This window comes from Simochromis diagramma, unplaced genomic scaffold (genome assembly GCF_900408965.1).
Source record: "Simochromis diagramma unplaced genomic scaffold, fSimDia1.1 OVJJ01000602.1, whole genome shotgun sequence".
Taxonomy (NCBI): Eukaryota; Metazoa; Chordata; class Actinopteri; order Cichliformes; family Cichlidae; genus Simochromis; species Simochromis diagramma.
In genome coordinates, this window is record NW_024387040.1 from 2787221 (window position 1) to 2891776 (window position 104556).

The window sequence follows — 104556 nt, forward strand, 5'->3', positions numbered from 1 at the left end:
AAAGTAGAAGCGTTTTTTCTTCTTTCTCAGGCACTGTTCCTGGAGCTCTTTTATCTGAAGGATGAGATTTTTTATGTCATCGATTGTTTCTGCATTTTGCTTCTCAAGTTTCTTGAGTCTTTTCTCCAGTTCTTAAATGTTGCTTCTTTTTTTTTCTTCAAGCTTTTCTTTCAGTTTTTTAGATTTCACCTCCTGTATTAGCTTTGTACTTCGTTGTACAACGCTTTGTTGTACATGTCTTCTAACTCCTGCATTCTCTTCTGCATTTCATTGAAGCTCCACTGCATCTTTTGTCCTTCATTTTGTTATAACATTCTTGCAGTTCTAGATTTTTTTCTCTTAGTCTTGGAGAACAGGTTGCCTTTCTTTCTATATTTCTTCCTGTTGCACTTTTTTTTGAAGTATTTTTGCATTTTTATGCAGTGCTTCATCAAGCATTATTTGAAGCACTTGGTGGTTTTTGTCCATGTATTGGAGTTTGCACTCCAGTTGCTTCTTCTCTTGAAGAAACTCTTAATTTTTTTCCTGTTTTAGTTAAAGTTTTAGTTAAAGCTTGTAATTCTTTATCTCAGTTTCTCTGAGACTATGCTGTATGTCCATACCAGTAGCTTTAAACTCGTCCCCTCTCATCGGACACTTGTTTTAATTGAGCACACTTTTTCTTGTTTTCTCTCGTCAGGTCTCTAATCTGCTGGCGTGCTTGACCAAAATTTAATCCCCAGCCCTCATTTATAAACTGAATGTTGGGCTTGTATTGTGTGTTTTTAATTTGTTGGTCATGTCAGCACCTTCAGACAACAATGATTTTTTTTTATATATAAAAAAGAACAAAAATTTTTTTTAAAAAAACTGTTTGAATGAACATGAAAAGAACAATGGAAAGGATTTCCACGCTATTAAATGTTATTTTAACATTATGAGATTCTGTTATTCCTACTTAATGTACGCATTTAGTGCAACTGAGTCCAACTTAATTTAAATAACTTAAATTAGGGGCCAGTCAGTGGCAGGGTCATCCCTGGATAGGTGGTCACCAGTCCATCACAGGGCTAACACAGAGAGACAGACAAGCATTCATACATATGGGTAGAATCACCAATTAATCTAACCCCACTAGCTGCGTGTCTTTGGATTTAAACTCAGGACCTTCTTGTTGTGAGGTAACAGTGCATATAGCATAGTGTGTGTATACTTTTCTGCCTCTTATAACTCCAGTGATTTTCCTGTGGTTTGGAATCTCGTGTGATCTTGTGCATTTCACGAGTCCAGGCAACTAGCCACTCTTACTAGATTGTATCATTGTGTCATCTCACCAAGAATAAATTAATTTGTTGAATTCCATGCAGATCATACATTATTTAATTACGTTCACCATAGAAACATTAAATTATTTTGTTCAAATTAATATTTAGACTCTTGTAAATGTAACAACAACCCAATTTATTTTTTTGAGTGCGCAGGGGCCGGAGGTCTCGGCTGTGTCACTGAAGGGTATTTCTCTACGCCCGCCTCTCCTCCCCGTTCCTCCCCTCCACAGAGGGTGTCGTGTTGAACTGACGAAGAGTTCACCTCCCTGAAGGCTTTGTCCCTCTCCAAAGCCGCCAGCATGACCTGCTTTAAAACGACCTCATATTTCTCGTTCATCCGCTTCACCGCAGGTTCGTAGCTGTTGCACTGCATCTTGACTTTCCTCATCTCCTCGATGAGTAGGTTTTTCTCCTGGACAACACGCTTATGTTGCATCCGGTGAAAGTCTCTGTTTTTTTGCACCCTCACCAGAGTCCCGGCTGCTGCAGAGACTGCACGCCTGTACTCCTCCATCTCCTTCAGAGCGGTTTTCAGCTCGTTTTCCAGACGCTGGTTTTCAATGTGAACGAATGGGGTCACCATGAGACCCTCTTCCTCCAGCAGTCCTTTCTGCACCACCTCGTTCCACTCGGTTTGAAAACAATCGAGGGTTTCTGTCATGCCCATTTGGAAGAGAAAGTTCCGTAAAAAGTCAACTACGGCTGGTGGTTTGGATGTTCTGTTGGTTGAACTGGGCCTTGCACTGGCTTCTGCCCGGTCTTGGATGGCTTTCACCGTCGCTTCCAAGTCTTCTTCACCTTCTTTTAAACTCAATTCGTCTTCTGCAGAAATGTCTTCACATTTAAAGTCATCATTACTGTCAGGCGATGTGCCGTCAGCCACTTTCTCTTCACTTTCCTGCGCTGCATCCATTGCTTCGTTCAGCCGGAGTTTGACGTTGCTATGGTAATACGGCGCTCACTCAACGCGAGATTTCACAAGCTCGCGTTTCCACCGTTCCAGCAGTCATTAAACAATCATGGCGGACTACCGAGAGGCGCCCTTGGCCACTCGGCCAAAAACATTGGATCCAAACGAATATTTCAACCTTTCGCCGGAGCAGAGGCGTGCCGAAGAAGCCAGGGGTGCACTGCGAGCAAATCTGAAGCGCCAATATCAGCTGCAACTCAATAACCCGCACAGAAAAGAGCTCATTGTGAGTGGCTACTTGCTAGTTAGCAATGTCACCCTTGAAAAGGGCTCAAGTTATTGGCCAGAATGCTAACAGGTAGCATTAGCGCTGCACAGCGGTGACTATATGTATTTATTTAGTCTAAATTTTAGATAAGATTATAAAGAGACCTTCCACTCCATGCTAGTCACTACTACATTACGAAGATCGTTTACGTCTTGGGACTTTAGAGACAGAGAACCGTGCGCTGCAGTACAGATTGCTTTCTTCCTGGTGTGCTCTGAAAACTGACTGGTGACAGAAAAAAAACCCGACTCCTGCAGTGTTTTAAATTAGGGGGTCTCGTGGTTCTGTTATGCTCCTAGGGAGCATTTCGCTGACATGGTTTGGGTCCACTTCAGTCTTTAGTGTGAGGGGTCACTGTATCCTGTCATGAAATATGTCTTTACAGCTTGGAGTAGCCCCCATCCTTTAGGCACCAGGGTTCACTGAATGATTTCATCGTTATATAAAATAGTTTGAATCATATGCCATGGGCTTTGCTGTCACCGGACCCCAACCCAGCTCGACACTTATGAGAGATGGTGGCTGTTATACAGGTCAACCACAATCATCAAAACACAGTATAACCCAATATCATGTATAATATCTAATGACTTGAATCGCTACAGTGCCGGTTCTGCACTGAAACTTAAAGTCATAGCAGATGTCCAACCAAAGTAGCTGTAGCAGCTCTTCATGCTGACTTAGTTTGTCATCTGTCTGGATATACTTCAGTTCTTCCATAACGTCTTTATGGTACTCAGTGGTGTAGTTGGATTACCTCATTTTTCCATCTATACTGTGTGCGCTATGATTGTTTTAAAGGCAGACATTTTGCTATGTTACTTTTACTGTTACATTTTATAATGGCTTTGTTCTCTTAAGTTCATGAAATTGACCAGGAAACACAATACCAGTAAATTAAATGTACCAGTAAAGTAAATGTAAACTGTTTAAAATATGTACACCAGGATTTTTCTAGAAAAATGTCCTGTCCTTGAAAAATGCCCTCCCCCTCTCTTTTCTGCTGTTTCCTGAGTTTTCCCCACCTAAAATAAAAGGTTTAAGTATAACAGATATTAATAATTTTAACGTCACTATGAGACTTTTAAATTTTGTTTGATTTGTTGTAAATATTGGAGTCTATTTTTCTGCTGTGAATTCTACATTTACATATGGTGATAAATGTCATTGCTTACTTCTATCTGTACAGGAAGACCCTGCCTTGACACGCTGGGTGTACGCACGAGGCAATCCCTACGCACACTTCAGGCCTACAAACAAGACCTCTCTGCTGGGTGCAATGTTTGGAGTTGTACCTCTCTTTGCCCTCTACTACATCTTCAAGACAGACAGGGTATGAGACATGAAACACTGTAGCCTTCTCACTCGCTGTCTGCTTGATCTTAATGGCTAGTTTAATCGGCTCAGCTGTGTTTTCTCATCACAAAAGTTTGTAGAGAGCTCTTGAACCACAATTTAAGCCCCACTGGCCCTCTTTAGGCTGTCTAAAGGCACGTGTGAGACTAGAACCAAAACAAGAACAATAGAAACTAGGAGTAAATTGCCAAGTATTGTTGGAGGTTAAAAAAATATCAGTACATTTATTGCAGGAAACAAAATAATTCAGTATTGATTACATGGTTACTTTACACTGTTACAATAGTGGTCATTTTTCAGCCACTGTAATAATTTGACCATTTAGAGTATTTGATCTGGGTATTCATAAAATGTGATTTGGTGACAAATGCTGTCATAGAAACCTGAAAAGCTATTTAGTTGAAGATTGGGACTCATTATTCCCATGTAGGTGCACCGTTGATCTGGTTTTCTTTCTTTTGACACAGACCCGTTCACGTTAGAAATGAATGCTTCATCCAAAATGCTGCCTGCTTTCATTTTCTACCCCATTGTCATGGAGATTCACCGTCAAAGTCCTCGCCAATTGAGATTCCAGGGAGAATTTGGTCCAATTGTCACACTGCTGGGCTATCATATTTGTCCCAACCCCCCTTTTTTGGTGCTGGGAAGGGGAAAAAAAGCTGCTTGAAAATCATAAAAAGCTCACTCATAAAACATGGAGTTTGAGAAAACGTCTGGAAGGTGATGAGGGTGAGGGCGATATGACTTTGTTTCTATGGAAACCGCACTAACCTATCATCTGTTTGTCATCTATTTTACAGGATAGGAAGGAGGAGCAAATTAAGGCCGGTACCCTCGAGCGCAAGTTCAGTTTGTCATCTTGAGCCCGGGTGTAGAAAGACCCTCGTCCTGTGTGTTCTAGAGATGATGTCCATGTGTGTAATTATTATTAACCGAATAAAATTATATTGTCAAACCAGAGTTACGTGGCTTTCATGTGTGAAAGTACCATTTGCATGTCTGCAGTTATACACAGAGGCAAGGAGGATCTACTTGCAGACTGAAGGACTCGATTCCCCCCTCTCACATAAGTTCAGATTGGCACAGGAAAAGAAAATGCAAGACATGCTGATATCAATGATCCCCGTTTCACATAAAGCAAGACTATATATAGTCCAATAAAGAAGCACTGCAGTGTCATTTAGATATTAAAGGATAATGGCAATATTGGTACAACAGTAGCATGAGGGGTAAAGACAGGGTCATTAGTGGTCCTACCAAACACCTCTCAGTAAAACAGAATGCTGGTCTAAGGTTGCCTCTTATTGTTCCTTAATTTTGCAGTTATGTTTCTTAAAAATAAAAATACACATGTGACGACAATTTGGTTTTATACTTCTGTGAGAAGGAAATTACTTTATTCTTCCTGTTTATTCTGTCAACAGATCTACTCGGGGAACACAAATCATTGGATTGCGAGAAGTGAAATTTTTATTTTGTTATATTTATTTTGATTTGTTTGCTCTTAATGCATTCTGAATCACTGGGTTTCTACTGTTTGCCAGGCTTCCAGTTGGGGTTAAAGTGGCTGCGTAGAGGTTCCCAACATTGGTAGTAGTTCTTGTCAAGCTTCTGGCATGTATGAAGACCCCACTTTGTCACCGCCATGCTGAAGGACGACTCAAACATAAAAGCCTGGTAATAGGAAAAAGCACGCTGTGATAAACCATACCGACTTGGTCATGTGTTAACCATATATATATTTTGTTTGTTTACCATGGTTCCCTCAGCCACCCTCTCAGGTTTGAGTTCAGCAGTGCTGTTCTTCTCAAAGCAGTCCACGTCCGGGCCATGCGGGGTCATTATGCTGTGGAGACTGGCCCCTCCTGGCTGGAAACCCTCCTCTTTGGCCTCATAATGGCCTTTGATCAGACCCATGAATTCACTCATGCAGTTACCTACAGTGACAAGCAGGAGGAGCTGTAACACAGCAGCGTCATGTGTCTAGTTTGCTGTTGAATATGCCAGGTGTAACACTGATTTCCGCTAGATGGCCTTATAGGTCTGCAATGAAATCGGACAAAAGGAGACTATTGTGGGGTCTCCATTGAAGTGAGTCATACAGCAGGTGGTTTGTTCTCACCTACTGCCTTGACACAGGCTGGGTAAATGGATGTGTGTGCGTGTGTCTTACGGTGATAGTATGGTGGGCGGAAGGTGTGGTCAGCCACACCCCACCGTGGGGGGAAGATGACAAAGTCAGCAATGGCAACCCCTGGTCTTGTGGATTTGGCAGTAAGCACAGTAAAGATAGATGGATCCTATATAGAGAGATCATAAACATGCGACAGGTGAGGAGCACGGCTTTTTGCATTCAAAAGTGCTATTGGCGTGTCCCTAAACACAACTCTCACCGCATGGTCGAAGGCCACACAGTTGATAACCATGAAGTTGTTCAGGTTGTATTTGTAAGGCATGTAGTTACCGTGCCAGGCGACCACATTGAATGGCGAGAAATCCTACGTGCAGAGCACAGAACAAAACAAATAAGAGGAGTCTACCCAAGCAACAAACACAAAAGGCTTTAAATTGAGCTTTTCACAGGGAAAACGGAACAATGAATAATGTCTTTGTAATCTTAAATTCCCAGAGAGAGTACTTCTTCACATAAAGAGAAAAAAACTGGTCATAATGAAAAGGGTTGATTGTGAAAGAGGGTGTGCTTCTTTCATCCTTTCTTCTCTTTCATTCCCCCCTTTTCTTTGTGATACGAGGCTCCAGGTATTATGGGGTAATTGGCTTCACAATCAAACTTTCCCAAACTTTGAGCATTTTGACGCTCGCAGCAGCGCAGTTATGGGGAGAGGGGAGCAGCGGCAGCAGTGGGTGCAGAGATATTTCTTTATCTTGATTGTTAAAACCACAGCAATTTTATATAGTTTCTCTGTTCTGATAATGTCACTGCGAAAAAAGACATTCAACAGCAACTCTAAAATCAATATAGTTCATTACAACTCAAGCTGCCTCCATACTGACCTCCCTGCTCCTTTACACACAAGCTTTTCCACACACGAACAACTAATACACACCAACGACGAATACTGGCAAATACATATACATACACAGATGCATTCACACGCGCAAACATTCGTGACTAATGAACGCCGAAAACAACTTAACACACACTCAATTGACAGTAGTCGACGTACAAAGAGGCCTTCGGGAAATCCAGTGCAGGTAATTTCTTGGACATTCATCTGTGATAACTCCACTACATTCGATTAAAATGAAGGGAGGAAAATGGAGGCGAGCGAGCACTTGCGCACACACGCACACAAAACACAAACATATTGGTCCAGTCAAGCAAATAATAAGTTAATTTGAGCAATTTCGGCACTCTGCGGGGGAACAAAACAGCAGGACCAGGCAGGAGCGGCAGCATCTTCCCTTATACGAGGCCTCCGCCGCCCCATCTTATTTTCTTACCCCTGCAACCTCTCTGGTCCACTCTCTGGGAAGAGCATATAACTGGTGGCAGATACTCAAGCAGAAGCAGAGAGGAAGATGGGAAGAGGTCTGTTTTGCTTCAAAAAAAAGAAAAGACAGTATCTTGCCCTAGTGTACTTCCTATGATGAATAATAACAGTGTGGTTTGACATGGTTTCCACGGTTACAACCCCCCCAACCCCCACCCCTGACAAACCTCTCCTCCCACCTCCTCCCTGCCTCAGTAAAAAACCTCCTGTCAGACATTATGTGTCGATCCAATTATGCGCCCAACAGGACATTTCGGGAGGGGGAGGATCATTCCCCGGCTGAAATATGTTGAAATTAATGCTTAACTTGAAAAAGGTTTTTTCCTACAAAGCAAAAGCTTCACAGGTACACTGTCTGCAGCTCCAGAATGCCTTAACTAATTATGAGTGATTAAGACTCATAAGGGAGTCGAGGCGGAAACCTGCTGAATGGATAACAGCTAATGCTTCGATATTAAATCATCAGGGATGGCAATTCAGTCGGCAGGAGCAGCTAATGGATCATATGCTTCACTTGGACAGTTTCCTGTTAGTCACTGCGGCAGTTCGATGGCGTTCACTGAAGCAGACACAAAACTAAATAGGGTAATAGGGCAAGTAAGCCATGTGTGTATGTGTGTGTGTGTGTCCCTGTCAGACCACAGGTACACGTGGAAGTACAGTGATACAGATAAAGTTGTGTGCAACAATAGCCACCTGTTGGCATGCAAACAGCTTCCCCTGGTATTTATTGATGACGGTGTAACCAGTGGGCACTTTGCGATCTTCATACCATGCAACCGGACACAGGAAGTCTCTCGGGTTAGCCAGACCATTGGCTCCTGCAAAACACACGCAAAGTGTCAAAGTAAAGGCAGTGTAGGCATAACCATGATGACAATGATAACAATAAAAAAAAAATAGGAAACAATTGGGGGTGACAGATCGTAATCACAGGTGGTTTCACGCCTCCAAACACGCTGTCGTCTATATAGGTTCACCCAGTTCTGCAAGCTGTTCATTCTCGTTTACCTCCCCCACCCTCCCTCCCTCCTTGTTTTCAATTCTTTAACTTGTTCATTTCTATTTGGTGCATGGGGGTCTGCCAGGGCAGGGAGCCATCACCAGTCCCCTTCGAGGCCTTCCCTCAAGCCATGTCATTCAGCTTTACCTACTAAAACGCTGTCCAACCTAAAATGAGGACGTGGGCCCAGCTAGTGAATAAAGGTAAAATAAAGATTAAAACAATTGTAGGTGCGAATACATTTAATGATAAAACATTATTTTTAGAGCCATAATGCTTTGTCGGAAAGCCAAAACATCTTTGGTGGGCGCAAGAAATATTTTTGTTATATGTAGGAAGACACAGAAATCACAAGCTAGTCACTAGTTTCCTAAATATCTAACAGCAATATGCTACTCAAAGAAGGATTTTGTGTTGTTGTTGCTTTTTATATGTACTCTATAAACAAAACAGCAGATGTTAATCTCCTTAATAAAATTTCTAAGCAAGATTTATCCTCGGAGCACAGAGTGAGTTACGCAGAGAAAAGTGTGAACAGTTTTAGACATGGACATTCTGTTCCAAGACATAGATGTAAAGGAGCTTGGTGAGCACGTTTCAAGGAAAAGTGAACACAAAGACGTATGCTGCACTTATATAGACTCACAAATATCATACAAACCTATTGGGCCAAGGTCAGGCAGTTCAAAATGGGCACCATACACCTCGAGTATGTAGCCTCTGGTTTCCCCAAACACATCCACACTGAAGCGCATCCCTTGCTAAAAAAAAAAAATGTGAAAAGTGGCAGTGAGAGGAAATTTTGTCCTATTAAGTATCAACTGTGTGCTGTTTCAGTTCTGAACGGACTTTGAAAAGCACACGTGCTGCTGTCCAGGTGGTCAGGCTTTTGGTAGCTTAAAACCTCTTTTCCACCGTCACTTATTTTTGAGGTCACTTTCAAAAAGCACCAAACAATGCCTTTCTAAATATGGTAAGTGGGATGTTGGGGCAGACACAACGGCAGATTTCTTTGAAAACCGGGGAGATGGAAAACATACAGCCCACCTGGATGACACAGATCTCGTTCGGCTCGACCATCATCTTCCCAAACTCCGTGGTGATCAAGATCTCTCCCTGCTGAGGGACTGCGCACACAAACAGACAAAGAGAGACACAGAGAAAAGAGAATTTGAACAAGAAGGCAGGCTGATGTTTGAGCTATCATTGTTCTTATGATAGATGACAGCGAAAACAACAACAGCGCTCCTTTCCTCACCAATCAGAAAGTCTCCGTCTGAGTTGTTGAAGCACCTGGAACAAGAATAAAATAAGATCAAAGGAAGGCTGGAAATGTTTTTCATCAATAAAAATATATCCTTTCGTCACATAATTTATACATTCTCACCTGTCGACCATGGAGGTGTTACAGGTGTACACGTGGACGCCAATGCCATTACGAGATTTGGCATCTCCAGCACCGCAGACAGTATGCAAACCCTGAAACGTGGAGAAGGACGCAAATAAAATCAGATGGAAATTTTCATAAAAATTCAAAATAAGAGAAAAAATTAGCTTGACTTACAGCCACAAAGTCCACTTTCTTCTCTGTAGTTTTGGGGATGGTGAATGGCAGCCATCGAAGCTGTGAAAGAAACCTCAGAGTCAGAATCTGCACTGTAACAAATTTTTACTGTAAAATTATAAGAACCACCATTATTTCACAGTGGGCCTGCTTTACAGCTTCTTTAAATATGTTTGTTTTTATTACTTACTAGCTTGCTGTTTATATTTAGTTTCCCAGCTATTAGTATTTACAGTATTTACCTCTATTTATGAGTAGCAGTAGATTGCTTTGCTCTTATGTCGCCAGCATTTTTTAATGGATTGAAACAACACTGTTACTTTTAACAGTGTGAAGAGCTTGAAATTGTTTCCTTGTCGAAAACATTGGTATAGCTTTGGAGGCTGTGTGGTAAATGTGAAGCTAAAGGCACAATACTGAAAATGAAGGGAATCTGCTGGCCCCCAAACAGTGTCATTTACCATAATTAAACCGCATTAATGTGAGGTTTAGAGAAGACAGTGCATAGATTTGGTTGCACTGGGACGGCTAAATGCTATGCTAAACTTTGTTATGGCTTCGGCTGAACATTTACCACACAGATGTAAAAGCGATGAAAGATTTGTAACTAAGCCCAAAATGAGCAGGGACTCCTTGTGTTGATATACCTGGTTAGGATCAGGCTCCACTTCGTTCCAGTTCTCTGTTAGATCTCCACAGGGAAGCGAGGTGAATGGCTTGTGTTTAACAGATGGAAGGATGCGGTACAACCAGCTAGAGAAAGAAGAGGAAGGGAAATGTTTAGTTATCCATATTGTCTGGGATCCATTTGGAGTCACTATAAAGCCTGATGTAGGTTTCAAACAGAAAAGGACACCTCCTCTTATTGGCTGGACGCGGGCAGGTGAAGGCAGAGCCGGAGAGCTGCTCGGCATAAAGGCCATATGGGCAGACCTGGGGATTATTCTGCAAGCACATGGAACATAAAAAAATGCTGTAATGTGTGTATATGTACACTATATATGGTGTTCAATTACCCTCATTTTCAATAATTAGAAAATAATGATGAATAAATAACAAAAGGAGCCCAGTGTGGGTTTTTACCTGTCCCTCGGGTAAGGATCCAGGACAGCGAGGGTCTTCAGATGAGAACTCGTTCCCGAAACCGCTCATGTACTGAAAGAGACAAACACACATCCAACACACAAATGGAGACAAGTTGAAGTGAAAAATAAAAAAAATACATCATGCAGCTTCATTGTAATGCAGGATAAATGTGTTCATGCTGGTTATAATTAAACTTGAAGGCTTGTCATTAAGGCTTGTCTTTTTGTTAATTGTTGTCATATTGATTCACATTAGATCTATGATAAAACAAACTGCAGTTATGCCAAATTTCCCCCCTTGCAGTCATCCATTATTTTGTGTTATTGTGCCACAGAAACAGCCTAATTACACTTACATCCTCTGCAGCATGTTTTGATCAATGTTCCATCTAGGATAAGAGTGTTGTTCTGCATCTCGCCTGCACCTCTACTGATCGCGTCTCTTCTGCCACAGGAAGATCAAACTTGCCACAGTGTACACGCATCTTGCTGAGTCATTGTGAGTTTGCAAGAAAGCACACTCACAGACACAGATGGTTTCTATGTGTGCGTGATCATGTGCCAAAGTGCTTGTTGGAAGCTCCAGAGTGTCCCAAGTTGAAGGAATGCTTTACAAAGTCAGTTTTCTGTCCTCTTAAAAGTTTATTAGAGCTAGAGCAGCAAAGCTAGACTTGGCAATGATCCCAGCAGTCCTTGGATAGTTTGTTAACTATTCCACTATAGACAAAGCTTTGCATTTGAGTAGGTGTCATGACTTTGAAACCTTCAGTCAAATATTAAAGGTTCTATATATAAAAAAAAGTAATCTAAGCAAATACCTACTTAATGCAGCCCATCACCATAATTCTGCAGTAATGGCAATAAATTGGAAAACTGGGGTTTAAAATCATGTTTTTGCAATTAAATTGAAGCGTTCCCACTGAAATTAAAAAGATTTAGGCACTTCAAAACCACATCTGGGCAGCTGCAAAATGCAGCGCTATGATTGGTTGGAGGAAACGCCTCCCTTCAGTCTGCGGCCACAGGAGCTGTGGTGGCTTTAAGGCGCATGAATTTCACACATTCTGGTGCAAAACAAATAAATGAAAAATACAAACTTTTCTTCCGTATTTCAATGATGACATAGTTCTGCACCCTAACTCCACATGCATGCACAGTCTGATAGTCGACACAGACGCAGCTCATAAGCGGTAATAATTGAATATTTACACATTTAGCAACAGTTTTGCTTCGAGGAATTGTCTTACCTTGAGTCCAGCCATTTTGTTGTGTGTCAGAACTTTTTCTGTGGCAGCTGTTGAGCGTTTCACAGTGGTTACGGATCGACTTGCAGTTTTCTTCTTAATGTATTCCCTTCGACTAAAATCCACTTCGGGGTGTCTGCATGTTGCTGTTTGGACAGACTGGGGAAAAGGGGCTGGGATTTATACGCTTTCCCAATCTGGGTTTAATTAGGCCTTGACTCTGTGACGTAACACGTAAAAGGGAAAGGACGGGTCGGATGGTCAAAGTGTGCACAAACAAGGGCCGGTGTCCCTGCCAGGACAAACAAGGACCAATTAAAAAGAAATTTGTGATGCAGGTAAGGAACACTGAGGGATTAAAGTCCAAGTCATGGTTTTAAATGGCACAGCGATCCTATCACTGACAGCGCATACAGAGAAAAATGTATTGACAACACTTCGTTTTTAAGTGGGGCGTAACAACGGGTGCTAGGCGGTCAGAAGCTTGCATCATACGCAGAACATATTATGCCAGAGTTCTCATTCTGCTGAAGTGGTGACCTCATGCGCACTACTTGTGCAAACACGGGCGCCATGCACATCCCCACCACGTCCTGCAAAGCGAACATCTGGGCAACAAGAGTTTGTTCAATGGCTTAAGGCCCCATATTTGCAGTGTAGCCCAATATTTAGCGGCATTGTTCAATCTGCGTGAATTGTTTAATATGCCATTGACCCCCGGGGCCCGCCAGTCCTGCAGATTTCAGTGTTTTCATCACATTCGCCATGCTCAACACAATCTCACTTCTTGTTTCATGTAAAGTGGGTTATCATTCTTGTACAGCTACAATTAATTTCGTTTTCCTAAAACCAGGATTCGCGTCTGTTCAGATGACCTCTGCGCGCTGCAGCGAGCCCGTCGTTCCTCATAAAGCGAAAACAACAGCGCGAGGCCTCTAAAAGGCCTATACATTACTTCACGCAAAATTTATTCAGTTCATTTCTTGAAATAGGTGGTCAAACGAGGTGTGCCTAATGTCCCCCAGGCAGCATGTATCAAAAAGAATCAATTTCGCCTTTCTCATTCTTGCCTCGCTTCCCCCTGCTTGTCTATTTCTTTTCTCTTTCTGGAGGGGGGCGCTGGGGAAGGGTAAATGATGGCAATTCTCATAGCGAGGCGCAAATAAACTCGCCGCGGCAGAAGTAACTGTTCTCCGGCGAGGCGTGCAGTCAGGCCCGGGCCTCCCGCTGGCAGCCAGTCAGGGTGCTGTGCCAAAGACGAGAAAGCCCAATGGCAGGAAAATATCACGTCCCAGTCTCCGGAAATTGATCTGCTCCTTGTATGGAGAAAGAAAATGAGCGATTTTAATTTCATCCCCGAGTCTGATGATAGAATTCTAGAGTATCTGGGTCCAATCCGGATGGTGCCTGTGTGTTTTAAGAGAAGAAGAAATAGCTGGAGACGGAGAAAAGGGACTGTTGTTTCCTACTGACAGTTATATCTATGCATGCGTAAGTGGGCCATAAATGCTTTGTTATTAGATGCCTGCTGAATTCAATGGTTTGATGGTAAACGGTACACTCACCTGGCACAGTCTATCCCAGTGTGCATAAACAAGCAATCTCTCTCTTTCTCTATCGCACACACACACACACATAGAGTAAGTATTCTGTTTTGTGATGGCATCTTTAGCCTTTCATATCACACGCAAGTAGCCTACACTCATTTTTGCCCCCTTAGCCTTAGTCTTACCATTAAAGGTTCAGTTCACTCAAAATACACACAGAAAGAAAACATAGTGTCAAATCCTCCGTGATATACCACCCGATCCAGGACACAGCGTATCTTTCAATCTGTGCCCAGACCTTTCTGTGTACAGTTTTTATTGTGACAGGCATTAAGGACAAAACCTTTTTTCTGCTTTGAGAAACAAAAACATTATTCAGGTAAAGTATTGTTAAAAATATCAAAGAGAGATTAACCTTTTAAAAAACGATTTTCTGGTATGTTATTAGGTTGAATTAGTCCTTTAAGTGTCCTGTATGGCTCACAGTTGTTATTTATTTTTTGTTTGTTTGTTTTTCACAAACTGATCAGATGTATGCTAGGGACAATGCGTGGTAATACACATAAAAATTATATGTTGCCCCGTTCCACTGGGTATTTTCAAGCAAGCAGAGTCAGGAAGCTGTCGATCAGTGATCGTCTACCCACACATACATAAAACCATAGCTGAACAGCACAATGGTATTTTCTCTTATCGAGTCAGTGTCAGGGCCTGAAGCATTCACCTGAAGCTTTGTCATAATACTTTTAAAATATACTATTTATACCCTTAAACTACATTTAAACTTCTACCAGAGTCTGAGCAGGGAATTGTAATCCAGTATGGTTATAGCCACAACATTAAAACCTTGTTACAAATATTGTGCAAGTCCTCTTCATGTCATCAAAACAGCTCAAATCTATCTTGGTTTGGACACAGGAACTAGGGGGCTGCAGTGGTGAAGGTTTGGTTCCGATACAGCTTCCAGATGCTCGACCGGTTTGGGATCTGTGGAGGTTTGAGAACAGTTCAGCACTTTGGGCTCTTTCTGAGCAGTTCCTAAGTAGCTCTTATGGAGTATTAAGTAAAGTATCAACATAGTAAAGCTTAAGATGAATTGCCTAAAATCTTAATTCCTAATGAAGAACAGGGATCTGGCTACAAAAAAAATTATAGATGTATAGAAATTAATAGGAAAACAGCCCTCTGCTTCTTGAAGTATGACTGCAGAAAGTACTTTCCTGGTCAGTTCACGCTCTCAGTCTCTAGTTTAATTTCTTATCTTCCCTATTTGTGTCCAAAAGGACGATAAAGCAGGGTGGGCTTAGCCTTACCTTCTGTAAACTGAAGTATCCGTCACTTATCACATACAGTTTCAAAATGCCAAGATAGCGACAAAGAAATGCTCAGCTTCAGGCTCAATACAGGATTTTAATAACCAGAGCCACTGGTGGGGGCGAGGCACATTGTCCAGCTGGAGGCTGGTGCCATCGGGGAGTGTTACTAATCCACATGATTACGAAGAACAGAGACTTGTAATGAGATGGTCGATGCTATTCACTCCACCTGTGAGTGGCTTAGACGTGGCAGAGTGGCATACACTATATCCATACTAATAGCGATATACTGTACAGCTCAACAGGACTCTTGACTGCGCTAATCGGGTAGTGGCAAGTAGCAACAACTAATTAGCGTGTGCTTGCACATTTTCCTGCTCTTTCTGTTGGAATAAGTCTTTTCTTCTTTGAGCAGGGAAGAGCAGCTGCAGATCCGACAGTCCTCAGAACAGAGCAAACCACTTTAAACAGCATAGCTCGGTGTGCCTATAAAAAACACGAATTTCAGCCTTTTGTTAGTCTGCTGATGCTGCGCAAAATGCTGCCGTCAATGCAAATAATGTCTGCAATTTTGAAAATGCTAGTAATGTAATTTGTTCTAATTAGCTACTTCTTTGTATTCTGTAGCGCTGCTGCCACAAATACAATTTGTGCGACACGTTAAGAAAAAGAAAACATTAAAACTCAACTTTGTGAAGGACATATAAGTGCACACGCCATTTGGTGTTATTTTGTGTATCACCGATAAATGACTGCTGTATTTAGATGTCACATCTGGATTCTTGCATTTTGTAATTACAGCCCTGTTATATACTGTTGCGCTTTAATGTTAAATGACTCCTGACATGAGCCTTCCAGTAGCAAATGCACACTCACACAACACACACACACATTTGACAGCTCCATTTAACGCTGATTAGATTTGCAAGGACATGTAGTATACCCTCTCTGTGTCTCCTGTGTCTACTCTCTCTCTGTCGCTCCCTGAGTAGGTTGAGTATCTCCTGAATCTTATCTATCGTGGTAATGTTATGCAAATGGTTTAATATGAAGATAAAAGACTGTTGCAGCGTGTGGCGCTCTCGTGGTTCACAGCCCCGCGTTTCCAGGACGATAGCTCTAACGAGGAGGGCACTATTTGGGAGTCATTAAATGATGGCCTTCCTGACATGCACCCGCTCACCACCACCGCCACCCGCCCCGCGTTGGCCATTAAAGTGGCTCACACCCACACCAAGACACACACTACAGACACCTTTTAGCGCCAGCTCCCAGTTTCTTACACATCACAGTGTCACAGAATAGAAAATTACACTCTCCTCCCACAGAGAAAATTGCTTTGGAATTGCTTGGTTATAAAGATGTGCTTTACAGAGAGGGGGTGCATGCAATAAAAAAGGACACACACAAACACAATTACTTAAGCACTCTAAGGACAATTCTTACAAGTTAATCAGAGGATTTACCAATTATTGATGTCAAAAGGATTTTGTCGTGTATGTGTTTCTGGCCTATGTTTGTGTACTGCACGTACTTATCTTTGCATTCAGGATATTTAGTATGCATCCTCTTTGTCTGCGCCGCACACAAACACACACACATAAACTCAAAATGTGCTTTCCCCAAGGGCATAGATGAGTTATTAAATTTTAAAAATAAATAAATAAATAAATAAAAGGCGATACGTGAAAATTGCAAGCAAAAAAACAGCCGGGTGTAGTCAGGGACAACTGAACGAATTGCTCCATAGCAAAGACACAAGTGGACTATTGAAGACAACAGGGTAAAAGATGTGTCAGTATCAAGAGACAAGAGAGGCGTGAGCGAGCTGAAAGGGAGAAAATACAAAGTGGAAAATAGTAGAGAAGACAAAACGAAGGAGAGAAAAGATACAAGATGGTAGTGCAAACACAAAAAAGCAGGATATCAGTGGCTCTATAGCAGTGTTATTACAGGATGGGAAAGCTCTGTCCTGCCCTACAAAGCAAACGGTATAGCATATCTATAAACTCTTACACTTTGCAGTAACCACGAAACAGTTTAAAAACACCGAATCCTCTTTTTAACCACACTCATTTTGTAATAAGTGAGTGTTTATAGATATATAGAGTGTTTGCTGTCTTCTCTCCCTGCAACAGAGAAGACAGCCAGGAAGACTGTGACGTGTCAGCGAGCTGGTGAGATTGCGCTACGATCTGCATTATAGAATAATCTGTTTAGAAAGATGACGTAAATCTTCCCATGAAAAGAAAAGTGATTTAAAATGGTTTATATAATGCAGAAATGTAACTGTATCTGCAAAAGGCACACGGTCTTTCATGACATCTTCCAGCTCTACACTCTAGAGATGAGCTATGTAGTTCATTTAATGCCCTGCGAGCGGGTACCGAGACTCACTGAGCCACAAATGTCCATCTATAGGATATTTTGTCACACTGTTTCTGGACCCTTCCCAGCGGAACATCATCACAAATAGAATTAGCTCCCTGGACAGAACCAAAATGACAGTGCCGGGACGTTTGGCAGGAAGCGTAATGGCATTGGGGAGCTGGTGGTGTTTTCCTTGCAGGGGAACCAAATGGTAGCAGTGCATATCAGTCCAGACACTTGGTGTGGTGCCAGTTATGCTATTCACTCCTCCCTCTCTGGAGTGTGCGGACAGGTAGTGAGGATGCCTCCTCTAAATCTGTAGTTTAGCTGAGGTAGGTTTGAGGGGTGGCCTAAGATGTGAAGAGGAAGGCTTGAGGTGAATGGTCTTTGGACAAGGAATGAGTGTGTTCAACATCAGAGAACGAGGAGGGTGTGTTTATATCTGTGTGGTTTTCTTCTCAAAGTGTGTGTTTGACTGGTGCAAGAGTGTGACTGATGTTATATCAATCTGGGCATGATTGCGTGTGAGTTTCGGGTGTGTACGTATAAAACGCGTGCATCTCCGTCTGTGTGTACGCATGAGTATATCTGCGTCTGTCCCCAGCACCATCATTAGGTCGTAGGCAGTCCCAGTGCTGGGGGTGTAGCTCGGCTGCTCCTGCGGCCTCTCGGGCCAATTTAGGTGGAGAAAAGCACTTCGATCCTGGCCTGCAAGTCTGAGGGTCCCCAGCGGGAGGCAGCGCAGCCCTGCAATCTATATTGGATTTATTCCTTTCCCATCTACAGGCCCCGCACACCCCACAGAGAGGAAGTCTGAACTGCACTCTCTCTGTCTCCTTAGACAATATGTTATGGTACACACATGAGTACACATAATTGTGTAAACACACACAGGCACACACAAGGAGACCCACACCCAGAGGCGCCCACACCTAGTCCATCTTCCAGGCACACTCCCCCACAGCAAGGAAGTTATCACGGTACACTTTCTGTCACTGTGGGTGTTGCACCAGGGTCAAGGTATACTGAGATTTGTGACAGACAGCAAGACAGACACAAAAGAGCCAGTCAGGGGATCGTCCAAGCTACTGACACACTGAGTTATGTTTTGAGGTTGGCCATTGTTTTTCTCGTGGAAAATATTGTTCAGATCTACAAAGGCCGAGGTTTTAAAAATGCACTTTTATCACATTAAAGCAAAAAAAAAAAAAAGGGAAAAAAAGAATTTACATAAAACTCAGACAAGGTCAGGGAGAAACGAGGTTCTTAATTTAGTCTAATCAACTGTCATTTGCATCGCGCCATTTGCGCAAGGTATTGCCACTAACTGAATAAATGGACTTCTTCAGACTCAAGGGGGGGCACTCCGGTTTTGATAAGCTGGCAACATAACTGATTTGCATATATTACTTTGATTATCTCATTACTAGGATGATTCTTGCGGAATTTTTGACACTCGCGCAATCGAATTAAAATTAAGGCACGCAATCAATAAAAGGGCAACGCGCCTGTGAAAACACACAGCGCCCCAGGTTTGTATGGTCAACTAGCGGTGATGATGAGGATGGTGGTGATGAGGATGATGATGTCGATGGTTATGGTGATGATGAAGCATGATGACCTCTTCAGTTCGCGAGCTCCCTGGACCACGCTGGAGGTTTACGAGAGTCTCGGGCTCTTGATTCCTGTGATCAAAGCAGTAATCAGTGGAGACAATGAGGGCCGTGAAATTGCCGCTCTCGTGTGGGTGACCTATCCACCTGCCATGAATCCAAGAGTGGCCCGCAGGCGTCTCATGTTCCCTCAATCGATAATGGCGCTCACATCTTTCCTCCGACTCAACCCATCTGTGGAATGATGAAATCATGCGTAAAGACGCGCATGCAGGCGCTTGGATGATTTGCGAGGCGGTAGCCACAATGACCTGCACATGGGGGGGGGGGGATACAGCCGTGAATGAGGCTGGACTCCAGAGTATAACCAGGAATCATCTGCCACCAAACCCTTCAGATCTGCACTGATGAACTGCATTAAATATTACATTTATTATTACATTTAACGGTTTGCCAAACTACATCCGGTCCATATCCTTCACGGTTTGCTGTTTGTTCTAATATCTAAATCTATTATCCTACATTATAACAAGTGGCCCATTTGTTGCCACACACAATTTGCTTGAGAGAAGGAGACTGCGAAACTCCTTCTCTCCTCTCCTAATAGACTCTCCCTCGTCTGCGCACTAACTGGGAGCAGAGGCACACGTCCACGTTTTAAATTCATGATGTAAATAATTATGGGTCTGGAAATTGATTTCCTTACCACCTTCTCCAGCAAACTAGGCCTCCAAAAAAACCCTCTCCCAAGGAAAGCTACTTCTGTTGAAGCATTAAGTCATTAATTATTTTCCTTACATAAGGACAAATTATCGAGTCAGTTGAACGAAATTAGAACCCTTTGTTTCTGATCAGACCGCATTACCGCTGGAAATTACGCATGATGGCTGCGTGCGCGCTCGCCTTTGTTGTTTCGATCATCGCCTGTCGCTCTGAACTCGCGCTAACAAAGTCATTAAATTGACTCCCTCTCGCTCTCATTATGCGGGCTGTTAATAACCGCTAATTAACTTTGCTTACGCGCGCCTTAAAAGCCTCCCTCCCCTCCCAACACACACTCGCTCCCTCTCTCCTTCTTTTTCCTGCTTGGCCTCTCAAGCAGAGCAAGTGTCCAATTATGTCAGAGCGCGGGGATGGATGGAGGATGTGCCGTCGTCACCAAGGACAGTTGGTGCAACATGGCGATGCAAAGCGGAGGCAAACTTGAGGGGGCAGCGGAAAACGCAACGGCAAATTAGTAGTTTAAAAAAATTATTACAATAATAATATGAAATGCCTCACGTGCTGACCTGTCTCCTAAAGGTGGGTGGAGGTTTCCGCATTGATTATATTTAATCCACCCATATGAACTGGCAATACAGGCAGTGGTGAGGATGGAGCAGGAAAGCGCGGTTACAGATGAATGGTGCAATATGCTCACCTGTGCGAGCAATTTGCTATTCCGTCCAGAAGATGGCGCCAGCTGAATGACCTGCTATAGGCCCACCGCAACCTGCTGGCCCTAGATGGACTTCATGAGTATCACTTCCCTGGCCTTCAGAGAGGACGAGGCATGCGTTACAGATGAAAAAAAAAAGGCCGAGGCACGCCATTAAAATGCACGCATGCACTACTAAATGCGTCATTAGTTTCCTACTGGCGTGAATGTGTTGAGAGGCCTCTGGACTTCTAGGGTCTAGTTCACAGCTGCACAGCCACAGTATGCGAGCGTTAAGCGAACAGAAAAGCGCACAAGCCGGTGTTTCCCCTTGGATATTATCAAGTTAGGATGTTATGAAAATACAGGGTGGGGAGGGGGTGGGGAGGTGGCGCTGCAACTGAAGGCGGCCTCTTTCCGCCATCTCTTCACCTGCACGTCAAACAGACGGGAAACTGAAAAATGTGAAAATTACGCTCAGGCTATTCCGTCCCCCTCTAATGTATGCGCGTAATTAGTGCATTTAAACAAAGCGCGGATGTCCTGCTGGCTGAAATGGCGGCTGACATCTCTTTTTCCACAGGGTTAATAACAGTGTGCGGATAAATGAATCAAATTGTGGCCCCCAAATTACAGAGCGACTCTAAATACCCGTCTGTATTACGCACGTCTGTTTGTGACCGCGCAGGGAAAAGGCATAACATTTTATATTGTTATTACACTCATTACATTGATTTGCGTGCAAAATAAACAAGCTCGGAAGTTTGTGACACCACAAAATAAAAAAAATAATAATAATGCTAATAAAAAGTTGCAGATAGATTAAATGTGACACCATCAGTGAGCTGACAGCATGCAGGACTGCGTGTTTTATCGTGAACGCGGATGACGAGACGACATTGGCTGTTGTCTTTGTGCCGTCTCGTGTCGCAGATTTCACAGGCCTTTGAGGAAATGTGCGCCACGAAAGGTTAATGCTATCAAAAAAGCATTACTTTTCCTCTCATATTACACTCCCGCCGATACTTCTATAAAAGCAGCTATGTTAACTTTTTGTAAGGCTCTTAAATGAAAAGAAAAAAAGGAGATGAAACCGAGTTAGGTGGGTTTACCTTCTTCTAATACTAAGCGACCTGCACCTTAACTTAACTTTGCTGAGATCAATTGCGCTCTTATTCCAATTCCAATCACAAAAGGGGCCGTAAAGCTCTGACTTAAAAATAGATAAAAGAGAAGAGAAGGGGGGGGCAGCTTGTGCAATCTTGGACATATATTTTATTGTTATTTTTCGTCTGCTGCGAAGCTCTAGCTGGGCAGATATATACTGAGGGGAAGAGGAGAGAGAGTGGGAGAGAGTAAATTGCAGCTTGCTGAAGTTTTTGGATTGAATTCTGAAAATGATCCTTTTAACAGTGATGGGCTCTGAGGCGAGGATAGGGGTCATGCCATTCACAGCGGGTTAAATAGACTTTCATTTAAAATTACATTCTCGATCCATCTCTCCATCTCTCCCCCTCTCCACAGCGGAGTCCCTGCGACTCCCCGTGCGGCGTCTCATCACCGCGCGCCACCCTCACTTTTTAAGTCAATCCCCAACTCCAGCAGAGAGCAGGCAATTGAAGAGAGACAGAAAGTAAGACATAGATAGATAGATAGATAGATAGATAGATAGATAGATAGATAGATAGACTAATTAGATGCATGCATTAATGCTTATGCTCCTGTCAAAATAAACTTTTGTTTTTAAAAGCTAAAAATTCTGATCTCTGTGTTGATCTTTTATATTTCTATGTGACTCAGTCTGTGACATGGCTCACGCAGGTGCAGTGGTTAAACACAAACTCCGCGCCAGATTTTTGTTTTCTTTTTTTTGCATGTTGGCACAAGGATTAGCCATGAGCTTAAAACTAATGCAGAAATAGCCTAAAATGTTATAGTTATCATTATAGTAGAAAAGTAATAATAAAGACCATGGAAATGATCAAAGAAGACAAAAGCCTATTCCTGATTATTATTATTATTATTATTATTATTATTATCATTATTATTTTATTAGTATAGTATTTTTTTAATGTTATCGTTATGTTATAAAATTACTAATAAAAAAATCGAAATATCCTCGTCATTATGGACATTACTAGTCCCGAGTAGTATTATAAATTATACTGCTAATACCATATTTTATATATACAATGTACATGGCAAGTAGGCTAGCTGTTAGTGGGCCTTTTCCCGTAAAAAAAGCTGATAGGCCCCAACTCTGTTTTATGCAGATACCCGGTTAGCTAGCACCAGTAAGCCAGCAACATCAACTTAAAAGTCAGCTATTATTATTTTTATCGTTTACGCGTGTGCTTTTATTTTGAAATGTACTGGCGTGTAACCTGGGGAAGGAAAAAAAGCTGTGAAATTGTGCTTTGTAGCCTTATGTGTGGTACTTTCCTCCAAAGTCATTGTGCTAATGGCATTGTTACACTTGTTAGCCTGTCAGCACCTCATTGCTTTATTAAATGAGGCTATATCGCTAATAAATTAGAGTAAGTAAAGGTGTTAGAGACATTTTGTACCAACGAGCTGGAGAAGTCGTTATTTTTTTGTTGTTTTTTTTAGTTTCTTTGGATTTTGCTGCTCCATCCGCTTGAGTCCGTTCCGCGGAGGAATGGGAAGTCCATGTCGGGTTTTGTCGCCTCTCCCTCAAATTAACTTTAATGTAAAATATATAAAGCAGCTGCGCGCTGTCTCTCTCCCCACATACACACACCAGCCAATCAAGAGCGCAGCAACAGCCCACACGTAGCCTATGCTGAGCGAGCGCGCGGAGCGGAGAAGCGCCTGGCAGACCCGGAGCACAACGCGAGGCAGCCAAACCGCTGTCTGTCATTAGCTGAGAGTGTGACACAGGAGTGACAGAGGGGAGAGAGGAGAAGGAGAAGGAGGGAGGAGTGAGCGGTCCCGGTAAACAGACCAGCCGGCCTGAGAGGAGCCGAAGAAAAAAAGAAGAAGAAGACCCCGAGAGAGAGGAAGGGCAGAGAGGTAGAGAGAGGGAGACTGACAGGCGTTACCGAAAGACAAACCGAAGCGTCGACATGAGCGGTCAGTTTGAGGAAGATATCCACGACCGGGGCGAGAGGAAGAGCAGTAAATCCCCGACACTGCTCTCCTCTTACTGCATAGACAGCATTCTGGGCCGCAGGAGTCCCTGTAAGGTCAGACTGATAGGGGCTCAAAGTTTGACGGGTCTGCCCGGCAGAGTGGAGCTCGACAGGACCGCCGACGGTGAGTTTATTTTAAAGGGAAAATTGGAATGATAGTTTACATCGGTTGGCAGTTTTGTAAGGAGGGGTGAATTGGTAACAAAGCAAACTAATTTAGCCCTAAAGTATGTGAGTAACGCTTCTGCAGGAGTTGCTCTAATGAAGCTTGTAGGTGAGCCCATTATAGCCCCAAGAATCTCTCTTTGGTTAATTAAAGTGTTTCCACGACTAAGCAGGTCATTTTAAACGCCGGTGAAAATATTACATTTTACTTTAGCTTTGAAGAAAATTGAAGTGCCTGTTCATTATTTTTGACATCCTTCTCACGCTTCTCTCTCAGGGCCAACTAAAGAGCCAATCTCTCTCAGCGCTGACATGCACCTGCCTCCAAAGCTCCGCCGGCTGTACGGACCTGGGGGGAAGTATCTCCATGAGCACGCAGAGAAGCTGGAGAGGGAAAGGCTCCTGCTGGAGCAAGCTAGCGAAAGCCTCAAAATCAGCCAGGCGCCACAGGTGAGCATCAGCCGTAGCAAGTCCTACCGAGAGAACGCGTCGCTGAGCCGGGGAGAGGGTGACCAGAGCCCCGGAGAGGCCTCGGAGGACGGCAGCATGGGACTGGTGGAGCTCGGTCCGCTGAAGTTCGAGGAGGACGCAGGGAAGGAAGAAGAGGGCTGCGGGGACGCGGTGGCGCTATCCCCGAAGGACGAAGAGAGGGAGAGCTTGAACGCCGGGGATGGGGACGTGAGGGACGGGGAAGACAGCGTGTGTCTGTCGGCGGGCAGTGACTCGGAGGAAGGGATGCTGAAACGGAAGCAGAGAAGATACAGGACTACCTTCACCAGTTACCAGCTGGAGGAGCTGGAGAGAGCTTTCCAGAAGACTCACTACCCCGATGTCTTCACCAGGTGAGAGAAAAGAAAAAAGAAAAGAAAAAGAAAAAACAAAACAAAACAGGAAGTGTTTGGAAAAAATGTTGTTTTTTATTGTAAATTTTTAATTTAATTAAATACAGTTTATTTTCAGTTTTTCTGCATCACTCCTTAACGAATTTAAAAGGGACGATTGTAGGCCTATTAAATTGAATTTTAATTTCCATGTAAAATATATATAACTGCGTTGCCCTACATTATTATTATTATTATTATTATTATTATTATTATTATTATTATTATAGCTAAGAGTTAAATGAACACGCTTAAACCTTAAACGAGCCATATGTTCCTTCATACTTCCATAACTGAAGGCGATAATTAATTGCATTTATTTTTAAATAAACACTTCCCCTAGCCCATAAAAATTTTTCAGAAACAGTCCGAGTAATTCCACGCGTGTGTAACAGGACACTGCGCCGATCACAGCTCATAAAATGCCCCACACTAAATCCGTGCTTTAAATAACTGAGCACAATGGGCCTGTAAGTGCTAACGGGGAGACCCCCCTTATTATAAAAAAGAAAGAAACCCAGTGCCTGCTTCTACATATGGCAGCGGTGTTCCTGCGTGGAGGAATAATTAAGTGGAGCAGCTCAGGTTACCTGCTGGACATGATACTGCGAGCTCAAAGTCAGGGCCTAACCTCAAGCCCAAGGGCAGATGTACACACGCGTTGTTCCTACACACACGCACTGAAAGAAATCCAGAGCTTTACAAGCTGATATTTTATACATTTTGTTAAAATTATGTTATCCAGGATTTTTTTTTTAGTAGTTTGAACCAAAACCAAATAAAAATAACCAAATAATAATAATAAATCTCATTCATTTTCTGTTAAATTGACACTTCTGACTTTTCTTCTGAAACATCACGCAAAATTATTTTTTCCAATTTTCCTATTTGGGATTATTCATATATATTTTTATTTTATTTTTCAGTCGATCTACTTTAAGGCGACTCGTGGGTCTAATTTGAACCGCTAGCTCATCTTGTGTATAGCTGAAGGGAGCGTCAATTGCTTTGTGGCAGGCTAGTTTAGATGTCATTATTTCAACCATTATGTTGTTACGGTGACAGGCCTTGGCTAAGGAAAATCTAACAATCACTAGGCCTATTTCTTTCCATCCGTGACAAGGAAAATAGAATATGGCTATGGCGTCTTTCTGCAGTTCATGTCGGGGAAGAGAGGGGGAAAAATCCAGCCTATTTTTGGTCGTCTATTGTTGACAGTGAACAACAGGAGGGGACAAAACAGCAATTCTGCGTTGCTTCCAAATGGTGGCCTGTAACCTTGAATCTTTTCTTACTGTCTCTCTGCTTTTTCTCCCTTCCTCTTTCTGTCTTTGTTATTCTTTTTATTTCATTTTTTTTTTTTAGAGAAGAGCTCGCAATGCGCCTGGATCTCACCGAAGCCCGCGTTCAAGTAAGTGGCTCCGTGTTTATCTTTTATCTGAAAAAAAGAGAAGCTTGACTTGTAAATCAAATATAAGGGGAGGGGGTGGAGGGGAGAAAAGGAAAAGCAGCATCCTCTAATGTTTTATCTGTCCTCTATAAAATGTCTCCGATATGCAGCGCTGGATAATAACCGGTGATATGCGTCACTGATTGAGGATCAACGATTACGGGCCAATTTGAGGCAATAATTTATTACAGTAAAATGTGTTAAATGGCCCCAGTCGCTGCGCGGGGAAGGTCCTTCCTGTTATTGAATGTTATTACACGCGAACGGGGGACGTTTTAGTGGCTATTAAGCCGAGGCCGGCGATTCATAAAAAGCATACTTAGTGCAGGAGCAAACACTGTCTGTATTCCCGGGATGAGATGGTGTTTGAATTCCCATCAGAGGGGATGGATAGGGGGCGAGGCCGAGGTGTGTGTGTGCGTGTGTGCGTGTGCAAAAAAAAAAAAGAATGAAAAAGAGAGAGGAGGAGGGAGGGGAGGGAGAGGAGGGAGAGAAAGAGGGGAGGGATAATGCTATTTGATTTCCCATTATGTGATTGCAATAGACCTGCATTGATCCGATGCTTTGCACTTGGGAGCGAATGAGAGACCATTAAAGGTGTTTGCTCCCCCTCACCCCTCCACCACCAACAACCCCCCCAATCCCACTCTCTCTCCATCCATCCATCCGTCCATGCCCCCCCTCTCCCTCCCTCTCTCCTTCGCTTTGCACTGAAAGCGTGGCTTGCATGTCGAAAGCCCGGGCTCATAACCAGAGAGACAGTTCAAACACGGTGGAAGCTCCGAGATGTTATGGCCGAAGGTAAAACAACAGATGTCTCTTTAGGGGCCGTAGGTGAACAAATCACTTAACGGGCGCCATCAGGAGGTGATAAAAACTCATAAATTCCCGAGGGGCTGTGTAATGCTAAACAGCCCTCTGGGAATAATGTGTGTGTGTGTGTGTGTGTGCGCGCGCAGTGCCTGTCGCTCAAGCCCCTGCTCTGTTCAGTCACTTTCCACATGTTGACATTTTGCTCATTGTGAGAGTCCCGTGCTTCTGCAGTGCAAACTGGGCAACAGTGGATGCGTGGGAAAGTTAAATAGTCTCTTGGATGGAAGTCACTCGTTCGACGTCTCTTAAGAATTTAATTTAAAGCGCATTAATTGTTATTGGAGCCAGTTCAGCGGTAATTTTCTGGATCTTTTGTTAACACCGCTCTTAATTATCTCTCCCCACCCGAAGCCCGTCTACAGGGAGGAGGGTTTAATTAGACAGAAAGTAGATTTAAGGGACCGTGAGCGGCGGGGTTTACCTTGCATGTAATTACCGGTGACTTTCCGCCTGTTGGCCACCACCTGAACTAGACAACTATTAGACTACACTGACACAACATTCAATAGAGATTATGTTAATTAGAGTGCGACATTGCTGTGAAGTAAGCAGGATAGAGAGTTATAGATCTAATTTTAACCTGGGTTACAACTAAGTCTAGCTTTCGAGCAGACCCCTCTTTTGCCTCTATGTAGGAAATTTGCTCTTTCTTTTCTCCTTTATCACTTATTAGTGTAAAAGTAATATCATTTTGTGTTGTATCTGCCATCTTGCTCCTAATACTAATGTTTCTCATCTTTTTCTGCCCTCAGGTGTGGTTTCAGAACCGAAGGGCCAAGTGGAGGAAACGCGAGAAGGCCGGGGTGCAGGCCCACCCGTCAGGCCTGCCATTTCCAGGCCCTCTTGCAGCGGGCCATCCTCTCAGCCACTACCTAGAGGGAGGACCCTTCCCTCCTCACCCACATCCAGCTCTGGAGTCTGCATGGACGGCTGCAGCAGCTGCAGCTGCAGCCTTCCCAGGCTTGGCTCCACCGCCTCACAACGGCTCTGGCCCACCCTTGGCTGCCCCACTCGGCCTGGGCACCTTCCTGGGCACGGCTGCCATGTTTCGCCACCCTGCCTTTATTGGACCCACTTTTGGCAGGTAAGCTGCACTGATCGACAGACTTCCCTTGGATCTAATGAATGATAATTCTTTGGACAACGCATCTCCCGTTGGACTTTGAACCTCCAATAAAAAATTGACCTTTATGTTTATTCCTGTGTTTTATAGTAAATGACAACAATTTTAGAGGCAGACACAGACAGAAAATGCAGAGCAGCATTAGAGCTTAAAATAAACTGCCAACAACTCTAATGAGTGATGTTTACACTAATCCTCAGTCACACTCCCTCACTGTTTATCTCAGTGTCTGATTACAAATATGTTATACTGTTAACCATTCACAGTGGCATGTAATCACTCTGTCAAACACCTTAATAAATTAACAGAACGTGTGATTGTGCAAGACAAGCTGTGAGGAGGGGTGACACGATACTCTCCATATGCCACAGTTGCCTTCTCCATTATACACCATTATGCTTTCCATTTAGCTTTAATATAAAAGAAGTCAGCATGGAATACATGACATAAATCTTTCCAAGGAGGAGGTTTGAGAATTCTAATGAGCAGGCACTCTGTCACTCTGACAGGATTTTGGGTCATCCTGCACTCTGATGTAGGAAGCAAAGAGAGTGAAATGCATAAATTAAACTTGAATATGGTTTTAATTTCAAATAATATATATAGATTTCTGCATTTTGTTCTTCTTTCAGGCTCTTCTCCAGTATGGGTCCTCTGACCAGTGCTTCCACCGCTGCAGCTCTCCTCCGTCAGCCCGCACCTCCTGTAGAGAACCCCTCCCACACGGGGCCCGTCCTCCCTGACCCTTCCTCATCTTCCTCCACTACTACTTCTTCAGCCGCAGCGGACCGCAGAGCCTCGAGTATCGCCGCGCTGCGCCTCAAGGCCAAGGAACACTCAGCTCAGCTCACCCAGCTAAACATCCTGCCCACCGGAGCCACAGGGAAGGAGGTGTGCTGAACACTCAACACCAGCTCTAGACCTCCCCGTCCTGGGCTTATGTCCCATCCCACGACACCCCACCCACCCAAAACTCCTCCAAATACCCCATTTGTACCTCTGGAAGCTGAAGTCCTGTTGCCCCCCCCCCCCCCATGTTTAGCCATCCCTGTTACCTCATGTTTCCCCACCCCCAAAAATAGCACGACCAAATTTAAAGGAGCACTGGTTTTACAAAGGTGTGTGTGTGTGTGTGTGTGTGTGTGTGTGTGTGTGTTAATTGCAGTTATTATTACATTGCTTTACACTCCATACACACACTTCCCTGACAGACAGTCCACTAAATTACATATTTAACTTTTTAAAATGTTTCTACATTTGGTTATTTTAAGACACAGTCTAACAGAAGTCTTTTAAATATTTCTTGATTCTTTTATAGTATACATGAACGTGACTTACAAAGTCTAACTACCAAATACATAAAAAATACAATTAAATTAATAAAAACAAAATCACCATTGGAGGAAGGTGGAAGTATATTTACTAAAATAATGTATTTGAAGTACAAATATTTTGAGTATTTCTACTTCACTTTTGCGACATTCCAAAGGCCTTTACGTTATTTAAATATTAAATACAATTTAACTAGATTAAAACTGTTTCCACTTATTGTAATCCATTTTAATCTAATTGTTTTTAATAAATGTGGGTGACACCAGGCCGTTTTTAATCCACAGTTTCTGTGCATTTTTCTAATTCTTTCTCTGCATTCAATTATTTTAAAAACACCTTTTTCTTTTTTTTAACCGACCTTCTTCAGGCTGTTTTTTACTTAAGAGTCTGTCATCTTACACACACGCACACGCACACACACACGCACACGCACACACATGCACGCGCGCGCTGTGAGAGCTGAAGAACCGCAGGGGAACCCAGACTTCTAGAAAGAAATCTTGTGCTACTTCAAATGTGGACAACGGCGAGTGCTCGACATTAACACTGCTTAATCTGTATGCATTGATGTGGGCTGAGCAGGTCTGCATCTATGACAAAGGCGTGTTGGAGGAGGTCCACCCTGAACCAAAGGAAAACTGTCCATAGACCTTCCATAGCCTTCTCTTCTACAAGCCTGACTCCTCTCCACTGCTCGCCTACCCGACCGTCACACTCAGCCGTCATATATACGTATATATATATAAATATATATAGGCCTATATTTTTAAATCCCTGTATCAGTTCAGTGTGATTTAAGGTGGTTTGAGTCCACGTCAGCGCGAGATTTCTGTAAATTTACTGCAATTTTTCTCCTCCCTGTCTGATTATCGCAGCGGTGGCATTTCCGCTGAGTGTGACTGCAGGGCACGCGAGCAGCGTTGAGATCTGGTGTTTCTTTAATGACCTGACTGTGTGAGAGAAAACTGTACATATTGTGTTTAAAAAAAAAAAAAAAAAAAAAAAAAAAGGGGAAAAAGTTAAAAAAAAAAATTCAAAACAAGGTCGTGTATATTTCAAGAGACCGTGTTTTGATCCTTTGCACTCGGTGTAGTGTGTAATGAATGTCGCCCTGTGTAGAATTCCACCCGTGTTTATCAATTATTAGGTTTTTAGATAATTATTTATGTCACCCTCCCTACCCCCCTTAAGGAAATGAGTGAAGGACGCTTTTTGTTTTTGTTTTTCTTATAATTATTAAGTGATTGTACGCTTCCTGGTTTAATATAACTAATTTGAATAAATTACATTGCTAAAATTTGTTATCGTTTATTATTTCAGATTCCTTTAGGACTCACATAGGCCTAAAACCAGGAAAATTAAATAATACGAAATAGAATATTATAGAACTATTAATAAAAAGTGTTATGGAAAAAAAATACGCTTTCTGTCTTAAATTGAATATTTATTTATTTTAAATGTATGCCACCGGTGCCATTAGAGAGCAATGCTGGAATGTAAAATAAATATCCAGCCAGCTTCACTCACAGGTTGCCTGGTGTTCACTCATGCCTGCAGGCCAGCTGAAACAAAGAAGAGGAATCTATCGAGATGCAGCTCCACCTGCAGAAAGCCAAAATCCACGAGGTGTTTAATCCGGTGCGCTGCGTGCGTCTATCCTCTTCAGTGGAGTTGACAAAATACTGACCATATATTCATGAGCTTAATCCCCAACATGTGAAACGCGCGACAAAGGAGAGGGGTTTTCAATTAGATCGCCCACTTTATCTTGGGGGGCCCGTCACAAAACTTCCTTTAAGACCCTTTAAAGGCGCTAAATTGGTCTTAACATCTGTAATGCCGTCTCGATGGAAGCGAGTCCCCTTTGTCATTAATGAAGTAACAAACCACTTCATCAAACTGCTTTCACACACACACACAACCTCGTAGAGTTAATTCCCCTCAATCCCCCCCTCTTCCCCTCCTCTCTCTCTCCATTGGATCTCGCTATACTGATGCAGGACTATTACAGCAATCAATGGTTACTCTCCTCGGTGCCCGACCAAATCGCGTGAAATTACCCTGCGGATTAATGTAGCCCATGTTTTTATTGTGTGCATGTATGGAAGAAGAAGAAAACCTGTTCTTGTCCCTTCAGTGCTCTTTGCTTTATGATCTTATACCTGTTAATCAGCCATTTTACTCCAAACATGCAGGAATTAGATCCGGCAGTAGACTGATGGAAAGATGTATCTGAATTTATCCCATTGCAGCTTCTGACAAAGTCACCCAGCCGCCCCTTGGAGCATAATGCAGAAAAAAAGAGATAAAAACCAATTTTCTCCTATGTGCCCAAACCACCATCCACGATGTGTGAGAGCTCCATGTTTTTTAAAATTTCCCCCATTCTTTTGCTCAAGCTCGGTGGAGCGTGTGTGTTTTTTTCCTGTATAGGGTTTTGATGAGATTGTCCGGGAAGTTTTAATCTTATTGTGAATATAACTAATGAATGGCAAACCAATTTGTCCCTAATATCTGGGGAATGCCAGGAGGCGGGTGACCCGCTGGGAGCGAGGCTTAAACTTTCTTTGCAGCGCAAAAAGGCGAGAAAATTGAAATGCTGTCGAAGGCCAATAGCTCTGGATTTATAAAGTCACACTTGTTGGATGTGTGCCCTTCCATTCAAGACAGCGCCTGCACTTGGGATTAGGCCAGGAGGCTCCTTATTGCATGAATGACCATGATAATGAATGTTGATATAAAAATGGGGCCGGCTGTCCAATCGCGAGCTGTTTACTTGCAAATTGGCTGCAAGAAAAAAAAAGAAAGGAAAAAAAAAAGACGCCAAATCTGCATTATTTGCTGGATTGCGTCAGTGCAGCGGGTCTTAATGCTACTGCCCGCCTCTCGCAGGTAAATCCAAACGTCCAGAAAATCTCCCCCCACTGACTTGTCTGCCCATTTTCATCATTCTCCTTCTCCTTCCCCGAGCTGCTGGACTTGATTTGGTCCGTGATTTTGGATTCTCCCGGGCCTCGTCTCCCCCACCACGTCCCTGCCAGAGAGAATAGGTCCAATCACTCCACAGCCTCAGCCGGATCAGTCCTCACTCAGTCCCCGGGAGAGGAGCTCTAAAAGGCGCTTTGATGAACGGCTCCCCCTCCTTTCCCCCCAGGCGGAGAACCAGGCCCGATGAAAGACCTGAATAGCAGGGCCATGGCTCTCCGCTCCCCTCTCGGATCGCCCCTTAATTCCCCCGTCTCTCTTGCTCTCATCCAATTAGCTCAGTGTATTAAGCGGTTTATCGTCTCATAACCGCCCTTTCAGCTCCAACAAGGGAGACACTTTGCAATAGGACCAGCTCTCCTTTTGACACCCTCTCTGGTGCTTGTATGTTCCACCGCGCTATGAATAACAGCGACAGAATAGGGGACTAATTCCCTCATCAAAGCCTACCTTGTCCATCGCTGGTCAAAACGACAAGCAATAAAGCTTAACACGACAATACAAAGAGACTTGTTCGACCTTATTAGCTTAGCAGGGTCAAATTAATGCAGGGGACTTCATTTGACTGGTTTACTGCAAAGCGGGAGGACAAAACGAGGGCCCTTACTCAAAAAACCCCGCAGTCTGATAGAGGGAACAGGAGGCCTGAGCACAGCTACTGTGAGCTGAGGGTGATTAAATGGAGGGGAAAGTAAAGAAGGAAAAAAATAAGTTAGTGAGGGAGAAGTAGTGGAGCTAATATGCTTTAATAAATATGTAAAGTTATGTCTGTAAATGCATGCAGACGCTTTCTCTCACACACACTCAGCATGTTCTATCCATTGCATAGTGAATCACGGTTTAAGTGTTCGGCCCACTTAAGGTTGCCTTCACAAGTCACAGTGGTTTGAAGTGATTTGTGAGGCGTACAGTGTTTATGGAAATGCACACGGCAGGATGGAGTAAAAAAATCCCTCGACTGTATTAACACAAAGGAGAATTCTTGGTTGGAAAAACGCGAGAAACACTCGAAGCAGCGGGTTACATGTTGAACTTTAAGTAGAGCTGAGTAAATACAGCCAGCATTTAGTACGCACAGGCTGGCATTACTATAGATTAACATGCATTTGGGCAAACGTTATAGTTTAATCCCTTTAACGGTGTGCTTGCACTAGGAGCAATCAGTGAGCAGGAATGCTTCGTGCACTGGGATTTAACTGGGTAAAATACTCTACCCTCAAATGATTACCTAGAACAAACTAACATGTCAATATACAGGCTTATAAAATGTCCTAATAGAAGGCTTTAAGTCTTCTCTCAGCTCCTGATTAGACTTATTTCTGGGACATGACTTTTCTGTGTTGGTCTTTATGTGAAAATAAGGTTAAAAAATTAATGTATATAATATTAGGACATTTATTTCATTTAGTACTCATTATAGACTTTATTAGCAGCAGTTTGATGCAGGAGCTATATTATTAACACTACATATAACCTGGTGCAGCAGATTCTATATGATCCTGAAGATGTGGAGGAAAATGACGAGCTACATCAGGCTCTGGACACAGATTACTGGGTAGTATGATTGATTCATTGTTGCTTTCAGTGGTCCTGTGAGCAAATGATGCTGAATGACGCTCTATTTAGCTACCCAGATGTCCCAATGTTGTGAACATTTTTTCCCCCCATTTAATAAATCTGACTTTTATCACAGTGCCATTACAGTGCGTAGTGGCAAACCAGGATCTCCACCCACCCAGTTTGTCGTCTCCCCCACCCACTCCCCAAACAACACAGGACTAACTTCTTATCCATTTAGCCTTTTATTGAGGTTTCAGTATGAAAAACATTAAATTGTTCAATATCAAAATATTCTGATCATTACAAAGAAACAGGACAAAAATCCTACCGAGAGATACAACTCTGTTACACAGAACATTAAATGCTTTAAAAACAATTTGCACAGAGGAGGAAGGAGGAGAGAGAGAGGGAGGGGGGGGGGGGGGTGAAAGAGATGAAATGACATCAGTTAAAACAGACGCAGTGGAGGAGAAGATCAGCTGTTCGATACTGGGACAAAAGAGCGAGGGAGCAGCGCGTGTGGCCTCCCTCACCCCGTCACTCCCTGCATCCTCCTTTACTCTTTTCTTTCATCCACTGATCTGACTCACACACGCACACAGACACACACACAGGATGAATGGTAGTAATCAGAACAAGTGTCCGATCGCTGCAGGCATCCAGTGGTCTTAGAGGCTGGGGTCACTATCATTGGGTAATTAGCTGCTTTTGGACTATACTGGCTGCTCTGAGGATAAGTCATTTTTACACTCTCACACTTACACACACACACACATCTGGGCACAGCTAGCCTCTGCACGCACAATAGGCTGTCATTTAGGTATGATTGCTGCTCCCCTTTACCATACAGAGCCAGGGTGACGGGGTCAAATAATGAGAGAGTGTGTGTGCGGATGGGGAAGCTGTGATTGGGTTTTAAGCTATATTACAAGCCCATTAGCTACAGGATAGATGACATAAGGGTTAGGAGGCTGAGGTCTATATGTGGAAACTGCAAACAAAGAAAACAGATGTGGTTGTGTGAGCATATGTCCAGCTTTTTGAGTCAGAAACTGGAGCCTCTTGGTGGTGACGTCTTCATGGAGGTTTATGTTGTTTTACTTGAGGGAGGAGAAAGCCTGGAAGAGTTTGGCCAGGTTAATCTCCGAGTACCCGCTGGACGCCAAGGCTTTGTCTGGTACATCCTTTAGCTTCTGATAGACCTTTTTTTCTTCATTCATCTTGTTAAAAGATTCTGAAGGAGGACAGAAAGAAGATTTGATATTGTTAGAGCTCTGTAGAAGGATCATGCATGCATTTCAACCTAACTATTCACTCTTGGATGACTTCAGCTGCCCTCCACCCGTGGGATTAAGCTGTGCAGAGTCCTACTGTAGAGTAACAGAGAGCACAATGACTTTGTTTCTACTCATAAAAACTTAAAGAGTGTTTTAACCTTAAGTGGAGAGAGCTAACAGATCCAATGCTATCTGCAAGTAATGCTATCAAGTTTGAGGGCTAGGAGGGAGACCACACAGAATTGGACTGATGGGTCGATGGCGCACACACACACACACACACGATCATAAGATCGATACAAAAACCCCAACGAGAGCATCAAGTCAATATTTTGCCCCCGTTATCTCTCCAGGTGGGCCGTAATAAGGCCAGAGAGAAGACTGAGCGGGCAGGGCGGCCACTACAACCAAATCTTTACAGTATTATACCAAGCGTCAAGTGTAGATGAAGTATCATCTACCAAGTAATAACACAGCGTCAAACCAATGAGTGCAGCAAGCGACATCAGGTATAACAGCGAGCTGATGCAGGTGAAGAAGCAGGAAAATGGGCACTGTGTTTTTAATCTTTTCATTTTCAATTATAGGGGAGAAAGAAAAAAAAAACCCTCACAATCCGCAGTCATCACTTTTATTCACTTTACTTGCAACTTGGTCCTCGGAGCTTCGAATAAAAATCATTTAGGCACCAGCACCACTTATTTGTAAACAACAACAATCAGAGGGTGTCAGCAGCAAATTAAAGTCAATGAGCAGTGAGGCTGTGGAAAATTGCATGGGGCATTTTTTTTAACTATTATTTCCTGACACTTTATAAAACAAATGATAAATTGAGTAAATAATTTGCACATTAACTGATTAAAAAGAAAAAAAAAAAAACAAGCTGGCAGCAGCTGGGACTGTGGCCGTCTTCAGATGTTTAACTTTGGACGATTTCAGAAGATCGGGCACGGATATTTTCCCCCAATTGTAGCACCCAGCAGGGGTCCAGGTGCTACATGTGCAGCCAAACTCATTCTCAGGACTGGAAATACAAACATGAGATTCACTTGCTAGCAGTGAATGCACCAGACAACAACAAAGACTTGGTGCCAAAGCAGGGTGGGAGCCGGCTAACGTCCAAGTGGACTACATCGGACATTTACGCTCTTGCAAGCACGTCTGGTGGGCGATGTCTTTAAGAATGAAGGGCTGCAGTGCATGTGTGAAAACTGCTTTTGTCACCGCTACCCTCAGCCCAAAGTGATGAGTTCACATTGCTGGTTTAGGTGGTATAATTCCATTAAATACTAAAGGCTTCATCTTTTTAAATGACTAAATGATTAAACGGACATCGATGTGATTAATTAAACAAAGTGTGTCTGTGTTTATCTAAATCACACACAAAGTCCTCCATATGGCCGACTGTCATGTCCTCGCCATCTCCACAGCCCTATCTCCTGTCTCGTCCTTCCTGCCTGCTGCATTAGTGGCTGCTGGATAAATACCAGCCCACCGACTGCCCAAGGGAACAAAGGTTAGATACACAGAGATCAACAGTGAGGCGCGCGCACACACAAAATACATGACAACGAAGGTAGTTAAACACTTAAAAAGCACAATAACTCAGTCACTAAAGACATCTATGTGACAGAAACAGCAATCACACATGCATGTGCACACACACCACGCACACATATAGAAGATGGTGTGGTTGACTTTAACACCAGCAGCCACTATTACCAGATAATCCTCACGTTAGCTAAGGATGGACAGGGATGGAGGGAGAAGAGAGGCAGGCAGAGGCAGACTAGTCTATTTATCTGGGGAATAGAAGGGGGGGTGATGATGCATGATCAAGCGAAAGCAATCATGTCATCATTTCTGAAAGGTAGGAGAAAATAATTCTCCCCCCCCTCCTCACTCCTTTCTCTTTTCCACCTCAATCACTGCGTGGCGAACGGATAAAAGAATGATTTAAAAGTCACGGAGAGGAAAAGAAAGAAGGAGACACCTTGCTGCAAGTCAGGGCACAGTGGGGAGTGCGGTTCAAATAAATAGATTCCCCCTAAAGAGTGAGCGTGAGGTGGAGGTGTGAGGAGAAGCGAGGGGAGGGGAGATTGTGATATTGGAAGGCCTAGATGTGAAGGGAAAAAAGGGGCAAAAATAGCAAAAAAAAAAGAATGAAAAGAGGAACAAAGATATGAGAACAGAACGCACACGCATCCTGAAAAGTTTGTCAAATTGATGAACCTGAATGGAAATTTGTCAACCAGGACACCATCTTTGTCTCCATGACACACCCACACACACACGCGTGCACATGGTCTCTCATGCGCGCACGAGCACAGTGAGTGTATCAGGGGTTATCTCTGCTCTAACTAGGTGTTGTCACACACTCGCGCACACGCTGGCGGTGCTGGGCACGAGTAGATCGGGGCTCTGCACGCTCTAACTAGGTGTAAATACAATAACAAGCCTGTAATTAAGTGAGCATGATGAAGTTAATGGAGATCGGCCATTCCGTCGGCCGCCTCCATGAATATTCTATTAGGCTGGTGGCGACGGGCAGCTGGAATAGCAGTTAATTTAATCACCACTCGGAGCACAGGGAAACTTCTTTGTGTGAGTGTAATTGCACAGAATGAATAATTGATTTGACAATCGCACCCGCGGATTTTGCCACCCCGCTTTGTATCGCCGGAGAAAGGGAGGGGAGGCGGGGAAGATGAGGAGAGAGTGAGGGAAGAAAATGGAGAGGAAAGAGAGGGAAAGGAGGAGAAAGAAGACAAGAGTGAGGGAAAAGAGAGAAAAAGACGACGAGTGGGAGGGTAGAAGAGGACCAAATGCAGAGCACTGAGAGGTGGCAGGGAAGCTGCCGGTAAATGGATCATTAGAAAAGCGCAGCTCAAGGACAATTTATATTTTATCAATGCGGCAAAATTACATTATTGCTCACACACGCAATCATACTGCCCACACTCAAGATTGAGACCTACGGAGGGTGGGGTGGGGGGGGGATGGAAGGAAGAGAAAAGCAACAGACAGAGGAAACAAGGGGGGAGGGAGACAAAAAGGGAGAGCGGGGGGGAGACAGAGAAGAAAAGTGACATGAAATGATTTGAAAGTCATTGATACGGGATGTTCCCAGCTAAGGAATGGACAGCATGGTTTTTTTTAATCATAGCGGTGTGTGACTCGGCGCGTGAGTGTGTGTGAGTGTGAGCGGGCGCGTGTGTGTGCCCAATCTATTAGAGATCTCCTGCAGCGGATGAAATTACCTCCATGTTTTACTCAGTCGCAGCAATCAGGCACAAAAATGCAATGTACATGTAGATAAGACAGGAGCACGCTTGCAAATGTGCGCACACTCACAAACATACTGAAGCACCGCAGAGGACAAACACATAACACACACAAAAGCACACGCACACACGCGAGCTGATCAAATTACATTCTGCTTTGAATCAGAGCTCTTATGTAAAGCTATTTTCTTTTAATGGGCTTTATTATATATGTTCAGCATAATGGTAAACATTCAGCGTTTACAATGGTTGGACAATGCATAAATACCCAGATACAATCAAAAGTATGTGACACAACGGGCAGCATATCACGATGCATGCGTACTTTTAGTAAACAACGGGAAATGCAAACACAAAAGGATGAAGCCGCTGGCGTTTTATCGCGCTTTTTCAATAAGTTCCCTTCAAAAGACCAAAACCAACATCTTGTTAGTCAATCTCTCTAACATATAAACACAGCTATCAGGAGTGCTGACAGTACGGAGCATGAAAGATTGAGAGCAGCCTGCTGAGAGTAGCAGTAGTAGAAATACTACCCCTAGTACTGCAGCTACTGGTTTCCAGTGTTGATCAGTGTCACGCGCTTCTTGTTGTATTTTCCTGTATCCTCTGTTCAGTCACTATTCGCCCGTATTTTACACGATGGTAGAGAGATGATGTACGTTATATCGGTTGGAGACGGGAGGCGGAGCTGGAGGCAGGTGAGTTAAAGATGCTGAGTTTTGTGTTGGCTGTGACGGAGATGGACACGATTAGAAATGTGTGTATCAGATGGACAGCTCAGGGACAAAGTGAGACATGCCAGACTGAATTGGTTTGGATGTGCAGAGCGTGTGTACTGGGAGAAGAACATGCGAGATGGAGCTGCCAGTGCCAGGCAAGAGGAAAAGAGAGAGGCCAAAGAGATGTAGCGAGAGAGGAGATGCAGGTGGCTGGCAAGACAGAGGTAGAAGCAGAGGACGGGAGGAGAAGCTGAAAGAAGAAGTCAGGCAGTGCTACAGTAAGGCTGGTAAAGTTACAGTGCTGGATGATAGACATTGATAAGGTGATGATACCTAAATAGTATAAAAATAGATGGTTTTGTTTTCTCAGACATAACAAGAGGAATCCTGAACTTAAACCTGTGACTTCTGCAACTTCAAAAACACTGGAAGAAAAAAACAGCATAAAATACAAAAACAAAAACAGATTCGACTGGTGATTCTATACATTTAATTAGCTGACGCTTCACAACAAGCTCCCACAGGTGTTTTAAGGTGACTGCCTAGCAGATCGGCAGCACTTTGATCCTTAATGGGCCCAGCTGCCAAAAGATGACTCAGTTTGAGTAACATTTCATTCTAAAATCTTGATTTCCTTCAAGAGTCGAAAACAAAAACTTGAGCCCAAACAGAGCCAGACCAGCTCTTTTTAGTAGCAGCACTCTGTCTCCGCTCACCACCCAGAAAAAATTATATTAATAAAGCCTAGATGGTGTTTGTGGAAAAACAATTCTCATAAATCAGTGCTAGTATACAGTGACACAGTATAGAGTATAGGATCATATGTCTGCTCCCTGTAATCTGAGCAGTGCTGGCCCCTGGGTGTGTAATGCAGTAATATGGGTTATTACTGCCCCAGGACTGAGGGATAACACCGTAAACCTATATTTTATAGCAGCGTGAGCGTGCGCATGTCTATATTTTGCTGACTTTGAGGAAATGAGTTGCGTGTGTTGTATATTAGTAATTTGCAGTGCTGTGCAAAAGTCTTGAGTAGGTACTAAAAAAAAAAAAAAGTACCTAGTACCAGGTACTACCACCTAAATGAAAACCCTAAAAACAGAGTCAGCCGATTAATTCCAAGCAGATTTTAGTGGAAAAGGGCTAGTGGTGTTTTATTTTTCTATCCAGGTATCCTTTACTGCATTGGCAGTGTGTTTGGGATCACAGTCATGCTGAAAAATGAAGATTTTGCTAATCTGACAATACTTTTTTTTGTATTAATATTTCCATCATTTTTGACAAGGTCGCCAAAACCATTAGCTGAAATGAAAGCCCAAACCTTCGCACAGATGGCTGTGGACACCTTATGTTGCATCCCTCTCCTGATTGCCTCCATACACCCTGATTTTAACTAAAAAAAGAGAAGTTGAGTTGTTGTGTAATTAGAGATACCTCAGCCTTTAAAAATGGCATCTCGACAGCCACCCTTCCACTGAGACCATTTCTGATAAGGCTTCAGGAAACTGCAGAAGGATCAACTGGGTCAACCTGATCTCTCAGGTCTTTACTGGATCTCTCCACCCCCCATTTTTCTTAAGGAAGCTTATTGACTATATAGTTGTATACTTGTCCACTTATATATTTATATTTGTATGTTTGTGACAGGCTGATAATAAAGTGCCTTAAAATACAAACTGGTTGTTTGCTAAGTCATCTGTCATGTGTACACAACACTTAATATAGGTAGGGCTGGGCCATATCGTACCGTTCACGGTAATACCAGTATAATGTTGGGCAACGATAAGAAAATGAAATATGGCGATAGAATATGGGTAAAACGCGCATGTGCAGTGCCTTTGTTTTCATACGCACATGGCGGCAACTGAGAATGAGAAGAGCGAAAGTGGATCGTTGAATGAAGCGGATGAACCAGAACTGGTTTGTAAAAATGCTGCAACTTCAGTGGTGTGGAACTGGTTTAGCTTTGGTCCGTCAGATACACAACAAAGCACTATTTTTGGTAGAGCATGCTAGCGGGCCGTCGTTATTACCGTGTTTTTTGGAAAATACAGCACACTTAAAATCAATCCTTTGATTTTTCTGAAAATCGACAGTGCCCCTTATAATCCCGTGTGCCTTATGTATGAATTCTGGTTCTGTTTACTGACCTCGAAACGATTTTATGTCATACACGGTGCTCGAAAATCTGTCAAATGTTTTAGCACGACTTTGCTAAGCTACGAACCTGCACCGCTTGATGGATTGTCGGAGAATTACGGCTATTGTAGGCAGGCGCCTCGCGGAGTGATACGTACTGTGCTTCAACATAATATTACTGTATTGTGTGTGTATAACCTCTTTTTAAGTTTTGTGGATATTATAAATGGTTATGCTGAGGATATGTCGGCCAATTTCCACTGGAAATGCCTTTTGGTTAAACTGTCAGCAAGGAATTTGTATTTGCACTGTTAAATTTTTATATAACTTTAATGCACTTAAAAACACAGCTGCTTGTTTAAGTGAAAATACATTGATGTTTGTTTTTTTTGCACTAATAAAGTTGTGCAGTTGTAAAGTATTTTGTCTAGTGTCAATTATATCGTCAGTTATATCGTTATCGCAAATTTTCAAATGTATATCATGATAAATATTTTTGGTCATATGGCCCCGCTCTAAATATAGGTGCCTTTTTTATGCTTGAATGACTCATAGGTCAGCGTCCAGTGTCACTGAAAATGGTCAGATGCATGGACTGGACTGAAAATAAGTGAAAAAGCAACCAGTGTACAAAGAAAAACTTTGAAAGATCTTCAGAAAACCTGGAGAACTTTTTCTCAAAACTACTTTAAAAGGTTAAAAGAAAGTCTGGATCCTTGAATGTAAATGAAAAGAAATGAAGGGTGGCTCAAGACTTTTGCACAGAACTGCAGTGGACACATTTGGTTTGTTAGTATTTCCAGACAGGATTAATGGATACAGCCACACAAAGCAAAACACTGTTAACACAGTGATGTATGTGTGATGACTGAAACATGACATGTTGAATTATTGACAGAGCTTTGATAAATGTGGCCTCAATGTCATCGTGATTTTCACTTTCTAATTTAGATCAGTATTCCTAACATAGCTGTTTGAGAGCTGTCACCTTGATGGTTTCTAGCATCAGGGCATTAGAGCAGCAAGAGAAGTTTGACCATGCAGGAGCTGCCCAACAATTAATAGGTGAATCCCCAGAATCGCAGCTATCACTGCATCTGTCATGTCAGTGTTAACTTTGCAGAGTGCTGGGCAGTCCAGAACAACACTGGGTGTGACAGACAGCGTACAGTCACACATTCTGTCTCTCAAACAGGTTTTAGGGGAAGAAGCATGAAAAGAGAAAATGGAGCAGTGGAGATGTGATTTATGAAAGTAAACCATCCAAGTGTGGTGAAGAACAGCGGATTGTGCTGCGGTCTGGTGAGTGAGTGGAGTAACAAGTTAACATGACTTCCACTTGCAGTTAAGACCACCGTCTGGTGGCTCATCACATCCCTCCAGGACCCTTCTGATCTGTGTATCCCCTGATCTGTGACCCTTCACTGAGGCACGTTTTCTACCATGTCAAGAGGAAACTGGACCACTTCTCTCCACACTTGTAGCTACTCTTTGTACTCTACATCTGCAACATGCTCATGTTTAACCTGAAGAAACACGGCAATTATTAGTGTGATGTGTAATGTCTGCTACATTTCTTTTTTTATACTGACAATGAGCTCTTGTCATATTGGCAGGAATAAAATTTCTGGCCATGAGATGAGAACAGTGTCTGCACTACACCTTACTCAGTGTTGCTCTAAAGGGAGCTAACAGTAGTTTCCCAGCTGAGAATTGACAACAAGCTGATATCGACACAAATAATCAGGATGAATTAATAAGCAGAGTTTTAGTTTTTGCTCTAAGTGGATCTCTGCACTTAATTGGAACATCGCATCACTGAGCCTGAGATACAACCTGCTGGTGTTGGATGGGCTGAAACATAATGTCCCAGTTTTTGTTTTTTTTAAATTGGATTTTAGTCAGGTGAGATTGGGGACCAGTCAGTGGTATCAATCCCTTTGTCATCCGGAAAATGCCTGCATAGATCACCACATGAGGCCAGACATTGTGCACCAGGAGGAACCCAGGATCCAGTGCACCTGGGTCTTGACAGCAGGTCCAACGATTTGATCCTGTTAGCTAATGGTAGTCAGGGTGCCTGTAGAAGTCTGTGTCCCTAAAGGATATACATCCACAGACCATCACTGATCCACCATCCAAACTGGTCATGCTTACCGATGTTATAGGCTTCACGACTTCTCCAGACCCTTTCACATCTGTCATATGTGCTCAGTGTGAACCTGCTCTCATTTGTGAAAAGCACAGGGTGCCAGAGGTTGACCTGCCAGTGCTGGTATTCAAAGGCACATGCCAATCAGGTTGTACAGTGCAGTGAGCCCAGGGCCCACTAAGCCACCCTAATGAAGTCTGTTTCTGATTATTTGGTCAGAGACATTCACACCTGTGGCCTGCTGGAGTTAATTTTGTAGCTCTGGCAGTGCTCTTCCTGTTCCTCCTTGGGAAAAGGAGCAGATACCAGGTTTGCTGTTGGATTAAGGATCTTCTACTGCCCTGTCTAACTCTGCTAGACTAAGTGTCTGGAATCTAAATGCTGCTGAGACTGTGCTGTGAGACACAGGAAACCTTTTGGCAATGCCACATATTGATGTGCCATCCTGGAGGAGGTGGACTACCTTTGGAACCTGTGCCAGGTCCATGTATCTCCTCATATTATCATTAGTAATATTCACCCAGAAAATATGGAGGAAAATGTGTCAGTGGTCTGTAAATACATTGCCGTGTTAGGAGTTGTCTCATAGTCATAAACTCCAAAGCAGCTGAAGCAGATTAACAGCCCCTCTGATACTTAACTGAACAGATAAATATCTCAAATCAAAAAGCTTTCAAGAATCACAAGTTCAGATGTTAAACAAACCCACAACCATCCAACCATTTGCTGTTTACTGAACACTCTATAGTAAACTGTGTACCCTTATAGTGGATATACTCTACAGTATTGCGCCGTGAAACACAAAAATGAGAAACTGTGGACGAGAAAGTTCAAAGAGATCAAAAGCACTGCAAAGCACAGGAGCATAAAGAAAGAGTCGAGGATTGATTGGCGACGATTTCTTGCATCTGGGCGAAGACGGAAATAAAAGCAAAAAAATGTAGGCTATAATCATGTTAGTCTCCCCCCACTCCTCCACAATGGTCCAATCCCTCCATTTTAGCTCCCTCCATCTTCTGAGTGGTCATCTGTTGATTACACGTTATATTTAACTCTGCTGTCTCACTCTTTCCCTGCCTTACTCAGGTCCCAGTGTGCACACCCGCAGCATTCAAGCATACATACATAACATACATACATACAAAATTTAATCAAATAAATAAATCACTCGGCCCAGCGGCCCTTTCTAATCAAGTGACATCAATCAGGGAGAACTATGGGTAAAGAGGCCTTGCGGCTGACGCCTACTGAGTGCGCCCAGATCACTGGAGTAGCGTCTATTTGAGTCCAAGGGGGGAAATATACGCTCCATGTCCCATTATATGAGAAGGGCTATCCTTTCGTCAGCGCGCCCATTACTCCCCCTATCATTTCCCCAAATCTAAAACCTGTTTTCAATCAACACAGCCAAACGAGTGCCTGTCCAAGAGAGGGGGAGAGAGAGAGAGCAAAAAGACAGAGAGAGCAAGGGAGAGAAAGCAGTAGAGATGGACAGTGAGGGTAGGGGTAGAGGCAGAGCGATGGAGGGCTCTCTCCTTCTTTCTTCTAGTGATTGGAGCGTTTTGCATTCTGTATGTGTGTGTGATTGAATCCGACTCCTAAATTAGGGCTGTCGAGTCGAGGAGCTGAATGTCCTTAACCCCCCTTCCCATATCCAATGCCCAGGCTCCGCTACTTTTGTGTGTGTGTGTGAGCGCACATGTGTGTGTTAGCGCACATGTGTGTGTGTCACATCACTGGTGAATATTTTAAGTGCAGCCTGGGTAAAAGGTTTATGTTAAGACATTGATTGCTAATGCTATGTTGTACATGTATTTGTGAGGAAGCTTTGTTAGGACATTAAAATTCAAAGTTCAGCAGTGGCTCTACTAACTTGATTTCACTTTCAGTGGCTGTATAGCAGAGAAGGAAGAAAAATGAATAAAATATGACTAAATTTACAAAAGCAGAGCCAGTTTCAAAACAAACACAAAGCAAAACTTTGGAGGACAACTCGCCCCGAAACTTACTTATTCTTTATCACAAAGAAATCAATCATCAATCAATAGTGGTTGATGTATTAATTTGGCCTTAATTTTTCATTTGGCCCGTAGTGGGGTTCAATCATCAACTGTAGATTGTTTTGGTGTAAAAGCTGGCCCGTTTGGGACAGATCAGCCTTCTTTTGAATTTAACCCTGGAGAGCCCACGGGGTCAAATTTGACCCATGGTTTCCCTAGTAAACCAATGGGGTCGGATCTGACCTCATGGGTTCTCCAGGGATAATGGAAGTGGATGGAACTTACCTTACTCACAAAAAACAAAAGTCCAAGCATCATATCGTGAGCATTTTCTTTCTACTGTCTACATTCAACATCTGTACACCCATTATAAAAGGTTTAGCACTTTTAACACTGACAGGATGTAAACATTAATGCCACTCCCCCTCAGCTGGTGGATGTAAACAGTATAAAAACAATAGTTCCTGCATGAATGTGTTCACAACAAGGTTTCTGCATCATGTAACTAGTTATATTCTAGTAAAGGCAGACATTTCTACACAAGAGCTCTCTAAAACTGTGCAGCTCAAACCAAAACCACCTACAGGCCACATGAAAAACAATGAATTCGATTTATTGCAACAAGTATGCTGGGTGTGTGTTATCTTACTTTTTTTTTCATTATTTGATACTTTTGTGATTGCGTATTCCCAGTCAAAGATGAACCTGTAGAAGCACAGCTGGTTGTATAGGGCCTTCTCCGAGTACTGCAGAGAGAACACAGACACACACAAAAAGAATTACTTCATCAAGAAAACCCCACCCGATATGGATTAAGGCAAAAGTGTTGTTTGGAGGCGGATGAGGAGCCTCGTGTATATTTTTCTTGCATGTGTGGAATATCCCTGTCACTACTAGTCTTATCCAGCCACCTCACCAACAACACTACTGCTCCATTTCTGCATTAATAAGTGATTAATCATCATTATTCACTCCGCCGAGAACGGAGTCAAGATCATGACAGGAGGGGAAAAAACCCATCAACAACAGAATAATAAAAGTGGTTTACCAGTTTGAAAAACAGGCACATTAAACATAATTCTAAGAGGGTGCACCTAGCTCAAATGACTATACTTCCCTGAAAACATCTCCCTTCCTCTGTGTGACACAGTAAAGCGAGAAAACAAATTTGCTTGCTTTGTTAATCTCCACTGCAATTAAATGGAGCCACACGACAGCCTGCCAGAGGGAGAGAGGGGAAAGAGACGGAGAGGATGAGCAAGACAGCGGTGGGAGGGAGGGAGGGGAGAGAAAAAAAAGAAGAAAAACAGAGCAAAAGAAAGCAAGACTCGGAAAGAAGTGAGAGATGGTGAGAGAGAACGAAAAGAGGGGATCAGGCCTGAAATACCCTCCCTCATAATAGTTTGTTGTGATAAGCCATTGTGAGAGAGGCATGTGAACAGCCGAGGCTGTCAATTTGATTAGCCATTATACTGCATGTTTAATTGCAGTTATTGGCTCGTCATTTCCCTGCTACGCTGCAGAGGGCACGCTAAGCCCCGACCCCACACTGCCATCAGGTGTGCGCCGAGTGCTTTATTATTACCACCAGGAAGAATCCCCCGACAATCCCTGTGTGTCAGTATCCGTGTGTCTCTGTGTGTGTGTGTGTGAGTGAAGCGAGTATGTGTGCGCCCATTATACCTGCCAATCGGGAATGTGCGTAATTGTAATTTCAGTTTTTACTGCTGTGGCATAATCAAGTGGCAAGAGTATCTAATGCAGCTATACGCAAACTGTGTGATGTGTGAAAGCGAGTGTGTGTTTAATGGCTTTCTATGGCTTGCCCACATGGCACGCACAGCTGTTGACCGCTGATGCACTTGCCTAGTCAACAACCAAACCATGCGCATCCCATAATGGAGCCTCGGTTACGGTTGCCAAGGTTGAACAAGCTCGGTCGGCACAAACACAGCGCGTCGCTTCTTCCTCTTAGGGAAAGAAAAAAAAATGCACACACACACACACAGACATTTGAACAATATAACGCTGATTGTGGGCGGGCCAGTCGTGCCGTACTGACTGACTGACAGGTGTCAGAAAGGCGTGGCTAAAATGTTACAGGATTGTTATTGAATTTAGAGCCCCTCAACCCCACCTCACTCTCTCCCACACTCACACACACACACACCTACCTCGTCATTCAGCTCAGCGCTTTGTTCCTGCACTGACACCATTTCAATTTGCTCCACAAATCTGCAGCATTTTCAGCCTGACTGCCTAAGGAGCAAACCAGCTGTGAAATTGCCTCTCTCCCGGGAGTGTTGGACCCCCCAGCCCCCACCTCGTACCCCTTGCTCCTTTGCCTCCCTCATCCCTGACTGACTACCCCCCCACCCCCTTCCCTTGCCTCCCCACAGATGCACACAACCCCGACCCAGCTACAAAACACAGTTACGCCATAAGGAAGATGTGTCAGGAGGACGATAAAGTGCGGGAGAGGATGTATACAATAAAAGGTAAAAGTAAGAAATAAGAAAAGAGGCTAAATCATACAAATTGATCCAAATCACAGAGCAACAGTCTAAAATGGCTTCACGCAATAAAACAAGCACTCAAGACTTCCTCAGTCTTAAAAAACACCTGCCTCTATCTTTTACGTGACACAGGCGCGCGCACATATCCGACCTCCAGAGAACTTTTGCGCACTACACTGTCGCTCAGGTACACCAGTGAAGCAGTTAATGAAAGGTAGTCAGACAGACAATATTCTGCGAGCATGCGAGGGAGAGACGTTGCAGCAGGCCAAACAAAAACAAAAACACAGCCAGTTTCCCCCCCGCTTTTTTTGGGTTACAGAGGCTGGAACATGTGTGAACTGCTGTGAAACTACAAGCATCCAGTGGCTTTGACATGGCAGAAAATATCCCAGCACCGGTGACACGGACAAGGGCCTCGGCTTTGCATGCTTCTTTCTGGCTTTGCTGCAAACATGCATTGTAAATACCGAGTCTACAAGCACTCGTGCTACTGCAGCTGCAGAAAGAGAGAGGGAGTGAGAAAGGGAGGGAGATGGAGAGAAACAAACATACATTTTTCCCTCAGCTGTGAGGCCACAAGGCTTTAAAACTCTTGAGCTTTTTAGATGCGATGAGCGTTATTGCCGGTTGTGGTAGTCACGCCGATCAGCTTCACAAGACACCATAATGAGTCAATATATGTAAATCTTTACTAGGCAAACACGGCGGGAAACAAAGGCATTTAACTGGTGCTCTCGCCCGCAAGCCTCCAACGATTCAGCACCGGTAATTTCTCCCCATTGAAAGGCATAATTGCCTGCTATTTGAAGATATTCATGCTCAATTTTTGAAATTAATTTCAATTGGGGGGAAATGTAGAAATGTCAGCTCCAGTGAAAGGGATTTGATTTCAATTATCCTCGCTCAAAGGACTGTGATTTCCAAATACACTTAAGCAAAATTATGACAAGAATTTTTGTTCGGCAAAATTCAGTGTTTAAAGAGCGATTAGGCGATAATGGGGCAGCTTTGAGCCGGCAGTGAATGCAGCCGTCTCCCTCTGAAAGGCACTCAATTATCTCTGATTGCTCCCGCTATAATGTATCAAATAGAGATACCTGCTATTGCCGTAATTTGTGTGAAAATTAACATGCTGCAATTTCCACTAGAGGGAAAAAGGGAGCTCTAATGGGCGCCTGAGCGTACATCAATAAAACGAGGGGAGAAAAAGAGAGAGAGAGACAGAAAGGGAGGGCGAGAGGAGGAGAGAAAGAGAGCGAGCCAAGAGAAGAGAGAATAAGTGTAGGAGCTAAGGAGGGAGGGAGGGGAGGGAAAGAAAATGAAAAGAAAGGAACGGGGAAAGAAAGCAGTGAATAAAGAGGTGGGGGGAGGAGGGGGAAGGAAAAGTCAGGACAGATTTGAGACAGGGTGAGAAAAAAAATAGCCTATTTGAGTTAAGCACTGCAGAGGGAGCGAGAGGAGAGAGGGAGAGATGAAGAGAGGAAGAGAAAGAAATTTAATTTACTGAAAATATTACAAATTGCACCTGTGCATAACTCCCCCAAATTACCAACCAATCAAGGCAGAGTGCCTATTACTCTCCCATTACATGGAGATCAGATCACGCTCTGAATCTGTGTCCAGAGAGAGGGGGAGAGGGAGTGAGAGAAGGAGGGAGAAGAAGGAAGAGGCAGAGTGAGAGAGAGATGGAGGAAGGAGAAGAGGCAGCCCCACAGTGACAGTAAACGTACCATGATGCAGAGAGAGAGACGCGGGAACAAGGAGTCACAAACAAGATACTCCGTTTACAGAAGCTCTGACACACACAAAAACTGCCTTTGGTGCAGCGTACACAAAAGTAGAACCACTAATCGTCTTTGTGGCTGTTGCATATTTGAGACCGATAAACTATGATGATGCTGGCAGACGAAAAGCAAGAAGGGAATGTGTCCAGAGTGATAAAGCAGGCAGGACGCACATGAATCTGATGGACATTTCAAAAAGAATCAGAACTTTAATGCATTTAAAAAAGAAAAAAGGAGACCACCTCTCAGTGGAAATTGGCTAATTTCTCGTCTTCTTCGTTGCTAGCGTGAGCGGTCCACACCAGCTCAAACTGCCATGAATGGTCTCTTGAATACTTTGCATAATTAGCAGCAATTAAAAACGTAAGCTGCTGGACTGTTAATCTCTGTGCACTGGCTCGATTCAGACAACAGTGCTGAAAAGTCAAAGTTAGCCTACTACGAATCATGACTTATTCTATTGCAGGAAAAAACAAAGGAAATCAGCAGCAATAATTCAAAATTAAATGTATTGCTCAAAGGGTACTTCAGCCTTTGCTATATTGCTAAGTGGCAGCCCTTTGTGCTCACAAGGTATTTAAAGAGCTGTAATGTTGAAGCTAGCACACTAAAGGCCAATAAAGACTCAGTGATGGACTTGCGAAGGGACTCCGAGATGAATTCATAACATAATAAAAACTATTTTTAATATTAGTCTAATGAATCTGTTTACTTACACACACGGAGAAAAACAGACTTTAAACTTTGCAGCAAAGCCATCTTTAAAAAGTGCTTCAACATCATGAAAACAGTCAAGTTTATTCCCATGTGTTATATTTCGACCAGACGTGGCATATTGCTGTCACACCTCCACTTGTCTAAAATGTTTGTGAGTGGGAAAACCAGGACACCACAGAAAAGGTGCCAAAATCTGAACATCACAGAAACAACTACACTGTAAAACAATTACTGCTCTAATACTTGCTACATCATGTCTACCCCCTGTGTCACGTCTGTTTATTCCAGCCTCACACTGTAGCGGCAGTCGGTAGTGATACAGACGTGAGCCACAGAAAGAGTAAGAGCCAGCATTTTGCACACAGCGCCTCCATCTAGGTTCAAATCCCTCAACAGACAACTAAAACAATAGATCAGTTTCATGTCAGTGTCCAAAATTATTTGTTTGTTATTCACCTGCGATGTGTGGAAACGTCTACTGTCTTTTATTTCATTAACACAACAATGTAATCTGCCCACGTTACAGTCAGAGGAAAGAAATGCAGTACTGTTGGAAAGTCTTGAGTGATTTTTCTATCCAGCTATGCTTTTTATGGCATTGGTAGAGCGTTTGGGGTCACTTAGATGCTGGAAAACGAAGCTGTTGCCAATCAGATGTTTTCCACATGGTGGATCCAAATCTGATGGTACTTTTCTATATTCATAATTCCCCCAAACCACAAAGCCTCCACCTTATACAGATGGTTGTAGACACTGTTGTATTCCTCTCCTGACCTTCTTCATATGGATTGATTACAAATTTCAAATGTGGGTTCATCACTCCATAAGACCTGTTGCCATTGATTTTCAGTTCAGCAATTGTGCAAAATAGAATATCTCAGCCTTTCCCTTCCTTAAGAATACAACAGATGGATCAACTAAAGGGCCAGATACATCTGTTGGGTCTTTCCATGATTAATTCCTATTTCCAGCACAAAACTTTAAAATACTGTTTATCTTCTACATCATGGCTAGATTTGCCACATTTTCAGCTAATGGCACTTTGAGAATCACATTATTGGTGTAAATATCTTTGTTCATGGGTTTAAGTAAAGAAATGGGAACAAGTTAGGTGTTTGTGCAACACCTTGCTTGTAATTAAGGGCTTAAAAACAACTACTAATGATTCATAATGTTTCCTTAGGCTTTATGAAGAAGAAAAAAAAAAGTCTCTTGGGCAGCACAGACATGTCGTGATTAGCACTGTTGCCTTGCAGCAAGAAGCTCCTGGGTTCAAATCCACCATCTACCATTGTTGGGACTTTTCATGATCTCTCTGGGATACCCCAGCTTCCTCCCACAGTCCAAACTAACTGGTTAACTGGTGATTCTAAATTGCCCATAGGTGTGACTGCAACAGTCCACCCACCCATGACCCTGAATAAGGGGAAATAAGGGGAAGAGAAAGGATGGATGGATCATTCACATAGATCCACATTCACTCTGATGGATGCAATGACGATGAGGAAGTGGGTGGGCTTATTCAAAAATAAAAGACTGAATGTAATCTTAACACTATGATTTCTCACTTTGCCGTGTATTATCTCTTGTCTGAATATAACAGGAGTATTCGTATTGTACTTAAGAAGCTAAAAAACATTACTAAATGATGCTGCAAATTTTTACTCCTTGTTCTTAAAAGAAAATGCCAAGCCTGATCTCCACAGATGTTGTCTTACCCAATGTTTGAATTTGAAACAAAAATAAAATTTCGTTCAACGCTTTTAAATGTATGCAAAGCACCTTGCAAGCAGGGATGGGGAATTAAGAACAAGCTCCAGATGAAAACCTGTTCCAAATTGTCCGGTTCATTGGAAGCGTATGGCTCCAGGCTTAGAAGTTCCTTTTAGCAATGCTGGCATCTTTTTCTGACAGTTGCACATTGCCAAACAAAGATTTTTGAACATCTGAGTCACATGCAAATATTACTGAGCGATGAAACACTTGCACTGATGCTGAAAACCTGATGTTCTTCCTCACACAGAAAATCTTCACAGACCCGGTGGTCTTGCACTGGTATCAATAATATCCTCTGAGTATTCATCCTGACTTTTACACAAAACTGCTTACATCTGTCTTCATCATCAGCAACCCATGGATTTAGATAAAAAGGCCAAGTCTGTGGAGTCAAACCGTAAAGTAAAATGAAGACAGGCTGCAGTTTTTAAAGTAGAGAAAGGGTGCATGAACGAGCACAGAGAGTTAAATGTTTTATTCAGCCCACAGTTTAAAGTGCCACGGCCCTCAGGCACAGCAATGGCTGCCTAAGTGGCTACAGTGACAGCAGAAATTGGCCTTCTGGTTTACAACCTGTCGCCACAGAGCCAGACACAGCAAAGCAGCCGGTGGGGGTGTGGAGTGGGGGGGGGGGGGACAGAAGGGGCAGAACACGCATGGTTAAAAAAAAGAAAGAAAGAAAAAGAATTGACAGGAGAGAGTTAAAGCAAAGGCTTGAGACAGGAATGGTAAGAATGGGACAGAGGCAGAAAAGACAAAAAGCAGATTGAACTGTCACGCTCAAATTGAAAGGGAGAGTGTTTCTTTTAAATCCAGTGGTCAAACTAACAAAGTGTTCATAAGGCGGCTACCAGAGCTGGACAGACAGATGCTTTTAATGGCTAAACTACCATCCAAGCTCTTAGTGCCTTCCAAACACAGACAGAGTGGCACACATGTGCGCTGACACACAGTCGCTCACACACACACGACAAAGATTGGTTTTTATCAGTGTTTATTTGAGGAAATGTGACGCTAATGAGCAGAAATGCACAGCACATATGAGAGCGGATATTGCAGCTCCATAGCACCATCAACTGGAAAAGACCCACAGAATGCAACAACCCATGCTGCTGTGGAGATCTAACTCAGCCTGGGGTATATTTCTTTTAAGCCAATGGGAATACAAAGCCACGTGTGTGCCAGTGTGAACTCTGATGTTTGCGGGTGCGTTACCTCGGGTCTAAGTGTCGCCCTGCTGCAGGCGGGGCAGATGGGTCCATGTCGGGAGAAGGCGATGGGCAAACGTCTGGTCCTGTTCTGACAGGCCTGGTCCTCGCACACCAACCAGCCCTATGACACATGAAACTGGCTTAGTTCGGCCAGCTGTGAAACAGCTGCAAACACACAAAGTTTTCCAAATGTTGCGATTTGTTGCTTGTTAGTTAAATTTTTTGTGAGGTTTTTGGATGAAAATCTCAACTTGCTGCTTTGACAGAGAAAAACACAAAGGAAAAACAAAACAAAACCAACATTTTTTTAAAAGTTTTAAATAAGTTTTAAAATACTTCATTCAATTTTTAAGGCATTTATTATACTCTGAAGTTCTGCTACTGCAACAGTGATTAGAAATCATGTTTAAAGGATTCTTGATGAAAACACATGAATTAATGTACATTTCCATCAAACAGATGAACACAGAAAACACATTCAAAGCATCCAATGTCATTACTCGTTTATAAAATGTGTTGATTTACCACTTTGTTGCTAAAGGTGTTGTTAAAAAATTGGGGAGAAGAAAAAAAACTTGTTGTCTTGTGGTGCTTTTAAAAACTGTTTCTGGTAATGAGGAAATTTTGCTGAAAATTGTTGTTTCCATTTAGCTGCTCTAATTTTGCACAACAATCTGACAAGAAACGCACTGCAAATAGGATTTGTAAAATGCAACAAAAAAACTGCATGAAATAAAAAGAAGTTTACCGACTTCGCATACTGCCTTTTCATGTTTCCTTTTCTTTACATTTTGATGTATCTTCAGCTGCTGTGTGTCAGGGTCCTGCTCTGTCATACAGGCAGAGCAGCAGACAGCCAAAACGGCAGTAGTTAGGACCTCCTGGAGTGAGGTAGTGACCCTGGGCAGGTGCTGTGGGCTAACCCTCTCAATCTCCCCATATTCTTCCAGATCACTCCTCCCCTTTCTGCTTCTTATGCCCTGTCATTACTAAAAGACGGTTTAAAGGGGAGGGGGTTAATGCCCAACTAATGACAGAGCATAAGACCCACCGCCATCAACGCCTTTGCTCCTTTCCTACATCCAGCTAGCCTTCGTTCTCCCCATTCACTCAAAATAAACCCCTTCAAAACTGCTGCACCTGTCTGCCTATCAATACCACCCCCCCTTCACCCACCACACACACACACACGGTAGCTCTGATTGATTTTTAGGTCCGCCTTTGTCTTCTAATCAGTTTTGAAAAGCAGCAACCAAAGGAAATGGTGAGGATTATTTTCTTTACAGCTGATTTATGAATATGAACAACTTTTCCCCCTGTATTGGTCCTTTTAATAATCTGTCAGGTTTTTTTAAGGTTATTGTAAAAAGCATGTTTGATTTTAAGGATGCATTTCTCCTGCAAAATCTTTAGGATGTTTCTATAGTAAACCATCAGTGAACAATACTGTAATGGTAAATGGACTGGTACTTACATAAAGCTTTTCTACTCTAACTGAGCAGTTAATCCAGTTATTACTTCACGTTTACCCATTTACACCCACACATACACTTCCTATTAGGGCTGCCACAAACGATTATTTTGATAGTGGACTAGTCACCGATTAATTTTGCGATTAGTCGACTAATCAGATCATGCATCCATTGGACGTAAAACGTACAACTTATTGAACCAGCAGCATCTGCTCTTATATAACTATCATTAGCTTACAGCTTTAAGTGTTTAAGGTATGTGCTAACTAAAAATAAAGACAAGATGATCGTTTATTAAATTGTAATGAAATTTGCAGATTGTTTCGGTGAAGTTTAATAAACTCCTTGCTATCTAAAATATAACGGGACACCGGAGTATTTTCTCCAGCATCTCACACTTCTGATAATCAGTTGTCTGCTTGGCGTTTATTCAGCTGTGTAAAAACTATAACTTTAATCTCAGCCAAACCGATTCACTCAGGAACAAATAAAATACTAAAAAAAGCCAAACAATAACATTTTTAAGTTGTCTAAGTGACTTGTATATCATGTTTAACCTGAGTAGCGAAAGACAGCGGTGGGTTTGAAAACGATTTGCCAGGAGTCCGGTGTTCTCACCGGGTCTAGTGAGCCTTGCCCCCGGCTAGCTATCGAGCTAGTGGGTAACAGACGTCTCCGAAAATGTCGGAGCGCTTTTGAAAATATGTGGTGTCTTGATAAACTGAGCAGATATTTGAAGTTTACACAGCTACATTCTCGCCTGAACATATGTTAAATGTTTATTTTGTGACCCAGAAAGAATAATAAGAGTCACATTAAAACTAACTAGCTGCTGCCACTGTTGGAAACTGAGCTGGGCTGCGCTATAAATTCTGGGACGGAGCTACTTCTTCTTCTTCGGGGTTTAACGGCAGCTGGCATCCTTGTACATGCAGTGCTGCCATCTTCTGTTTCAGTCCGTTATTACACTCTTAAATCCTACTACTTATTCCTGCGTCTTTTGGGATCTTACAAAGCTTCAAACGATGCGTCGACTATCAAATCGTGACTAGTCGACTAATCGTGGCAGCCCTACTTCCAATCACACACTCTTCCACCAGTGGAGCACTTTGGGGTTTAGTATGTTACCCAGGCATGCAGGCTGGAGGAGCTGTGGATCAAACTGCCAACCATGTGCCTGGCAGACCACCCACTCCACCCCACTGAGCCACCCAGTACAAATGAACAGCACTTCAGTTCAGCCACTGTTTCTTTTTTGCAATTTGGGCTTCACCGGGTTCCAATGACGTTGTGATGCTATGAGATTTATATGAGACTAGTATATCATGTCAGCAATTTCTGACCAAAAAGCATCACATTGTGGATCACTAATTGCAAAATTTGTCCCATTTTAACTTTCATAATGTACTAAATAATTTTTAGTGGCAGGTCGGTTTAGCAGTTGGACTGCTATAGAGCCATCCTCAGTGGCCACTTTATTAGTTACACCTTGTTAGTACCTAAAACCAGGTTTCTGCCTTCAGAACAATCCGAATTCTTCATGGCATTGATTCAACAAGATGCTGGAAACATCTCTCAGAGATTTTGTTCCATATTGACATGATAGCATCCGAGAGTTGCTGCAGCTTTAGTGGTTGCACATCCATGATTTCTCTCTTGTACCACCACATCCCAAAGGTGCTCTGCAGAACTGAGATCTGCTGACTGTGGAACCATGGAGATGAGTACACTGATCATAAAGAGATGGTCAGCAAGAATACTCAGGTAGCTTGTGGCATTTGAAAGATAGTCAGCTGTTAATAAGATAACTATGGCGTGCCAAGAAAATATCCCCCATAGGCTGAACCATTGATACAAAGAAGGATTGATCCAACTTTTATGTTCACGGCAAATTCTGTCCCGACCGTCTGAATGTCACAGGAAAACTTGAGACCCACCAGATTAGTCAACTTTTTCCAATATTCACCAATTACACTGAGCTGTAGCCTCGGTTTCCTGTTCTTAGCTGACAAGAGATGCTCTTCTGCATATCTTAGCTGTAACAAGTGGTTACTGGAGTTGCTGTTGCCTTTCTGCCAATTTAAAGCTCCATTCTCCTCTGACCTTTTCAATTCATTTTCACTCACAGAACTGCAGTCACTGGATAATTTCTCTTTTTGAGGCCATCCTCTTTAAACTCTAGAGATGATTATGTGGGAAAATCCCAGTAGATTAGCAGTTTCTGAAATACTCAGACCATATCATGTTCAAAGTCACTTAAAAATCACCTTTATTCTCTATTCTGATGCCTGCTTTGAACTTCAGCGGGTCACTTTGACCATGTCTTCAAACCTAAATGCACTGTCCTGACTAGATATCTGTACCGATGGGCTGTTGAACAAGTGCACCTAACAAAGTGGCTGATGAGCGTAGGTTCATCCATTCTCATACATTTAATTTAACAAACCAATTAGATCAAACCAGAGACAAATACATCTAACCCAAGTATTCCTTCTGCAACTGCACACATTTCCAATAACCTCGTGTACACCTCACCACATCAACAAAAATCTGCAAATTTATTTATTGCATTCAACATGAATACCAGAAAAATATGCATTTTATTAACGAAAAAAATAGCAGTTTTTTTTCTCCCCCAAACAGGAGATGAAGGCGTAGACATGTCGCCTACACAAACAGGCTACACACACACAAACACACACAAACAGAGAGAAATTCGGCCAATCTCTTTTAAATGAAAACCAAACACACACATATGTCCCAAATCAATTAGAAAGTCCCAGAGTTCACAGTTTTACCCACAATACCCAGCGCCAGGACTAATTATCCAAACACCTCTGCTGTTCTTGTGCAAAGAGCTAGGCATCATGGGAAATGAGACTGCTTCACCGTGTCTGATAAAGACACATGCAGGACAATAGTTCATGGAGGTGGGAGATAAGGAGTATGAGAGTGGGAGGCTGTAGCGCAGTCTTTTTTGTGTACTTCTTATGACACAAGCCTTGGCACACACTGCTGTTCCCATGGGCCTGATTCACTGGCACACAAACATTCAGTGTGCGTACAAACATATTCATTGGCGCCCATTCACATGAATTAAAATGAATTAACAAGGCACACATCAAAGACTGAGGAGGTTCAAAGGAGGAACCCACAATGCCCTTCTGCTCTGCCGCTGTGACCCCAAAAACCCGTCCACACACAAGCCACATACCGAAAGAAATAAAAAATTAAGTTAAGATCAAGTGCGGCAGACCTGCGAGCCACATAGAAAGGACTGAAAACAAGAAGCACACCAGGACCAAAGAAGGATAAAAAAAAAAAAAAAAAGTCTAATTGAGGCATATTGCAAGAGCGGGGGGGGGGGTGGGTGGGGGTGTACAGTCGGACGCGAGAATAAAGACTCATAATTGCATAATTACAGCAGTGGATACCTGACACACTGAATGCAGATGTCAAATGAGTTCCACATAATTTAACCAAATAGAGGCAAGACCAGGCCACGACAGGGCCCACCACGAAATGTACCCTTCCTCTGCAGCTTCTTCTTTGTTTGTTTTTTTATTTTTAAAAACACATTTATCTAATCCGAAACCCTCCGCTTTGTTACATTCTCATAATTTAGGCTCTGAGAATTCAACATCACTCTCGACGCTGTAGTTCATAAACCTTCCCTCGTCATCTCCATGTTTATTTATTTCAGTAAGCAATCCTATAAACAATGTTCAGTCTGAATAATCCACTGATAATCTTCCATAAATGACTGATCGAGTGCAAGTCTCAGATAACCCTTAAAAGTGCTGCTACTGAGCCATTTTAAATGGTAATTAAAGTAGAGCTTTGACGATTTTGATTCAATTAATTCAGTCGTGGCTAAAACTGACAATAAAATTAGATTTGTTTCTTACATTACTTCTATACTATAGACTCCTGCTGAGAAGCCACGCCCCTTTTTTTAGCCTCGATCCTCTGCTCTGATGGCTCACCATGGCAATGTGTTAGTGAGGAATCCACCACTACACACTGCAGACCACATGTAAGGCTGTGTGCTGCTCAGGGCTTACACAGCACCATCATTATGGATAAACCTGCACTGGTTATATGTTCAGAGAAGTTGATAGATTATCAGTCAATCTGATGTTACGGCACTCTTCCAGGAACAACAAGGTCCAATAAACTCAATTAGGTGCCATTTCTATACTTCTCTCTAAACCATTACACTTTCGAATCCTGTATACATTTCCCGTTTGATCATTTCTCTTAAAACTGCAGTTTACCTTACAGTGAAGTAAAGAGTAAAAAAAAGACAGTTTAAAGTAGTTTTTCCAGCGCTGTTCTTATTTTACTCTCAGAGAGCAAACATTCACATCTAAAAAACAAAAAACAAAACAAAACTATTGATAATTGATGTTTTGTAAATCAAATAATTGATTAATGAGACAATTTGAGCTCCACTGTTGTACTGTATAAGTGGAGAAGCCTCTCTGATGTGACTTCTGCAGCAGAGGAATCCACCTGCCACACACACATACGCACACACGCACGCAGAAAGACCTCTAACTGTTTTTTGTGCTTTGGCAGTCAACACTTCCAGCTCTAAAGTGAATAGACCTAAAAATCGGTCTACTTCACAGACACGCACTCTCTCACACAGACACAGACACACACACACACACAGTGAAAAGAGCTCAAACGGTTCCACTTTGTACCTCCTCCGCTTAATCAAAGCTTCTCTATTCAACAATTTGACCTTTTGTTCAAAACAGGATTATCACCTTCTCTGGTCTTCATTCACCCTTTCTCTCTCTCCCTCCCCCTTTCTTCTCTTGCCCCTCAGCCTGTTTCCAGGGGCGACCCGCATGACGAGGGTAATTGCAATAATTTGTTAAATGCCATGGTAACGGTTGTTAGATGGGAGGGGTTTAAAAAAAAAGAAAAAAAGAAGAAGAATTGGGTGGTTCAGGAAACAAGCGAATCTCTCATTTTGCCAAAGACAGCGGGGATGAGAAGAGGGAATGATGGCTGCGTGTGTGTGTGAGAGAGAGAGAGGTAGTGAGCAAGTGTTTGCCCATTCTCAGGGTGCTGGTTTATTGATAATGGTGGGGGTGAGGTGGGGAGCAGAAGGTAATTTCACTAATGATTAATGTCTCTGTGGTTGGAGCTAAAGACGCCAACACATATATACGTATATCCGCACGCGCACACACACACACACACACACACACACACGTACGTACAGAGCTTTCACTCTATCTGCCCAGACAAACAGCTCTATTTGAACTCTCCCTCGGCCTGAAAGGAATCCTTAATTACACAATATTACCCCTCTTCATTGCCCTGCTGTGTGTGCTGTGTCCACTGCTGTTCAGCCCTCGGTGTGTGTGTGTATGTGTGTGTGTGTGCACATGTGTATAAATGTGTGTTACTGTGTGACGTGTAAGTATTCAGTGGTAGCAGCTGTTTCACACATCGTGACAAAGGGGCTGAGGGGGACTCACTACCCACACATTCACCACGCTAATTGATTTCTGTTCAGCACTGTGGGAGAGTTACCCTGCCACACACACACACACACACACACACACACACACACACACACACACACACACACACACACACACACACACACACACACACAGCATTCCACTCACTCAAGAACAAGGTGTTGGAAGCCATGAGGAGATAGAGTCCCCTACGAAGACAACGCAGGCATCCTGTTTAATTCACTCCCAGGCTGCAAACTGACTACACCGTCCTTTACACCAACATGTGTCACAGCCTCTCGATCTACTCTGTCCAAGAGGAATCTGCATATCAGTGTTCACATACTTTACTGCCATAAATCAGAATGCCACGCCATGACAGACTTTTGAAAACGACAGAAATAAATCAAAGTCTTTTGCAAAGGCACTACAAATCATCTTCTCAGGGTCTATATTGATGTAGCAAACGTCTTCAATGTCCCACACTGCCACAACGGTCATGTTTCTGTTCAATAACTTCACTGACACTTTAGCTAACATAGCAGTGAATTATTGCAGTTTTATCATACATTGCATATTTCATAGGAAGACTACTTCTTAGGGCCTTTATGAAACATTCACACCCATCTCACTCCAAGTATAGTTAGCTGTGCGAGGTGAGGTATTCTCAACTTTCTCAATTTTTATTTGTTAGAAACTAATTGTGGACTTTTTAACTTGCACTACTGGGTGCAACTCAATATTATCTGACAATGAACATAATTCAGTTTTTAGACAATACAATGTTTCCCTTTGCCATGACTCTGCATTCCAGTGTGACTAGATCACATTTTAACATATGGCCTTCTTTGGTTTGATTTGTTACCAGAGAGAAAATCTGAAATTTTTCAGTTACGTCCATCTAAAAAGGTCCTGAGACATTTTACTCTACACCAATGTGGTGTACTGACTGTTTACAAATAAATAAAAATACAAAACTAGTAACATTTTTGAAAATATGAAATGTCATCAGTGTCTAAATTAAGTGAAAAATAATCAACAATATTACTGAATTATTATCCTAGCATGTAAAACATAACATGCATGAAACTAAGTTTCATAGGACTGTTGTGGGTAAAACGTTTAACACTTAGGCAGTGCTGACAGCATCACCATCTTCAGGACTATGGCATTAATCCAGGATCTACCCGACCACTCTGAGCCACTTTAACTTGTGATTGGTCATTAGGAGCATGCTGATCCTCAGCTTAAGGCATCTGTCGATACCGAGAACTGTAATTAATAAACTGCACTTCTCACCGTAAGGAATAGAGAAACATTTCTATGTAAAAGGAAACATTGCTTTCCCAACTTGACAAAATAGTTAGTTAGTCAAGGCCATCTGTTCATTTCCAAACCATAGAGACACGGTGGATAAACATTTTGTAGGAAGACCAATCTTCTTCTTGTTGTCATAATAGTGTCCAACCAACACACTGCCCGTCTTCTTCTGCGCCTTGTTCCTTCTTTTCTTCGTTAATTTTCTAATGGCTGTCGTTTTCTGATGACATGGCACTGATAAAACTGTCAACTGGTGTTTTTTTCTTATGGTCCAACTTTTGCAACGAAAGGCGAGCGCGGAGAAAATCAAACTGTATGTAAGTCTTCTTCTATTTGTCAGAAAAGTATCCTTAGATTTGAACAAAGGCTGCTGTTGTTTACATTTGCACTTCTTTATAATGCAAATATACTGGCGTAATTTCTATAGGTATGTATATTTGACAACCATGTCATCATCTTTCAATGCACAGCTGAAAATATGAATAGGTACCAGCGAGAGATGATGATTCACACTTTCACGCCTTCCATAAATGCTTAAATACAACCTGCAAAAATGATTTACGCTAGAAAAACATACAGCAAATAAAAATTGTAAATAGTCTTTCAAGTAGGTGGGTGTCTTGTATTGAGACAAATCTGCTTGATCTTTAAAGTCCATTATGTTTGATTTAAAGTAATTTAAGTTTTTGCTCATACCTTAATGACCCTGTTTCCCACATCTATCATTTAAATTTCACCTTATCATCTAAAACTGCGTGTGCATTTTAAACTTGGTATTCAGAGTACAAATGGCCATTTAACTATTTCCATGATCATGCGCCGACATATCCTTCTGGAGCTCTTTTCCATTTTACATGCTCAGTGTGCTCTTTGGTTGAAAATGTCAGCACAGTGCCCTGCTGAGGTTTTCTTCATCTTTTGCCCAACATCCTTTTGATAGCTTCTCTTAACATGACTGCATCTGTTGCATCCCCCATTGTGTTAAATACAGTCCAACCCTTTCACAGACACTTTGTGGAAGGTCAATTTTAGAGAGTTTTGACGATTTCATTACACACAGCTCATGTTCTGTGACCGCTTGAGCTTGTATTTTGTCAGCCAAATCCTTTATTTAATACTTTAGTAACGTGCTGCTGTCGTAGGTAACAAGCATAAATGCAGCGTTGTGGACTCAAGACACACTTGTTTATTTTTTTGTTTTGTTATTTAACATTCAGAAAGGAACATTTTGGATTGAATGAACAAATTTCTATTACTACAGAGAAAAATTTTAAATAAATAAATAAGGAAAGCAGTCAAACTAATTAACCCTAGAACCTTGATGTGCAGTTTTGTAATACTATATTTAATATTGGGCATATTTTAGCCAATGAAATATATTAATGCACAAAAACACATGTCAAATTGAAGTACTAAATAAGAGATCAACCTATTAAGGCTTCAAAGCAAAACAATGAATAACCACCTGGCATTAGTGTAGAAGGGTTAAAGAAAACTAAAATAAAAAACAGCAGAAATACAGTTATCTGGAATCAGCTGCACATCAAAATGTGACTATCAGAGGCAGACGGGAATACAAACAGAAATACTCACCGCGTAGTATCTTTTGATGTGGCGACGGATGTCAAGCTCAAGTTTGTTGCGGATGTTGACAACGTAGTCAGCTGGAGAACCTCCACAAGGGATGTGACAGCAGCGCATCAAACTAGGCTCAACCTTTGAATCCTGACAAAGAGAGTGTGTATTACATTGCTGAAAAGAAACCGCATGTAACCACGTACACTAAGCTCGCATGATCCTGTAATGAAGCAAAGTAGCTTTATTTTATTGATGGTAACAAAAAGAAAAGGGAACCACAAATCAGGAGACATTTAAAATTCCTCCTACAGTTTGCATGCACATGTACTAAAATGCTTCAGCAGGTACAATGGCCTCTAAGGGCAAACATCAACTATAGTCTAACTGCCTTATATGCATACTATATGAATTCATCACAGCTCCATATTTAACCCTGTAATTAGTTTTGCAACACACAAACACAACCATTACCTTTAAACCTTAACAAAGACCATGTCAAACACAGAGGAGCTTAAAGAAACCCTGGGTCCAGTAGATTTTAACGTTATTGTAGCCAGAAGAAAACAGGTCAACATGACCCCGGTTCCCCTGAATTGTCCACTTGACAGCGAGCTTTATAGTTAATGCAATGAAAAAAGTAGACGCACTACATACCAATTACACTAAATATAACGCCTTTAAACACTTGCTCCTTTAAACCTCAACTCCATTTACCTGTCGCACTGACAGCCGCAAAAAAAGGTTTCTGCAGGGAAGTCTGTGACATAAAAGAATGCATGTGACACCCCCCCACCCAGCCACACACTGGCTTTTTGTTTGCCTACATCACTTCTTTAGGAGTGAAAAAAAAGAAACACACAGTTTTCTACCAGTTGGAGTCAATCAACTCATTTGATTTCTCTAATAGCCAGCCACACCAAGAACACACACACGTACACACATCTTAGCCTTACTCTCATTTTAGTCTGTCTAATCTCCTCCCCTCGTCTTCTTTATCTCTCACGTGTTTCTTTCAAAAGTTCACTTTCAAGAGCACACTCTCCTTTCAAAACAAGTTGTATCTACTACAACACTTTCTTGTTAGTCATTTTATCGCCGGGCAATTAAATGAAAATATGAAACACTCAAAGTACCGTCTTGTGACTGTGCGAGATTTATGAGAAAGGGATGATATCTTCTAACACTCCCAGTTCTCCTCAATGTCTGGCTACAAACCTCGGCCGTTATCTGGACCGCCTCATGTCCGCACATTAAATAGGCTTTTGAAAAACAATTTTAAAAGGTTTGCCATGCCAACTGCCTAAGCAGGCCATTTTGTCAACGTCTTGGTTTGTGCAGCTTTCACAGCGTGCTGATTTAACTGCCTGCGTGGGATACCTAACGCTCTATTAAAACTGAACTGAGGGTATTCCCCTGCAGCCTTATCCACATTTTTTTCCCTTCTCTGCACTTAATCTTTTCATCCTCCTCTCCCGCTACCTCCATCAAACAACTTTCCTCCTCTGTCTGTCCTCCATCATACATCACCGCCTCCTCCTACCATCTCTGGCTCTGTGTCAGCGGAGGAGTCAAGGCCCATCTGTCCTCCCCTCTCTCTCTGAGCTGTTAGACCATGCTCACCACCTTAATTAACTTACCGTCTTATCTGTATCACTGTGTGTGCGTGCATACCGGCCTCCGGCAACAGAGAGGAGAATTAACATCAGTAATCAGATGATTCCTGGTTCGTTTAGACTAATGCTATATTTTATTCTGACATTTCAAGTTCATGCATTGTACTCTTAATAGCAGGACGCAGGCCGTTTAGTACAAGCACGATCACTCGGGCGAGATTATTCTGCTTTTTCTTGTGCAACTGTTTCAGCGTACAACACACCAGCATATCTGTTCAAGTGTGTAATGATATTATCCTTTTATGGAGAGTGTGTTTAATACTCCTGTTTTAATTATTACAAGTTCTCTCCACCACTCGAGGCCAAAGGCTTGTCAGTTTTATTAGTGTCTTCTAGACAAGAAAAAGCTGTGTGTCCTGCTCCTCATTAGAAGCTGATAACACACACGCACACACAAAACCTTGGCCTGACAAATTGTAGGAGATCAGTGTGTGTGTGTGTGTGTGAGTGTGTGTGTCTCCATAGAGCCACAGGGGTTAAGGAAAGGCTTTTCAAGTTGTGGAGTCCAAACTATGCCAATGAAAACAGAGTCCGTACTGGAGCCAGGCAGCTGTCTTAAAATACAGACAGAGACACAATATGGAGGATGACTAACGCATGAATCCTTCACAGGAAGTTTTACTGAAATGCCTTCTGAAACATTATTCTCCCGCTCTTTATTTGTGTCTCTACTGATTAATCCATTAGACCAGTGAAACACACCATTACTGATAAAAGCCATCTCCTTTTTTCCCTTTCAATCTTGGGCCATATCTGTGCGGTGCTTTGTGTGTGTGCGCTGAGAACAGACAGCACATTTCTTCAGCTGAAGTCTAAACTGCCAAGGGTTTAATACAACTTCAAATACAACTCTAAGAAAGATTATCTGGTCCTGCACAAACAGAGAAAGCAATACAGAGGAGTTTTATGATGGACAGCGGTGTGTTCATCTACTCACAGCTCCTTCAAAGACGCTGTCGTAGATGTTGTCAGTGCCACACTGAGGACAGGTGAAAGTAAACCTCTCACAGTCTTTATAGCGCTCCTCATCAGTCAGCTGGACGGGAACACCCAGCAAGCCGTCGGCTTCCTCCTCCCTCTGGAACTGCTGCTGAGCTCTGAACTGACTCGGGTCCAGACCTGACATGGAAATAAAAGACTTGTTTTTTAAGGTTTACAGCAGAGCAAATGTTTATTCAGAAACACGGCTGAAGGCAAAATATTTCATGCCTGATAAACACCAATGAAAGGTGGTCATGCTGCAATTAAGCATTCTGTATTTAGCTGTTCGGCTGTCTACAGATGTTATTATTATTCTAAAAAAATTTAACTGTGACCCACAGACACTTCATTTGAGTGTTTACGGGAAATGTATTGTAGTGAAACTGGAAATAATTTGCAGCACTTGACAAGATTATTAAGTAGGTATTATGTCTTCTGCGACAAGAGAGGAAACGTGCATAAAATGTGAATCCAAGAAATTATTTAATCCATAAAACATTTTTTCAAAAGCAGTATTTGCATCTGTAGAAACTTCCTCGAGCAATTTGGTCATTTTATTTCTAAGTAACACGGCTCCTTTAAACTTTTTTGTAATTATTTTCCATAAGGCATAACATTACTCACTTCTGGGGTCTGCAATAACTTGTAATTCACTTACCCAACCACGAGGCTATGAGTACACCGTCAATACCCTCAATAGGGTCGCAGATGCGAGACACCACAGGGTGGACCTGCTGGGCCAGGTAGTACTGGTTGTCCAGAGTGAGATTCTCCTGTTTCTGGAGCTGCTCTAGAGCATAGGCTCTCTGACTGGCTGGCAGGTTGGAGCCATCCTAGTGGACAAAGAAGATGCATTTCCAATGTATTTGTACTGAAATATCACTGAAACACACAAAGAAATGAGATATTCCCGTTTCTCTAATAGATACACACTTTACAGATGAGGTAGGAGATGGTATCTCCAGCTTTGACCCGACGACCACCCTGAGAGTTAATCCACAGAGCAACGTGGACATGAGGGAGACTTTTCTTATCAGGGTAGTCCTGAGGATCCTTTGTCAGAGCCTGGTGAAGTCAAGACAAGACAGCAGTAATAGATGAGAATGGGAATGGCAAAACACAAAAGAAAAACCCAGCATGTCCAGAGTCTTAAGCCTCATTTTAATCAAATGAAAAGTAAACACAAACAGTGATTCCCTCACCTTGTGGATCTCATACTGGTTCAGTGGTATGTCTCCACTAGCCACCTTCTCCCCCAACTCCACCAGGTGTTTCTGGATGTTCTCCACAATGACATCACGACTCTGATCAGACAGGATCTGCCCAATCACGTAGCTAGAAAAATAAATAAACACAATTAATTTTTCCTTACAAATGAAAATCTTTTGTAAGGTGCTTCCAGCGCTCCATATACTGACGCGCTAACTGTTTCCCATGCTAACGTACTTGCCGCATTCCTTAGCCAGGTCACACCAATCCCTACGGACGATGTCCAACCCTTTGAGCTCTTGCTTGACGCTAAAACGCCCTTCTCCGTGTTGTTCCACCACAAGGGCGGCATACTTCTTCTTCTTCAGCAGCAAAAGAGACTTGAACACACCATCAATGTCGATCTCCAATAGTTTGTACAGCTTGTTTACTTCTGCCTTCACCTGGGATCCAAGTGCAAACACACGGATTCAGTGTCAACATCTGGTTATAATCTCCACTGCATGGTGCGCATGTAAAAAGTGATAAAACACCCAAAGCACACACCTTATTGCCAAGTTTAAAAACTTCATCCAGACACTTGCTGTTTGTGTTGATCATGATAGAGTCAGTATCTCCATAGATGACTTCCAGATTCATCTGAGTCACACAAAAGGGTGGGAGAGAGAGAGAAAGAAAGAAAGAATCCATACAGTTAAAACTGGGATAATAAAGTGAATATTACACACATCAAACTGCACAATTTCTAAAACAATCTCATGTTAGATTTGGCTCATTAAATGATATTTAACCCAAAGTTTATCATTTAGCTGCTTAATACAGATGCAAGAATCCAGGCGTCCTGATCCAGTGAAGAAGTCATTATTAAAAGGATTATTTGTCGTGTACATTTTACGTTATTCTGCACATAATTACATATCATATTAGAGATATTAAACAGGAACAACTTGGTAATGACTGACCTTCTGAACCATGTCTTTCGTGTGCATCAAAATCTGGAGAAAAGAGGAGACAACACTATGAACGATGCCAACAACAAAAACAACACAACACAAGCACAGTAAACAAACACGTCACTCAGGAAGATGAAATGATTAAATATTAAGTTTCCGTGTTATTTATTTTGTGTGTGTGTGTGTGTGTGTGTGTGTGTGTGTGTGTGTGTGTGTGTGTGTGTGTGTGTGTGTGTGTGTACACACACATTTGTGTGGACATGGGAGCAGAGCAGGTGATTTGCTTTAAATGGGGGATAATTGGCTAAGAGGGCAATTATGAGAGCATGCTGTGACAGGCGTCTTTTCAACCCACACAAATTCACAGTCAGGCAACACACACACACACACACCATAATGACTTGTAATGGCCTTTATAACCTTCTGGTTGACTGACGGAGAAATAAGAGAATTCTATAAATGCAGATTGACCACTGTGCGTGTGCGTGAGGAAAGCTCTGAGCAGCAGAGGGATCCTAACAGGTGGGGGCCCAGAGGAAGGGAGGGCAGCGTGGGGACCTCAGGTCGCTAATCTGGGGGGTCGGAGGGACGGAACGCAGTGTGACCTGTCACCAGCAATCTGCTCCTCAATCAACCACAGCCGCATATATACACCCCGACTCGCACTGTGCTCCGTGTGGGGACAAGGACGCGGCTATTTCAGAGTGTGAGGAAGGGGCGGGGTCGGGCTTCCACTCCCTGAAACCAGAGTGGGCCATAAGCATGCTTTATGGGCTGCTACATACCGCTGTACGGCGGGGGGAGTTTGAGTCATTCAGGGGGAACAGCCTCTCCATTAGGGACTGCAGTCAAGGTCAAGGTCTTACCACAAACACACACACAGTTTTTCACCTCTGCACTTATGCAGTGGATTTCGCTGTAGACAAAATGACCCCTGCCTGTTTAGCAGAAGAAGAAAGGTTGGAAAAGAGGAAGATGAAAGAACTCTTTATAAATCTTCAGACTGAGTGCACAGGTGCTCCACTCCAATAATTCATGAATACAAATCTAATTTGAGACATTTTTAACACTGCAAAAGCAAAAGTAAAGGCCTCGATTCGTGGTTTAAAATGTGAATGACAGCTGCCTGCAGCGAGTGTAGAGTAGTTTATTTACGACAGAAAACGAGCCCGAGGAAATGATCATTCAGAGGTATAAAATAAAATGTAAAGATGACACCAAATGTGCTCAGTCTGTCAGACTAAAGGTCACATTTACTTATTCCTTTTTAAAAATTCCATGCATTTGAAAATAATTTTGACATTTAACTATACGAAACACTATAACTGAAGGTTGATGTTTCAAATACAGCCAGCTACTAAACACAAACACCACAACAAGCAGCTGTGATGGTTCAGGCTCATCTGCTAAGGAGTCCTTGGTTAGACACTAGGCCAGCACCTTGCACTGGTGTGTGCACATGTGCATGTGACTAAGCCGTTTTGTACACTTGCAATGTTACAATGTTATCAAAGTGCAACCAAAGTTCGCACAAATAACAAAGTATCTGTCTTGGAGGGGGGAAAAAAATCAGGCCTTGTATACCAAGACACATTTTCCTCTGTTAACAGCTGCCACTGAGCAGCAGCTCTTGAGTAAGAAAAACTCAGCTGTGCCTGAGCTGAACAGTCCATTTGTTTAATTAAAAAAAAAAAAAAAAAAAAAAAAAAGCACCAAAACAGGCGTGTGAAATTGCAGCAAAGATTCCTCCCATATTTGAATCATTAAAAGTAAAACTTCAAGCAGCACATTTTTTTTCTTGGGTAATGTGATTTTACGAAGCTGAGGATTATCAGAAATAAAGATAACAATGCGAGTGTCACATAATCAGACAAAGGAGCAGTTTCAAGCCAAATTATTTGAATCAGACGCTAAAATTCAAGTTGGAAAATGACAAAAAAGTAAAAAAATACACTATAAAATCAGCAGGATATAAATCATGACATAGTAAAACTCATGGAAATTCAAATGCAACTAAAGATAAACTACCCCAATGGGAATGCTAATTTGATCATTAGATCCCTCGTTTGTTGACTTGAACATTTCTAAACAAAACCCAACGTATCCTGATGGTGTTCAGACACCACTGCAGGACAAAATGCAGGCACAGGCGTCACAATAAAGAGCATTTATAAGAATGAAATGTCCACATCACATTAGCCAAAAATCACAATTAGTTGTGTAACTGTTCTTTTTGTATGTTTTTGATTCTCTACACACTTACAGTCTGAGTTGACCTCATTTGCCAAAAATGAACTTACAGATGAATGTGACAGAAAGCATTAATATTATTTATTTATTTGTATTTTCTACAGACATAACAAAAATATAACCTTTGTTGATTAATCTAACCCTCAACCACAATCATTCACCTTAGCTGTCTATAAAGCCAGCATATAAAGCCTTAAACGTCACCTTCCCACTCCTTAAATGGAAAAATTAAGTCATCATAATGTCCCATTCGAAAGAAAGCAAGTGCAAACATCACAAGATGAAGTTCAAGTTCTCCAGCTAACAGCCAAAACATGTAGGAGAATAAAGAAAAGGGGAAAATAATTTGAAAAAACCCACAGAGTCCAGGTATGATAGATCTTAAAATTCACAAATGCAGTCATCAAATAGACACCATGGATTGTATTTCATTGCTTATTGCTACTTGGCACAACACACGCCCACCAACAGAGCCCAGGACAATGTTTTAATGCAGGCCTGCTGATGCAGACAGTAAACGAGAACCATCTTAGAGAAACTTAGCCATGCTCATTATCCTCACAGTGTCAATCATCACATCAACAAAACTCGGCTAAAACTCTGCTTTTGTACTCCATCTTGAAATCTCCAGTAATACTTTTTTTTTTTTATAATAACAAAACAGCAAAATAAAAGCATTGAAAGGAGAAAGAGCCAGGAGACGAAGCTGAAATGATGGAACGGACTGAATAAAAAGTGCAGAGACGTGATGAATGGGGAGATGTGGGAAAGACAGACGAGCGAGGAGGTGAGAATGCGTTGATGTAATTGATGTGTGGACTCATTTAGACAGGTTTTCCATATGCTGTCAGTTCCAGCAGGACAGACTGCTTTTAAGGAATGAACTGTGTGAAAGACAAGTCGTTTGACCATGACGCTGGAATGTGTGCAACTGACAGTGTGTGTGCACGCGCGCTCGTCTTTAAACACATACCGGCATACACATACTATACGAACCAATGCAAACACACATCCCCAGGGGGTAAAAAGAGTGCATGTATGTCTTCACCGTGATGACTGCACTCGTCAGCACCGTGAATGACGCTCATTCTGGGCCAAACATCTGAAAAAACTCAGCAGAGGGGCTCACAGTGCTTAATGTTAACCTGCTAACATCAATCAAATTGATCGGATCAGTCTGTACCCTCGCTCGGCTTTTTGCGCCGATCGCATTTTCGCTCCAGCTACGAAATAAGAGTTGTTCTTTCAATTTTTACAATCATTACTTCTGACTGAGTTTTGCCATCTTAATACCTGCAACCAGTGAAGCTGCTTCCCTTAGTTTAACCATTTTCTACAAAGTGAATTTAGATAATCTATTCAAAATCTTCCAATTACAGAGTCGCTCTTTTTCCCTCACACTATAAAACCAATTTTCTAACATTCCTGCCTCTCATCCTTTCCGGCTCCTTGGTGTTAATACAGTGTAAATAGACCGGACAGTAATTGAGCAGCTCGCTGACAAGTGCTCCTGCAAAGTGAAGGATCAGGACAGAACACATGAGACTGAATTTCTCACGTTTGTAATCACAGTTTCACCTCATCCTTCCTTTTGATGCCACATTGCATGTGAGGGCTCACATATGCAGCAACATCAGCCGCTGCTCTGAGTGGTCAAAGTCCTAGCCCCGCCTTCAAACCAGCCATTTCAAAAGCACTGAGATTATGTGCCACAGTCTTCGACCCTAGAGTGCCTAGCTTTGGTTCATTTGATTTGAAAGAAATAATCACATAGCTACTGCAGACGTTTAGTTCACATTAATATGGTCATACTGAATATTACATAGTCACATATGGTATCGCGAGATCTGCACTGACCTAAACCAATGGTTCTTAAATGTTTTCTACCATGTCCTACTTTAGTATCTGAAAGAGGTGAACGCTCCACAACCCACAGTTTAATTAATCATTTAAACAAATAGCTTTTGTGATCACTGCAAAAGATTTATTTAACAAACTCAACATTTTTCACCTGGCCATCAAGAACACATCTGCAACGCTTTCCTATCCAACCAGTGTGCCCTACTTGAATGCAAACCCTGCAATAAACATAAACCTGTGACTTGCAGCAGAGTCAAGACACTGCAGTTGGCAGCAGCAGCATTTTCAGACGCTCCAAGTTTAGATTCAGCAGTTAAAGCATTAGTGCGGTATTCCTGCACGAGTTTTACACTGACATGCAGCTTCCATGTGGCATTTTTCCTTTGCACTACTCATTTTTAAAACCTAATGTACCCAACAAATCTGCCTTGTGCCTCGAACACACAGACTTCAGGGCTCCAGAAGATGTACTTTGGTTAAGTGGTACTACCACTAGTTTGCAACATTCAAAGATGCCAAAAAAAAAAAAAAAACAGAAAAGAAAAAAGTGACCAGGAGCAACAACTACAGGAGGCAAAGTCTAAGGGAAATAACACCTCCTGTCCAGCTGAATACAACTCAGACTTAAAATCAAAGTTTAAAAGGGAGCAATGGATTTCAGACTGAATATTTTTACAAAGCCGCTTAACACAAACCCATCGACACTTTTTAATACCCGTCCTAATATCTCACTTTAAAAGCTGCATTTTCCCACCGTCTTTGACTTGACTTTTCACAGCTTTTCATTTAGTGCTTTTAACAGCGCCTCATGTCTTTGCATGTGCACCTGTGTGCCTGCACACGAGCTGTACCCATTAGCTGTACGTTATTGCACCCTGTCATGCTAATTGATGAGTGGTTCAGCCTTGTTGTGATATCCTCCTTTTCCCAGCTGTTGCTCAGCTTTTTGTTGGCCTCATCTATTAGGGCCTTACATGTCTTGTTGTCACGTCAATCTCGTGTATTCTTTATTTGAATCCACTACCCCCCCCAACCCTCATACACTTCTCATCAAAATATCTTTTGTCTTTTGCCAGGCTGTCATTTTAATAAGAATATTAGTCTTAACTGACCTGCTTGGTTGAGTGATGAGTGGTTTGCAGACTGAAAGGCAGCAGTAAAGACAAAAGATAAATGCGCGAGCCCCCCCCCCCCCCCCACATTATCATTACATCTTGAACTCTGGCACACACACATACACACCACATACATCCTTCTGCTGATCAGCAGATCAGAAGCGGCATGTTAAACCTCTGTGTAGCAGAGGGCCCTTGTAAAAAGAGTCTGGGGCACCAGTGACGATTGTTTTGAAAAGCACTCAGCTGAAAAGCATTTTGGGATGACAGTCGGTCGACTGAAATAGCACCTGTGGAGGAACACACCACTGTCAGAGCTGGGGGGTGGCGGGGTGACATACACACAACATGTCCACAAGGCACTTGAGCACACACACACACGTTCGCAAAACTCTTTCACGAACACAGCCTCGCACACGCAAAGATGCATAAAAGATTTACAGGCTCTCTTCTGCTACCGTGAAGTTATATCTGCACACACCTCCGTACACACCCACAGAGACCGAAAGTCCTTCTTTCACTAAAATGATTTCACTTGCGCGCAAGAATTCACGAGCACAGAGCACAACACACACACAGACACGCACACACACACAGACACACACACACACACACACACCTGTCCTGGCAGATGCCATAGCTGTGTTCTCATGTCTGCCATCGGGAAGGTCAATCTGTTGTAAAGCTGTGACTGATTTAATACAACCGGCCAAGATCACAAACGCCGACACTGATTGAAAATAACTCAACAATGACAACAATCCTCCTGCTGTCCGCTCAATTATAATACTGTACTTTAATAGCAGGAAAAGGCGCATCCTGGTATGTCACTGCATTTTCTCAGCCAAGTTTTTAATACGTTGTCAAGTAAATAAGCAATATAATGGCAGATACACAACAGCAGCAGTGAAGCCAGACTTTTTATTATTTTTATTTATTTAATTTTTTTTAAATGGGGGTGCAATTCAGCTGTCATGAAGACAAAAAAAAGTAGTGAAAATTATTGTGGCCAATAATTAAATCATGATTATGATGAATTTAAATGATTATTCGTGCTTTTGAAATCTACGCCAAATCAAATCTATGGCTCTATCGAATAGAGTGAGCGCCTGGGGAATAAAACAACAATCAGAGGGACTTTTGAAAGATGCTAGACCGTCGAAGTACTCAACTAAATATGCCACTGGTTGGTGGGGAGTGAATTTGAGAAAGAAATGGTTCCCAAAAAGCAAAGCAAAGGGGAAAAAAAAAGCACTGGCATGCAACAAAATGTGGAATAATGATGATTTAATCTCAAATATCTGGTTTTACTAATCACTGAAAGCTAACACTATAAATAAATTCAACTCACTCCACAGGGTAAATAGTAATGCTCTTTTTGGGGGTCAGTCACTATAATTATTGATGATTTAGTATTGTTATTATGAATTATTTACTACTATTATCTTGGGCTGGTTCCATCTTATTTATGTGTTTATATGTGTAAAAACCACAACCAATACAACCTTCATTCGAACAAAATCATACAACTGATTGTCCCAAAAATCAGAACAGAATTGGGGAAAAGGGCTTTTAAATACGCTGCCCCTGCTTCCTGGAATAATCTGCAGAAGGAACTAAAATTATCAGAATTGGTTACCTTGGGAGAGTTTAAGTCTGTCTTAAAGGAACGAGAGAACAGCTCTTTTACTCAGTGTGATTGTTTTTAATGTACTCTTAATTTGATCTGTTATTGTATATTTTACACATGTTTGTATGGGATATTGTATTTGTTTTAAATGTTATATACCTATGTGGTATGTGATGTTTGTTGCCATGATGCCAGGTCTCTCTTGGAAATGAGATTTTTAATCTCAATGAGATTTTTTACCTGGATAAATAAAGGATTAATAAAAATTATTAATACTAATTATTACTCAGTATGGCTGCCATTGATTTAGAACAAAGTCACTAAAATGAATTTTAAAAACTTGTGCTACTGAAGTTAATCTTTTTTAAAATGTTAAAAGCTGCGTTTGCAAAGACTCAAAATGTGGTTCTTCTTTATTTACAATTTAAATAGCTGCTCACTCATAAAACATGTTTATGTGGGAACAAAATCCATAGAATAAATAATTCTGAAAGAAAACAAACCCTTATTTAGTTTATTAGTATTTGTATAGAACTTTTCAAAATAAAGTTATAAAGTAAAAAAATAAATACAAATGCACGCCAGATGAATCCATTATCAATTATAATCTCTGCCATAAGCTCATTCTCACATGGCCTCATTAGCAGGTGTTACGAAGTCGCCGTTTAAACTGAGCCCCTGCGCTGTCCACCGTCCGCCCTCACAGACACGCTATTGATGCCAGAATAGCAGCGCTGCTCCCATGTGACTATTTGTTAAGTCCACTCCTATCAAGAGAAAAGCCCACTCTTTAAGAGGACTACAGGATCATGGAAACATCGCAGCCCTCATTTCCCCAAACGCACCGGCGGCGTAGGCAGGCTTATGTATTCTTATGTCTAATTCAGGGAAATGTAAAAATGACCACTGTGATTCTGAAACCCTCAATGAAAGAAATGAGGGCAACAGTATTTACTCACATGACATCAGAGCATGCAGTCTGACAGATGCGACCACAAATGAGACGTGATAGGTTGGTTCAGGTATTTCTGTGTCTAATTCTGGGAACTGATTTGTGATTCTTGAGACAAGAGAGATGATACAGAAGCAGAACAAGGGACACCAGGGGCAACAATATTTACTTAGACTTCATTACGAGCACATGCACCCTTGCACACACGTACGTACGGGAGAGGGTTTAACCTAAACCAAACTCTGACCTCTCTGCACCCTCAGCTCCGTTACAGAAGCCAGCTTCTATCTTCACTCTGCATGCCAGCCAATAATGTCAACTACGAGCTCCTGTCAGGCTGTTTTTAAACACAAGGACAGAGACTCAATTACAGCAGAATGGCTTTTAGGAGTCACCCTCCATCCGGAGAGACACACACCTGCTAATGGTTGTCAGATTTGCAGGCAAAAGGGTCAAAGGTCAAACCAATCTGCGATCCGCAACAATAAGCAGCTTCCCTCGGCCTGCGCTGTGAACATCACTCGATTAGGACGACGTAAACACACCATCATGCAAGAGAAGCAGGCCAAACTAAACCACTGAGAATTTTAAAAAGCGAGCTTCTGATTTCATAAACACAAATTAAATTCAAGTACAGACTCTTTGCCATTTCAAGTGACTAGAAACATTAACAATAACACAGGTCAACGAAGGAAAAATCATGTAGTTGTTCTAAACCTGCAGCTGATTCGTCATCCCTAAGCAGGTTTGCGGAAACCTTCCCCCCCCCAAATTAAATTCTCCTCATTTAGTGGATGAATTCAGAGATCCAGCAGCCTATGGCCAAAAAAAAATCTTTCTGGTGTGACAGATGCATTTATCAACCCATTAACAAAAAATAAATAAATAAAATTAAAAACGAAATAATCACATGTGTGCAAGCTGTCTGTCTGTGTCATACAACCATTTCTCTGCACCCAAATGCTCTCTGGCGAACATACAAAAGAACCCAAAATAACGCTGAGGGAGTGAGGGGGACATCAATCTGTGGAGGACCCTTGACTGTGTAATCCTAAACCTTCACCTTCCTCTTAATACCCATCATCCCCCCCTTTAATACCCACACATACCAGGACAGAACAGGGCCACAACAAATGGTCCCGACAAAGGGCAGAGTTCGGCCAGTAGCACTTGTGCACGCACACACAGATGGGTAGTAACACATGCGGGCGCGGGCGTGCGCGTACACACACACACACACACACACACACACACACACACACACAAGATAGAAGGCATTCCCAAGGAAGACGCACAAGACTCAGGAGGAGAGGTAAGTGGGGGGGCTTTCCCCTCTTAAGTTGGCAAATTTGATCAGAAGGTCCACAGCCAAGGGTCTGTCAACCCCCATCTAAGCCCAGGGCTGAGACACTGCCGTGGCCTGCAGCCTGAGCCATCCGGCCACACTGGGGGGTTAGGCCTCATTTTAAAACGAGAGCGAGAGAAAGATGAGAGCCGGGCCAATCAATAAATACAGAGAACACATGAACATTCACTCTGGACACTCATCCAAACAGATGAAGGGAACGCACGCAGGGGCGCGAGAGGAGGGTGGATTTACACTGTGGACAGAGTGGTGATCAGTGTACATGTTACAATTACAAAAATAAAAAGCCTCCTAAATCATGAGATGAAAGTGGAGTGCAAATGTGACGATTAAAATGGGGGTGGGAGTGCAAATGGCAATGCCCACAAATACACTAGAAACCCAGTTATAAATGCCAGCTGGCTTTTCTGGCTCGCTGCAGTTGGAAACTACCGAGAACTACTCGGCTTGCCTCCTGTTAACTTTAGGACTCTGTACAATTCAGTAAAACAGACACATTTGGTTCGTACTACTGCTGATCTGCTGCTTTTCCTTGACGAGCATACGATGCTCAAGTGCTGGAAAAACTGTCCTACAAAAATCCTATTTTAGATGCTATAAGATTTATACACACACACACACACACACACACACACACACACACACACACACACACACACACACACACACACACACTTATATACAAGTAAAACTGACAAAAAGTAAATTTCAAAGAATATCCTCCACAGCATGTTGCCTTATTATCAGCAGGCTGGTGCTGAAGCCACACGCTCTCCAAACACACAAGCTGCTATATAAATAGAGTTGTGGTAGGATCATAGATACAAAGTAAACAAAACACTAAGATTGTGTGAAGTGGGATCTCCTGCTTCATCAGCAAGCCGAGGTACGTGTGTGTACACCGCACACTGACTGATGACCTTTTTGACGCACGTCTCTCCAATTTGTCGCGTCACTCTGTAGTGTACTGAAGTCCTAAATCCAATTTGCTTACAGCCTCCTCGCCACACAGGACAACTTGAGAAGTTTTAGAAAACTTTGGAGGAAATTTTAGTTTCCAACAAACCTGCAAAGCATCTGAATCACTATTAGTATAAACACTCAGCTGACACATTATTAAGTACACCTTGATAAACCCGATGCAGTCTAATGAGACATACCACCAGTATAACTTTCTGTATAAAGGCTTATAATGTTCAGCAACTGTGTAAGGATAACTGTAGAGTAGTAAGGTATTTGATCCTGGCAAATGTATTTGTGTCACATTGTGATGCTTGGAGGTTGACTTCATACTTGGGTGGCTGTAGCTCAGGATGTAGGGCCTTTACTAACTGAAAGGTGGGCCGTTCAATACCTGGCTGCTCCCGTCTGCATGTCTAAGTAAGATACAGAACCTCAAGTTGCTCCTCTGATGTGTTCATGAAAATGTGAATGTTAGAAAGCACCACTTAGGAAGAAAAAAGTGCTGGGGTGACTGAGGCGTGTTGTATAAAACGCTTTGAGTAGAGTAGAAAAACACTACATAGGAACAAGTCCATTTACCGCTGAACATACTAATTAGAGTAATAATTATTAATAATACTAATTAAGGAATAATCATTTCATTGAGGAGCAACTGCAACAGATAATCAGGTAAAAATCAGGTAACCAAGCGACTCTTCAATAACAGTAATTTATGTTTTTATGCTTTATTTTGATAGGACGGGTGGAAGAAGCCTGGGGCAGACGCGCATGGCTCGCACCAGGCCTCGAGGAGGGTTCGATATTCCGTGGCAAACGGGTCAGTCGACCAAACCTAATCTACACCCTGCCCTCTTCTCAACACTGAGGATACAGCCATCTACACAAAGTACCACAAACAGTATTAAACATGGACATAGCTTCTGGATAAAAAAAATAATAAAAATAAACCTGCATTCGAAATGAAAACACTCTTCAAGGCTTCAGAAACCAATCGCTGTAGCTACCTCCATCTTTTATACTGACCGTAACAAGGACTCGCCACCGTCAGTGTGAGCTCCATATGGGGGCAAAGGAGTCCCAGATTCAGATATAGATTGGGATGATGTCTGCTCTGCTCTTAATGGTAATCCTGTTAGCATGCTATGGATAATGGGCAACAAAAATGCTCCATTTCTGTGCGGACATGATGAAAATGTTTTGTTCATGAAGCACAAAAAAAAAACAAAAAAAACCAAACATCTTTTATATACACATCAGTTGTTGTTAGACTTTTTCAAAAGCAAGGACAATTTCACATCCTTCCAGTCCCACCATTACAAAAGAGATCCAGCTGCATCATTTTACTGTTACACCACTTATGCTTCACAGGTTTTTAATACAGCCTTGGTTAGATATGTATAATCCCATTATGTATGATGCGAACTCCCTTTTGCTTCAGGGACATTGGACATCAGTATCTGTATTCTCAACGTACCCAATCTAATCTGTTCTAGTGAAACCTTCTTACTTCCAGGCACCAGCAGAGTGATCAGCTTGAAGGTGTAGCATATAACTATCTTAATGTGACTCACTAATGGTGACATCTGTGTCAGCATTTTCTCCAACTAAATTTGGATTTCTGGCCCTCCTGTGATAAATAACTTTGAGGTTTCAGTTTTTATACAACAAATAAATCAACAAGGTTATGAAAATAGCTGCTAGCTGTAAGTCTATTCCACATGATTAAATTAGGGCTTCTAAATCTAGCAACACGGGCAAGAGCAAAGCCTTCAAATAATGGAAATCTAGTCTACTCCTTACACGAGAATGGTGATGCTTCCCGGATTATGTAAAGCAAGCAGGAGGTACAAATGTAAATGAACCCATCTACCTCAGGCTGTTGATAAATACGAACTACAAGATATAAGCGGTGAAGTGTTGAGGGACAGAAACTCCCACCTGCAGCAGCAAATCCAATACACAACTTTAACAATGTAGCTCTGTCAGCTGAACAACAAGCATGACTGGAGGCCCAAACGGACTGACAAAATAACAAACACGCACAGTGAGTTACTGCCCTGCCCTCTATTAGGGAGCACAATGAGTGTGTAAGGGGATCTTAATGAAGGACTCCCCTGAGGCAAAGCCTGATGCCTCTGCTGAGGACTTGTACTGTTAGAGCTCATTAAATGAACATGAGTACTACCACTGACATAGTGGGAGAGTGTGATTGTGTGTGTGCTCGTGTGTGTGTGTGTGTGTGGGGTGTTCAGTTACAATACCAGCTTTAGCTGTTTATGTCATGCAGTACACATGCTGCTTTGCACCAATTTATTGAGCGTGCATGCCCCTGTCATTCCATTTGTGTGTTGAAAGAAGTGCTTACACAATGAGACTTTAAATGGAGAGTGTTAGATTCAAGAGTGCCCGTGGCATTCTGTTATTGGAAAATACTTGCATAGTGTCACTGATATCAACGAAAATAAGGCAAGTCTCTTATTCTGACTAAATGAAATTAAAGATGTAATCATATTTGGGAGACAGAAAAGGGCACAGGGTGTGGGAGAAACAAAGACATTTGTAGAAACAAATGTGAGTCAGGATAAAGCAGAAAACAAATGACAAGTCAAAGAAAATAGGCCAGAGTAAGGAGTGTTGCAGGTGCTGAATATAATGTAGCAGTGCCCTCTTGTGGATGAACGTTGGACTGTTCTTTACACTTTTCAAAAGAAAGTAGAATAAACTTGTATTTAATCAGTCTCAGTGTATTTGGTGCCTTTTATAGATCCAGATAATGCTCTAAAAAACAAAGCTTTACAGCTAAAACGCTCAGGGTCCACATAGCCTACAAAGTCAGCAGTGTTTGTGTACTCACCTCCCTACCCTTGTGTGTAACCAGGGCAGCAAGTGGCTTGGCGTAAAAGCGGCTGTAGCTGAATCCCAGGCAACCATACATACTGTTAGCAGTCAGCTTCAGAGCCTTCTGACGGATGTCGTACTGAGGGACAAAAATATTCCAATGGGAAAACCGGCTAAAATAAGTGCAGCGCAGCAAAATATTCAACAACAGATTTAATTAATCCGATATGATATGGTGTGGTGCTTTCAATCAGTCTCATCTAAGTTTCTGCCATTTCTTAGGTACACTGTTTTATACACTGCACTGATGTTTATATATTATTACACATTGTTTTTCATTTATTGAGTATGTGTGCAACTTTAGCCTTCTTTCCATTAGTACCTACTCGGATCGACTTGCCAGGGCTTGACTCGGATAGTCTGGTTTTGCATAACAATTGAATACCACCTAATGTGCTTGGTTGTTGTTATAGCAACACGTCTGAGCATCCCGTGTGTATGCTCAGACGTATGCGACACGAACGCTATAACGAAGTCGATAAACTTGCTGCTCCATCTGTGACTTTTCGTCCGACTTGGGGACCACAGCGTTGTTTCTTGTAGCCGGGGTGGTTTTGAATTTCGTAAACAAGATGCCACTGATTGGCTGATAAGTGGCGTCTTGTTTACGAGTCTGATGACGTCACATTTCAGTACCTGCTCGGATCGCTTTGGAGCCCTTGTCAGAGCAGGGGGTACCAGGTACTATGACCTAATGGAAAACCGTGGTGAGTCGATCAGAGTAGGTACCAATGGAAAAAAGCCTTTTCATTCACGAAAGACGTCACATGCAATAACAATAAAGCTTCTCTGTTCTATTTTGACACCAGCTCACAAATACCACCTCTACCGCTAGTGTGTGTTCACGTGTGTACCTGCAGGTAGAGATCTGGGTTGATGTCTTGCTGTTTCATGAGCCCTTTGACCTGCTTACGCCGTTCAACCAGCTTCCGGATTTCCTTGGGCAGGATTCCCATTTCTAGGTTAGGATCCGGAATCTCGGGAATTTCCTCTGGGTCATCCTCCTGTTGCCATGAAAACACAAGTCAAAAGTGTGTAAATGAATTGAATCTCGAATCCGAAGCATTTAGCATTAACGTAGCTGGACAACAGGCTCAACCTATAAACACAACTTGTGACCACAGTTTTTGAACACTACCTCTTTCTTCTTCTGGGAGTTCTGAGCCTCCCTCTGCACGGTGGTGAAGCAGATGTTGAACTCTTGGATGATTGAAGGATACAGACTGTTGAAGTCAAGCAGCAGCACAAACTTATCATAGAAACCTAAAAATGAGAAGAAGAGAGTTAAAATAATTGCGTATACATGAAAAGACAAGGTGAGTAAATACATTTTTTGGACATGACCAGTGCTTACCAACTTTAGGATCCAGCACCAAACCTCCAGCATAGGCTGCCTTCTTCTTCCTCTTGCCTTTGCCTGCACCCACATCATCTTCACCTTCAGCCTGGAAAAAAAAGAAAAAAAATAGAAGGAGCTTTATTTCAATTAACTAATTTGGAAAAAAACAAAAATTCAGCTGCGTGTGTTATTTGGCTGCATCTTCACCGTCTCGAGCTGTGCTTTTTTGAAAGAAGGTTTGTCAGGGACGATGTAGTCTTTCTCGTGGAAGGCATGAAGCAGCAGGAACTCGTTCCTCTCAGAGCGGCCTCCCATCAGAGTACGAGACTGCAGAGACAAAGCAGGGAGAAAAACTCATTTTCCAGGACATTTTCTGTCACATACGGCAATTAGAGCTTCCAGAACAAGATGTCAAAAAAGGATTTTTTTTTTTTGCCTCAAAGAAAATGGGAAAACATGTTAGTTTGGACTTGAAACAAGTCGGTTAAAAACACGAATGAATGAAGGCAGAAGTTTGAAAGAAAAATAGTTTTGTGAAGTAAAACTGATGTCTTTGTCAGACAAGTGTGAGTGGATTGTGACAGCATTTTTAGTTGTTTTTACTGATATCAGCATTATAAAAATTTTAAAAAGTAGATAAAAGATTGGAGAAAAACCCGTCAACCCATGTTACGAGTGCTGACATTGTATAATTTGCCCACCAGAGGGCACACTGCAACTTCCCTGTTGGAAACACACATTTGGACCAAAGAACTGATCCAAGCAGAATACCAGCTAAAGCCAAAGCTAAAATATAGGATATCAGTTGGTCTATAGTCACTGTAAATCTGCCCCAACTCAATAATCAGACAGGCAGAAAGACTACGGTGTGATCGCCCTGAAATACATGTTTGCTATTTTAGCTGAATCAAGCTGGATACCAAAGGTGATGTAATTCTGTTATTGGTACTAAATGCTAAATTTATGATATCAAGAAACTCATAAAAAATGAATTAATTGAAAACTCAGTGAAACAGTTATCATTTCCAACACAAATATGTAAAACTGCAGCTCCTGAAACCAGCTGCTTTAAAATGCGACCCTACAATTAAATTTTATGCTTTTTGAAATGAGCACTCTGTTTGAATAAAACTGCTTTCAACATCTCACCTGTTGCTTTTGCAGAAAATACCAAGATACAGAAAGCACATGACAATCCAGCATAAAAATATCAACATCTTACCCAGACCCACAGCACACAGCCCTGACATCAACGCCATGCAGACACATAACGATACAGCTTAAATGACTGTGGCTGTTCCCATACAATGCTACTGACATGACCCACTTCAGTAGCTTATCTAATTTTGGTGTTTTTTGTCCATAAAGCCAGCGTCACCTTCAGCCTGCTTACTAAATAATTATCTGCATTTGTCTTGATGCACGCTCAATCATATAGGTAAGGAAATCTCAAAAAAGTTGATTGTTTATCTTGACGGTGTTTTCAGTGGGAGAAACTCTTCGACACTCATCCAAGTGACTTCTACAGATCAGTCTTGAGGTCTTCTATCAGTGGTGCTGGGTTCATTCATTATGCAAATGCATTGTTTATAAGGTTGGAGAAACCTGCAGTCAGCTGAAACTGTAGATGAACAGAATCATCTTTTTGGAAATTGGCTGAATTGCATCACTTTTAAAAATATGGAGTCCAAGGAATAAACAATAAGTGTGGAAACTTGTGTGAGGAACCTAAAACCAAAATGTCAGATGATGATATTGCTATTGTGGCTTAGACTTGTTATGCTTTTCTTGATCAGCTGAGAGAGAGTGCATTACTAGAACCCTTACTTCAGTGTCTCGGTGAAGTTAAATCCCGGTTGGCCTCAAACTTCCTTAACTTCAATGAGAACAAAACCGAAGTGATAATTTTTGGACCGAGTGGCAATCCCAGCACCTCCCATTTTAACCTGCACAGTCTTTAGCCTTTTATTAAATCGCATGCCAAAAATATTGGGGTTATATTTGACAGCAATTTCACCTTTGAAAAACAGATTAGCTCAGTTGTACAGTGGTCTTTCTTCAAACTGAGGCTGTTATCTAAGGTGAGATCATTTTTATCTTATAAAAAATTTGAACGGGCGATTCATGCTTTTATTACATCCCAGTTGGACTAATGTAACTCCTTATATGCTGGAGATAGCCAGACCTGCCTGGCAAGGCTCCCAGGTATTGGTCTGACCTCTTGCAGCCTTATGCACCCTTTAGGTCTCTTAGATCAAGGGGTCTTTTGCTTTTAGCCATACCGAGGTCGAGGCTGGTTCACAGAGGCGATCGAGCATTTGCAGTCGTAGCGCCTAAGCTGTGGAATAATTTACCCCTACACATCAGACAGGCTCCTGCTGTCAATCTTATCTTAAAAACATTTTTATTTATTGGCTTTTAATACAGCATGAGAGTTATTTGTTAATTATAAGTATGTGACTAATTGACTGTTAATACTCTGGTATTCTGCCAACTGTCAATTTGAGTTTTGTGGCTCAGCCAAACTATAAGATCATTGTGCATGTTAAATTATGTTAAAGAAAGAGCAGCATTGTCGGCATTACCATGACGTTTCCAGCAATACTGGTGATCTGCAGGGCGAGTGGCAGCACGTTGAGCTCACACATGATCAGGAGGATCAACTTGGCGTCTGTCCATGTCAACTCCAGCAGGTACAGGAGGTGAGGAGAGTCACTGACACACGTATTCATATATATATATTAATGTACACATATTATTTCCCACATTGATTTGTGAGCGAAGAAATAACATGTAGAAACTTTATAGATGAATAATACAAAAGAAATGACTTTTACTTCTTATCCTGTGTTTTTGGTGAAATTACCCTTTACATGTATTTACCTGTAGAGGTTTTTAATGTCTTCCTGCGGGACTGTGATTCTCTCAGTCTTCAGCACCTGAGCAGTGAGTTCAGTCAGATGATAACTTTTACAGCGAATCAGCTCTTTGGCTGAGATCTCCACGTCACAAACCAGACGGCCACAGGTGGCGTTCTTCTCTGCAAAGGCACTACGACCCTGCGGATTCAAAAGCACCAGCACGACAGAACATAAAGCTTCTTTTTTTTTTTCTCCTTTCTAGTACGTTCGAAGAAAAAAATCTTAGCAAATTTGTTTCCTTACCCCTAATTTGGGCATATTGGACCTCCTGAGGCGTCCAATTTTTGACCAATGGGGAACCTTACACACATTGATGCGCTGGAGAAGAACTTCCAAGTCAAATCCAAAGATGTCATGACCCTACAGAAAACAAACATGTACAGTGTTTTTAGCCAGAGACAAAACAATAACTTTAAACCCAATTAAAAATCATTATCACAATCTCAACGTCTCCTACTCACCACCAGCACATCAGGGTCAATCTTGTGCATCTTGGCCAGGAAGAAGCCGAGCAGAGTCCTCTCTGTAGAAGCGATCTCCACCTTCCCATTCTAACAGAGCGAGTCACACCGTCAGTGTCTTCACTAAAATACAGCACCCTGCTTCTTCTATTCAAGTTCCATGTAAAGCAGCAAAATTAACTGAATTTTAATCACATTCACTATTTTGGCGTCCCAAACTTCAATGAGTGATACTGGAAATGCGTGCTACACCAATAAAACAAAAAGCAAATCAAGCGCTCCCTAAATCACCACGGATACGCTTGTGTTTGCCAGTCACAGCTGTTCCCTGCATTGTGCAGAATGAAATTTCCTAAACGCGCTCAACAGCAGCGATGTGCTACTGATAACAGACCATCGACAGAAAAATAAAAAATTAAAACAAATAACTGGCACAGCAGAAGGTGAAGCTTGTTCTAGTAAAGTCCAGTATGATGAATGGAGCAAAAACAAAAGGAACTCCAATGCTTGCTAATATGAATTGTGAAAATCAACTAAGACATCCGTAAGTGTCCAATGAACATGGTGATTAACAAAAGGAAAACTGTTAACATGCTGGACAAAAAAGCAGTATGTTGCACCCCGTTGTGCAAATATTCGTCCGAAGTGACCTGTACTGTATATTAACAGAGGAAAAATAGAGAGGAATGTGTTTGTGTCACCTGAGTCAGTTTTAAAGTTTACAGGCAGAGTACGGACAACATCCAGAAGATGATGAATCCCAGATTTGTGCACTAAACGTTAGTATGCATGTTTAAAGCTGCAGTTTATGAATGAGTGCAAACACGCTGAGGTTTACATCTGGATACGCGCTCACCTTCTTTCTCACAGCCTCGTTGAAGTCATAAGGAAAGATGCAGTCAGCTGGTCTACTGATAACTGAGAAGACAAATAATAAAATGACACACCCACTCATTTAGTCTTTGGTTTTACTTCTTAACTGACATTTTGTTTTACAGGTTAAGGCTGGGGATTGTTAAAATAAACAGCAATAAACAACTATGCATACAAAGACTACATTCTCATGTGCGATGCCATGAAAAAACTCACCGCAGAAATGAGTCTGGTACGGAGGCTGAGGAGGAGCTTTATCCATGTGGAAGCGATAGTGTATAAGCGCAGCTAGAGACACAATCTGCAGGGGGAAATGACTGCATTGAGTCCTCACTTCTTTAGTATTTCAGTCTGTTTGCAAAAAGCATAAAATCGCAGTATCCGGCAGGATATTTGATCGTGTGTGTTCTGACCTCATTTTGGTGAGTTTTAGGGTTCTGGACAGTCTTGAGACTGATGGACATGACAGTGAGTGGTGGAGGTGGGAGATCTTTGACGACTGTGATTAAATCACTCCTCAGAGAGAGCGCCTCCACCTTACACCAGCTGACCGGCTGGTTCATTAGCTCTAACATTGACACAGTGAAGTTTAGAGACTAAGTTTAACATGTCATCTGAATTTTTTTTTGCAAAATTCCAACAGATAAAGTTAAACTTAGTAAAAGTCTACTTCTCCTACTCACGTGGTGACTTGATATCCAACCAGCAAGGGCCTTTAATCTTCCTGCTGAGGAGAAAGTGCTCCAGACTGGATGTGTTGGTTCCAAAAATGTGGGAAAAGGTCGCCCCCTTGAGGTCAGAAGGCAGCGAGGGGAACTCAGCCTGCGAAACAATATTTCCCAAAGGATTAAAGCTTATCTAAACATAAAGAGCTGGATAAAGCGAGGACAATGAGGGAATAGCATATATACAAGTCTGCTCACAGAATATCTGACTTCCAGGTACTCGCACTGAGTGGGCACGTCAGGAATTTCAAACGCATAGTTCTTCTCCACTTTCTGTAGGACAAGAAAAAGAAATCAAACACAAGCTAAAAACATGACTACATTCACACTTTACAGTCTAATCAGACCTTGGACTTGAACTTCATGATCTTAAACTTCTCAGAGAGCTCGTTGAACTCTTGGTACACATCCATCATCCCTACTGGAGTGTTGGACACCTCCCCGGTCCTGGGGTTTGTCTTCTGTTAAATGCAATACAAACACTAATTAGACTTTTAATCAGTAGATATTTCTGTATAAAACTTACATCTCACTTTTTAGATTCCAAAAAATATAGTTCCATATATTCAATTGCTAATATTGTGTAGTGGAAAACAAATAAAAATACTACTTAACTCAATCATAGTTAAACAACACAATCACATAGCTTTCTACTTTCACAGGAAATTAATTTTTCGACAGATGAAACTTACATATTCGCGAGGTAGGAAGTACATGGTCCGCTCAATGTTCTTGATGCTAACACAGCAGCTGACATGAGACTTTGCAGACTCAATCCACACTTTTCCAAACAGGTACACCACACCTTTCATTTAAATTCACATATCAGGGTGAGCTCTACAAACCTGCCCATGATTTTTTAAAAACAGTAAACGTAACCGCGTTGTATTTTACCCTCACGGTGGGTGAAAATGGGACCCACCTGGTTGGTTGTATGGGTCTTCGAAAGCATCCAACCAATAAAAGCGGAAAACCTGCTCCCCGTCTGGGCCCTCCACCAGAGGAAGTTGGCTGGAATCGACCTGCACCTCGGCCGGAGCGTCGTTACCTCCGCCCTCCTCCTCTTGTCCCCAAGAGCTTCCAATTCTGCTGGACCTTGACAAGGAACACAGCAAAGAAACTGCTAAAAACCCATCTGCTCATATGTGAACTATTCCAGTTTAAGAACATAATTAGTTCTGTGGGTCATGCTAACTGCACCTGCAATCATCAAAGTGACTGCACAACGCAGTCAATATATAAGCAGGCAACACAAGACTCCCACGTTTTTAAAAGCAAGTGTGAAGAACTTTAAATGCTGCTCACTTGCTGGGAAATTCATTTTTGACTTCCTGCAAGTTAACAACACAGCAAGACGGCTTAGATCTTTATTTTTAATCTGGAGTCACTCAAAGCTACAATCATTTCAGACCTTAATGAGTCCAGCAATGTTTTGTGGGGGATTGACTGCAGGTGTGACACAGAAGAGTGACATGTTTTGTCTTCTTCTTTAATGTATGGAGCCCTGCTGTTTGACCCAGATACATTTGTGAACCACTGAAGTGAACTGAATTGCAGTCATTTTCATAATAGCCCAATGCAATAATCAGCCATCGCATTTAGCTTTTCGAATTCCTTTAGAAACACCGGCATGTGCAGGTAAAACACGGGAGGAACAGATGCCACAGGAGTAAACACCTGTTTAAATGGCATTTAAATTGACTCACATAAGCACCGGGTTAATTTTGCTATATGCATTTTATATTTTCCTTGTCCTTGTTTTCGTTTCCTCGGGACTGGAAGACGGCAATTTTAGCACAACCCATAGAACTACAACTATGGGAAATAAAACGAGGCTGGACTAAAGGCATGAAAAACTCACATGAGGACTGGATCCTGAGGTTCAGCTTTGGCCTCAACTTTGACTGCAGTCACTACTGCTACTTCATGTTTAGACTCCGCATCGTCTTTCACTACAGGTGCCTCCTCCTCAAGGCCAACCTCCATCGGTTCATCAAAGTCCATCTCATCAAATGCCATGGCATCATTCACTGAGGAACATGTTAAAATGTAAAGTTAGTGCATAAACTTTTCACAAAGCAAAAAAAAAAAAAAAGGCAAGAGATTAGAAACCATCTTCATTACCTTCTTCTTCGTTCTTGTCTTCTTCATTCAGCTCTTCCACTTTTACCTTCTGCTTTGCCACAGGAGAAGCAGATGTGGACGAAGGAGGGCGGACTGATGACCTGGGGGCAGAGTGTGATGGTGCCGTTCGAATCACTTTTGCCTTTACCCCAGCAGCTGAGGGTGAGTCCTGCTATCAAAGGGATGATGATTCGTTATAATTTCAGGTAAGCCACTTTATAAACACGTCTAAAGAGCTAATCAATATGCTTTGATTAGGAGGGTGGAGCGAGTTACCTTTGGCAACTGAGGTTTGATAGAGAAGGGATTCATGGGTGATCCCACAGATTTCTTTTTCTTTAGAGTCACCACAGGTGGCGGAGTCAGAAGAGCTGGTTTCTGGAAAGACGGAGCATATTTTAAAAGCCACATTAACAAAGGCTAAGACACCAAAAGAAAGAAATTACGGCCTTTAAAAGAAAAAAAAACGTAGAAGGGAATATGTCATCATGCCCAAACAGGAGAAAAGTAAAAAATGGTGAGAAAAGAAACATAATAAAACATTGCAGGTTTTAGAATAGTATGTGTAATCTCAAGTGTGGTTAATAGATGAAAACGCCTTGACTACAGACTACTATCACATGTTTAAATGAAGAATTACCAACCTCAGAGTGCAGGTCTTGTAAGATATCCCCTAACAGGTCATCTTTGGACAGATCCACATCTTTCTGTAAGAGACAAAAGTACAAAAACATCTGACAAATGCATAACGACAAAAAAAAAAAAAAAGCTGGATGTTGTTAAGCTTTACATTGACTGGAATATCCAAAGCACCATGCAGGCACGGAAATCATTACATGTAGACTGCACGGGGCATTTTTCACAGAAGCAAATCAAAGATGCTAACAAACACATACCTCAGCAGGCCTCTTGACGTTGCTGTTCATGAATAGGCTCTTAATGCTGTTGGGTTTGGCTACGACAGATTTCTTCACATTCTTCCTTGAGTCAGCTCCTTTGGCGCCTCCTTTTCCTGATAAAACAAACAAAACCTATTCATGCACCTGATATGGACAACTTACTCCAGAAAATGTAATCAACTCCTTGTGTTTACCCCTTTTGTCTTCTACTACATCATCATCCAAATCATCGTCAAAGATTTCTCGTCCATCCTCCACGTATCCTGTTCCATCTGGCAAAAAAAGAAAAAGAAAAAAAAGAAGAGGTAATAAAACAATTGTGACGTTGGCACAGTATAAATATTCCTACAGCAGGCTGAGGTAACTGACACTAACCATCATCAATAATCCAGTCATCCTCTTGCCTCTCTCGTACCATCTTTGAGTACTCATCCTCGTCCACCTCCTCATACACACTGCTGAACTCCTTCACCTGAAAAACACAACACTGGTTAAAACACAGGTGTACTACTGTGAAATGACACCTGCATACAGCATCCTAGGATAGAGAAAAGCATGAATCATTTTAATGAGTGAAAAACAGATGCTGTAAAAGGAAGTATGGAGAGACTTAACCAGCTTTGTTTATTAAGCCACAGTGACGCAGTTAAAACAGGTGTTTGATGCAATTTAACACATTCTTCACACACCTTAAAGCAGGAACCAGTGATATGGCTGCCTTTCATACCTCATACTTGATCTTCTCTCCCATCTTAGCCTTTTTGAGCTGTTCCAGTGCGGACTTCCTCCCCACCTTCTCCCGTTTCTCCCGTCTGGAGCGAGTCTTCGCCAAACCACAGGCTCCATCGTCTGAGGAGAGGGTCAAGACAACGCAGTATAAGGAAGGACCGTTTGACTCGTTTTTTCAAACATATAATACACACTTGCCAGATCGACCTGACCCCTGTGTTTCTTTTACCATTCAATTTAAACGTCTGCAGACTTACTGGTGGTCATTATATAGATTTTTGTCGTTCTCGAAGCGCCACAGAAGGTTTTAGTGGCAAGTTAACAGACCTTCACATCAGCGCTGTTCTGGTAGCTACCTTCATGTCCTCCTGCTTGAACCTTAATAATACTCCTTTTACAGTGGAAAACGCTGGCAAGCAGACAACGGTGGGAACTTTGGGTGTTAATGAGCGAAGCCTGATAGCAGGCGTATTAACATAATCTGAACTAGCTAACGTGTCAGCTAGCTTCTTCGCTTTCCCACCGCAATGTCGCCAAAAGTCAACAAAAACAGAGGTGCGAGGCCCAAAACTCACCGCCGTCCGGAGCGTCCATGTCTTTCTCAGGGTTTGACACTGGAGCCATGGGGAGAAGTGGGGGTTTTGTCTTATTTATTCGTACGGTTATGGCAGGTCAACACAACAACAGAACAGCTCGCGCCAAATCGTCTTCCCGGGGAAAGTCATATGTCGGAAGTGACGACAGAGCGCCCAACCAATAAACTGGCACGCTATCTCACCTCTGTCCGCAAGGTGGCAGTGTTGTACAATCCCTATGGGCTGCACCCTATCTTCTCCCCTTTTTACCTGATTACATTTATCTGGCAGGTAAGTGTGTGTGTGATTACTGAGGTCACGCGCGATGTGGCAAACAGAGCATGCGCTGAAAATATATTCACAATTTCGACCGTTTTCAGAATTTACACAGAAACCAAGTTTATGTAACTTAAAGAAGTTTAAAATGCAAATCAGAGAAAGTTTCTGAGCAAAAAATTTGTCAAAAGTGGTCTCAAAAAGTCAATTTATATGATATTAGCATACATATTGTATGAGGTTCAAACGAGTTTATAGTGACTTTTTATTTCTTTTTATTTAATAAAATTGCATCGCAATTTGACTAAAAGAAACAAAACAAGAACAATATACATTTACAAAACAAAAAACTTTTAAACCATTCTATAAATCCGGGGATTTTTAGAACTGGGGCCATTATTTTTGCCCTGTTTTTCAAAGCCTGGCTACCCCAGTGAAGCTGGTTTCCACAGCAACCAAACCGGTCCATGGAGAGGACAATAGATTCCTGTCCCAGATTGGGGCCACAGAGACACAGTGCGTCCAATAATGAGAACACAAAGCGTGTTTTGTCCTTCATTCACACAGCTTATTTTGGCTTTCTATACATTAAAAGACAGTGATTACTCCGCCAAGTTCCGGAGGACTGCACAGTACACTCCAGGTTATAGAAACGCTCTTTGTAGTATTCATCTTATTTTTGTCTTTACAACATTACGCTTTTTCCACTTGTTCTCATTAGGGTAAGAAGTTGCAGATTGCATGAATTAGGCCGTTTGCTGAGGTACAAATCTGAGGAAGTCTACCGTAAGCTCTGCTATATCGACTATGGCCCACAGTTGTCGCTGCTCATCAGCGCTGAGCAGCTGATGCGTCCTTTGGTCAGAGTAGACAAACAGCTTGCTGTTGCTCTGCTGCACTTTTGCCGCTGCGCAGCTCACTCACTTTATAAAGAGCAAAGCAGAGAAAAAGTGAGTCTGATTGTGATATTTTGTTTGTTCCGCCATGGTGAAACAACGACGCGTCAGAGCGCATTCCTCTTGCGCACCTGTCGCGCCTTTTTGTCGCAGAAGAGGATCTCTAAAGGTAAGACATCCCTATATAGACATTAAAATAATTGTTCCTTTATGCGCAGTTTATATGCCTATTCCATTTGTTGACTTTTTCTTCTTCTTCTTTTTGGTGAGGATTCGCGGGGGTAAGTTTTGCCCGTTAGCTTGGAGGGTAAACTTTTGTGAGTGGTCGGAATCTAACCCTAAAGAAAATGCTCCAAATATTAAAATACGACGATCATATTACAGTCAAATGCACTGCTGTACTTTATAGGTGCTTGGTCTACCTTAAGTTATGCAATGAGGGATACTAAACTAGTCAGCACAGTTTTTTTTAGCTTCTTCTTTTCCACAATCGTGTTTGTTTACAAATCTCACACAAAGCGTGTGAGATTTGCGTGTGTGTGCACATACACTAGACACGTGAAAACCCACATACATCTATTTAAATCAGCGTTTGGCGGATAACGGTGCCACTCAGTGCCATTTTTCACTGATGGTGCTATGGCCTGCTCAACCAATCCTCACCGGGTATACTGGCGGTCCTCTCTCATTGGCTACCTCATGGAGCTCTCTCTCCTCTTTTCCGTCGCCATGGAGAAAGCTCCTCAGCGCGCAGAGATCGTTTACGCAGACACAGATTCACTCGCGGCTCGTGAAAAGATGCCAGTGTGATCTCTTAATTCATCTCTTCACTGTTTTGGGTTGAATCTGTGCTCATTTGTTAGTACACAGTAATAAACAGACAGGTCGTGCCAAATATGTTTTCCCATGTGAGGATTTCAACATAGAGTCAAGCAATCAAAAGAAGAGTGCTCTGGTGTTTCCCCGTATACCCTAAAGGGGCACCCCTGAGCAGACAGGGTTAAAAGCCTTTTAACTCGGAAAAGTGTTTTATGTTAAAGCTTTAATATGGCGCAAGACTAACGGGAATATAACTGTGATTTAACAGACGGCGCTTGGTGCTTTTTAAATTGCTATTAAAACGCGGAAGTCAGATTTTTTTATTCCAAAAAATAGTCAGAGTGAGGCCTCTGCCATGAGTCTGCGTCTCTGCAGCAGAGAGGATCAGATGAGGAGGAGAGGACAGACAGAGAGGCAGAGCGGAGAGTGGGCGGGGGAACAGAGGAAGGAGACAGAGTGGTGAGGAGAGGCATCGTTTCACTGATGCTGAGTCACATATCAGAGGGACCACAGCTGCATCCCATGAGTCTTTGGGAATAATGGAGGAGCTTGAACACACCTGCCCTCATCCCCGAACGGTAGGGCATCCGCGCCTGTGTGCGTTTTCTCGTCTTCCATTGCGCACAGAGTGTGTGTGACAGAGAGGGAGACAAAGGGTCCTGTTATGAAACAGATCCCCTCAGCATGTGGCTGTGGGATATGCTTAGAGTGCTGAGTGGACAGTGTGTGTGTGGGTGTTTCTGAGTGTGTTGCCAAAGGAGGGAAGGGGTCCGTACGGTAGCCAACATAGCATGAACGTCCTGCTGAGGGCGAAAATGCTGCAGCGAGGATTACAGAGCCTCCTATGTTAGGATACTCTTTCTTATCTCTTCTATCTTTTTGATGATTGCTCACCCTGGTGTGATTTCTGGCTTTAATGCTCCTAAAAACTCTAAAAACTCTCCATTTTGCCTTTTCCTCACCTCTGTCTCCACTCCATCAAGCCATTTTTTTCTTCTTGAGAGCCAATCTCATTGTTAGTCTCATGTCCCATGTCCCCGTGGCTCTCTCTTTCCCCCAAGCCTTAATCCTTCTTATGCCAGATGTTCTTTGCTTGTGCCAGAGTGGGCATTACTGAGCGCCTGCTCTGATAGGTCAGGTGCCTGTACCTCTGGTCACTTGGTTTTCAGTCTTTACCATCTGCTGTGTTCAGATGGTGGAGCTCTGTTCTTCCTGGGCCATAGGTGAATCACAGGTGATGAGGTTGCTCCTCCAGTTCTGTTGCAGCCCTGATTTAACTCTAATGTCCTTGAATTGGAAATTGGTGGGTCAGTTTATGACAGGTAGGATTGTTTAACATGACAAACAGCAAAATGTTCATTAGGGTAAGATTGTGCATGCAGGTTGGTCCTCTTTTGCTTTATCTTAAAAAAAAATTGCAATCTAGTACAGAAAGAGCACATTGTGATAAACCTTTTAAACTTAATGCTTTCTGGATCATAGTGCATATTAGGAGTTATGCATGTATTCACTTTTAAGCTCTAATAAACACTTTTAACCAACACCTCCTGGCTGTAGTGTTGTCTGTAAGTGCAGTGGAATGAGGAAGTATAGGACAGCATTTAAAGGAAGAGGTTAGCAAAGCAAAAGTTAGATTGTCAGATTGATGAAGACAGTAGGCTGGACTACTGGGAGGCTATGTGTAGAAAATAGAAGAGGCAAAGGAAAAGGCTTGTAGTGAGTTCTATATGAGGCTGGACACTAAGGAAGGAAAATGACTTGTATTGATTGGCTAAGCAGAGAGATCAAGCTGGAAAGGATGTGCAGCAGGTTAGGAAGCTCAAGGATAGAGATGGAAAGGTACTTATGAGTGAAGGGATGATAAAGGATGGAAAAAGTACTTTGAGGGGCTAGTCCACAGTGTGATTTAATGTATTATCTGCATAAAATCATTCATATTGTGCCAAAATGTCCAAGGAAAACTTTAGTTTTTGTTGACACAGTATGTATTGGAAACCTTCCCTTCTTTCCTTAAACTCAATGTAATCATTTGATGAAGCTCACATAATACAGAAATTCAATTCAGCTCAGTTTTATTTGTATAGCACCAAATCACAAAGCCTCAAGATGCTTTATATTGTAATGTAAAGAGCCTACAATAATACAGAGAAAACCCAACAATCAGATGACCCTCTATATGAGGAAGCACTTGGTGGCAGTGGGAAGGAAAAACTTATATTTAACAGGAAGAAACCCCTGGCAGAACCACGCACAGGGAGGGGCCGGTTGGTGGTGAGGGGAGGAAGACAGGACAAAAGAAATGACCACAAAGCACAGCTGTTGCACATAGGCAGGCTATACTGTGCAGCTTATACATGTGCAATTTGAACTCCTTTTTGGGAAAACAAATATTCATCTATGATCCAACCATGTGCATTTCCAAAGTTAGAGAAGTACAAGCATGCATTCATGTGGCACAAAGGTGGCAAAATTACTTACTTACCTCCAATACTGAGACAGGCTCAGTCAGGATCTAACTGTCACGGGCCCTACTGTTTGCCTTCGATGCTTGTTTTGAGTTCTTTACTTAATGTGTTTAAGTTTGAGGTTCTGTTTGTTTCTTTTATAATTCTAGGATATTGTGGTGGTGTTAAGTGTGTAGCTGTTTTATTTTATTATCTTAGAGCAGGGGTAGGCAACTCACCTGAATCAAATGCTTAGTTCATTACCAGGCCTTTGGAGAACTTCAAGACATGTTGAGGAGGTAATTTAGCCATTAAATTAGTTGTGTTGGATCAAGGATACATCTAAAACCTGCAGGACACCGGCACTCAAGGCCTGGAGTTGCTTACCCCTGTCTTAGAGTTTTTAATAGAAGTTGTTTTGGTTCTATTATTGGTTTATTAGCACATTTATTAGCACATTTCTGGTGTTTCTTCTTGTGCTTCTCTCTGTTGCATTTCTGTGTTTATGCCTTGGTCCCTCTCCGCTCCCTTCTCTCTGTCATTGCTAAGTGTTACTGTTGGTATCTGTCAGCCTCTTTAAATCATTACCGGCTTTTACTTTGAAGATTGTTTTCTTTTGTTTTGCTTCCTGTCTGCCTTCCCTAATGATTTTTACCTGTTGCTGACTGTGTTCCCCTGTGTGCCTCTCCCCCCGTTTCTCATTATTTGTCAGTCTTCTGTCTTTCTTTCATCTTTTATCACATCATCTGTTTGCTTATTTTAGTTTCTTGTGTTTTGAACTTGGATAGCTGCCACTAAAGCTTGCTTTTGCAGTTCATGAACTCTCTCCTGCATTCTGGTTTTGGTTCCACCTTTCTGGTCACTATCAGTCAGCAGGGATAAATGTTGACATTTTGAGTCAGGTGTCTCAAAATGTCAACTTACTGACTTCTAAGTAATCAAAGTTTTGAGATACCTAACTGGAAATTTTGACCAATGCATTAAGTGGCACAAGAGTTTATAAGCTGTCTGTTAAAGGGTATAGTGAGAAAGGTTCATAAGGATACCGAGGTGGGTCTTGATTTGTTACTCAAATTCGAGGTTGGTAATAAAAATTCAGTAAACAATAGCGGCATGTTTCTTTTTTGATTTATGGCAGTGAGGTACTGTTTTAAGGTCAATATAAAATATTTGGCATAATTTTTCCCTTCATTATAATGGACTACTGATGCATACATATATGCAAATAAAATCTGCCCTCTAGCTCTGTGTTTTCGTTTTTCTTTTTAATCTATTTACCTTTTTAAAACCCCCTCCGACTCACCTTCTCTGTGTCACGTTTACTGGTTTGTCTCCATGCCAGACCGGTTGCTGCTCCTGGAGGATACATGTTGACGTCAGGTGCCTGTTTATTCCAGAGAGGCTGAATCTGTCTCCATCCTTTCTTCCTCCTCTCACACTCCCACGGCTTTCTGTTCTGTGCTGACTCCAGGTCCCTTTTATCTGTGTGAATGAGATTCAGCGTTTCTCCTGCAGTTAACAGATGGCACGAAAAGACACATTTTCAGGCGTGCTGCAACACTTTAACCTTGATGTAGCTTTGACACACGCTAACAGGCACCCATATCTCACCTGTGCTTTCTTTCCCAGTGATAACTCTCCTCACCTTGTTGAGTTTGCTGCACAAGTGCTCTTCTTGTTTTGCATTTTTCTTGGGAGGTTTTTGAATCAGTAGCTCTACTCTTTATCTATCTGTGCCGTCATGTCAATGCACACACAGGTTTGCGAAAAGGTAAATGTCTGCCCGCACACACTGACTGATCGATAACACTGAGTGCAGCGCTGTCTGTTTCATGCGCTGCTGTCCCAATAGAGCGCAGACATCAGCTATGATCAATAACTTAATGGAGGTTACAGTAAGTGGGGAAGGGCGTGAAAAAGGAGGCATGCTGTGCATAGCTGAAGTGATAGATGAGTGTGTTTCTCTGCAATGCTTTTGGACGCTGAAGTAACTATCATCAGTCTCCCTCGTTCATTCTGTGTTTAACCTGGTCACTCTCTGTCCCAGACTCTCACGGAGCCTGCCATCTTTGCCAATGAGACCAGCTGTGACTGTCGCGCACCTCATGAGAAGCTCACCATTGCTCAGGCCTGCAAAGGCACCCCAGGTAGACCTCCTGCTGTTTGGTATCCTCCTGTCTTGCGCACAGTCTTCTCCCAGCTTTGATGTTTTCCATTTACAGCATTCCTCTGCAACATCTCCTACTGCACTACTCTATCACAATCACTTCTTTTTCTACTACTACTACTACCACCACTGCTACAGCTCCTATTGCTCTTGCAACTAATGGTTCTGTTCCAAGTGTTTGTACTATGAACTCTCAGAGCAGCTACTACACTCTTACCCCTGATGTCATTACCACCACTAATTCTGTGCTAACTCCTTCCACTAAATGTGTTGTTGTCTGCTGTTGCCATTTTTACACCTGCCACTTCCCATGTATTCTTGTACTTGCACTGCTACATTAATTACAGTATGTGAGATAAGAGCATGTGTTTTTACAAGATAATTGGACTGAAATGGGCAAGTCATTACTGGTCCTTTTCATGTCACCACCACTGCTGGGGACGACTGAACTTGTAATTAATGTAGGGGTTTAACTACATATTGCAGTAACTTGCTGGCAGTTCAACTACACTCACTACTTCCACAAAAGAGTCTCTTTCTTTCTTTCTTTCGTCTTTGTCTTTCTGTCTGTTAGCATGTTATTTAAAAAGGTATGGCTATAAACTGCTCAAACAAATTATTGTAACGCTTTGAAAACACATTAGAAAAAAATCATGCTGGATATCTACACTGACGTGGACTGTGTAATGGTTTAGGAATGGAAGCAGGAGGCTAGTCAATTTTGCTGAAGTTTAATTGCACCAACTCACTATGGTACTCAGTAGCTTGTACTCACACCAGTGGCCTGCTGGAGGTCATTTCTTTGGGTCAGTGCTCATCCTGTTCCTCCTGCACTAAGGAGCAGATACCGAGCCCTGTCCAGCTCTTCTAGAATAACTGTCTGTCTCCTGGTATCTCCTGCGTGCTATTGAGGCCGTGCTGGGAGACACCAAACCTTCTGACAATAGCACCCACTGATGTACAATCCTGGAGGAGTTGGACAACCTGTGCAACCGCTGTTGGGTCCAGGTGTTGGCTCATGCTACCAGCAGTGATGCTGACCCTAGTCGAATCCAAAGCTGGTGAAAAACAGTCAGAAAACGATAAAGAGGAAAAAAATCCTTTGACTCCAAAAGCACTGCCAATTTGATCATGCTCGAAAACATTTAAAAATGTTTAAATGAGCCTCTGTGGCTCCAGATGAAGCTGTGCAAAAGTACTTTGCAGCCTGCTTATTCTCTGTTTCTGTGTTTGACTCGAGGCTATATCCACTGTTACTCTAACAGCACACTTCACTTATTTGTGCTTACCTGTTCCCGTGATGTTGTACTGTTTTTGTGTTTCTGTATTTTCAGTGGACCGGCCAGTCAGAGTCTACGCAGATGGCATCTTTGACCTATTCCACTCTGGACACGCTCGTGCTCTCATGCAGGCCAAGAATCTCTTTCCAAACACCTACCTCATAGTAGGAGGTAAGACAGACCACACTGGTACGGTTTCACCTGTCCAGATTTGTTATTTAATCACCACACCTCACGCGGGTTTTATGTATGTCGCTGCTGTGCTCTTGAAACAGTGTGCAGTGATGAACTGACCCACAAGTACAAGGGCTTCACGGTCATGACGGAGCACGAACGTTACGAGGCGCTGAGACACTGCCGCTATGTCGATGAGGTCTTGAGAGATGCACCCTGGACTCTCACGCCTGAGTTCCTTGAGAAACACAAGGTGTGTGTGTGTGTGTGTGTGTGTGTGTGTGTGTGTGTGGGAGGCGGGGGTTTGAACTATATAAGCTTTAAAGTGGATGAAATATTTTGTTCACTAATCGGCTAAGTTTTGAGACACTTGTTGCTCAAAATTAGGATCTTGACAGTTCCTTGGGCTTTAAAGTTTGTGGTTTCAGGGTGAAGTTACCTGAAAGAAACGTACCTGCTCACATTCAGTCAATGGTGCAGGCAGTGTTAGCAATTAAGTTTATTTTAGCTTAGTTTTGCTATTAAATTCAATTATATTTCACTCAAATCTAACCTAGTCTAATGTAGTTTAGCTCCTTTAATGCTGCTGTGCTTTGATATACAGGTAGAGCTGGTCATTCACTTATCAGAGGATCAGTAGTTTGATCCCCAGTGTCTCCCTGGGGCCAAATACTGAACCCCAACTCCCCCTCAGTGCATCTGTCAGAGTGTACCAATGAAACGCTTAGAGGAAGAGAATAAACGCGCTATGTGAATGTGTGTAAACGGGTGAATGAAGCTCGAGTGCTTCGAGTAGAAGTATTAGTAAATTTACTATATGTATTGCACACATTCACTCACACAAACCTGTCACCTGTGACCTAATACCTGTAGCTAGTGAGTAAAGTATTTGAGGAGGATGCTATGCTGTGAGTAAGGAAATTTTCTTTACTATTTAGGAGACCTCTAATGATGAGACGCTTGTGACTATCACCCCAAAGTTCTGTGTGCAATGATGTGTTCATGACCATGCCATGTCTAACTTTAAGCATGCATATTTTGCCCTTGAAAGACCTCTGCTGCATGTTCACTTTTGTGTGTGCCAACAGTGCGTGTCCTTTGATTGTTCCTCAGATCGATTTTGTGGCTCATGATGATATTCCATACTCCTCAGCAGGAAGTGAGGACGTTTACAAACACATCAAGGAGGCAGGTCAGTGTCTGATGATTAAAAGGACATAAAATAACTGTGTTTTCCACCATAAAACATACCTGCTGTGTGTGTGTGTGTGTGTATATTAGGGATGTTTGTACCCACGCAACGCACAGAAGGAATCTCCACCTCTGACCTGATTACGAGAATTGTCAGAGACTATGACGTCTACGCCCGACGCAACCTTCAACGTGGCTACACGGCCAAGGAGCTTAATGTCAGCTACATCAATGTGAGAACATTTTACTGCACTGTGTTGTATTTCTAAACATCAGCTTAGCACAGATTAACGTGAAAAAAAGCTGATTTTCTTCTTTTGAGAAAGTAACAGGTCTTTGGATATTGTGCATCACAGTTGTATGGAGCTTAATTTGTGATGTGACTACAAAGCTGCGGTGTTGAAAACTGACCTCAGACATATGCTTCCTATTTACAACATTCACAATTTTTGATTTAGGTTCTGGTTCTCCAAAAACGTGGCAATTATCCGCAATATTTTGTGCCTTCAGGAGAAGAAGTACCGGCTACAGAACCAAGTGGATCGGATGAAGGAGAAAGTTCGCACAGTTGAGGAAAAGAGCAAGCATTTTGTTTACCGCGTGGAGGAGAAGAGTCACGACCTCATTCAGAAATGGGAAGAAAAATCCAGAGAATTCATCGGAAACTTCCTAGAATTATTTGGACCTGATGGGACATGGGTAAGTAACTATGCAATGCAATGTCAACGCTTACTAAATATAGAAAAAACTTTAAAATACTTAATATCGTTTGGTCACTGGAATGTCTTTGACACATTTTCAAGTTTTATTCCCTGTCGCTTGTACTTTGATGTGATAACAAGTCCAGTGTGGTTGGGCCCAGTCTGTGGCGCCGCTGCAGGGGAGGCGTGATGAGCCGATGCAGCTCTGGTGTGTCAGCCTCCCCGCAGCAGCGCCACAGAGCGCGCCCCGTCACATTCAGTTTTCTCACGTGATCTGATTTCCTAACATTTCAATCTTCTTTCCCCTCTCTGTGCAGAAACAAGTGTTTCAGGAGCGCAGTGGTCGAATGCTCTCCTACGCTCTGTCTCCCAGAGAGTCGCCCAGCAATAGCCCTCCCCGCGAACTTTCCCCCCTGCGCTCACCCTCTCCCCCGTCTCCCCCCGCCCGCTGGCACAACGCGCGGCCCTCGCCCCCCACCTCCCCAAAAGGAGCGTCTGCCTCTATAAGCAGCATGAGCGAAGGGGATGAAGACGAGAAGTAGACGGTCACACCAACCCGCGCACGCGCACACTCACACGCAAGCACACCTCACTCACAAACACATGCACACACTCCTCCAAACACTGGCTGACAAACTGAAAAACAGTTACCCTCAAGGATGTTGCAAATATGCAATGCAGACGGTGATCATGGGGAATCTGAGCTGCAGAGCTAAGAAGCCATCACTGTCTCTGTTGTTTCTGGGCAACCAAGCAGACAGGAGGAAGAGGAAGGAAGAAGATGAGGACACAGTGTCAGATTTTGTAAGGACAGAAATCCCGTGCAGCATCTTTGACTGTCCAGCACTGATAGAGACTGTCAAACAGCTTGCTTATAATATCATCAGTTTTGTTTTTTTGTCTTATTATGTGAGATTATCATTTTCTCTTCAAGATGCCTAGTTTTCTTGTAACCGGTGTGATAGCTATGCGTGAGTAGGCACAGACTTACAGAAACACCTCGTCTTACATTCAGTTCTACATATCGTCTACACTGAAACTGGTTTCATTCATTTTGTGTAATTTTGTGCTAGTTAAACAGAATTTAAACGACAGACCCCTGCGAACCCTAGAGTAGCTGAGGCGATGCTTGGATAATGCACGGCCTTTGCTGTTTTAGACCGTGTTCACAAAAACGATCACATTGAAATTCACTAATCACAAGTTACTTCTAAGATATTCATATGAAATTCTCTGCAGGAGCCCAGAAGAAGAACGTATGTGCAAAAAATCCTAAGCAAAACCCATCAAGATACAGAAAAAAAGACATAAACACAACTTTTAAAGATCACATTTTTGGGTTTTTTTTTGATGATTGTAAAAGAGACACAAAATCCAATCCTTGAGGCTTCATGCAACAAATAGTTTGATGAAATAGAAAAAATAGAGCCTTTGTTTATTAACCTCTTGAATGTAAATTGCATTTTTTAGACTCCACAAAGAGGTAATGTTATCACTCTCACATCTAGCCATATAAAAGGTTGCGTCTCACCTGTTAAAGGAAGCACTTGTGGATTTTCACCATTAAAAAAAAAAGCCATGTCATTTTTTAAGTCGTTTTTCATGTTTAGCAGAGATTTCTTTGGCTCTTTGGGATCTGATGTCAGCCGTCCACAAAAACCTGACAAACTCTGACGATACTTGAAATATCTCAAAAATATTAAAGCTCAGCGGGTGAATCGTCAGGCTTGAACATAGCGCTGTTCTCGCTGCGATGATTAGAAATGTACGTTGCTCACATCTGAGCAGACCTCTCTTCCACCCCAACAACACAGTAAGTACCCTATAATGCAACGTAGAGATCTTAATGTCCTGTACGCACTACATGTTAATCTGCACTATATGAACAAAATTTGGGAATGTGTGTCTTTTTTTTATTATTCATTTTAATGTTCAAATGAATCAAAATGTGAATAAAAGAAAAAAAATGTATAACAGAATATGAAGCAGACTTTTAGACTTTTTAATTGACGCTAAAAAGTTAAAGGTCAATAGAGACGGGGGTGGGGGGTGGGGGGGGGGGGTGACTTTAGTTCAATAGCTGACTCAACTTTGTGCAAATAAAGAGTTGAAGTACTGGGAAATGTGCAAAGAACACTGTTAAACTCCAGTGACGGTCTGTGTGGTATTTCCTACACTGTTACACTTTAGTTTGATATTAAAAACAATATAAAACCCCAATAGCACACATATATGGAAACTGGTGTAGGTAGTGGTCATGTGAAAAAGAAGGTATGGAGTCTTTCACTTCTACTTTTTCAAATATCAGGACATAAAAATAATCCAATCCTTAGCTGTTTTAAAAAATTACGTATGTGAAACAAGATACGACCTATTAGACTGTATCATTATTTCCACCTTCCACAACAATTAGAAGGATAAGTAAGTGTGAAAGCAGAGGTTTCAGCAGTTTTCTAGGTCTGGAGGGGTTTTCTCTATATAAAGAACACCGCACAGCTCAGGCTTGCAAAGCTGCATTTGAACAAACCACAAGACCTCTGGATTTTTCCCATAATAAGCAGAGAAAACCAAACACAGCT

At 42.3% G+C, this 104556-nt stretch overlaps 5 protein-coding genes across 9 annotated transcripts; 3 read left to right on the forward strand and 2 right to left on the reverse strand.

Moving 5' to 3' along the window:
* The first annotated feature begins 2297 nt into the window (after positions 1-2297).
* On the forward strand, positions 2298-4864 carry ndufb4 (NADH:ubiquinone oxidoreductase subunit B4). Of its 2 annotated transcripts, XM_040043975.1 has the most exons (3): positions 2300-2503; positions 3735-3878; positions 4705-4864. In XM_040043975.1, the coding sequence occupies exons 1-3, from the start codon at positions 2327-2329 to the stop codon at positions 4765-4767; spliced, it is 384 nt and encodes a 127-aa protein (XP_039899909.1). In that variant the 5' UTR covers positions 2300-2326; the 3' UTR covers positions 4768-4864. The 2 variants fall into 2 exon arrangements, with proteins under 2 accessions (XP_039899910.1, XP_039899909.1); XM_040043976.1 differs by lacking the exon at positions 4705-4864 and having other exon boundaries at positions 2298-2503; positions 3735-3884.
* A 402-nt stretch (positions 4865-5266) lies between these two features.
* Positions 5267-12493, reverse strand: hgd (homogentisate 1,2-dioxygenase). Its single transcript, XM_040043974.1, has 14 exons — positions 12319-12493; positions 11070-11141; positions 10843-10931; positions 10634-10739; positions 9987-10046; positions 9810-9901; positions 9681-9715; positions 9470-9549; positions 9084-9183; positions 8116-8240; positions 6298-6402; positions 6078-6204; positions 5660-5841; positions 5267-5578 (listed from the first exon to the last, which is right to left on the reverse strand). Exons 1-14 carry the CDS (start codon positions 12331-12333, stop codon positions 5435-5437), a joined length of 1332 nt encoding a protein of 443 aa, XP_039899908.1. The 5' UTR covers positions 12334-12493; the 3' UTR covers positions 5267-5434.
* Positions 12494-23325: 10832 nt separating this feature from the next.
* arxa (aristaless related homeobox a) lies at positions 23326-30851 on the forward strand. Its single transcript, XM_040043972.1, has 5 exons — positions 23326-23854; positions 24173-24737; positions 26142-26187; positions 27852-28183; positions 28855-30851. Exons 1-5 carry the CDS (start codon positions 23665-23667, stop codon positions 29120-29122), a joined length of 1401 nt encoding a protein of 466 aa, XP_039899906.1. The 5' UTR covers positions 23326-23664; the 3' UTR covers positions 29123-30851.
* A 3815-nt stretch (positions 30852-34666) lies between these two features.
* Positions 34667-92206, reverse strand: pola1 (polymerase (DNA directed), alpha 1). 3 transcript variants are annotated; one of them, XM_040043970.1, is made up of 37 exons: positions 92030-92206; positions 91453-91574; positions 91101-91197; positions 90920-90997; positions 90723-90838; positions 90471-90533; positions 90103-90204; positions 89827-89995; positions 89564-89732; positions 88625-88797; positions 88395-88507; positions 88050-88163; positions 87901-87975; positions 87661-87799; positions 87391-87545; positions 87194-87278; positions 86961-87022; positions 86105-86194; positions 85887-86003; positions 85606-85781; positions 85308-85437; positions 82930-83049; positions 82738-82828; positions 82522-82646; positions 82238-82387; positions 81340-81462; positions 68359-68391; positions 67943-68035; positions 67634-67839; positions 67390-67522; positions 67121-67252; positions 66846-67020; positions 66144-66325; positions 63549-63680; positions 53685-53801; positions 46323-46419; positions 34667-35333 (listed from the first exon to the last, which is right to left on the reverse strand). In XM_040043970.1, the coding sequence occupies exons 1-37, from the start codon at positions 92076-92078 to the stop codon at positions 35197-35199; spliced, it is 4440 nt and encodes a 1479-aa protein (XP_039899904.1). In that variant the 5' UTR covers positions 92079-92206; the 3' UTR covers positions 34667-35196. The 3 variants fall into 3 exon arrangements, with proteins under 3 accessions (XP_039899904.1, XP_039899905.1, XP_039899903.1); XM_040043971.1 differs by having other exon boundaries at positions 63549-63671; positions 89827-89998; positions 92030-92205; XM_040043969.1 differs by having other exon boundaries at positions 89827-89998; positions 92030-92204.
* A 545-nt stretch (positions 92207-92751) lies between these two features.
* On the forward strand, positions 92752-102821 carry pcyt1ba (phosphate cytidylyltransferase 1, choline, beta a). Of its 2 annotated transcripts, none has more exons than XM_040044403.1 (8): positions 92752-93370; positions 98512-98611; positions 99966-100082; positions 100187-100338; positions 101199-101277; positions 101367-101509; positions 101787-101975; positions 102295-102821. In XM_040044403.1, the coding sequence occupies exons 1-8, from the start codon at positions 93290-93292 to the stop codon at positions 102517-102519; spliced, it is 1086 nt and encodes a 361-aa protein (XP_039900337.1). In that variant the 5' UTR covers positions 92752-93289; the 3' UTR covers positions 102520-102821. The 2 variants fall into 2 exon arrangements, with proteins under 2 accessions (XP_039900337.1, XP_039900338.1); XM_040044404.1 differs by lacking the exon at positions 92752-93370 and adding an exon at positions 93381-94598.
* The last annotated feature ends 1735 nt before the right edge of the window (positions 102822-104556 follow it).

Coding starts and splice junctions, on each gene's coding strand:
- ndufb4 (XM_040043975.1), top strand. CDS start 2,327: ATGGCGGACTACCGAGAGGCGCCCTTGGCCACTCGGCCAAAAACATTG. Junction 2,504..3,734: donor CGCACAGAAAAGAGCTCATT/GTGAGTGGCTAC, acceptor CTATCTGTACAG/GAAGACCCTGCCTTGACACG. Junction 3,879..4,704: donor ACATCTTCAAGACAGACAGG/GTATGAGACATG, acceptor TCTATTTTACAG/GATAGGAAGGAGGAGCAAAT.
- pola1 (XM_040043969.1), bottom strand. CDS start 92,078: ATGGCTCCAGTGTCAAACCCTGAGAAAGACATGGACGCTCCGGACGGC. Junction 87,800..87,900: donor ACCTGGAAGTCAGATATTCT/GTGAGCAGACTT, acceptor ATTGTTTCGCAG/GCTGAGTTCCCCTCGCTGCC. Junction 46,420..53,684: donor GGGCGACACTTAGACCCGAG/GTAACGCACCCG, acceptor TTCTCTCTGCAG/TACTCGGAGAAGGCCCTATA.
- pcyt1ba (XM_040044403.1), top strand. CDS start 93,290: ATGGTGAAACAACGACGCGTCAGAGCGCATTCCTCTTGCGCACCTGTC. Junction 100,083..100,186: donor CACCTACCTCATAGTAGGAG/GTAAGACAGACC, acceptor CTCTTGAAACAG/TGTGCAGTGATGAACTGACC. Junction 100,339..101,198: donor AGTTCCTTGAGAAACACAAG/GTGTGTGTGTGT, acceptor ATTGTTCCTCAG/ATCGATTTTGTGGCTCATGA.
- hgd (XM_040043974.1), bottom strand. Junction 9,902..9,986: donor AGAAAGTGGACTTTGTGGCT/GTAAGTCAAGCT, acceptor TCCACGTTTCAG/GGTTTGCATACTGTCTGCGG. Junction 5,842..6,077: donor CCGCCCACCATACTATCACC/GTAAGACACACG, acceptor TTGTCACTGTAG/GTAACTGCATGAGTGAATTC.
- arxa (XM_040043972.1), top strand. CDS start 23,665: ATGAGCGGTCAGTTTGAGGAAGATATCCACGACCGGGGCGAGAGGAAG. Junction 26,188..27,851: donor TCACCGAAGCCCGCGTTCAA/GTAAGTGGCTCC, acceptor TTCTGCCCTCAG/GTGTGGTTTCAGAACCGAAG. Junction 28,184..28,854: donor ATTGGACCCACTTTTGGCAG/GTAAGCTGCACT, acceptor TTCTTCTTTCAG/GCTCTTCTCCAGTATGGGTC.